The sequence below is a fragment of the Paroedura picta genome, chromosome 8 (genome assembly GCF_049243985.1).
Source record: "Paroedura picta isolate Pp20150507F chromosome 8, Ppicta_v3.0, whole genome shotgun sequence".
Classification (NCBI taxonomy): Eukaryota; Metazoa; Chordata; class Lepidosauria; order Squamata; family Gekkonidae; genus Paroedura; species Paroedura picta.
In genome coordinates this window covers 72117530-72228775 of record NC_135376.1, presented here as the reverse complement: position 1 = coordinate 72228775, position 111246 = coordinate 72117530, and the positions used below count along the sequence as shown (strand labels likewise).

Below are 111246 nucleotides of genomic sequence, written 5' to 3'. Positions count from 1 at the left end.
CCTGGTCCGGACAGGGCTACCTACATGGCCCTTTTAATTTTATTTAAGGGCCAATTAGGGCCTCTTGTGGCGCAGAGTGGTAAGGCAGCCGTCTGAAAGCTCTGCCCATGAGGCTGGGAGTTCAATCCCAGCAGCCGGCTCAAGGTTGACTCAGCCTTCCATCCTTCCGAGGTCGGTAAAATGAGTACCCAGCTTGCTGGGGGGTAAACGGTCATGACTGGGGAAGGCACTGGCAAACCACCCCGTATTGAGTCTGCCATGAAAACGCTAGAGGGCATCACCCCAAGGGTCAGACATGACTCGGTGCTTGCACAGGGGATACCTTTACCTTTACCTAAGGGCCAATGGTTAAGATACTTTCCCATAAGAAATGTCATTTCCTTTTTTTCGAAATTCCAGTCCATTTATTTGCTCTTTTTCTTCTCTCTCATATTTGATATGTTTTTCTAGGTATAATCAAGATATGACACAGCTGATATATAATTGACTTGATGTGTTCTTCTGGATAGAATCATGGTATATTTTGCCTTAGCTCCTGTAGTTACTGTGAAAGCTGCCAAAGCTCTATCAGCAATGTTTGTGTGACTTCCTGATGCAGTACTCAAGATATGTGAGTACTTTGACCTGAATATTTATTTATTCAGAAGGAACTACTAGAGCTAGCCTTGGATAACAGTGGACATCCTGATCCTATATGAACTTTCCTATCTGTTAGGCATGTTCTAGTTGGGTGCATTTGGGCAACTTCATTCTGCTTCCAAAGCTTTGTTTGACCTTGCCTGCATGTGAAATGTGCCAGTGGGAGCCAAGACTCTTGCCCTACCCTTAATATGCCACACAGACAGCAAAAAGGTGAGTTTGCTCTTCCCACTCCATCCAGACGTATGATGAATGATTTCTATCGTGCGGATAGGCCTTCATGTTAAGATGCATGAGGGTGCTCACCAATTTGCTCTATCTATAATGAAAAAACCCTCCCAAATTATGACTAGTTACGGTCTTACCAGTCCAAGGACCAGGCCTTTTTATACCACCTCCTGAGAACAACATGAAGGGAAAAAGAAAAAAATGGTCTCCTCAAAGATCCGCCATAAGGACCCTGAAATTCCTCCTTGATCCATGTTGCCTCCCAGAAGGGGGGCTGGGGAATCAGCAGCATGTAGCCAATGCCTCCATGGCAGAGGCAGAGAGCCCTTAGAACACTTCCAAACTGCCCTCTCCATTGACTGAGCAATCAGCAGCCCTACCAAAAGTACTCTTCCTCACTCAGTTTTGAAGAGCCTGGGGCAGCACTGTCCCTGGCTTTAATGGCTGTGAGTGTGCACCATTTATGCCAGCAAAAATGTGTATAGTTGGACTCTTTTATCCATTTACTAAGCAGGAGAATGCCTTATTTTATTTGTCAGTTTTAAGATCTGCCTTTTCCCAGTCAGGTTTAACTAAACCTCTTGGTTGAATTGGACATCCCATCAAATAAAATCCACAAACCATTAGATGTTAAATTTAGCCCCATTGACTCTAACAGGAATGGCATGGTTACTCCAGCCACTCTGGTTATTCCATCTCCACACTTCCCTGACCTCATAGAAATATGCCTGGCCTTGACCTGGGTCATGGCCTTTTTGGTCCTGGCTCTGACCTGGGCCTATTCTGCACACAATAGATAATTCACTTTCAATGCACTTTTGAAGTAGATTTTCCTGTTCTGCACAGGAAAATCCAGCTGACAAAGCACATTGAAAGTGCATTATCCTGTGTGTGCAGAATGGGCCCTGGAGGGTGCTGACAGAGCTGTCAGAGTTCCGCAGAACTTGTAAAACTGAGCTCTTCTGCCGGGTCTCTCTGGTTGAGGCCAGGACCAAAATCTAGCCCCCTCACCCCCCCCCCCGGCTTGCGACCTCCCTCAGGGATTGGCTGTGGATAGAGGGACAGTTTTTAGCCATCTTGTTGCTGGAGTTTTGTGTTTTATGGGGTAGGGGTTTTTACTGGGTTTTATGGCTGATGTAACCTGCCTCAAGTCATTCAAAAGAGACAGGCTAAAAAGCAAGCATGGACAGACAGATGGACTGCTGGTTTACACAGCACATTGACTACAGTTACCCTAATGGGTGAGCATGCCAATATAACACATATAATTAACTGTAAACAAGGGAATGGAAGGTATAAATGGTACTTGTGGCAGCAGTTATGAAGGAGTTGCTCAATTTAATTTGCAAACAGGGTCGCAAGTATACTCTAAACCTGCCTATCTCAACCTTTTGACCATGAAGGAACCCATGAATTCAATTTCCATTTTGATTTTGGGCAGTATATATTTTCCCTCTGCATGATTGATCTGGAGCAACCCTACCTTTCCCCCGTGATATCCAGGATATAAGCCTCGATATTTGAAAAAATTGCCATCAGTAAGTGTGTAGATTTCTGCTTTTTGTGAATTAACTGCCTTCTCCGTGCCTTGTAGCAAAGCAGTCTTCCGTGATTGGCCAGGGCGTCAGTTCAAAGACTTCCTGGTTCCTGGTTGGAAGGCTTCTCTCCCTGTATTAAAGTGACTGCGCTCCCGAAGCCCTAACTTCTCTCAGCAGAGATTTGCCTCTTGGATTTATTTCTCCCTCCTCTGCTGTCTCCAGTCCTTTCTCCCCCACCTCGTTCAAGAAAAGAAAGAAACTCCTACTGCGCTTGGCTCCCCTCCCCGCTTTGAGTTTCCCCAATCAAGTGCAGAACCCTTTTTTTCCCGATTGAGGGGTGGGGGAAGACCCGAGTTCAAATTGATCTGAACTCAGCAGAATCCACAATGGAAAAAACAAAGAGTGCAGAATCACCCTTACTAGGAATTATTCTTGTAGTCACATTCTGATGTGTTTTTTTCTATAAAAACTATAGCTAGTCCAGAATGCAGCAGCCAGGGTTCTCACGGGAACACCTTGGAGGGCCTGCATCCAGCCCATATTTCAACAGCTGCTATGGCCACCAGTTGAATACCAGTTCAAGCTTAAGGTCCTGGTAATCACCTTTAAGGCCATACATGGTTTGGGTCCAGTGTAAATGAGAGACCTCCTCTCTGCCTATGCCCCCCCAAAGAGCACTGTGCCCAGCTAACACCACCCCTGGCCCCAAAGAAGCACGCTTGGTTTCAACTAAAGCTGGATAGTTTTCTGTCCTGGTGGTCTACCTGGTGGAATGAGCTCCCAGAAGAAACCCAGGCCCTGTCAGAGTTACCACAGTTCTGCAGGGCCTGCAAAATGGAGCTTTTCTGCCAGGCATTTGGTTGAGGCCAATAACACATCTATTGGGCTGTCAACCCCCCCCCCCCCCAGCACCGCATCCAGATACACTCATTTTATGGGGCTGCAACTGTAATGTTGCTGTGATTAAATATTCTTTGAATAAACGTTACCTATGTTATATCATGTGTTGATAATACCGCATTAATAACACTGCTATCATACTATGGTGCATTGTATCACACAATTTATACTCTTTGTAAACCACTCTGAGTCACAAAGGAGGGCGGCATATAAATCTTCTAAATAAATAAATAAAATATCCCATTCAGCAACTAAATCATGGAACAGCTTCTACTTTTCTGAGTGTTCTGATTAGTGTGCACAGCTTATTTGTACAGAAGGAAGCACAAACTGGAGATGGGGTGGGCTCTGAACTCTTTGCCTCTTGAACTCTTCATTTCAAAGACTGGAAGCAAGGCTGAACTGAGTCAACATTTCCTGAGTATCTGGGGCAGAACTGAGCACTCCGAGTGGAACTTTGGTCATACTGTGACAGGACCTCTTGGTTTTGGTAACTACATGGACACTTGGTTTGGGTTTTAATAAACTGGGAAAATAGCTTTTGGGAGATTTGTAATTAATACAGTTGCCGCCTGCTTTTGGGAGGTGCTAATGAGTCTCATGTTTGTTGTTGCATTCTTTGACTAAGAGATTCAGGTTATCTCACAGAAATTATTGGTAAAGAGCTTTCCTACACTTGTATCATTGATAGATGAGAAATTATATGATGAGTGATACATCTTTGAAGTAAGCTTCTTATTGCGAGTTAATCCCTTTAATTTTTGTTCCTTCTTTTGGTTAATGATGAAAAGGCAAGATAATGCCATATGTCGCTTTAAAATGTAGAGTGTTTTTCATGGATTAGGAAAACATATTATGGGACAGCTTTTGGGTGATATCCCTCATGGAAGTATGTTGCTAGGTGTAGCCTTTGTACATTGGCCTCTTTTCTGTATGTGCCCCTTCATGTGAAAAAGGCAGCCCCTAAACACTGATTTGCGTAATAATATTATATGAATACCTTGTTCTAGGACAATTGAAGATGCTGCTGGTTTTATTTGCAATGTGCTGCCTGCATGCCACTATGGATGCTCAAGGATTTCATCAAGATGGAAAAAACATGTCGAAAATTCTTACTAGTACTGTAAGTAGCACAGAGAAGAATGAAAATGCTTCTGAAATGGAAGTCTGCTTGTGGAATTCTGTGAAAATGTGTGTTGGGAACCATTCAGCATTCTAGAACTTTGTCAGGTAACTGGGGGGGGGGGGGGGCTGACAGTGGTAGAGAAAGTTTTGGGTCATTTTGTTATTTTTCAGCTTTCTGAATTCTTTAATATTGGAATTAAAGTTTATTGATTGATGTTTCCGGGTGCAATTCTTTTTTTCTGTATTGGGATGAAATTCTCAGAATGCTGAGCCTTCCTCCTAAGTTTCTCTCAGGAGGAAAGATGTGTCCCCATGATATAGGCAGTTAAAATGACCCCATGATGGATTCGGAGAGGTATTAATCGGCTGCTGAATTTCAGGTCTTAGTACACTGCTGTGTGTTTCAAGCATAGTAGATACTGCCTTGTCGATTCCAAGAATTTTGGGAAAGCATTGGGGTCGTATAAAGACAAGGAGTTTGTCTACATTTTCCCAGTTACATTCGGAGTATTTTTTTTCTCTGCAGAAAGAACTGATCCTCTATCATGGATACCCCTGTGAGGAGCATGATGTTGTAACACAAGATGGCTATATTCTTAGTATTTTCAGAATTCCACATGGGAGAAAAGAGAATGCAAGCACAAGTATGACCTTGTATTATACAATAATTCACTCTGCCATATATGGGAAGGTTTTACCCCTACCACTGAATTTCTTGGCAAAATACACTGGATTTGATGTGAAGAATCTTTGTTGCACAACATAATCTCTCAATTTGCCTTTCAGGTTTGAAGCCTGCTGTCTTTCTGCAACATGGCATGCTTGGAGAAGCTTCTAATTGGATCGGCATTAGTCCTAAGGATAGCCTAGGCTTTGTCCTAGCAGATAATGGCTGTGATGTTTGGCTAGGAAACAGCAGGGGGACCCAGTGGGCTAAAAATCATGTGTCCCTTTCAACTGAAGATGAGAATTTCTGGGCATTCAGGTAGGTTGTTTTCTAAAGGGATTCTAGAAACATTATTTTTCAAACCCATGTGGAATAGTTAGCTATTTTAAAGAATGACCTGCTGAAGAAAAAGAAAAGGAAATTATTACTGGAAAAAGCAATAACCACAGGAGTTGTAATCTCAGAGTTGTATGCATACTGGGGTACGTGTTCCAGGATAGTTTTAGGGGGTACCTTTGGCTGTATTGGTAGTGAATTGAACTGGACACCTGAATTATGCATGTAGTTCCCTAAATCCATTTTATATAGAGAGTAAATAAAACACGGAGTATGGTACCTGAACATTATTTCTGGGTCCATACAATGGGCCCTGATTTCAATGTGAAATTGACAGGCAAGAAGGAATCCCCTATGAAGTGTGTCCAGTAAAGATTCAGCGTCCTCTTAGCCATTACACAAGCAGTCTTAGCGATGCCAACTCAGGCTGCATTGCCACTGCAAGTTGGAATCAGGTGTTGAAAACCTAGGATACTTACCTATTTGATGTCACATTGAAATCAGGCCTGACATAGCTAATAAAGAGAAATAGGGTTGTGAAGCAGAGTGGCTGGCTTCCAAAGCAGTGCAAGTGGCCAGAGAGAGTTACAGGACACTCATGCCACCCTTTTGTTGCTGCAGCTTCCTGTAACTTGCAGATTGCTGATCTCAAGTTGGTCTGAAAACTACCATGAATAGCACTGGGCAATATGTGGTGTCTGTGTATGTGTGTGTGTATGTGTGCGTCCACAGTGTTTGGAAGGAGAAATCAGCACAAAAAAGCTTTCCCTCCAGGGTTGTCAAGTAGACATTCCACACGTGTTAGGTAATGCACTTTCAATAAACTTTTGCAGCTGGAGAGTGCACTGAAAGTGCATTATCCAATGTGTGCAGAATGGGCCAAGCTCTTAATAGAAGCAAGGAATTCCCACCCCTCAACCCCCATCGACTGCTGCCGCTCCAAGTAGCAGCGGGAGAAACAGAAAATACCCTGTGTGCTGTGCTGCATTTTTTACTAGAGTAGCTCTAGGAACTGCTGGGAACTCTTTGGTTTTACCAGAGTTTCTAGTAATTTCTAGAGCGATGCATAGTAACTTCCTATTTTTGCTGGAAGTGCTGTTACTATGTCCAGGACAGCCCCTACTACCACCGCCACATTCCTGCCCTCAACCTTCTGATGGTTGCCAGGCTTGGCAACCCCACTCCCCAATGCTGATGGAAGCACTCTTTCACTGACGGAAAGCAAAGCTTGGATGCAGGGTGATATGTTTGATAAATAAATTAATTAATTTCTGAAGTCATATTCAAAATGTTATCTGTTGAAAACTCCGACTACCAAGACAGAGCCTAATAAAATATACATAGTTTCATTAATCCACAAATTCTAGGGGAAAAAAACCCAGTGGTCAATGAATTCTTCTGGTGGCCTTCTGTTTACCAAGTTGGTCAGTTTCACCATAACTGCAAGGTCTTTCATCCTCTCCAACCATGAGGCCGCTTCAGATATATGTTCTTGTTTCCATCTTGATGCAATAATCTTTGAAGGCTTTTATGTAATTTTTATGTAATTTCTATTCTAGCAAATGTTGTATAAGGAGGACAAAATTTAACCTCCACTATTTCTGGTCCCACCACCCCATCCATATGGAGCCTCCCCATAGCAGCTGTTTGCAGAATCACTGAATGGCTCATCTTATTTCATTTAATGAAATCGGGCTACAAATCTCAGTGTTCAAATAGATTTGGCACACACCCTGCCTAAACAAATGGTCTGTCTGTTCACAGCTTTGATCAGATGGCTCGATATGATCTTCCAGCAACTATAGATTTTATCCTGCAGAAAACTGAACAGCAGCAATTGTTTTATGTTGGCCATTCGCAAGGAAGCACTATAGGTAAGCTGGCGAGGCTGCAGTACCCGAACGAAACTGTTTTGAAAGTTAAATTGGATTATCATCTTTTATTCCGAGGGAATTACATGGAGGTGTGGACTACTTCTTACACTCAACTGGGGGCTACTGTCAAATGTGATATCCCAAAATGAGTTCCCTTCACTTCTGAGTAGAGCCCCAATAGGTACTTCATAGATATGGGTAGCTTTTATATCAGGTATAAGATGTTAATTGTATTGTATCAAGTTTCCTATCAAGGCTTTGCGGTTCCAATGCACTTCCTATGCCCCATTTTGAGGGGTAAAGGTAAAGGTATCCCCTGTGCAAGCACCGAGTCATGTCTGACCCTTGGGGTGACGCCCTCTAGCGTTTTCTTGGCAGACTCAATACGGGGTGGTTTGCCAGTGCCTTCCCCAGTCATTACCATTTACCCCCCAGCAATCTGGGTACTCATTTTACCGACCTCGGAAGGATGGAAGGCTGAGTCAACCTTGAGCCGGCTGCTAGGATTGAACTCCCAGCCTCATGGGCAAAGTTGTCAGATGGCTGCCTTACCACTCTGCGCCACAAGAGGCTTTTGAGGGGTATTTCTGCCCAAATGATTCTCATCAAATAAGAGATGTCTACCATCAGGCTTATGAAAACAAGAAAAGATTTGCAAGGGGTGGGGGCAAGAAGAGCGAAAGAGGATGGAGGGCATCATGACAAAGTCAGACCAAAAGAAGCATTTATATCCATTTGGGGACTGGACTGATCTTCACTTTGTTCGCCCTGGGACCAAACAGCGTCCTTTGCCTAGCATGAGTTACCCCAAAACACGTCAGACTGGAAAACCCTTTAATTTTTTTTTTTTTAGCTTCTGCAACAATAAGACAGTCACAGGGAACTCATGTCACGAAAACCTGTGCCAAGAACAGAGAGTTGCATAGAATTTTATACATCTGTTGGCTTAGAAACCTAGACCAATGCAATAATGCCACTCCTTCAGAGTCATCTCCAGGTCCACTTTGGTCTTCCCCCCAAAGTCTCCAGGCTAGTCCCGGAGCCCTGATCTCATACCTCTGAAATGGCAGGATCACCAGGTCAGCATTCATCCTTTACGCTAATACTAAACAGAGCATATTCCTGAACAACTTTCTACCTCTGGTGCCAGCCTGTACCAAACATCATTCCATCAAGAATGTAAAGTTAAAGCGACCCAGAATCTTAGTCTAAATATGCCAGGGCTATCTGCAGGCTGCTTTTCGCAATTTTTTTTAGCTTTCCTATATTCTAGCTGTTCTTTATTCTACTGTAGGTGAAAGGTCACATAGCAAGCAGCATTTCTTAATACAGGGAAGAAAGAGAGATCAGGTCTGCATCTCCAATATAGAACTGAAGCCAATTTCCCAGTAACTATATGATCATTTAGAGAAGATTGTAATAATATCGTTTATCACCAACTCATCACCTTATTAGTGCTCTTGTTAGGATATTGGTATTGCATCAACTGTGTGGGAAGAATTTTCTTCACTCCCATCTACAGTCTTCTGTATGAATTTAAAACCTTTGGGCTAGTTTCTAAAGTTGCTGGTTGTAAATTCTGTGTCTGGATAGGGAAAATGCAAGCTCGCCAAGGGGGTGGTGGGATCCACGGAGCTATCATGCATTTATTGTAAATTAAACTAATCTGTACACTAGAACAGAGTTTTGAGTCCAGTGGCACCTTTAAGACCAATGAAGTATACCTTGAATAAAACTTTGTTTGTCTTAAAGGTGCCATGGGTCACAAACTTTGTCCTGAGCTTCAGACCAACATGGCGGCACAGTTGTCTTCAATTCACTTTTGGAAGGATTCTGGTGGTATGCCATGAGACAGAAAGTTGGAGATGCCAATAGCGTGGAGAAGAAGAAATGTCCTTGAATAGATGCTTAATATCCATTTCAAGGCAAGCTTCAACGGCCCATTCCATACTTTAAACCTCAAATAAAGGTTCAGCACATCTTTTCCCTCCAGGTCGTTGGTGATCCTACAAGAAAGTGTCTAAGTATAGAGTGTTTGCATAAATTTATGCTGTACACCCTTTTGGTTTGCAAATGGTCTGATGATTGGTGACAAAGGACTCAGAGCACACAGTGAGGTACTTCTTAGTCACATTAATTTCAGTGGGAGAAATTTAATCATTATGTTAACTTTTCCATTGAATTCAAGCAGACCTAAACAATGCTGAATTTACCTGGGTCATGCCTACCCTTGGGACTCTGTCTTTGAACATTACCTTGAGTTTTGTATTGCAGTAATTGTAAGAAGGCACAAATTATTGTCACTTGAACTTAAAAGTCTGAAGTCACGTGTACATTTTAGAATTATTTTCAGCTATAACCTGTAAAAAATATTTCTCTGCCTTTTTGGTTCTCCCCTCAGGTTTTATAGCTTTTTCCACTATGCCTGATTTGGCTAGAAAGATCAAGATAAACTTTGCCTTAGCTCCTGTGGTTTCAGTAAAACATACCATATCTCCATTAAGAGAGCTTTTCACACTCCCTGAGTTCCTTTACAAGGTATGTACCTCCTTTGTCTTAGTGGCGTGGTGTAAAAATGAAACTGCATGCTAGTTCTGTGATCACTGGGAAGGATTTAGAACCATATCAAGCTGCCAGTCAGGTCACTGGTCCATGCTGTCTACCCTGAGTTGTCTTCTACATGGTAACAGGATTGTGTGGCTTCCCTGGAGCTGGTGTTGATGCTGATAAAGGGCAATGGCAAGGGGACTTCCATTGGTAGCTTTCCCAGCAGTTTCTCTGCCCCAGTCCTCCATTAGCAGCCACCCCCTATCCCCACCCCTTTTCCCTGATACAACATGAGGTGTCTCAGGTTCTGTGAATTATCAACTGAGAATTCGCAGAACCAGAGACACCTTTTGTTACAACAGTACATTGATATGATATTCTAGTGCCAATTTCCCCCGAGAAAAACAGAAAACTTCTCAGTGCTTGGAGGAGGGGAGGGAGAGATTGTTTTTGTGGTGACAGGGCTAGGGGAAATGGCTGCCATGTGAAAGGAAAACCCATATTTCATTTTTTTAAAATGAAATTCCCTTCTTCCCTTATTCCCTTCTCTTGTGGAAACATAAAAAGGCATATCTCTGCAAGAGAGAAGACAAAGACTTACTTAAGAATTAAAACGTGGAATTTAGAGAACCTGCTTACCCTATCATTACCAAGGTATATTGATATATTTATATGTTAATGACTTAAAAATGAAACTACTCATCTTTGGGGCAGTGGAAGGGGTGGACAAAACACAAAAGAGTCAAACATTATGCTCAAGGAAAAAAGTGACTCAGAACTGGACCACAGAAAAAAGTTGGGGCTAAAGTGGTCGCAAAAGAACCAGAAAAAAAAAAAAGAAAACTGAAGGGAAACCAAATGCATTAAAATGTGTGTGGGAATCATGGAAAAAATAGAAGCAGTCTGGGGACAGAACCTACAAAAAAAGTATGGAAAACCCATAAAAATGGGAATAATGTGCATGAGAAGAAAATTCATGGAACTTACAGGTATGGAAAAAATTGCTTTTAGCCTTGCATGGTACTATCCAGAATCATGCCAGTGACTTGATCCTGACCAACTGAAGTACATATCTATACTGGGAGGTAAAGTTGACCTGACTGAGTTGCAGAATTTCTTCTTTCCCTTTGAAGGGCCTGCAAAGCTTGTGCTGGTTTCTTCTGTCTTTATAGAGCCAAGATAGCTCCAACCACTATTATTTATGCATGTGTTGAAGTGGCATCAGCACAGACATACCAACATGCTAGAAGTGCCATTAGGGACTATGCAGTTCCTTCTTGCTGGTCCTTAGCGGTCCTTCTTGCTGGTACTTAGCGCCCGTGCCGGGGGGGGGGTTTCACTCAGGAGGAGCGTGGCAACGATGAAACGGCAGCTCAAACACCACCTGCTACCTAGATGGGTCTCTCCGTTGCAATGAATCAACGCAGATTCGTTGCAACGTGTGTGTGTGTGTTTAAAAAACTTCCTTAAAGGGAAAGGGGCTTTTTGGGATCATGATAACGGCCGCCCATTGGCTGCTTGATGGCCAGGGGCGGGACAAGCTCGGCAATATCGCTTCCTGGCTAGCGATTTTTGCAGAGACCGGAAACCTGTGGGAAACAATAGAAACGCAACTGGATTCCACTACAAAGCCAGGTATGCATAACGACGAATTCCACTATTTAAAATGGCGTTTTTTCGTCCCGCAACCAATTTGCCACATAGATCCTGGTGCGGAATGGCCCTGTTTCTAGGGTTGCAGATCATCAAATGATAAATAAATGGATGCCATTGAAGCATTGTAATGATTTAACTAGCATTGACTAAACAAAACATTTCATTTCATCTAAGAAATAGGCTAGGTGGCATAGAATTAAAATAATAATTGCTAATAAAAGTTCATGTCACTTTGTATTCAGCTGGTGCTAACATTCTTCTAAACAGCGTGGTGCAAGACATTCATGTGTTTGTGAATAATTAATGGTAGTAGATAGAGTACTAACTTTTGGGTTGTTGTACAGTGATAACAGCATGTGCCTTTCTGAATCTTATCTTATAGATCATGCTTGGCACTAAGGAAGTTAAGTTGCAAAGCAGGGTATCTCCTGTCAGGTCTGGATTTTGTAGTTTTTTCACACATTCAAGAATTTGCTATAATATCATGCACAACTTATTTGGATCAAAGCAAAAGACCCCTAATACGGTATGTAGAAATCTAAATGTTTATTCATAAAAAAGCAAACAGTAGCTTTTGGAACTGAAAGTATTCAAAAGAATCCTTTGTACCTTTCAGAATCAAGTAGATGAATATGAAGTTCAGTATTTAGCTTCCACATCAGTACGAAATCTGATGCACTGGTCACAGGTAAGTGATTTGGAATAAAATCAACTGATCTGCCATAAGAGAATTTGCAAAAATACCCCAAACCCTCACATCCTAGATATATATAGGTTAACTTGATTCTACTTGAATGAAGGTAGATAAATCTTCATACATATATCATCCCTTCAATCATTACAGCAAAGATTTAGGATTGAATCTGGAGCAATCTTCCTCAACTTTTTTACCATTGAGAAACCCCTGAAACATTCTTCAGGCCTTCAGAACCCCCAGAAGTGGCGGAGTTGGGAAGCACAGCTGTGGACATGCCCACTCAAGGCCTCTCCCCTTCCCACCCCCTCCAGGCCCATCACTGGCCATTTGGGGCAGGATGGGTGGAATACTTTTGCTTCAGGGACCTACCTGGCTTAGGTCAGCAGAATTCCACTTAGCGTGTGCATGGCTCCCTGAACCTAAGCTTAATACCAATTGTTAGAAAATAAAGGGTTACAACTTAATAAGACTCTTAAGAATTTGCAGTTAGAACTAGTCGATAATATCATATCACAGGTAAATAAGGATAGAACACAGAAGTTGCATTCCTCCAACATCTGCCATTCTCAGTCTGGATGATTTCACCCTAGACCCACCACATTCATACGTTCTACTCAGGCTCCTCCTAGCCAATTTTTTATGCCCAAGAGAAGGTTTCCTACGTTGACTTCCCTTAGACTTTAAGCTTAGGATCAGATTCCAGGGATATTATGATATTATGAAGCAACAGGATATCGACTAGTTTGAGCTGCTTGTTGCAAATTCTCAAGAGTCTTGCTAAAGTTGCAGCCATTTATTTTCTAACAACTACTATGAGCCTCTTCATTTAGAATCCGTATGGGAATTTAACTGTTAAAAATCTTGGAATCTTTCTAGGTGCTGAAGAGTGGCCAACTCCAAGCTTATGATTATGGAACACAGGGAAACTTAGAACGTTATAAAATGGTAAAGTATTTGAGGGGTGTGTGTTCTTTGGGTTTCCCTAAAAACAGCAAAGTGGCATCTTTCTTATGAAACAGCAGAAGAAGCCTTTGAAATCACATCACCAGTTTCTTGGTTTGCTGGACAGACAAGCAAAATTAGGCCCACCCCCTTTCCCCTTGATACGACTAAACTGGGGAGCAAAACCAGAAGAATTGCACTAAATTTGCTACACATCTAAGTACCACATAGGTTTTCATTCCACTCATCCTTCACACAGCTCAGGAGTTCTGCTCACTTTATCCTCACAACAGCTCTATGGAGTAGTTATGGCATGAAAGAGAATAATTTGCTCAAAGCTGTGCACTGGGCCTGAACTCTGAGTTAGACTTTGAATCCAGTGCTCCAAGGACCTAGTCCAGTGGTTCTCAACCTTCCTAATGCCACAGCCCTGACCGAGCAGTGATATCAGGGCTCTCTCAGCCTCACCCACCCCACACGGTGTCTGTTGTGGGGAGAGGAATGGGAAGGCAACTGTAAGCCGCTTTGAGCTTCCTTCGGGTCGGGAAAAGCGGCATATAAGAACCAACTCTTCTTCTTCTTCTTCTTATTCCTAGATGAAGCTCAAAACATAGGAAACACAAATACCACAGAAAACAAAAACAATGCTTAGAATATCAAGGGGGAACTTCCCACTCCCTTTAGCCCGGGAAGTGCTCTTGCCACGGCAACAGCGCTTCCTGGGCCAAAGGGAGCCTCCCGCAGCAGCACTGCCGCCGGGGGGAGGGTTTCCACTCCCTTTAGCCTGCTGTGTGGGCCAAAGGGAGCCGCCCTCCTGCCTGTCGCCCCTTTCAAAGCCCATTTTTAAAATGGGCTTTGATACTAGTCATGTATATAACCCAGGGGTAAGCTGCCAACCTGACCTAGATGTTCCCACTTCCTCAGAATGAGCAGGTTGGCAGCTATGAGATGCGGATCTGCAAATTTAGGCCCAGATCTCTTTTTTATGTGGCACCATTCACAAGCAAGGCAGGTTTTGGTCGGCATTATTCATACACTGAACACACCCATGTTAGATTGCTCCATATATTACATGGGGCTGCCTTGGAAGTTGGTCTGGAAACTTCACTGGATGCACAGTGTGGCTGTGACAATCATGGAGGTGCACAACTGGTCAATGCTTGAATAACTTAACTGGCTGCCTATGTGTTCCTGTGTCCAACTCAATTTTACCAGCTTTAAGTCAATGAACTTCTTGGGGCCAAGATATCCAAAGGACAGTGCCCTATCCCTTGAGATGAGGTCCCTCTTTTTTCCAAAGATAAAGCATGAGGAAACTAAAAGCAGGGGATTTTCAATTGTGCTCCCAAACCCTGGAGTCCCTCCCCTTGGATGCTTGCTTGCCACTGGATTTTGTGTCTTTCGGCCCCCTCCCCATTTTAGTGGTTTTGGGGTCACCAACCTCCAGGCGGGGCCTCTTGATATCCCAAAACTATGGAGATCAGTTCGCCTGGAGAAAAATGGCTGTGTTAGAGGATGGACCCTGTGGCTTTGTGCCCTGTTTATTTATTTTTATTTTTTCACATTTATATACCACCTTCCCCGAAGGCTCAGGGTGGTTGAGGTCCCTCCCTAAATGTCACGCGCCCTGGGCTTCACCCCCAAATCTCCAGGAATTTCCCAGCCCAGGGTTGGCAACAGTAAATGGAATCTTTGACATACAACGTGCTTGATTTTCATTATTATAACATGCTTTCTAAAATGGTTACAAGATAGATTTGCCAAGAGTGTGCAGTATACAAATTGAATTGATAAGTAAATGAGTTAATAGTCTATTTGTTTCTTTAATTTTTTCCCTTTTACTTTTTTGAAAAGACGCGCCCTCCTGAATACAATGTAACCGACATGAATGTAGCAACTGCAGTTTGGAGTGTCGGAATCGATGGATTTGCTGGCCCTGAGGATATTGCCCTTTTACTCCCTCAAATCAGAAACCTCATATATCACAAGTTTATTCCTGAATGGAATCATGATTCATTAATCTTTGATTTGAATACGTATGATCAACTGCATAGTGTGATAGTTAATATGATCAAGGGGTCTTCTTGAGGATAAGGTAAGCAATACAGAAGACACAGAGTGTATCATATACTGCAATCTTGAGCAAAGTCTAAACTCACCCCTTTCAATTCATGGAGACTGAAGAAACACTGCCACAGCTTGCATTGTAAACCTTAATGACTTTATCTGAATGTGTATGCTCACAACAAAGGGCTGTACATCTTGACTCTCTAAACCAGTGGTTCTCAACTGCCATAATGCTGCGACCCCTACGGCGGGGACAGCCCACGCCCGTGCATGCGTGGTCATGTGGGTGCGCACGCAGGCACACAGCAATCTGATGCCATGGCTCCAACTCCATCCGCCTGCCGCCGCAGGCCACCACCCGCAACTGCTGCTGGCTGCCACCGTCACAGCAGCCACCAACCTGGTGACCCCAAGGTTGAGAACCACTGCTCAAAACCTTACCCATCCCCAACTTGAACTATACCTAAACTAACCCTAAGCTTAATATACACGTGAATATGCATACCTAGAAATGAACTAGAACTTTTAAAACCTTCCTTGATACACAACCTTCCTTGAAATTCCCACACATTCACTCCCCCCTGCAGCTGAACAATGAGTAAAATCTGGCACTAAATTGAAGAGCTGAACTGAACACTGCAGAAGCAAGCAATGACAGACCAAGGTTGAATCTGCACTTACTTTGTTTATTCCGTTGTGGATCCTGCTGAATTCAGATCGATTTGAACTCAGATATTCCTCCCCCCCCCCCATTGAAACAGAAAAGTGTTCTGCACATGGTTAGGGGAGTTCAGAAGGGGAGGGGGGAGCCAAGCACAGTTGGCGCCTCTTTCTTTGTTTTCTTGAAGGGGGGGGGGGAGAGGATTGGAGACAGCAGAGGAGGGAGAAAAAACCCCAAGAGACAAATCTGTACCAACAGAAGTTAGGGCTTCTGGGAGCTTCTGCTGAAAGAAGTTAGGGGCTTTCCCATTAAGGCAAGCTTGTCAGCTGGGCAGCCTTCGCCAATCAGGGCTTTTCTACAACGGAGTTCAGCCCGTCTGATGGCATGTTTGCTCCATTGGTATAATCTTGTGTAAAATACAGATGAAGTTACCAATTGTATTCTATAGTGCTACTGAGCATGTCTAATTATTTCCACTGGAATGAATGTCTGTCTGGCTGAGAATTAAAACAACATTTCTAAGAGTTTTCTGGTGGACCAAATCAACATTAATCAGCTGGTATACAAGAAGGCTGGAGAAAAAAACCTCTGTTTTGGGGTGGGAGGGAAAAGCCTAAGCAGGCCTTTCTGGAAATAGGTCCCATTTTATCCAATGGGGTTACTCCCAGGTAAGTTTTCTTAGAACTGCATCCTTTGTTTGATCATCACAAGATGCCATGAAATCTAACCTAAATGATAAGAGTTGGCACTAAATTTTTTCACGAATATTCCACTAGTGGTAGCATGAGGGTATGCAGAGTAGACAAGTTTCTAGTTCAAATTGTTCCTTAGCCACTGGTTGGACCAATTCTGCATGGAGGTGTAAAGTGCATGCCGCGTCCTGCTTCCAAATCGTGTTTTTTGGCTCCCAATGAGGCACAAGGGAAAATAAAGCAAATTTCTCCCCCTGCTCCTCGCTTCTCCCCCCCACAATCTCCGCAAGCCGCCAATTCCAGCCCAGCACTTGTTTTGAGGACTCAAACTACCTTCCCCAGTGTCAGACTAGGAGACCAAGAAGTGAATCCCTATTCTGACATGGAAGCTTGTTGGATGACCTAGGGCCAGTCAGATACTCTCCATGAAACCTAGTGCACAAGATTGTTGTTTAGGATAAAAAGCTAGGTCCCATTTCAATAGGAGAGTGAAGTGTACCGATACACTGAAATCAATGAGACACAAAAGCAGTCAGCTTTGAGGAGTCATTTTGAATCAGGACTGCATAGGGCCCATTATGCACAGCCGCCGAAACGGCGATTTCGGGTCACATGGAAAATGCAGAGGGGGAAGACGCGAAGCACACCGGTTATGCATGGGATGGGGCGCGACGGCGGCAAAACCCAGAGTAACTGATTATGCACGCGGTGATCCCGGCACCGCTTCTGGTTGCGCCCCAGTCACCCGGAAGCTGTGCTTTCTTCTGCGTTTCCCTAACGCGGCTTTTTCGGCTGCATGCACCGAAGCTGTGGCCGGTTGCAGCCGGCACTGTGCATTATCGATGATTTTAGTCGCTGCCATTTCACCCCAAATGTGCGTTATTCCCCCCCCCCCCCCGTGCATAATGGGTATAGGATTGCGAACTCAATATTTGGAAGATCTTCATTTCAGGGTATAGTCTACGGAGGACTGGGGCTAGGGAGGGGAGAGACCTCAACTGCTACTATAGTAGCCATAGAGTCCTCTCAAAAGCAGCCATTTTCTCTACAGGAATAGATTTCTGTCATCAGAAGGTGAATTGAAATTCTGGGAGATCTCCAGATCCCACTTGGAGATTGGCAGTCTTATAACTGCAGCACTGTGAGGACAATTTGTTAACCCCTTCATAGTTTGCTTTTCCCCCCCAGTTTTATATACCCAGGACTGTTTCTAGACATCTAGTGTAGCTGTTATTTTCTAACAGTTACACTCATTCATTGATGTCATGAGCTTAAAAGGGTATAACTCTTTGTAGGATTGCCCTGTATTGTGATTCCTTCCTCCTGAATCCCCCTTATACCGATAGGGGTCAGACATATGAGAGGAATTGGAATGAGATGGAAGAGCACTGGTAGTAGAATGGACAGAACAAATTTAAATCTCAGATGACAAGCCTAGCTCTGGAAGTTCCTTTATACAACAAAGCCCCATGTAAACTGAAAAGCAAAACAGCAATTGGATGTGACTTACACTGAAAACGAATGCTACAAGGCCGAAATACGAAAAGGAACTTCCAAGACTTGTTATTCATGTATCATTTTTAGTATATCATTTGTAAAGCATACTTTAACAGCAAAACTGCACATCTGTGGAGAAATTGGCCTCTTTGTGCTCTGGGAAATTGCTGCCCTTGTTACATACTTGTTTTTTTTAAGGCACTGGAGTTGATCAAGTGTCATCCTCATCTTTCTAGAACAGCCTTTCTTAACCTTTTGACTATGAAGGCACACCTGAATTTTTTTCAGGCTTCAAGGCATCCCACGAGTGTTGTTGGCTGTCAAAAAAGGAAAAGTAAAGCCCTTTTTTTCCTGGTAGAGCTGCACATGTAGCTCTCTGGATTCTGGCCTTAATAATGAGCTTTTAAAACGGAGTATTCATGCATTGAACCTGCTTATCATCATTCTCTTGCCTGAAGAAACTTTGCCAGGTGTCTCTACTGTGTTTGAATCTTACTTACTTGTGAAAAGTGCTGCTTATTGCAACTTCTTTTTCTGTTCTGTCACACCCAGAAACTAATTGACTGTGTTTAATTTCCCAGTAAGCTGAAACATAGATGTTCTGGTACTTTGATTATGACTCAGGCTGTTGAGACTTGCAACCAGGTAGGGATGTACTGGATTTTTATCACTGTACGTGCTTTGGAGGGGTGAGGAATGAACATTTAGTTCTCTGATTTTGCTGTAGGGATGGAGCATTAGGTAGGAATTTGACATCTTATCAGAGCTTTGACATTTTGGAAAAGCTTTTGAGCTGCAGAAGCACGGATTCTATAGGTGCACAACGTTTAAACATTTCTGACTTATTCAGACCTCCAGAAGTTGGTAGTAATGATTTTAAAAAGGTTACGTTAAAATTACATGGTTCAGCATCTTCTTGGAAAAGAGTGACAAGTGGAGTACCCCAAGGATCTGTCCTGGGGCCTGTGTTGTTCAACATATTTATACATTATTTGGATGAGGTATTAGAGGGGATACTTATTAAATTTGCAGATCATACTAAACTGGGAGGGATAGCAAACACAACTGAAGACACCAACAGAATACAGGATGATCTTGATAGACTTGAGAAGTGGGCTAAACTGAATAAAATGAAGTTCAATAGGGACAAATGTAAAGTTCTGCATTTAGGTAGGAAAAAACATATACACCAATATAGGATGGGGGAGACTTGTCTTGGCAGTAGCATGTGCGAAAAGGATCTAGGAGACTTAGTAGACCATACATTGAACATGAGTCAGCAATGTGACTCAGTGGCTAAAAAGGCAAATGGGATTTTTGGCTGTATCAAATGGAGTATTGTGTCCAGATCATGGGAGGTGATGGTACTGCTTTACTCTGCTCTGGTTCGGCCTCACTTGGAGTACTGTGTTCAGTTTTGGGCACCCCAATTGAAGAGGGATGTTGACAAACTGGAGCGTGTCCAGAGGAGGACAACAAAGATGGTGAGGGGTTGGAGACCAAGACATATGAAGAAAGATTGGGGGAGCTTGGTCTGTTTAGCCTAGAGAGTAGATGAAGAAGAAGAAGAAGAAGAAGAGTTGGTTCTTATATGCTACTTTTCCCTACCTGAAGGAGGCTCAAAGCGGCTTACAGTCGCCTTCCCATGCCTCTCCCCACAACAGACACCCTGTGGGGTGGGTGAGGCTGAGAGAGCCCTGATATCACTGCTCGGTCAGAACAGTTTTATCAGTGCCGTGGCGAGCCCAAGGTCACCCAGCTGGCTGCATGTGGGGGAGCGCAGAATCGAACCTGGCATGCCAGATTAGAAGTCTGCACTCCTAACCACTACACCAAACTGGCTGAGAGGGGATCTGGTAACCATCTTCAAGTATTACAAGGGTGCCATATTAAGGATGGAGCAGAATTGTTCTCTCTTGTCCCAGAGGGACAGACCAGAACAAATGGGATGAAATTAATTCAAAAGAAATTCCATCTAAACATCCGGAAGAAGTTTCTGACAGTTAGAGCGGTTTCTCAGTGGAACAGGCTTCCTCAGGAGGTGGTGGGTTCTCTCTTTGGAAATTTTTAAACAGAGGCTAGATAGCCATCTGACGGAGAGGCTAATTCTGTGAAGGCTCAAGAGGGTGGCAGGTTACAGTAGATGAGCGATTGGGATGTGAGTGTTCTGCATAGTGCAGGGGGTTGGACTAGATGACCCATGAGGTCCCTTCCAACTCTATTATTCTATGATTCTATGATTCTATATGTTTGAATAAGAATTGTTTGTAATTATATTACAGTGTGCACTTAAAAAGTAAAAGGAAATGAACCAAACTGAGTATGTATGTGTAAAAAATGACAGCCCAGGGATTTTTCATAAATAAATTATCTCTGAAAATTTGCATAAAGACCTTTTGGAATTTTTGATATGCCAAAATGGGTTGGTTTGGAACTGTTTAACATGATGCAGCAATATTAACAAATCTAAACTTGATGGAGAATTAACAAACAAAACAAAAACTTGTTTCTTCTGTTGCACAGTTAATAATTAAACCTGTTGAAAAATGTGTGCATTATCAGGGAATCATTTCCTAACTGTTGTTGTTACAAAGGAATAGGCGAGAACCAAAAAGTGTACAGTTAAAATAAATTTTAGAAAAATATAAACAGTTTATCATAAGAGCTCAAATGTTTAAAAACCACAAAAGAATATCTGTTTGGAAGACATAAAACATCTAAGTATGTAAACCAATAATGTCAGAAAGTTTCAACCTTGACCTAACACGTTTTGATCTAACAGATCTTCATCAGAGGCACACAGATGTAACTAACAATTTTTGATGCGAAACATCATTTGTGGCACATGGACAGTTAAGCTCTTGTGTGTTCTGTCTCTCCTAGGTGGGGGGAGACTAATATGTGCTCTGGATCTCTTCTGGGGGGGGGGGACTCGCCTAGGGAAAGGGGCCTCTCCGCAGTCTCCCCCTCCTCCTGCAGCCCTGCAAGCTGCTCCCATCCACCAAAAACCTCACTGCATCAGACTTGGTGGGCCGCAGCAGCTCACAGGGTGCAGGAGGAGGTGGTGAATGAAGCAAGGTCTCTTTCCCTCAGCAGGGTGAGGCACAGCAAAGCTGCAGTTGGAGCAGGCAATTGAAGGCATCATCATGAAATGCACAGGCTGGCCCCTTTCACTCACCGGGGCAGAGCAAGGCTGCTTTTGGAGCAGGTGGGCATCAGCGGTGGAGGCATCAGTGGCTGACCTGATTGTGGCAGTGAAGAAAGCCGGAGCACGGCTGCTTGCGTGTATCCCTCCCATTTGTCCTTGGGAAGCATCGCGGAAGTGAGCTGGCCTTGGGGAATAAAAGGGAGGGTGGGTTGTGCTGGAACAAGAGGAAGTTGCCAGCCACCAGCCCCATCCATGAGCCAACCAGGAGACAAGGAGCACCTGTGCCAATGATGTCCAATTCTGATGGACAAGGGGCTGCTCTCGGTCCTCAGCCCGGCCTCCTAACATCAAAGCCCTTGCTTGTTCTGGTCCATCGCAGCTTTGGCATTCCCAACACTCAGGTTGGACCCCCAGCATTCAGACTGGCCATGGTTCTCAGCCAGAGGGCTGCTGCTCCCCCTCTCTCACTCTCACTCACACATGCAGAGTGAGTCCCCCCCCCACTTCCCTCTACCTCCCTATCTCCTCCCTCCGTCTCTCTTCCCCCCCCCAGCTTGGACAGAAGTTGATATTCCAGGGGATCCTCAGGTCCCACCTGGAGGCTGGCATCCCAACCTGGTGCACAGGTCCCCCATGGTCATCAGTAGGTGATTGGGGGGGGGGGGGTGGATTGCCAGAGCCAGGCTGGATAAACTAAGTAAATATCAACAACCTCTACAGAATAATTAAGACACCATCCAGTAAACTCATACAGCTGGAGGGTATGGAACATTTATGAAAGGAAACTTTCAAGTCTTCGTTGAAACTAGCATATCACTCTTTTCTGAAGACTTCTCAAAGTGTCTTCTAGTAATCAGTCTAAATTAAATTGTGTTGCCAGCAGTGAGAAGGAAATAAAGGAGTATTTAGGTGAGTTTTCACTATATGAATAAATATGCAATATAGATGGAAATAATTTCTTTAATGCCTCTTTTGAAATTTAGTACATTTCCCCTCCTCATTTTAACTCTTGGGGGCAGTAGTTCCCTTTCTATTTTCTTTTCTACTCTCTTGTTTTAAACTAAATGCTGAGAAATGTAGACATAAAGTTTATACTCAATGATATATTTTGATTCTATAATACTGCAATTTTGATGCTACAATTTGTAAAAGAAGACATAATTTCATACTATTCTTTCTTTGGTATGGAAATAATACAAAACTTATTTCCTATCATATAACGTCTCTTCAGAAAGTTCAGAATGCTTTGCAAGATAATAAACATTAAAATATGTTATTAAGAACAAAATCTTAAAAACTAAGATTTGAGGCTGAGTGGTGATCCAAGGTTATAAGATCGGGTCTGGGGGTGGGGGGGAGCTGGGTTCCTGAGCTAGATGTTAAATGATGTTAAACCCTGTCCAGAACCTCAGGGCAATCTACCTCCCCTAGGTTACATCATCAGGAATATTGATTCTGTACTGATGCCAGAACAATTGACACATTGGGGAGGAGCTATATGTTTTAACCACCAGTGCCCTTTGCTTTGTATTTTTGGAATGTTATGATGCTTTTAGATTGTATTTTATCATGTTTTATTGAATGTAAGCCACTACAAGCCAGCTATGCTGGGAGTGGCATTATAAAAAATGGAACCAACAAACAAATTAATAAATAACAGCAAATTGTAATAGTCTTGCTAAAGATTATTTGGAATAAAATTCCAAGTAATATTCTGAAGTTATAGATGGATACTTTTTTATCACAGTAAAAAGAACACCAAAGTTTCAGCCACAGGAGATACCGGTTCTTCTCAAGGTGACTTTTGTTTATCAACTTAATGTTTATTGTATAGTTCCTTGTTGGAAGGAAGGTACCTGATTCCTCTCACAAACCCACATTAAAAATTATTGATAAAAATATTTCCCTCTAGTCTTGGAAGTTGGAATCTGTACTAGGGGTGTGCAAAAAAAAAAAAAAAAAAAAAATCAGGCAATTTCAGATTCACCCAAATCACAGGTTTGGTGCTGCGATTTGGAGTTGGCTTGATTCCTGAATACTGAATTTTTCAGCTCTCTGAAGCTTTTAATGGGACTTAGCTGCCTCCCTAGCAGCCAAACAGCGAACCTTTCGAGAGGCACGGTTCAATAATACCAACTAATACCAAATAGGGCATTTATTTATTTTTTTGTTTTAGTTTGGCGAAATCAAATGCCCCTCCATGAATGAAACAATCAAGAAAACCCTGAAAATGTGTAATTGCTGCCTTGAAGCTAAGCACATTTTCTCTTTCAAATCTAACATATCATTTGTTTTGCAGGTGCTACAAGATGTGGCTACTGATCATTATGTTGGTTGTAGAAGGAACTGCGAATCTGGGAAAAGGCCAGACCAAAATGAATCCTGAACAATTCATGAATGTGGTATATTTTATGCTCAGTTAAAAATAATCACTGAAGTTCATGTAATTCCACCCCCCCCTCTTCCTTATACCATTCCTCAAGACACCAAACTTAACTCACAGGATGGTCATTTTCTCTTGTATTATTTGCTCTCAGTTTAATTTTTGCTGAACATTTTCTTTTTAAACCCACAGAGTGAGAAAATCCAGTACTGGGGATATCCTTCTGAAGAATATGAAGTACTCACACATGATGGGTACTATCTGAGTCTCAGCAGAATTCCAGGAGGTAGGGGGGAAATGGGAATGTACAGCACCATACTTTTATTTAGACAAAAGAATATGATGTGACGTTCTGCTTTTAGTGCTGCCTTCATAAGTAAGCATAAATACAGTGCTGCGTATATGTATTGTTTTTTTCGTCAGTGCAGAAATAGCACAAATATATAAACTCACAAAGAGGGAAGAAGGCTGACAAGAGTGAACGAGTTGTCAGAATTTGTTTATAAGCATTTCTAGCTGAACATAGATTTAAATCTTTCTACCTTATATCCATATCAACATTCTAACCATGTTATGGACATTTTGATTTTATCACAGAAGTTTTAACTTCATTATTCCCTTTATATGTTCAGGGTCCAAGGCAGCTATACTGCTGATGCATTGCCTGCATATGGAAGGCAGCGTCTGGGTAGCAAATCTGCCCAATAATAGCCTGGGCTTCATGCTGGCAGATGCTGGGTATGATGTGTGGATTGGAAATAGTAGAGGCAATTCCTGGTCTAGAAGACACCAATTCCTTACAATAGACCAACAGGAATTTTGGGATTTCAGGTAAGTCAATTTGGAGTGAACTGGCAGAAATGGGGCATTCAAAGAGCTGCCTAGCCGTCTTCGTACTGGAGCTTTTAGAAGTGGTCTAGTGTCAAAGTGGCTGAATTTTTTGTTATTTGGCTATCACTATCTCCATAAAGAAGCCCTGCAGGAAGGAATACCTTCAGGCCATCTCAGAATGTCTTGGGACTCACACATGAAACAAGGCATATATCTGATATGGCGTTCCGTTCTGACCTTGTTGGGATCAGAGTATTTGGAGGACTACTTATTGTCATACAATTCTCCCCGCTTGTCTCCCTTTTATTTTATTCCCTCCTCATTTCCCTTTTCTCTCTGGACATTTTATGGTGTCATTTTGATTTAAGCAACTTAAAAATCTTTACCAATGTTGATATTTTTTATGTTTTATGGTTAATGGAGAAATAGTTTATAACTATTAAATATGTTGTATTTACAAAATACAAAAGTTTCCAAAATTTATTTTGACATTTTCCATCGTGTAAATACACTGAATGATCCCAGAATACTATTTTTGCACAGGAATCTCATTATGCACAACCCTAGAATGACATAATTATTGCCTCCTCACATGTAGCCTCAACTTTTATTGTCTCAGAAAATCTTTGGTGTGAAAGTATAAACTGATACTTAATTCCTCTTTATATGCCTTATGACTGCAGTCCCTTGATCTGTTTTACTGTAGATTTTTAAAAAGTGGTTCCAATAAAGAGCTCTTCTCCTTTCTTGAGCAAATTTGTGCTATTTGAATATAGCTTCTCTTCTCCTTTTTGTTTGCTTAATATGCTTAATAGGGATACAGGGAGCTGTTCAATTTCAGTTATTTTATGATTCCTTTAATGTCCAGGGAGCCTTGCTTTATTCTTCCCAGAGTTCTTTTTCTAAAATTTGAAATCAGTTGATAATTTTATGATAAATGTAAAGGTAAAGGTATCCCCTGTGCAAGCACCGAGTCATGTCTGACCCTTGGGGTGATGCCCTCCAGCGTTTTCATGGCAGACTCAATATGGGGTGGTTTGCCAGTGCCTTCCCCAGTCATGACCGTTTACCCCCCAGCAAGCTGGGTACTCATTTTACCAACCTCGGAAGGATGGAAGGCTGAGTCAACCTTGAGCCGGCTGCTGGGATTGAACTCCCAGCCTCATGGGCAAAGCTTTCAGACTGCTGCCTTACCACTCTGCACCACAAGAGGCTCTTGCACCACAAGAGGCTCTTAATTTTTTTTATGGTAGTATGACAATTGTTTGTTTTTAAACCATGTGTTTTAAGATGATAATCTCCCCTTTGTAAATCAGTAGGGATTGAAATAATCATTTTTCTTCCCTGCTTTGAGATATTATTTCACGCAGCATGAATCTCCCCTCTCCACTTTGAAAGAATATGTATGTACCACTTTAAAAACTTTTTAAAAGAACTTAACCCACGTCTCTGAGGGAAGGCAACAAAACTGGCCATTACCAGAGGCGCAAAAATCCATAGGGGACTAGATGCCAGAACTCTAAACAGGATGGAAATGGACAAAATAAATGTATTTAAGAAACTAGTTAGTAATTACATATGAGTTAGTAGAATAAATAACCCATTTTTAAACATCATTACAAAGTTTTATGTTTGATAGTCAAAGATCATTCATATCACTTAAAAGAACACATTAGAAACAATATTGTTGGAATTGAACTGACATATTGGAAAATTTATTGTGCTTCCCTATTTCTTACTAGAAATAGACACAGTGCTGTACAAAGATTTATGAATGTAGCTAATATTAACCAATGCATGCTCTCTTTTTCAGTTTTCATGAAATGGGCATCTATGATCTTCCAGCCATGATAGACTTTGTTCTGCAAAAAAGTGGACAGGAAAAAATCTATTTTGCTGGTCATACTCAAGGAAGCTCCATAGGTATGTAAAGAATGAAGTTTATCATTCTCTGAGGCAGAAGAAATTAGATAGATTCATGGAGGATAAGTCTGTCAATGGCTACTAGCTATGGTGCCTGAGCAGGAGTTGACACAAGGTGAGAAAGCTTAACTGAGCCACAAGGGAGGGTGGTATATAAACATAGAGGAAAGGCTACAACTTGAGGCACTTTGAGTATTGGTTGGCTCAAGGTGAAGTGATGCACCACCTTATGGATGAGAAACAAGCTGCCTAATATTGGTTGGTATAAGAACTGGTCCATCCCACACTGGTGTCCCACTAAAGGAGGTGGTCATGAGGTTGAGTCAGAACTCCTCACCCTGATGGATGACCTCTGCTATCAGTTGGACCAAGGCAGGTCAGTGCTGCTAATACTACTCGACCGTTCAGCAGCGTTTGACAAAGTAGATCACAAGCTACTAGCTTGCAACCTCAACAATGCTGGGATACGAGGCACAGTTCTTCAATGGCTGATCTCCTTTCTCCAGAATCACGGACAGAGGGTAGCAATAGGAGAGAACCATTCACACTGCTGGCAACTCTTATGTGGAGTGCCATAAAGTGGAGTTCCCTCCCCAACCCTATTTAATACCTTTATGCACCCTTGTGCCCAGCTACTAGGGAGGTTTGGACTGGGATGTCACCATTATGCAGATGACACCCAGCTTTTCCTCATGATGGATGGCGACCCTGACTCACCCCCAGACTCTTTATAAGGTTACAGCAGCAAGACTGTTATATGCTCAAAGGTGAAAGAATTTGTTACTACCCACAATTGAAGAATGGTTGATGAAGATAGTAGAACTGGCTGAAATGCCAAACATACTACTTTTATTTTAAAAAGACATCTGCAGTATTTGTACCTAGCTGGAAACCTTTTATGGACTTTCTATGTGATACAAGCAAAAATGAAAATATGGAAAATTTATTTCTAGTACTTGTTTCTTTCTAGTACTTCTAGTTCTTGAGAAAGTATCTGTCATTGTCCCTATGACCGTTTACGCACTGGGAACTTCAGTGCCCCAGCTCCTGTGCAGGAGCACAAATTGGGGGCGGATGAGGTGCACCGGGCCAAATGCTCCCCCATGTGGGTACAGGAAAAGGTGGGGCAACCTGCCATGACTAAAACTCCAGCCTGCAGCCTGGCATGAAACCTCCAGTGCGTAAACGGTCTATGTGGGTACAGACTTATGGAAACCTGTCTAGGACTGATTACTGTGATGCTTTTAGACTTGCTCTCATGGTGTCTCCACCCCAACCTCCAATTCTTACCCAAGATACTTTCTAAATTTCATTTAGCACAAGAGCTGGTCTTATCAGTATTTTTCCCACACCACATGCTAGAGCAGAAAAGAGACTTCAAATATTGGATGTACAGCGAGCTTTATTTAGAACCAAGGTAATTAGGAAGTTAAATTCATTGTTTATTTGTTATTGTGAGCTGAAGAAAGGGATCTTGGCATCTTCTCAAACAATCTCAAGATGAGTGATGTCAGCCCTTTGTACAGTTGATATGACAGCTCAGGTTGGATATCCATTAAAGATTAGGGTCCATTCAGCTAGGGTCACCAGGAAGGATGCAGACTTTGGGAAAGCAGTGCTATATTCTAGGTTGGGCGCTTTGGTGCCCGAAGTGGCTGGTCTCTCCCGGAGCACTGACGCCTGTGCCTCCCCTCCCCCCCCGCAGCGTGTCGCTGGCTGCGCCGGGAGAGACCAGCCGCTTCGGGTGCCAAAGTGCCCAACCCTACTATTCTCTATTCAAGTGAGAACGTCACCTTTTCTCCAAGGTGAGCTCACTAGACTCCCAGTATGGGGCTGCACGACAAGACAGAAGATGAAAACAGAGTTGCACTTACCTATAACTGTTCTTTATCAATATCTTGTATGCAGACCCAGGTTCCCCCCCCCTCCTAACCTGCTGTGAGCTTTCAGGTCTTACTAAGGTTGGTTAACCTCAAGGTTTAACAGTTCACAGCAGCTGTATAGGAACTGTGGGAGGGAGGGTATCCCTCCCTTCAGCACGTGATGTGAAAAGCGAGAAATTCCATGCATGCATGTCTCTCTCAATGGGGTGGGGTGCCCTATAAGAGTTTTTAAGCTAGAAAAAGGTTCTCCATGGCTGGCCTATGTCTGCATAGTCCCAACATGTGTCTGCATACAAGACGTAGATGAACAAAAGTTACAGGTAAGTGCAACTCTGTTTTCCAGGGCCAAAGGTAAGGCAGAGGTAAGATCTCCTGATCTCCCATTGTGAAGTGCAAACTAAGGAGGGGAGGTTTTTCTTTTAATCTCTCATTCCTAATCTGCTGAAAATATCTTCGCTGAAATGGGAAGAATTCTCAGCTAAGCAGTAGACTGTTTCACTGTACGCCTGCCCTTTTCAAATTATCCATCTTCATTTTTAGACTTGCTTTGACAATCTACATTTCTGCTTCTGAGAGAAAGTTAATTGCTTTAAATTCTTGGAACACAGCCAAAGGCTAACTGGAACTCTGAACTATTCTTATGGAATACTGAATTGTTGAAACAAGGCTAAGTGAATTATGCCTATTTTCTAGCTTTACATCAATTGAAAGCCAATTGCATTACTTCAAACCAGGGGTAGTCAAACTGCGGCCCTCCAGATGCTGGCAGGGGCTCTTGGGAATTGTAGTCCAGGGACATCTGGAGGGCCACAGTTTGACTACCCCTGCTTCAAACCAAGTAAGTATGCAAAATGGAATTTCTCATTGTGACAGGTTTTGTGGCCTTTTCGGCGGTGCCTCACCTTGCTGAAAAGATTAAGATGTTTTTTGCCTTGGGACCTATATATACATTCAGATATGCCATAAGTCCACTTTTACAAGTGCTGCGGCTGCCATCAGCGTTCCTGAAGGTATGTGCAAAGCAATGAGTCTGACACGAGTCTGAGTTTTGTGTACCCAGGTTTTCCAGGCAAAAATGAGAGTGTGCCTTAGCAATGAGAAAACTTTCTTCTGTTGGGATCACTATTTTAGAGTATTTTGGAACCTTGTGCAGTCAAACCTTCTGCAGTCTGTTTTTTTCCCCTGTTTCCCATTAAGCAGTAAAGGGGAGAAGGGCTCTTGCAACCAACCTTATCCAATCACTAGACTGCCTATGGCCAATCAGGCAGGCTTCCTTAGCCCAGAGGAGGGGGCAGAGAGAAACACAGCTGAGTGCCAGAATGTTTGTACTGTGCTCTGTTGCCATTTGGCATGTGTATTTGGCTTCTTCTCATGTTTGCTATACGGCCTATTCGTTTTTTCCCTGCATTAACATTATTGGTCCAAAGCAAAATCCACAAACAAAACTACACAAAATAGCATACGTTTTTGAGTTCTCCAAAACTCTTAAATTGGATGTTAAAAATATATCTGCTTCAGGAAGCTGACTTTATTTCCCTATATTCCTGATCTTTTAAGTGGATAGCCATGCAGAACAAATTTAGTCCAGTGGCACCTTTAAGATATGGTATGAGCTTCCTCAGATACAATGCCATGGAATGAAAGTAATCAGTTCAAACTTATAGGTAGAACGTGAGAACAAATTGACATACAGCACAGTGTTAACCATTTTCATTGTGCTGTATATTAATTTGTTCTCACACTCTACCTATAAGTTTGAACATTACTTTCATTCCATGACATTGTATATGAGGAAGTGTGCATGCACATGAAAGCTCATTCCTTGAATAAAAAATTGTTGGTCTTAAATGTGCTACTGGACTCTAACTTTGTTCTCCTGATCTTTTATGAAAATGATCGTCCTACCCTTCCCAACATTATGATATGGAATTAAAATGATACTTTTCAAAGTGCAAACCAATAGTGATTGGGGAGCAACAAGACTTGGGAATCAGGCAAATAAAATGGGGGAAGGGTTGAATAGTTTCCATGCTGATTATTCTGAAATTGTATTCTTTATGCATTCTCACACTGTTGCTGGGTACCCATAGTTTGGTCCAATGGGTTCTGAACACATGTTCAGTATGATGACTTATCATCCATGATGTGGGTGCACAAACAGCACAGACTTGAAATGAGTTTCATTGAAAGATGGATGATGTGACCATAACAACACTGAAACATACATATTCCAGGCAACTGCACGTAAGGGAAGACAGACAGTTGTGATTCTGTGGTTCTCATGCACATACTGGAGTTCTTATAAATGTAAAACATAGAAACTGAAGCTAACTGAAGTTGTTATATGCAATTTGTATGCATGGGCAATTACTGCAACATTCAGACATGCTTGCATACATTTCTGCATGTATATGACTTCACTCCACTTTTATGGGGCGCTATAATCGCAGCCCTCCCTCCAATATTTTTATTTATAAACATGTGTGTGCATGCACACAGATATGCATTATGACCTTTATTATAGCATTAATGTATTTGAGGAATTCATGGAATGAAGATTCCACCCTTTTTTTACATAGATTATATTTGGCACGAAAGAACTGACCCTGTTGACTCCAAGACTCAAAGCGTGGGTGGCCCGACAATGCAGTCGCCAACTAGTAGATGTGCTTTGCAAGCAAGCTCTTCTTTTTGTCAGTGGATTTAATGAAAAAAACCTAAATCAGGTATTCCTGTGCATTTAATTTTAATTGTAGTGCTTTGCATTGAAGCAAAGACTGTCAGTGTCAGCTTCTGTGCATTTGAGGATTGGTTGACACAACTGTTGCTGAGACAACTGGGAAAACTTAACCTTTAAGCTCTTGTAGGTAGCAGGAAAGAATAACTTACTTGCCCCACTATTGCTATAAATAGGCTCACTTGACTGATTTGACTAATTTTCCTGTTGCCTCCACAATCATATACAAAAGTTAATTTTCCACTACTCAGGTCGAAAGAAATAATCTCTGCTCTGAGACTCTTCATGGGGGATACTGTGAAGTCTAAGAGAGACTGGTAAAGCCTTGGTGCAGTTGGGGAGGGCTAACAGAACTAGAATTTGGGAGAGGCAGAGTCTTTGTACAAGACATTCACAGTCCCTTATGCTTACATAGCATACAGTACCTTAAATTTTCTCATGCTTCCACTGGCTTTCTTGAATACTCCATAAATGAGCAATGCAGCAGTATTTATGAAGTTGACTAGTTTATGTTCTGGAGGCCCCAGAAAATGCCCTTCCTTGCCAATGTCTGGACTTATAATTTAGCTATTATAATAATGGGAGGGCTTTGAGATTTCTGGAGCTGTTGTTGCACCTCCTGATGACTGGATGGGCTATTGGTATGATCCAACATGGCTTTCTTATGTCCTTATTGTTGGCAGAGTAAATAAGTCATTGGAGTTGCACACGCTGATTTAAGAATAAGGAAAAAAAGGATTTATTAAAGAACTGCCATACTTGATAGTGCAGAAGAGAGATAGAGACAGACCTGACTCCATGACTAGCTGAGAGACAGACTGGAACTGTGGCTTCCGAGAAGAAGCAGGAAATTGCCCTTAAGACCGTTTATGCACTGGGAACTTCACTGCCCCAGCTCCTGTGCAGGAGCAAAAATCAGGGACGGATGACGTGCACCAGGCCAAATGCTCCCCTATGTGGGTACAGGAAGAAGTGGGGCAACCCGCCACAACTAAAACTCCAGCTTGCAGCCCAGCATGAAACCTCCAGTGCATAAACGGTCTAAGAGTAGCAATCTGGAGACAGGCAAAGAGTGACACTTAACAGGAGAGAAGGTCCTGACCTCACCTTCCTATCTAATAGTCTTCTTGCTGCCCCCTGCATGGTCTTCTTCTCTTCTTAGTACACCAGACATTATCTATTCCAACACTTATGACCTGCAAATCATTTCTTGCAGAGCCGATCCGATGTCTATGTATCCATATTTCCAGATTATACATCTGTGAAAACCGCTATCCACTGGGGTCAGGTATAGTTACTGTAAATGAATATTGTCTGTTTACAACACAATAATATCAGTTTTATTTAAGAAAATGCCTCCAGCTCTATTTCGCATCTATGATCACATTTAGTTGTGCAAATTCTAGACCCAATTTGTCAGTACCGATTTTCTAATCATAAATCAGCTACTTATTGAGAAGTATATAAAATTAGTGATAAATGAAAAGGCAGAAATGTTCCTGTGCCAATAGCAAACCTCCTATGTAATGAAAAAAGGTGAAGAAGAAGAGTTTCCCCCATGGAAATTAATGGCCAGGGGGGTTGTAGTAAGGAAAACTGTAACAATGAGTTCTCTTAAGATTCTCTGTGCATGGCAAACCTTGCAGCCAGCTCCTTTATCAAGATCTTAGGCAGATTGGGAGCGGTGGGGCAGGAAGGGATATGCCAGTGTTTGTCTCTTGTGGCCCTTCCTTGCATACTGACAGAATTGCTGGTCACCACTGTGGGATGGTAAGCTGGATTCTTGGAGTGGAGGAAATCAATTGGGCATGAAATTTGGGTCAATGTGGGCAGGCAGGTAGTTGTGAGTTCCTGCATTGTGCAGGCGATTGGACTAGATCAGTGGTCCACAACCTTTCTAAGGCTGCGGACCGGTGGGGGGGAGGGCGATCCGGTGGCCGCCCATGCCACGCATGCGTGTTAAGTCAGCGCATGCGCATTTGCACCATGCGTGGCTGCAAACTGCCGCATATGTATGGTTGCGGCCGCACATGGCGCAAACGTGCATGCGCGGACCTGCCACGCATGCACGTTTGTGCCGGCGGCCCTGCTTCCCTCTCCCCCCCTCCCGCAAAAAAAAGCTTGCCGGGCCGCAAGCTAATCGCCCGCTTTGGCGGCCGATTTGCTTGCGGCCTGGGAAGTTTCTTACTGCGGGGGGGGGGGGCGGAGAGAGGGAGCTGTGGCCCGGTGGTTCGGGACCACTGGACTAGATGACCCTGGAGATCCCTTCCAACTCTATGATTTTGTGAACAGTGTGGCAAGTACATTTTCTTTTGCAAACATCCTGATTGAGCAAGAGTTAAAATGAACTGACGTGTTTGCTGATATTGTGACATTTGACCATTCTGCTGAACTAGTGAAAGTTCTACACAATAGTTTCAATTTATTAATTGAATCCATTAACTTAATTAATTATATTACCTACAAAGTGGTTTCACTTGCTTAATTAGTTAAAGCGTTTATTAGCTGCCTTTTTACCTTATAGGAGCTCAAGGAGCCTTCCGTTGTGAATAATAGCAAAATGCAATAAAACCCATTAGTTAAGACCAACAATTTAAAAGTGCTGGTAGACAGAAGAACTAATCAACTAATCCTATGGCATCATTAACAAAAATGACTTCAGATCAAGTATGAGGGAGTTCTGTAGAAGCTAAGCACAGGTAGTATTCAGCTTCAAGGGTTGAATCTGAACGGAGATATAATGTTTCTTGCACTTTCTAAAGTACTATTATTAAAAAGACTTGATAACTGCCTTTATGCCTGTGTTCAATCTCTTTGAGATGATTAAAAATGATCATAATTAAATATTTGCAACAAGCATCCCAAACCCTTCATCTTGGCTTTCTTTAACATATTAATATACTCATTAAATCCTTGTGTTCCATTTCATTTTCTAGTCAGCAAAAACAGGAGAATTCAGATTATTTGACTATGGATCAAGAAATATAGAAAAATACAACCAGGTAGGAATGTACTGGATTTTTATGTTCTGTGTATTTTCTGTTAGCAGAGTAATTAAGGCAGTGAGTTTGCACCCCCTGAATGAAGAGTAGATAATGGTTTATTTAGGAATTGCCATACTTGATAGTGCAGAGGAGAGACAGAAATAGGAGCTAACTACATGCCTGAGAGAGAGAGACTAGAGAGAGGGATTTGTGGCTTCCAAGAAGAAGCAGGAAATGGTCCCTAAGAGTAGCAACCGAGAGATAGACAAGGAATGACAACAGGAGAGAAGGTCCTGACCTCACTATCCTCTCTAGGACCAATTATGCACATGGCTGAGTGCACCAGGCCACTGCCAATTCCTAGTAGCAGGGCAGCATGCCCTGCTGCTACATATGTATGTACAGGGGACGAAATCCCCTGGAGCACATGGTCCACCATGGAGTTGTGTGTGCATACACAATTCTGGGGTGGGAAGGGCTTGCTGCACCTTGCGGCAGCAGCAGTAACAGGAGGCATAGTGGTCCCACCACATGATATTGGGATAGTGGCATGCCACTACAAACACCCCATTTGGCTCTGCAGCACCATGAAACCGAACACGGCATTCAGTGTCCCTGCAGGGATGTCATAGGCCCTGCTCTTCCCTTGTGCACAGACCTGCTCTGGTCGGGCTTCTGTTGACCACGGCGGCAAAAAAGGCTGTGGGCCATTGGGCCCTAATACAGAGCAGGACCGGGAGGGGACCGGACTGTGGCAACATTATGTTTAAGCAGGGTTTAGTTCCATTGGCATGCAGTCGCCAGCCTGCCTTTCCCGGCCCATGCGTAATCAGCCTAACAGTCTTCTTGCTGCTCCCTGCAGGGTATTCTTCTCTTTGTACATGAGACAATACATATTCCAACATGGAAAGAAATAAACTAACACGTGATACCTATAAGTGATCATGTGAAATCATATGTCAGAGGGGAAATAGCTCACTTGTCTTCTAAAATAAATAGGTTTGCCATAATGTCAAAAATTGCCCTAGCTGGAATTTCTGTGGTGAATTAAATTCATTCTCTTTGATTTTTACCTTTTGCCAGACCACTCCTCCTCTGTACAGGATAGAAGAGGTCACAGTGCCGATAGCGATGTGGAGTGGAGGACATGATTGGGTTTCCCAGGCAGAGGAAACCATGGAATTATTGTCTCGAATCACTAATCTCATTCATTACAAACATTTTCATGACTGGAACCACTGGGACTTCATTTGGGGATTAGATGCTCCTCAGCGCATGTATGTGGAAATCCTTGGACTGATGCAGAAACACTTGTGAATACACTTGTACAGGGATTAAGGGTTTTAAAAATGGTTTTGTTTAAGATACAGCTGTTAGTTTCACAGTGCTTTTTTGTTTTTTCACTTTCTGTTCTTTTCAAAGTGCATGTTATTAGCTATGGATGAGTTTTAATTGGTTCCAACTGCATATCTCTCCAGAATCTAATAGCAAAATATTTTGTTGCATATATTAATTTGTTCTTATTATGCATACATGCTTTTAAAAATCATTTAAACAGTTCCTTATTTAAAAGTTTAAAACCAAGACTAACAACTGATTCATCTTAATTCAAATATCCAATATAGGTTTGTTTTGATAAATCTCAACAGAGAAGACTGGATTGTCTCACATATGAAGATTTTTTGAACCCAAGTGGAAAACTAAACTCTTTTGAGGACCTTGCGTGTATGGGTCTATGCATTCGTTGGTTGGAGTATTGATTATAACAAGACTCAAAGCTGAACTCCCAAGATATGTAGATATGGTACACACACTAACTGGGTTTGAAAATATTGTACTTCAAAACAAACAGTTTTAAGGCACTGTAACCTGCCACGAGCCGTAAGGGAGTGGTGGGAAATAAATTGAAAAAAATAATAGTAATAATAATAAACCTTATATACAGTCACTGTTAAGTTATGAAACTGAAGATGAACAAGTTAAGGGGCGTATGATTAAATGGATGCAGAACTTTTGATGTATGGGAACAGTTATGGTCTAAAACTCTAAAACTTACAAAATCACAGATGTTGAAGAAAAATTGGTATAAAATATTTTACAGATGGTTTATTACACCTAATCAGTAAAATATCTAATGAATATGATCCTAAGTGCTGGAGGCATAAAGAAAGTACTGGATCTTTAAATCATTTGTGGTGGAATTGTCAAAAGGTAAGGAAATTTTGTATTAAGATTCATACGATATTAGAAACAATGCTTGATATAAAAATTCACAATGTATCCTGACTGTATGTTGTTAAGTGTGATGCCAGAAAATATCCCACTGCAAGCTTGACTCTTTTTTCATGCCAAAGCTGTGGCCAGGATTGCCATAGCAAAGGTATGGAAAACACAGAGATTCCGACAGTAACAGAGTGTTTGGTTAAACTAGCAGAACTTTCTAAGATGTTAATGGAAAATCTTCAGAAGAATTTCAAGAACATTGGCATTATTATACAGACTGTATGCAAAAGGAGCAAATATGATTTCAAAGGTATACTGAAGTCATTCTTTTTATGACGGTTCTATGTTTCTTATATTTGTTGTTTAATATTTTTCTTGCTTCTATCTGATATAATAAAAATTCTTTTAAAAAATTAAAACCTTGTAGCATGTTCACTTTACATAGTATCAGTTTGTTTGATTTAGTTTATTTTGTGTGGCCACTCCACTATTTCCAAAACTAAGGAATTTATGCTCTTTAACTCCTTCCTATCCAGGACACTTAGAGATGTCAGATATATTGAGATCAGTGACACCTTTAAGACCAAGTTTTATTTTAGTATAAGCTTTTGTACAGTATTTGAAGAGTTGTAAAAAGGTAAAGGTAAAGGTATCCCCTGTGCAAGCACCGGGTCATGTCTGACCCTTGGGATGATGCCCTCTAGCGTTTTCATGGCAGACTCAATACGGGGTGGTTTGCCAGTGCCTTCCCCAGTCATTACTGTTTACCCCCCAGCAAGCTGGGTACTCATTTTACTGACCTTGGAAGGATGGAAGGCTGAGTCAACCTTGAGCCGGCTGCTGGGATTGAACTCCCAGCCTCATGGGCAGAGCTTTCAGACTGCGTGTGTGCTGTCTTACCACTCTGCGCCACAAGAGGCTCTTTTGAAGAGGTGTACAGGTGCACAAATGCTTTTACTAGGAGTAAAACTTTGTTAGTCTAAAAGGTGCCACTGTACTCAAACTTAATTTTGCTGCTTCAGACCAACATGGCTATGCACCTGAATCAATTTCTTCTCTTCCTTAAACTCTATTCTCAAAATGCATTGTGTCTTGAAACCATATGGGTAGAGACTGTTTAAAAGTGCCTGGCCCAAAATTCCCTTGGAATATTATCCGTAAACTTATTATATTTTTGTTTTATTTTTCTGTCGAGGAGATGCAGCTAAGCAGCAAGACAGATTTTAAAATTTTGCATTTTTCATCAAGAAAAAAGTTACTCAGTTATATAGGAAATGTTAACTTCATAGGACATTGCCCTTTGTTTTTCAGTGCTGTTTCAGTGCTGACTATCTTTGGATAGAAAGCCAGTTGCAAAATAGTCTAAATAAAAAGTTATGCCTAAGACTGCCAAAGACTGACAGAAGAAAATAAGAGGGAGGTGCAAGGTCTGTTCTATCACAGCTTCAGCATTTTTGACGATAGGGGTTGAAATCCCCTATGTTGAAATCTCCCCCAGGGAACCTGCAGGAAGCAAATATCACTGCAGCTGTTATATTAACACACAAGTGAACCATGGATTCAGCTATCTAAACCCAAAATTAAATGTTCTTTGCTATGAAAATTACATCTTTCAGTGCAACAGACAATCTTCACAGATTTTTCTTGTGTTTTTTTCTTCCTTGCTGCAGCCTTCCTTTGAGTTATGCCTGAAACCAATAGGTGACACTGAAAGTCTATAGAAACCCTGCATACTACTAAAATAAGTTTCTGTTTTAATTCTCATTCTTCACAGGCAAAGATTGATGTTTAAAATACATGCTATGAAACTAGTGCTTTCATTGTCTGCAAAGACTTTAAACAGAGGGTGCGAACAAAAATCTTTTTCTCTTTTGCACGAACATTTCCTGTAATGTTTCAAACTGTTTGAGAAAATTGATGTCCTCTGTGTTGAATATTGCAGATACATTCCAGTGCAAGTTTCTTGTTATGTTCACCATAGAGATTGTTGATAATATGTATTAATCATAATGCTGAGAGTCATGGGACCTGCATGTACATAACCTTTGGAGGAAAACTGGGAGAGACAACGTGAAAAGGATAACTGGATATTTCAAAAAGTATAAACTACTGAAGACGTTTGCTGGGATAACATAATTTTTTCTAATAAATAAATAAAGTGTTTTTTTTAAACAAATGGTATCCTCAGAAGCCTGAAAGATGAACTATTTCCATATCTCCCTATTAAAGGTTCATACTAAGATGGTGCAGTATAATATGAAAATGCCAGGTATGTTAAGGAAGGAAGGAAGGAAGGAAGGAAGGAAGGAAGGAAGGAAGGAAGGAAGGAAGGAAGGAAGGAAGGAAGGAAGGAAGGGTGTGATTTATGTGATTTTACTTTGATTTTATATTTTATTGTGAACCGCCGTGAGACCTTTTGGTGAACGGCGGTATATAAATCCAATTATAAATAAATAAATAAATAAATAAATAAATAAATAAATGAAGGAAGGAAGGAAGGAAGGAAGGAAGGAAGGAAGGAAGGAAGGAAGGAAGGAAGGAATCATCTTTGCAGATTCCACAAATGAAGTCCAGATATGGCTGTTCGGTTCAACATGGGGGAGGAGAAAAGAATCACTCATAATGCAGTGCACCTCAGATCTAGTGGCTTTCATGGGAGAGTGCATACTAAGCTCTGTAGAAAGTAGCTCTTTAGAAAGTAGCTGTCCCTTTCATGTGAATGTTTAATGTAATGCCATAAAAGCTATACAAGTGCACATAAAAGTCCCTGTCCAGCAATAAATCCAGCTTGCTATTTGCATGTGCTCTGGAGTTCCAAAGGTCAAGCCAACAAAATCCATACTGATTTATCAAAAAATCATTTTTGGCAGCAAAGGGATAACATCTCCAAAGGTGTGTTCTTTTTGTATCTCTGATAATTGCTAGCTGTCTCGATGCTTCAGGATGACAGGAAAATTATAGTTTGGTGAGAGTCAGAGTACCTGTGAAATTTTTGTCCTGTTTTTTAATGAAGCCACTCCACTCCAATACTTGTGTCTTCAGTTTAATTTCTTAGTAAGTTACCTGCAACCAGGTAGGGATGCACTGGATTTTTATCACTGTGTGTGTGTGTGTGTGTGTTTTGGGGGGAATAGTGAATATTTGGCCCTCTGATTTTGTCAAAGTGATGCAGTATTAGGTAAGATGACATTTAATCATCAGAATTTTGACATGTTGTAAAAGATTTTGAAATTCAGAAGCACGGGTTCTATAAGTTCACATTGCAGTAAACTTCAAGCAACATTTAAACATTTCTGACTTACTCTGACCTACAGAAGTTGGTAGTATTGATTTTTAAAAAGCTTATGTGAAAATTACGTTTTGAATAATTATTGCTTGTAATTTATTGCATACAAACTGATTATGTGCATGTAAAAAAGGACAGCCCAGGGAATATTCATAAATGAATTCCCTAGGAAGGTTTGTACGCTAAAGGCCTTTTGGAATTTGTGATATACCAAAGTGAGTTGGTTTGGGACTGTTTAACATAATGCTACAAATCCAAACTTGATGCAGTATTAACAAACAGAACAAAAACTTGAAAAAGAAATTCTTTGTACATGCCTAGATGCCTTTCCCATCCTTGTTATATTTTTATCTGTAATTTTCAGCATGTTGATTGCAATATCTGCTTATAGAAATTATTTCTCCTCTTGCACAGTTAATAATTAAATCTGTTTTAAAACGTGTCACCAGGGAATCGTTTCTTAACTAAATTGCTGAAACAAAGGAATAGCCTGCAAAGAACATTTTTGATCATGTCCCCCTAAATGGGCATTAAATAGATATTTGCTGACTCTTCAAAAAATTCTAAAAGGAAAGTGAGACCAAAATTCTCTTTATCAATGAAAAGTGTTTGTTTGTTTATTTATTTATTTAATTTTGAGATTTCTAAACTGCCCCTTTCCCAATTTGTCCCCAGGACAGGTTACACCAGTAAAATACGAAGTACAACTGAATAAAACCTTAAATAAAACCTACAGAACTCACTTTATATACCCTACTTCTTGCAGAATAGAATAGATCTGAATCAAACCAGGGAATTATGGCTTAGTTTTAAAATACCAAATAAAATCCAATATGGCATTTATTTGTTGTAGTTGTTTTGGCTTGGCTAAACCAAATGCACAATCAGAAAACCCTACAAAACCCTGAAGATGTGTAATTGCTCTCTTGAAGCTAAACACATTTTAAAAACTAAATATCTTTTTCAAATCTAAAATATCATTTGTTTTGCAGATGCTGCAGGATGTGGCTACTGACCATTATGTTGGTTCTACAAGGAACTGTGTATCTGGGAAAAGGCCAAACCAAAATGAATCCTGAACAATTTATGAACGTGGTATATTTTATGCTTAGATTTAAAAAATCATTGTAGTTGATGTGATTCCAATCCCCCTTCCTTTCCTCATACCATTCCTCAAGACACTAAACGTAACTCACAGGATAGTCATTTTCTCTTGTATTATTTCCTTTCAGAGGCAATCTTTCAGCTTCTACCAAAACTTTAATTTTTGCTGAACATTTTCTTTTTGAACCCACAGAGTGAGAAAATCAAGTACTGGGGATATCCTTCTGAAGAATATGAAGTACTCACACACGATGGGTACTATCTGAGCCTTAACAGAATTCCAGGAGGTAATGGGGAAAAATGAGAATGTATGGTGCCATACTGTTATTTAGTCAAATAATATAATGCAAAGTTCTGCTTTGAACACTGCCTTTGCAAAAAAGACAGTGCCGTGTATATTTGTGTGATTTTCATACGGCAAAAATAGCACACATGTATAAACTTTGTTTTTCAGGGGAGGAGCCTTACCCGGTGCTACAACCATACTTTAGTAGGCATTGTCACACAGAGTTCAAAAGATGCTCACATGTGTGACTTTGCTGGATAAAATCTACCAGGGCAATGATTTGCCACAAAACGTTGCAGGTTTGGAGAGGTCTAGCACACCATTTCCATGACACGTTGTAATTCTATGCTGCCTTACAAGAAACATTTTGTTTTGGGCAATGGCTTCTCTGTGCTACTCTAATAAGGCCCTTCAGAAGACAGCTAAATTAATCCATATAGCATCCTATGAAAGATTTGGGGCAGTAAAAACAATGATGTATTCTAACCTTGTCTTAAATGTATCTGCAGCAGATAGTAAATTGATAATACTTAAACCTGGTCTTAATTCTGTAGCTGAGAGTGGTAAAGGGGAGTTAAGCAGAGGAGAAAGATCTGGAAGGATGCTGAGTTAAGGAACTGGGTCAAGTGGCCGTTTCAAGAAAGAAATAGCTCCTAGTAAAGGGTGTGCATGATCCCTGTCAAATCTAAAACATATAGTTTCTAGTAAAGAGGGGTGACCTCTAGCAAGTCTCAGGGAAATAGCTCATAGCAAAGGGTGTGTGTGATCTCTATCAAGTGGTTAAGGAGGGATATTGGAATTTATGTGAATGTTGTTTCCTTCACCAAGTTAAGCATCTCTGAGACAAAGAAGCCTATGCTTGCGTGTGTAAACAGAGACTGCCAAGAAAACTCTCTCCTTAGTTTTAAGGACCTGTCTAAATAACTAAATAGCTTCTTGTTTGTGACAAACTATTGTTCATGTTTATACCGTTACTTCATTCCTGTTGCTCCTGCACCTTCTAAGCACTATACATGACACCTACCATTTACCCTCAAAAATAAAATAAAGCAGTTTGTTAGTTTTGAATTACTATTGGCCTCTCACGTGCCATTATTAAACAAAGAGAAAAGGATTTCAGTCAGTTCCTCAATACCGTAGGATGGGTCAGGGCCTTTTCGCACGGGGATCTTTGTTGCAAATTGTTTGCGGAAGGAAAAATCGCCATTTAAAATAGTGGAATTCGTCGTTTTGCACACCTGGCTTTGTAGTGGAATCAGTTGCGTTTTTTAGCGTTTCCCACAGGCTTCCGGTCTCGGCAGAAATCGCTAGAAAGGAAGCGCTATTGCCAAGCTCGTCCCGCCCCTGGCCGTCAAGCAGCCAATGGGCAGCCGTTAGCATGCTCCCAAACAGCCCCTTTCCCTTTAAGAAAGGTTTTTAAAAAAAAAAAACAGACCCATAGCAACGAATCTGTGTAGATTCTTTGCTATGGAGAGACCCATCCAGCTGCCTAATGTGAGCTGTCGTTTGATTGTATGATCGTTTGCACGCTGGCTCGAGTGATAAAAAAAAATTCCCCCCCCCCTTCTCACGGGCTCGATTTTCGGCTGAATTTATGTGTAAAAAATAAAGGGACTTTATTCCAGCAAACGGGCTTTTAAGTGGTTTGTGCTTAGTGACTAAAGGTGAAGGAATGAAGCCAGGGAAGCCTCTAAACAGAAAGAGGCTCGCCGGTGCGTTTATCCCCGCTCGCTCCGAGAAAAAAAAATGGCGATCGCTTCGCCGGAAGTTTGGAGAAGAGAGCCAGGGGGAGGGGCTTTGAAGAACCAGCAACAATGGTAACGCACAGGTCTTTAGCGCTAGTGTTGCAGATTGGTTGCAGGAGTGTATCGCTATCCGGAGGGTGAATCCACTTTTCTGGATTTCCCTGAAAGCGCTAAAACGAAGCGCTTATTGCTGATCGGTTTCAGGAGTGTTGCAGATTGTCTACGACGTCGTGGGTAATGCCAAATTAGTAGCGTTTTCAATTAGCAACCATTGTGCTATTTTTAAGCCGTGGGAAATGGCCCTCAGTATATGCATGGGACAGACAGAAAAACAAAGAAGGAAAAAAGGGGCTGATTCAAAGAAGAAGATAAAAGGCCAGAGTATGGAACTGAGACTTGCGTTTCTCATCCAAAAACTTTATGTGTCCACCTCCTGTCAAGTCCGGTATTCTTCAAAGGGAGACTTAACCTCTAAGATCTCAATGACCATTGGAGTTAAGCAAGGCTGTATTCTGGCCCCCTTGTTGTTTAATTTATTCATTAATAATTTAGCGCAAAAACTGGAACCTATTAATGGTCATCCCCCAAAACTTGGTTCCCAGCATATTCCTTTGTTGTTGTATGCCGATGATACTACAATACTCTCATATACAAGGGTTGGCTTACAACGATACTTATCCACCTTTTACCAATATTGCCAAGATAATAAGTTAGTAATTAACTATGGTAAAACAAAAGTTTTGGTTTTCTCTAAGAGCTGGCATGCAATGACTTGGTCTATTGGAGGCACTTCAATAGAACAAGTCAAAACGTTTAAGTATCTAGGTGTTACCTTCCAATATAACCAGAACTGGCGCTCCCACTGCCAACGAGCTATCAATCTGGCCAAATCCTCATCTTCCTTGATAAAACAGTTCTTTTTCTCTGCGAAAGGTAACCAATTTATTCCTGCAGCAATTAAAGTTTTTAATGCCAAAGTAATGTCCCAGCTCCTGTTTGGATGCCCCTTATGGGTTCCTGCCTTTAATAAATCTATTGAGGGTGTTCAATCTGCTTTCTATAGGCAAATTGCAGGGGTTCCCAATTGTGTCTCCTACCATGCCATTTGCGCAGAATTTGGCCAAATTAGGGTAGAGACAAGGGCCTGGATAGCTACTTTTAAATTTTGGGTCAGACTATTTTTTAGAATAGAAACTGGCAGCCTTTTAACTTGTCTGAAAAGTGACCCTCTTAAATTTCGATGGTTCCAGGCTATTGAACAAAAATTAGTCTCCATTGGCATCGATCTGAACTCCCTATCACCTCTGGAAGAAAAATGTATCTTCCGGATTATTAAACAGAGAATATTAGACCATGAGCAGCAGGAACTCATACCTACCCAGCCTCGAGTCTGCTCACCAGCATTCTTTGGCATCACTATGCAGAGAAATATTATGTCTACATATTTGCATCTTCTTGATTTCCAAGCCCTGAGAAGAGCTTTTCTCCTGGCATGAATGAATGTTTTCCCTTCAAAAGTCTTAGAGGGAAGATTCCACTGTATCCCATATCAGACTCAGTCCGTGTGGTTCTGGCTGCCCTGACTCTGTCTCACACATTTGGTTAGATTGCAATTTCTGCTCTCTGACAAAGACCCAGAGGTAACAATTTTAGTTGCCAGAGTTTAACTAAGATGCTTTTATAATATGCTGCCTACCTTGTATTTTATCTTTTATAGTTTATTTAATCATTTTAAGATCTGTTTGGTTATGTAACCCCATGGCCTATTTTATTATTTTGTTGAAATTTTAAACCCTATTTTTATATGTCTTATACATATTTTATGCCAATAAAAGGTTACTGACTGACTGACTGACTAAAAGGCACTAAAGGAGGAATCATTATAGCACCAGAGTCTGTCCCAATTTTGTCCATGACAGACACATGGACAAAATTGGGACTTCCACTATATATCTGTTATGTGGCTAGAAGGTTAATACTAAATATAGAAGGAAAGATGGAGTATGAACTCTTTTTGTACCTGTGCATGTCCACTTCAAGCCATTTTTAGTCTTTCCTGGCCCTAGCCTGGAAATGAACTTCTGAATATTTTTGAAAGTAAAAAATTTGTTGGAGTTGTGTAGAGCTACTTCCATATGTATTGCATTTTAAAGTCAATCAGCAGGCCTATGGATGCTATTTTATGCCTTTGAAAGTATTGGTCAAAGCTCTTGGCTGCAGTTGTTTTACATTTAATAGAATAAAGGCTTACCAGAAACCCTGTGTATGGGGATTAGTGGCAGGGATGTTTTGAAGTATCGACTATTTAGAGTAAGCACACATATACAAACATGCTACTTCTCAGTTCCAAATGTCCCATGTTCTAGAAGATTAATTTAAATTAGTAAAAAAAGAGTGATCAGATTTTGTTTATAAGCACTGGTGTATAATTGTAGCCCCCCCACCCTTGAGTTTTCTAGCTGAACCTTTCTGTCTTATATCCATATCCAACATTCTAACCATGTTATAGATATTTTGATTTTGTGCCATATCACAGAAGTTTTAGCTTCATTAGTCCTTTATATTTCCAGGGTCCAAGGCAGCTATACTGCTAATGCATGGCCTGACATTGGAGGGCAGCGTCTGGGTAGCAAATCTGCCCAATAATAGCCTGGGCTTCATGCTGGCAGATGCTGGGTATGATGTGTGGATTGGAAATAGTAGAGGCAATTCCTGGTCTAGAAGACACCAATTCCTTACAATTGACCAACAGGAATTCTGGGATTTCAGGTAAATCAGTTTGGTATGAAATGACAGATACGTAGCATTCAAAGAGCTGCCCAATCATCTTCCTACTGGAGCTTTAAGAAGTGGTCTCAGATCGTGTTTCACAGTTAGACATGAGTGAGTAGAATAAATATAAGCCATTTATAAACATCATTAAAAAGTTGCATGATTGATAGTTAAAGATCAGTCATGTTGCTTAAAAGAACCCATTGGAAACAATAGTGTCAGAATCAACCAATACAATGGAAAATGTATTGTACATCCTTACTTCTTAATAGAAATAGACACAGTGCTGAACAAAGTTTTCTGAATGTAGCTAATAACCAATGCATGTTCTCATTTTCAGTTTTCATGAAATGGGCATTTATGACCTTTCAGCCATGACAGACTTTATTCTGCTAAAAACTGGAGAGGAAAAAATCTATTATGCTGGTCATGCCCAAGGAAGCTCCATAGGTATGTAAAGAATTAAGTTTATCATTCTAGACAGAAGAAATTAGATTCATGGAGGATAAGTCTATCAATGGCTACTAGCCATGGTGACTGGGGGAACCTCCATTAAGCCTCTGAGTCCCAAAGTCAAAAGGCAACATCAGGGGAAGGCCTCTTGTTCAGAGGAACAGGATACTAAATTAGATGGACCATTGGTCTGGTCCAGCAAGGCTCTTCTGTTCTTATATGCTTGCATTCTGTTATGTAGCACTATGGTATTTAAAACAGAGAAGGGTTCTGAGGATAATTTTAGTCCAAATTTTGGGCATGGTCTGGATTGGATTACTCTAAAGCCAGTAGAAAAGTTAATATATACTATATAAGAATAGAAGGGGGAGAACCTGAAAGGAAGGGAGGGTGAATTTCATAATATTATGCATAGCCTCAACCATAGGCCTGATGGAAGAAGTCCTGCAGGTTTTACAGGTCCTGCAAATTGTGATAGCTCCATCAGGGCCCTGATCAAAGCTGACAATTCATTCTACAAGACTAGAGCTAGGGCTGAAAAATTAGGCCCCCCGATTGGGCCCTCTGCTTGTCAGTCCAGCCCCAAACTGCGCGCGGCTGCTGATTGGCTGTTTGGCCTGGCAAGCACCAATTGGGAGGCGCAAAGCGCCTCCCAACCCGCCCCACCCACCACGAGGGCAAACCTTCGCTCCATGATGGCCATTCTTCTGCTGGCCACCGAGAGGGAAGGTAGGCCCCCACCCCCCCTCGCCCGGCCTGCCCATGGGGGGGGGGAGAGGAAAAACCCTTCTGAGCCCCCGATCACTGTCCCCGATCACTGTCCCCAGAAGGCTTTTCCCATGGGGGGAAAAGTTTTCTGTGGGGGGGGGACCCTCCGAAGGCTTCCCCGGGGAGGGAGGCTAGTGCCCATTTTATTGCAGAATAAAATGGGCTTTTAATCTAGTTAATTATAAATCTGGAATATTTCCTTGCCATCTCTTCTGGGTCCTGCTTTTATATTTAGGCAATTTCTCTTATCTTTGCATACTACATTTTTTAACAACCATCTGTCTGAGAATAATGCATTACTTCAAACCAAGTATGTATGCAAAATGGAATTTCTCATCGTGACAGGTTTTGTGGCATTTTCTGTGGTGCCTCAACTTGCTGAAAAGGTTAAGATGCTTTTTGCCTTGGGACCTGTATATACATTCATGTACACAAAATGTCCAGTTTTACAATTACTGAGGTTGCCAGCAGGATTTCTGAAGGTATGTGCATAATGATGAGTCTGACATATTTCTGAGTTTTATGTATCCAATTTTCCCAAGCAAAAATGAGACTGTGCATTAGCAATGAGAAAACTTCCTTCTGTTTGGATTACTATTAGAGAATAATCAAAGTGTGTATTTTTTAATGAATGTTTGAACTTGGTCTAAATTCTGTTGTGTATGTATTGTGATGAACATTTTGCTTTATGTTCCAATGGCTATCCCTCTACTTCATCCAGTAAACTCAACTGATTTCACAGTAATATTAACTCTTTCTTTGGCTGTTTGAAGCACGTCACAATGATAGTCAGGAGTGTGCAATCAGGTAGTCCGCAGGGCCTGCAAGACGGAGCTCTTCCACCTGGCATTAGGTTGAAGCCAGAAGGGGACGTCCGAAGTTTCAATCTCGGGATCCCACCCTATATGAGCATCTGAGTGCTAGAATTAAATCAAGACATGGGGTTGGCTAGAATTGACAAAGTTGGACTGAGGAGTCTCGCATGGTATGGGATACGGTGGAATCTTCCCTCTAAGACCTTTGAGGGGAAAGCATTCATTCGTGCCAGGAGAAAAGCTCTTCTCAGGGGTGGGACATCAAGAAGATGCAAATATGTAGACATAATATTTCTCTGCATAGTGATGCCAAAGAATGCTGGTGAGCAGACTCGAGGCTGGGTAGGTATGAGGGTCACTTTTCAGACAAGTTAAAAGGCTGCCAGTTTCTATTCTAAAAAATAGTCTGACCCAAAATTTAAAAGTAGCTATCCAGGCCCTTGTCTCTATCCTAATTTGGCCAAATTCTGCGCAAATGGCATGGTAGGAGATACAATTGGGAACCCCTGCAATTTGCCTATAGAAAGCAGATTTATTAAAGGCAGGAACCCATAAGGGGCATCCAAACAGGAGCTGGGACATTACTTTGGCATTAAAAACTTTAATTGCTGCAGGAATAAATTGGTTACCTTTTGCAGAGAAAAAGAACTGTTTTATCAAGGAAGATGAGGATTTGGCCAGATTGATAGCTCATTGGCAGTGGGAGCGCCAGTTCTGGTTATATTGGAAGGTAACACCTAGATACTTAAATGTTTTGACTTGTTCTATTGAGGTGCCTCCAATAGACCAAGTCATTGCATGCCAGCTCTTAGAGAAAACCAAAACTTTTGTTTTACCATAGTTTATTACTAACTTATTATCTTGGCAATATTGGTAAAAGGTGGATGGGTATCATTGTAAGCCAACGATAGATAGATACCAATGACCTATTATTTTATTTTATTTCCAGGACTGGATAAACAATATCTTTTACTTCAAAAGGCACTAGTGATAGTTCCCAATTTTGATATTTTCACTTCTGCAATACGAGAAATACAAATCTGTTATACAGTCTGTTGTCCCCCCCCCCCCCCCCGCAGTTCCCTGGGAGGCCACAAAAAATGCCCTGCCTTGCCAATGCCTGGAGGAATCCCAATGTTATTACATTGTTTGAGAAAGTGTGTGAGCACACAAAAGCTCATGCCTTTAATAAATCTTTCTTGGTCTTAAAGTTGCCATTGGACTCAAATTTTGTTGATATATTTCTGTGTAAGTTTTCCTTGATCTTCTTGTAGCTAGAGAGAGTCTATTTCATATTCTCCACTTCTTAGTAGCACTCTTCTAGGACTTCTTGAAACAGTTTGAAGTTCACAACACTTGGGTTTGCATCTGGCAGTCCATGCAATTCCTTCTCAAGAGGATCTTTGTTTTGACATTGTTGAGTAGCAATCAGTCTTTGTGAGTCAGATTTTGATATCTGTGATTGGCTGGTAGGAGGCCAGATTGGCAGAAGGAAGACCCGACTACATGAGCTTTTGGCTTAAATTTGGCCACAGCTTTTATTGTATAACAAGCACCTCCCACCAGAGGGTTGGCGCAGCATGGGAAGGTCCGAACCTGAGCAGCCCGCTGGCTGCCCCTCAACCCACCAAGTGAAGGAGCACGTAAAGAACCCCGCTGGGAATACATGGTCCTCAGCTTGGGTTGCTAAGATGGGGAGACAACCACAGAAATAGTCCAAGGGCGCAAATCTCCTTGGCTTCAATCTTTCAGTTGTCTGGTCATTGACGAGCAGCACTGCCCACCCCGCTAGGTGTTGAACTGCTCGCAACCACCCCTTTAAGGGGGTCCCACGGTTGTGGGGAGTCCGATCGCACACTGGCTCCCCATGCAATTGGCTCCTTTCCATGTGAATACCCTGCTGTGACAAAGAAACAAACACAATTAATTAAACAACAAATAGGGAACAGGAGGGTGGGAGACTTGCTGGGCGGCCCAGCAAAGAGGTAGGAACGCCCCAGGCAGCATCTCAAGCAGACGTTCCTGGCCCCGCCCCCGAGCATGCCTAGCGTGCTACCGCTGACAGCGTGCCCGACCGCTTCAGGAGCCAGCCACGCCGCCGTGTCTTCCCTGCCCGCACTCCGCCAGCCAAACAGCGGCTCGGGTGAATCCTTGCCACAAATTTTGTCATTTTGAGCATGAATTTTGTCATTTTCTTATTTGCAGTATTAAAACTTTGAATTGTGTAGAAATAGCTTCCAATAGTCTAAGTTAACGAGTCTCTTTTGGAAGGATTCATTTTAAAAGTATTAGTTATGAACACTAGGAGGCATCCTTTCCCATTGAATGAAATTTTGTGAGAGAAGTTGAAGATAAAAGTTTGTAAGTCTGTTAGAAGAAGATGAAACATCTGACAGTTTCATCTGTGGCATCTTGTATATTGAAGGTATTATTTCAAAGACATTCAAAATATTAGTTAAAAAACCAGTTGGTTTTTAATTCTTATAAGGCTTAAAAAGCTTGGAAATATGTACTGTTCACTCCGTCTTTAGTATTCATTTAGTCCAATGTCACAACAGTGGAGCTCAAGAATCCAATTTATATCTGGCTAAGTTCCAAGAGACAGGTTTTTCAGTAGATGCTTTAAAATACATACAGTTCACTCACACATTTCAGCAGTTCATTCGTCACAGCATTCTGAGTTCAAAGTACTTCACTAGATTCCAAAAATGTAAGATAATTAATTTTCTAAAAAAAAAAAGCTTCCAAAAAAGTAGGTAAGTGAAGCAAGTTTTTTTTTAAGCAAAAAGTTAATAAATAAGAAAAAGAAATAGGGCAGGCAGACAGTTTAGTTATGTTTCAGACTCTTCCCCCCCACACACACACACAAAGGAGTGTTTAGGCCAGCAAACCTCATCTGCCCCAAATTTGAGCCTCTGCATGAAGCAGTCAGGGCGGTGAGGTCCTGCCTTGTGGATGGGTGGCAGAGATCATTGTTTTGTTTAGTAACACAGTAACAATACCATGTTCCTAAACAAACAAACAAACAAACAAAAAGCCCAAGTGGCTTCTCGGTACTGCACAGTGCTGCGGAGCCATCTGGCCATTATTTGTCCCTTACAGCAGTGGTCCCCAACCTTTTTATCACCGGGGACCACTCAACGCCTTTTACTGAGGCCCGATGGGGGGGGTAGTTTACTCCTCTACTCTCAACTACTGCCCTAGCGCTCTCTGATCGCTATGGTATTCTTTAAACATCCCTTCAAAATAAGATACAGACATGCCACAACAATGAAGTGTGTTGTAAAGGGCTGGAGGGGATGAAGTAAAGGGCTGGGGGGGGGGGAGAAGGCGTCCTTCGGGGCCCACCTCCAATTAGTCGAAGGACCACATGTGGTCCACGGCCCACAGGTTGGGTATCGCTACCTTACAGGATGCCGTACGTCAGGGGAGGAGCTGGGCGTGGATGGCCTAACTCTTCCCTGCCAGATGGGCCTGGCCTGACATAGGTTCTGATGGGGACTGTGGGTAGGAAAGGAATGTGGAAGAATCTGCATTTCCTTGCCACAGGGCAACCAAGGGCCTGAGTCGGGCCAGCTCCAGCCTGACCCCGGCAGACGCTGATGTCATCTGGAAGTGGGCATTAGCCACAGCTAGACAAGTGCTGGCCTGGGCTGTAGTCATTGCGTGGAAAATGTCCCTGTGCATCTTTCCTTATTAGAAAGTTAAGAATAAGAATCTCTTTACTCGTTATGACTTTTATTATAGTATTAATGTATTTGAGGAATTCATGGAATCAAGATCCTACCTCTTTTTACATAGATTATATTTGGGACGAAACAACTGACCCTGTTGAATCCAAGACTCAAAGCGTGGGTGGCCCGACAATGCAGTTGCAAACCAGTGGATGTGCTTTGCAAGCAAGCTCTTTTTCTTCTTAGTGGATTTAATGAAAAAAACCTAAATCAGGTATTCCTGTGCATTTAATTTTTATTTTAGTCCTTTGCACTAAGATTTGAAGACTGTCAGTGTCAGCTTCTGTGCATTTGAGGATTGGTTGATCCAAATGTACATGGGAGCAAGATGGAGGGTGGTTGTACAATCAGCAACAGCAGATTCCTTTGTTACTCAAACAACTGGAGGCCGCCTCATAATTTGCTTCCTCACCTAACAGTCAATGTCCTTCCTCTTAAAATTCTCTTCCCAGCCTTGCCATTCTCTGCTAGCTATCAAGCAAATCTCTTGAAGTTTCTACAGTGATCCCTTAGCTAGGATTGCTAGACTTTCCCCTAGCATAGTAATTTCACTTGACAACCAGCAACATATGATGCTATTTTTTAAAAAAGAAGATAACCTTTGCTCTGAGACTCTTCATGGAGAGACTGGAAAAGTCAATGCAGTTGGAGAGGGCAAATAAATCTCGAATTTGGGAAGGGCGGAGTCTTTGTACAGGACATCAACAGTCCCTCATAGTTTAAATTAGAACAGATACAACAAGCACAACCTAAATTTTTCTCATGCTTCCACTGGCCTTGGATACTCTATAACACCGTTTATGCACTGGAGGTTTCATGCAGGGTTACAGGCTGGAGTTTTAGTCGTGGCAGGTTGCCCCACCTGTTCCTGCACTCACTCGGAGGATCATTTGACCTGGTGCACCTTATTCGCCCCCGATTTGTGCTTCTGCACAGGAGCTGGGGCAGTGAAGTTCCCAGTGCATAAGCGTTCTAAATGAGCAAAGCAGCAGTATTTGTGAAGTTGACTTGTTTGTACTCTGGAGGCTCCAGAAAATGCTCTTCCTTGCCAATGTCTGGAGGTGCTCCTGACAAATAATTTAGCTATTATAATACATCTACACCTAAAAATCTATTTGAGAGAATGGATCCAATAGAAAATATGCATATGTATGGGGCAGTCCTGCTTTGTATTCTTGGTGCAAGGGGGACAAAACTGGGAAGGCTTCTGGAATTTTGGGCCCACCAGTAGAACTCCTGATGGCACCTGAATTTTGAGCGCCCTCTGATGAAGAGTGTTGGACCAAGATGGCTTTCTTATGTTCTCACAACCTGCAAATAATTTCTTACAGAGCCGGACTGATGTGTATGTATCCATATTCCCAGATTATACATCTGTGAAAACTGCTATCCACTGGGGTCAGGTATAGTTATTATAATTGAATGTTGTCTGTTCATAATGCTATAATAGCTTTATTTAAGAAAATGCCCTCCAGCTCTATTTCACAGGCAAAATAGTTGCATTTAGTAGTGAGAATTCTAGAGCCAATTGGTCAGTACTGATTTTATAATCATAAACCTATTCAGAAGTATAGTAAATGTGTACTTCTGTATGTGTATTCCTGGACCAACAGCCAACTTCTCCTATGTAATGAAAACACTAAACAAAAAAAAAGACAAGAGAGAAAACCAGTCAGTGAAAGAAATCTGAACAGCTATGTACTGAATCAATTACTTAACTTTCTCTCACGAGTCTAAAGAACGAGTGATTTTGTAGTAAGGAAAACTGTAACAATGAGCTTACTTAAGACTCTCTGTGCATGGCAAACTTGCAGCCAGCTCCATTATCATGAACAGAGTTACAACTACATTTTTAAAAAACTAACACCCTCATGCAGCCAGAGTTAAATGAACTGACTGACATGTTTGCTGACATTTGCCCATTCTGATGAACTAGTAAAATTCCTATACAGTAGTTTCAATTTAGTAATTGAATTAATTAAAGTAACTACAGAATGGTTTCATAGAAACATAGAATCATGGAATCCTAGATCATAGAGTTGGAAGGGACCTCCTGGGTCATCTAGTCTAACCCCCTGCACTATGCAGGACACTCACAAACCTATTGCTCATCCACGCTAACCTGCCACCCCCTTGAACCTTCACAGAATCAGCCTTCCCGTCTGTTTAGCCTCTGTTAAAAAATTTCCAAAGATGGAGAACCCACCACCTCCTGGGGAAGCTTGTTCCACTGAGAAACCGCTCTTAACTATCAGGATCTTCTTCCTGATGTTTAGATGGAATTTCTTTTGAATTAATTTCATCACATTGGTTCTGGTGTGTTCCTCCAGGTTTCACTTTCATTGTTAATTTAAAACATTTATTAGCTGCCTTTCTACCTTGCTTTGCAGGAGGACATATTCACACCCTAGAAGGACACAAGGAACCATAATCTTTTGGTGTAAACTTGGCCACAGTTTATTTGCAAACAGAGTGTGGCACAGCATGGGGAAAGGATCCTGCCCTCTTGCAGTCAGCCAACCGCAAGGCAGCCCAATGTATCAGCAGGTCACTGCCCTAGGGTGCTCTGGTGACCTTGCCTGGACCCTGGAACCCCCATAGCATGCTGAATCCACAGGAGGTGGCAGATGGTAGGGACTAGGGTTGTGCGATTCAGCTGCCGAAGCGGCCGTTCCCTCCGGGCGCAGCCAGCACTGCGCCGCGCGGGGGGGGGGAGGGCGGTGCCAGCAGAATCACGCAGAATCCACGCCTGCATGGTTGCACCCGCTGTCATGCTGCTGCCGGCACTGCCCCCCCCCCGCGGTGCGACGCTGGCTGCGCCCGGAGGGAACGGCCGCTTCAGCGTCCGAATCATACAACCCTAGTAGAGACCTGTTGGGCGTTCACCTCTGCTGGGTTCCCCTGCCACCCGGAAATGTGGGTCAGCCATGGAAGGGGGGAGAAGCCCCCCAGCTTCGCATACACCCAGACTTCTATGGAGGCCCCCTCCAATGGGGAGGTCAGTGTGCAGGCTCAGTATCCCTCAAAAGATCTACCCCATACTGCAAACCCACAAACTGTGAAAATAGTTTGAAATAAATGCATGAAGTGATACAAGGACATATGTATTGAACATCAATACCAACAAGGAAGGGTAGAGTGGACGCTTCACCAGCGAGGAGGGGGAAAGAGGCCACACACTCATTTAAAGGGGAGAGGGTGCTGGCTCAGCCTTCCCTTCTTGCTGTCCCTCCACCACGTTCCTGTGCTTCCCACTGCCATGGGAAATGCAGGGACTTATAGTCCATAGCCTCCATTCCCATGCCTGGTGCTTCTAGCTGTGAGTCCCTCGTGGCAGCAATGGCATCCTCAGGTGAGTCCTGGTCACCCTTATAGGAACTGAAAGAGGCTTATAGTGTAAATAATAATAAAATACAATAAAACCCACTAGTTAGGATCAACAACTTAAGCCTGCTGGTAGACAGAGGAACCAATCAACTAATCCAATCCCATCATTAACAAAGTCTTCAGCTGCTAGCTAAACATTGAGCATGTGGGTGTTCTGGAGGAGCTAAGCAAAGATAGTATTCAGCTGTACGGGTTGCATTTGCATGGAGGTATAATGTTCCTTGCACTGGCTACGGTACCATTATTTAAAAGACTTAACAAGTGTCCTCTTCCAAACACTTCATCTTGGCTTTGTGCGACATACTAATATACTCATTCAACCCTTGTGTTCCATTTCATTTCCTAGTCAGCTAAAACGGGAGAATTGAGATTCTTTGACTATGGATCAAGAAATATCGAAAAATACAACCAGGTAGGAATACGCTGGATTTTTATTTGCTATGCATTTGGAAAAGAATAAACAAATATTGAAAGCCCTATAAATAATTGTGCAAATTTATTCTTTTTTGGGGGGGAAGGGGGCTGATTTAGATTCTTAATTTATTAGATTTACCACAATTTCAAATATTGCTCTAGCTGGAATTTCTATGGTGAATTAATTTCATTTTGTTGTTGTTGTTTTTTTGCCTTCTGCCAGACCACTCCTCCTCTATACAGGATAGAAGAGGTCACGGTGCCGATAGCAATGTGGAGTGGAGGACAGGATTGGGTTTCCCAGCCAGAGGAAATCATGGAATTATTGCCTCGAATCACTAATCTCATTCATCACAAATATTTGCCTGACTGGAACCACTGGGACTTCATTTGGGGATTAGATGCTGCTCAGCGCATGTATGTGGAAATCCTTGGACTGATGGAGAAACACTTGTGAATACACTTGTACTGGGATTAAGAGTTTTTAAAAGGGTCTTGTTTAGGGGACAGCTGTTGGTTTCACAGTACATGTTATTAGCTATGGATGAGCATTAATTGGTTCCAACTTCATCTCTCTCCAGTATCTATTATAAGTGGCAAGGCTGATTTTAAAATTTTGCATTTTTCATCAGGAAAAAAAAAGATACTCATCTATGTAGGGAATGATAGATACTTTCAGTGTTATATCAGTCCAGATTCTGCGTGATTATGTTCCCAGTGCTAGAAAATTCCTTGTTTAAGGTTATCACTAAATTAAAGAAATCTTAGATGATTATTTATAAGTGTGATTGATCATATGGTTTACCAGTTAAATGTACAAACATTTATATACAAACTAAACAGCAGTTTTCAAGAAATAAGCTAATAGTTATGATTGGGGAAGGGTGGCACAAGAGATTGTGATTGCTCAAAACTTTTATTTGATCAAAATTCTCAGTTAAATGAATTGATTAACTAAACATTGCAGCCGTATTTGATTGCATAAGTCAGACATTTACAAAGATGATTGGGATCGTTCAAGTGAAGATGACAAAAGGCAGTTGAAAACTGCGGAAATGTTGGTTGTTCTATCCATTGTTCTGTCCATCCAGTGTCACTCTCCATTATTTTTTTGTAACAATGTATCTATACATAGAAAAAGGAAAAATAACTACCTAAACAAAATAAAACTTCAACATAGATAAAGTATACTAAGTATACAGGCAACTTAATCTTTTATACAGTAACTTTGTGTCACACATTTTAATGGTTAATGGAGGGAGTACACTCACCAGCCACCTGCCAGCTCTGTCAGCAGTCTGAGGCAAAGCGAGGGAAGTTGTTGGACGTGACAGTTAGGGCAGCCTTGGGTCAAAAAGGGTTGGCGTGGCCTGTCCAAGCCTCCATTCTCACCCCCCTCAGCAGTCCTACCGATGTTCTCTCCCTGCAGTGTTCAGGGGCAGTTGGGCAGCGGTGTTACCAGATTGCCCCTGGCCGGGCTGGGAGGGTGGGCTGTGTTGCCTCCCTATTGGTCCCAAGTCCAGTCTTTGGACTAATTGAAAGGCACTTCATGCCTTCTGATTGGTCCAAAGATCAGACTAGCCCCACCCACTCTCCACGCATCTAGGCAAAGCTGTTCCCGATGTTCTACCTTATAATCAAATCTGCAATAAGAAACAGTAATGGAGAAAAGAGTAAGCCAGGCAAATGGTGTATATATTGTCCCTCTTAAGTCACAAACTTCTCTCTTTTGGTGATATGAGACATGTGTAAACAAAATGTTTGTATGTATTAAGTGAAATGTGCAATTGTTTTCCATCACAGTTATATTTGGTAATCTGTCAGTTTTGAAGGCTTACTCTTCAAATAGATCTTATTTCAAAGGTCAATGGGTTTCTGGTGACTGTAGGAACTTTTGATCTTGGTTAGACAATGTTGACTCTTTTGGATGCATGTTGTTGGCAAGGGGGAACTATAGAAGAGGTGGAGTTACAGCTCTCTTATTGAGGAGGGCAGTAGCTTCCAGTTCAACCTCCCTCTCAATGATTCTCTGAACATTGACACTTTCAATCCCACCAGTTTCATCTGTTTTGCTTTCATTGCCAATCCTCTGTGTTTTGAAATCCTAAAATTAAATGGAAAGCCTCCCCAGACTAGAGATACTCAAGGTTTTCCTGCTGCTTAAGGGTTTCTCCTCCAGACTCCAAGATACAGTTTGTGAATAGGCTTATTTCTGGTTCTCCTACAATGCTTTTAAAATGCACTTGCCAAACTAAAGGCCTGGATTCAGCATATCTTTCCTTCTCTGGTAGCCAGCCCCAGGCATGCCCAATCACTGCTTTTAAATCCTTGTGCAATAACTCTCATGCCTACTCTCCCCAAAACCCAGTTGAATTGTACATGCCCAGGGGCAATTCTTTCTCAGTTAAAGTGGCTAATGCCAAGGTCTAACCTCATCCAATTGAATGGATGTCAAGACACACCTGCCCTACAGGCCAAATATGGCTTGTCTAGTATTAACTTATCTAGAAAATGTACTGGCTACGAAAATGAAGGTGAAGACTCTGAGGATGAACAGTTTTGATATTTGCCTATAGTCAGGTGCTACTCACACCATAGTGCTTTCTTAGTTTCCTCACAGGATATGAAAACATATAGGTCAGGGAGTAAAGTGGTTTCCCCATCTTAACTATCTCTACCAACCATGCTTCTTCTACATAAATGTCAGCCCTTCCGAAGTTTCTTATAGTTTTTATCCATGACAAAATTAATATGAGTATATTTGGCCAGTTAGTTGTGAACTCACAGGGGATCCATTGTCCTCTGGAATGATTGTCCACTCATTTTGTAAAATAGGGGGGAAAAAAACACTGCCAGGGCGTCCACCCACCAGAGCAGCTCCTTGCCAGGCCTTGGTAGAGGACTGCCCCCCAGGTAGAGGACTGCTCCCCCCCCCACCCCAAAAGATCTGCAGAGGCCTGTGGGACAAAAATTTCATTATCTCTTGTGTTCATTTGAAATGTTCAGTTGTTTTGCAGGTGATTGACAATATGGCTAATACTTTTTATTGAAATGCTTGGACAAGGAATGGTGAGGGCAGAAGAAATAAAGAATGGAAGAAAAGGAAACCCTGAACAGTTTATGAACATTGTAAGTGAAACTCCCAGACAAACAAGCACTGCCAGAGCACTGATGATCTAGCAATATTTTAAATATTCCATTGGGAGGCAGGGGAGGGGCTGCTGCTGAAGTGGAATAAAGGTTGCTCCCTTCAGCCTTGAGGTTAGCATTCAAAGCAAACTGGATTTTCCACTTGATTTCCACTTTTTGTGCAGTGGGGTGTGTGTGTGTGTGTGGAGGTAGCTTCATGTGGATAGCCATGCTAGCCTGTAGTGGTAGAACAAAATTCAATAGCATATTAAAGACCAATACAATTTTGCAGGCTCGCTTTGTCAGAAACAAAAGATACTCCTTGTGCTCTTGGTATCTGACAAAGTCATCTTTGATTCACAAACCGTTGTTGGTCATGGTATAGTTCTGCAGATATAGATGTTGTTTCTCTAAAGTTGAAAGTTTATAAAATATCTGTGGTCACAAATAGCTTGAGTTATTTTCCTGTTTCACCTCCCTATGTTTTTAGGGGTATCACATATTTTAAGGGAATGGAAATATTCAAAAAGGTATTCCCATATAATGCTCCCCATCCACTTTTTTCCTTCAGAGTCAAGATTTCCTCTCCCTTTTTCTTTCCCTTTACTGACTGAACCACCCTAGTAATATCTTTTCTTCATTACTGAAGAACTCTGGTTGTCCCACCCTTGAGTTTTTAATTGACTCTCAAGGTTTCTACAGGCAGTTTCTAACCACACCAGACCACTCTTTGGAGCTCTCCCTGTTTGAATGGGTAGAAATGCTCCTCTGTGTAAAAGATCTATCCCCTTTCTCTGGCCTGAATGGGAGTGTTTATCTTTCCAGACTTCCTTGTCTACTTTTATCCAGTTCACCAGTCAGACTGCCTCCGCCTGTGCTCTGCTAGACTGAATACATTTTGAATGATGGTAGTAGGTCCCACATGAGTTGTTCCTGCCTTTGAACATTCAAGAATGGGGGTGGGTGGGAAGGGAAGGGAGAAGATAGGAGTTGTTTCTCTGCCTGTCCATCTTTTTCTATCCCAGTCATGATAGTGTTCATTAAAATAATGTTGTGATGTTTTCTGCAATATGATTATGAACACAACCAGAAGGCTGCAATCTAGTCAGTTGCTTTAGGCATGGTGGTATTGCTTATTCTTCTGTGAACTGCATGCCACTTAACTTGTTGTACACTGTTCCTGGTAATGCTAAGTGGCTTTTGATCCAAGGTGAACTCTTGGCTATTAAAACAGAGTTCAAAGCACATTTGTAGGGAGAAAAAAAATAGTTACATGATTCTTTAGAGCCACCTAAGCTCTAGCATTTGATAACAGCAGGGCAATAAAACAACTTTCCAAAGATAGCATCTGTTGTCAAAGATTAGTTTAAAGGTATCTCTGATTCTTCTTTCTCTTCCGTACTCAGGTGCTTCTGCGGCTTGTGAATTGGAAGAGAGTTCATTGTCCTGTGCGACTCTGGCAGAAATCTCCACTATAAGATAAACCTCTCTCAATACTGGAGATATTTTGGAGATATTCCAAGATGTGGCTGCTGCTCCTCATGATGGCTATGCAAGGAACTGTGAGTCCAGAAAAAGCCAGTAGTGGAAGAGGAAGGAATCCTGAACAGTTTATGAATATTGTAAGTATGGCAGTGCTTAAACAAAGAAGGACAATTGTGGTACTGAATACTTAGCCTTGGTTCATACACTCAAACAGAGTGGTGCTGTGATAACTATTATGGAAGAACAGCTTGAACCTAGAGATGTGAAGGCCTGGGTGGGAACAGGGGAAAAGCAGAGCTGATCTCCATTTGTTGAGGACTTTGCCTGATGTGAAAATTTGGAAGAACACTGAAAGAATTCCTCTGATTGTTCTTCCTTTTAGAAATGAGTAGAATGTCTTTCAGCATTTCAGGGAAATTTGTGGAACTGATTTTAAAAAATCATGATTATTTTCCCTTTTGAAATGAGCTGAATGTGATAAGGCAGCTTAAGCACATTGATTTGCACGTCACTCTTAACTTAGCATGGTCCAGGTATCCCTGTTGTTCCTTCCGAATCCCTGTTGTTCGGAAGCAATAGAATAAAGTGTGATGAAGTGTGATTTGATGAATTGTACCTGCACCCTAAAGCTTATACCCAGAATTAAACTTTGTTGGTCCTAGAGGTGCCTTTACCTTAGCATGGGATGTGTTTGCTGTTTGGTTTGTAGGCAAAGGCACCGTATTTAAACTCTGTTCCATAAAGGTACCCATTAATACAATTTGATATGCTAACTTTATATTAAATGATGATTTTATTTAAAGCAGCAAAATAGGTCTATGTTTCATAGGAGATAATCCTTAACAACGAAAAATGCTGTCCCTTGTTGGTGGAATGAAAAAGCTGCGATATACTCAAGGACGTATTTTATTTTCTTAGGACGATTATTATTTGTAAGAGTATTTCAAAGTTCATTTTTAGCTGACTTGCATGATTCTCATTCAACATAATTTAACAAACCCTGGATTGTGGTTTTGCTCCCCTTCCAGTGCCTTAATAAATAATATCAATCAATCCCTTAATGGTATATTAAGTTTATAAATCAATATGTATGTAAAACTGAAACAAGATCACAATAGTAAGCAGAATATTAAGACAAAAACACATGTAAACAGTCTCAACAAAAAAGTTTGGAATTGACCTTAATAATTGTCTCTAGAAATTGGTCAACTACATTTGTAGTATCAAGATCATGGTCCTTAAGGAGTTGCTGGCATATATCACCTTCTTTGCATTAATCCTGTTATGCAGGATGGTTGACATAAATTTCTGGTGAGGTACCTTGTGAATAGGGCATTCTAATATGTGTGATATTGTATCATGCAAACCCATACCACAAGGACAAAGCCTGCATTGCAGAAGGACATGATGCACATATTTATTTATTTATTTATTATAAGACTTATATACCACACCTCCTGGACAGTTGCTTTTTGTACCAGCTGCTACTTCTGGGTCAAGTATAAGGGCTGTCGAATGTAGAGCGAGTTATAGAAGTCTTGTCACAAGGTCACAGTGGCTAGGTGTTCTGAGGTCAGGTAGGGTGCTAGTAGCCTCACTTGGTGTAGGTGGGAAAATGTGAGCTTGGCTACCTTCATAACCTGAGCATGGAAAGGGAGGTATCAAAAGTTACCCCTAAAATCCTGATCTGAGCCCTCCTCCCCAGCCACAGGACCTCTGTCTTGGAAGGGTTGAGTTTCAGGTGACTCTGCTTGACCCAGACCATCATTGCTTCCAAACAGCTGGCAAATGAATCCAGGGGAGAGTCAGGCTGGACATCCATTAGGAGACAGAGCTGGGTATCATCGGCATATTGATGGCAACCCAGCCCATAGCTCTGGACCAGCTGGGCCAGAGTGTGCAAATAGATGTTGAATAACATGGTAGGGAGGATCACCCTTTGTGGGACTCCACATCAGTTGGTAACTGTGCAATTGCTCCTCTCCCATGGCAACCCTGTGTGTTCATTTCCAGAGAAAGGAGATCAGCCATTGCAAGGCTGTGTCCTGTATTCTGGCCCCATCAATGCAGTGGGCTAACCCGCCTCTATCCAGCTGGCACTGGAGTGTCCATGAGAGTGTCCAGGACTCTCTCCACTCTGTGGCCAGGTGGGAAGCTAGACTGGAATGGATTAAGCACTGAAGTTTCCTCCAGGAATGCCAGGAGCTGGTCCAGAGTGTTCCTCTCATCCACTCTCCCCAGAAACACAAAATGTGAGTTCGGGTGGTAGATTATCGGGTCCTATGGTTTCTTCAATAGGGGGTAGACCACTGCCTCCTTCAGCCCCTCTTGAAACCCTCCCTATGACAGGAGGAGGTTGACAATATCCACAAGGGAGCCTACTATCCTCTGTTCACCTCCCTCTTCATCTCTTAGAGCTTCATGGTATACCATGGAGCCTGCTTGAAGTGAGGGCAGAGGCCATCGGGGAGCGATCTTGTCAATGAGAGCCAATAGGTGAGAATGCCAATTCCTTACCAAGGCTGCCAGTGAGTCACTGGGAAACATCGGGTCCTGCAGATCATTCAGGAAAGTACAGGATCCATAAGTCTCTGTGGGCAGACTAAAATACACTTGTCACCCAAACAAGGAGGGGGTGGCAGCCGGAGATGTGCCTTCAGAGCGTAGTGGTCTGACCATAGGATGGGATTAACCACCATCAGATCCACTTCTGCCCATGCACTGAAGAGCAAATCAAGGGTGTGGCTGGCTGATGGGTGGGTCCAGCAACAAACAGTGATAACCCTAGTGCCACCATGGCTGACACCAGATCTGAGCCATGATCCTGGGACGGTGTGTCCACATGAATGTTGAAGTCTCCCAGGATAAGAAGCCTAGGGAACTGTGATGACAAGGCAGCCACCAACTCCAGCAAATTCAACAGGGTAGCTGAGGTCATTCTGGAGGTCAATATCTTGCACAGTATCCCTGGCCTTCATAGTTAAGCCATGCATCCATCCTGCACAGTGGTAAAGTTGTCCATGGTGGATTTGTCCATGGTGCTTTTAATGGAAATACTTTCTGACTAAACAATACTGATTCCTTGGACCCCCTTCTGACTTTGAATTCACTTTAGGGTTTCTTCCACCTCAGCCATGTCTAGAATAATAGATGGAAAGGTATTATTATGTGCTATCATAAAGACCCTACACTGGGAGGGAACGTCTAGGGTGCAAAAATATTGTAATATCACTAACTCAATGAATTCTAATTAATTAAAAGCTTTCTTCCAAGATACGTTATGAGTTTCTATTCTACATTTTTAAAACTCTTCTTGAAGAAATTTTAAAGCTCATGTGAAGTAATATAACATTGGAGATCATCCAACAGACACTGTTGAAGTATGCCTTCTAAAAGAACACGCAATACTTTTGAGTATCATTACTCTTCCTTGAGAGCAAATCCTCATCATATATCGTTTGTGTGTGCCTACTTCCTCAAGTTGCCAGACAAAGTGATATTTGCATTACTTTCAATATGGCTCGAGCAACAGTGATATCAAGAAGGGTATATATTTCTGGCCCAGGTATTCTCCAGCTTGTGAATGGATGGATCTATAGAGATACTGCATCGTTTCTAGTCCAGATGTTGCCTCCTTTTGCTAGTCAGTCTTGATTCAAGGTCCCCAGAAATCTAAATGGAAATTCTTTCTTTATTTTTATTTATAATGAGGTATCTATACCTCCCCCTTGTGATTGCCACCTTGTGAACAGAATGTTTGGAGGAGCTTCTCAAATTCAAACGTCTTTAAACTGTTGATCTACTATTTGTCTTGGTATCTTTACAGAGTGAGATAATTCAGTACTCGGGATACCCCTCTGAAGAATATGAAGTACTAACATATGATGGGTATTACCTGAGCCTAAACAGAATCCCAGGAGGTAAAGGGGATAAAATGGGAATATATGGTAGAATTGTTATTTACAAAAATATTAAATGATGCTGTGTTTTATCTGAACAGTGATTCTTTAGGCATGCAAAACCAGAAAAAGAAAAGGAAAAACACTGAAGCAAGACCTACTGTAGTTATGCCTGAAGATCTGGGAATACTCAGAACTATCTTTCAACCATAGATCCATAAGATGAATGCTTATTGCAAGTCTCTGTTTCAAAGTCAACTCTTCGAGCAATTGCTTTTTGAAAATCAAAACCTGACATTTTCGTTAGATCTATGTCAAACCCCTTTATCCAAGATTTTGCCCTGTTTTTGTCTGCCTTCCATTTTGTGTAATTAACTGATTTAGGTGTGAATGTACCTGGTTTAGGGCAATGTATTTTGCAACAAGGATTCTGGTTATAAATCTGTTTGATGCATGGGAATGTAAGGTTATCTCTCCTCAGCCTTGTGGGATAGCATATGGAGTGTTTCATGCCTAAATGGGTGTGGGGGGGAGGGAGCAGGGTGATGGAAAAGGACAACAGTTCTTGGGTGCTTAAGTCTTCACAAATGTATATCTTCAATAAAGAGATTTTCTTCAACAAATAACAACAACAATAGCAGCTTGATTTTTGTAGCTCATCCTTTCCGGTAGACTAAGAATGAGTAACAACAGGCCAGTACATGTAAGTCTGCTTATTAGGAGCAATTAACTGTACTCTCACAGTTTAGCAACTTAGCTGTGTAGTTCTTTGTCTCTTGGGAAGTGTATGGTCCTTGGCACAGAAGCTTACCTTTTCAGGTGTTTTTTTTTTTAACTAGTTCTTACCCACGATCAAGCTGGCTGAAAATACATATTGAAAAATGTGTTGGCAGTATCATCTGAAATCTCATTGTGACTGCATAACATTTCTAGTTTTTCAGGACTTTGTTTCAAAGGAATCTGGGAGTTCATTGGAGCTAGTAGACCATGACAATAGAACGTGATATTTTTGTTGGTGCATTCAGGGACAGTCTTTCTGACTCTGAACTTCTGAGCATATGTCCCAGATGAGGCTTTGGAATCATGGGGCCTACCTGCCTTAGCAGTTTATAATATATCTTGCCTTGAAATTCCTCACATCAAAACCCCACATTCTAACCATTCTGCCAAGATCCACAGTGGAGCATTTTGTATTTTATATGGCACATTGCAGAGATATTTATTTTATTTTTCAGGATCAAAGGGTGCTGTGTTGATGATACATGGGCTTGTTGAAGAGGGTAGTACCTGGGTAGATAACCTGCCTCATAATAGCCTGGGCTTCATCTTAGCTGATGCAGGGTATGATGTATGGATTGGCAACCATAGAGGGACTTCATGGTCTAGAAGACACAAATACCTTTCTATTGACCAACAAGAATTTTGGGATTTTAGGTATGTTTATTTGGTAAAAAATTATTAAGTTGTAGACTTCAAGGCAGCTACTGTGTAGTTTAATGTTATTTATGTGAGATTACTTTGGGGTCATTAAACGAGGGGGATGGGCAGGCCTTCCCTGCGGCCCACCAAGCCCACATGCTGACCGGCGGGTGGGTGGGGGGTGGGGACAGGCAGGCCTTCCCTGCGGCTCTCCGAGCACACGTGATGCCTTGCAGAGGAGGGGCCCGGCAAGGTGCTTCGCCTCCCCCCTATTCTCCCCCTACATCACAGCCCCCGCTAGTGCCCATTGCATATATGTTTTTGGAGCATGCATGGATTTCACTATCATTTGTAGCATAATATTTTATAGTCCAGAGTAAGTTTTACATCTTGGCTGTGCTATGTGTTAAATCCATGAGTTTGAAGAAAGGCAGGGCACTAGGAGTTCAATCAGCAATTTATTCTGATCTCTGCTTGATGATATGAGGCAAAAATCAATCAATATTTTCTGCATTATGGAGACCAAAGAAAGTTCAGGATTGTACTTCTTACTCACTGGTGTGTATGTGTATCTTGTTTTCTGTTTTTAGTTTTCATGAACTGGGCATCTATGACCTTTCAGCCTTCACAGATTTTATTCTGCAGAAAAGTGGACAGGAACAAATCTATTGTGTGGCCTATACTGAGGGAAGCACCATGGGTATGCGAAGAACATACTACCATGTGGAAAAGGAATGCTTTTTAGTCTCTGTTAGCGTAGACCAAAGGCCGTAGAAACAGAGAGGAAACATTGTGAGGTTTACTGTTCTCCAAAGATGGGCATAGAATATCACGATTCTTAAGCAGCTTCCGGGGGGTGGCAAAACACAGATTTTGACACATCAGAGTAGTCAGTTGGTGATGCATTAGCGTGAAAATATGAACGCAATGCAGATTTGTGTTTTATATTCATGAACAAAGATTTTTTTGCATTGAATATCAAAATTCTTAGCTTTAGTTTTAAAGCGAGCATCTTTTCTCCTCATTTATTATAAAAGCATGCCAAATTAAGTGTTTGTTCTTTTCCAGCATTCTTTGCTTTTTCTGTACTGCCCGAACTTGCTTCAAAAGTTAAGATGTTTTTTGCCTTGGGACCTCCATATACACTTCACTATAGTATATCTCCTCTTGTACAGCTTCTACGTCCCCCGGATATGTTTCTGAAGGTTTGTGTGCAAACATATTTTTCTGTGTTCTGATTAGATCACTGATGTGTTTCAGTGTTGTGAGCCAAACAAGCATCTAGTAAATAAAGAAAATCATCTCATCTAAACACTTTCCTGAAGTTTTATTACAGTATAAATAGACCATAGGAAAGTATATGGAAGTATATATGAAAGTATATGGACCTGTTTGTACTGTTGCACTGTTGCATTGTTCATACTATTATATTGTTATATTGTTATACTATTACAGCCATTAGTTTTTAATCATATTGTATGGTTATTAATATGTTATAGATTGTTTCATGTATTGTTCATACGTTCTATGTAAACCGCCCTGAGCCTCCGGGGAAAGCAGTTTATAAATGAATGAATGAATGAATGAATAAATAAATAAATAATATTGAGGACACCACTTAGCAAAACCCACATTCAGAATCATAAGATACTTTTGCTTAAGATCAACCAAAATGAAAAAGACATTGTGAAAACTTTGGACATCTCCTGCCCCATCTTCAGGGCTTCTGGGAGCTCTGCTGTCAGTGCAGTGTCTCCTGATGCATCCACTTGTGGTTCCTCACAACCAAGTTAAAAAAAAAGGGGGGAGGGAGGAAAAACCCAACTTAAAATGGTGTTGAGAACCTTAGAAGGTTGAGAAAACTGCTACTTTGTATAATAAAAACGTATTACATTTGAATTTTATTTATGGAGCTCAAATATATAAAAGTATAAAAAACAATAAAAACAGCAGAGAGTGATACAAGTCACACACATATAAGTTAGTTCTGTCCTAATGTCCAAGGTGTTTCTACCTAAACAGGTCTTCTTCAGTGGTCAATATTAAATAAACACAACTGTTTTAGAAAAACACACAGATATACATAAAATACGTTTTTATACCATTTTGCAATCACCAAGGTGGTAAACCAACTTCCATATTCAAGTGGAGGTTCCTTGCATATCCACTGGATGTCAGATGTTCTTATGCAGATAAGGGTATTCCAAGGGGCTGTCTTCAATAACCAACCTGGTTTTGAACAACACCTGCTGTGTGTCCTTGTGTGCCTATCAAAAAGAAGACAATGTATCCTTTGTAAGAGGAGGCTTATCAATGCAGAAGTGCAGAGACAAGATGAAATACAAGTGATTTTATGCACACTTAACTAGCAGTAAGCACCAGTGATGATTGTTGGATGTTATGCTGAGTAGGAATCCATACTTAGAGTGAAATAATCTACTTTTTTTGTCTTTGCAGTTTATATTTGGTACAAAAGAATTATGTTTGCTGAGTCCAAGAATTAGAGCATTTGTAGCCCAAGCATGCAGCTACAAACCGATAGATATATTCTGCAAGCAAGTTCTTCTTTTTTTTGGTGGATACAATCCAAAAAATCTAAATACGGTATTTATGTCCATTCTTAAAAAAAATTTTTTTTAGCACTGTGTATAAGTCAGTGGCATCTAGAAGGCTACAATACATATGGGTTCATTTGTTTCAAGCACCTGTTCACTGTTCTCAGTTGGGCTCATCACAAGCAGCTCTGTCAGTGGCCTGGAGCAAAGTGAGGGAAATTGTTGGATGTGACAGTTAGGACAGTCCTGGGATGAAAAGGGCTGGCGCGGCCTATCCGAGGATCCATTCTTACCCCCCTCAGCCACCCTACCAGCCTCCTCTCCCTGCGGTAGTCAGGGGCTGACTGGCAGCGATGTTTCCAGATTGCTCCTGGCCAGGCTGGGGGGGGGGGCAGGCTGTGCCACCTCCCTATTGGTCCAAAGCAGCTATTTTTTTTTCCTGGGGAGCTGATCTTTATAATTTGGGGATGAGCAGCAATTCCAGGAGATCTCCAGGTCCCACCTGGAGGTTGGCTGTCCCTGATTTGAGCATATTCCTTGAAGTCTGAAAGTGGGGCCTCAAAAGTGTATAATGCCCCCGAAGCCACCTAGCACCCCCTGATCTATTTCAGGTCAAGAAAACATTGCAGAGAGGAGTTAATGTTGCCAGATTGATGTAGGTTCATGTTCTGGAATTCCATGCTACCTAGGTGTGCAGAAACCTGACTAAGGTCAAGACCGCTGTACACAGAGTACCTCCTCTTAGGGTTTTCATCTTCCAAGTGAGGCACCCTGTTCCACCTCCCTTATGGGGTGTCTGCTATGGGGAGAGGAAAGGAAGATGACTGGAAAATGCTTTGAGACACCTGAGGCCTGCTGGATGAATGTGGGAAATTTCCAGTTCTCTCACAGCCCCACATCCCTCACAGGTTGTCTGTTGTGGTGAGATGAAGGGAAAAGGTGTTTGTAAACCTCTTTGAGACTCCTGTGGGTAGTAAACAGCGAGGTATAACAATCCAGAACTTCTTCTAAGGAGCAACCATGAAAGAAGCATGTGGGCACATAACATTTTATCAACAGTAAGAGACAAAAGGAGCAGGGCAGACACCTGTGTACTATGACTACCCCATATGTATTAAGGCAGGGGGACATTTCAGTGTCTGAGACATAATTCACACAAGAAGGGAAATGATACAGAACTGAGAGAAATGGGTTGCTATGTAATCTCCCCCTAAGAAGAGTCTCCAGTCTGATTTTCCCTTCACATATCTGAAGACATGGCTCTGGAAAGCTCATCTGTAACCACTATGCCACAATTCCCAAAAGTCAATCCTCTCCCACACTCAGTGAACATTCCAAACCACAGGTTCTTTGACACCCATCTCTCCACATCCATGTCCTCATTTGTCACCATGCCACCACAACCTCCCACACAACACACACATTCAACCCCATGCCCTTACAGACTGGACAACTCCTCCCCTTCCTCTTCCCACTGCCAAGCTCTAGTGCCTGTTGTATTCTTGGATACAATGGGCTTTTCCTCTAGTATAATAAGGACACAGACTATATCTGAGACAGATTCATGTTTATTTGAAATGCCGTTTTGATTGGTCAGTTTCTTCTTTTTTGTGAACAATTCTCAGAAGAGCTAGGTAACTTCAATTACTTCACACTCGTAATCCGCAATAAATGAATGTATCCCTGTATAGTTTCTTCCTCAGTGATGATATTCCAGTTGATAGGGATTCCCTAAGCAGTTACTTTTTTTGCTTAAATTTAGCAGCTAATACCTGGTTGCTGCTTATTGCTTATTAGAACTCACTGACTGACTTCTCTCAGAAAACCATGCTATAGACCAAAAGAAATGCATGAGAAATGGACATGGAACCTCAAACTACTCTTGGGATAAACATGTCATGTGACATGAAATTCTTTCTAAATACTGTTTTCTTCATAGAGTCGGGTTGATGTGTATATGTCGCGATTTCCAGATTATACTTCTGTGAAGCATATAATCCACTGGGGCCAGGTACAGTTTTTGAATGCAAATGTATCTCTTGAACAAATCTGAATATCTGACCATCTATAAAATGCATTAATTTATTAGATTTTTTTTATCCCTTTTTGCATCCAAGGAACTCAGGGCCTTTGCCTCATTTTATAGTCAAAATAATAGATGGCTGTGGTTGAAATTTCCCTCCTTTCCACAAAAGATTGCTTGACTGGTCAAGGCAATTTGCCTGATTAGTCACAGGACCAGGATTGGCTAGAAGAAGTGGTCAATCATGTGGTAAATGTCTGTTATATATTGTGAGGGACCGGTACATGTACTTAACAGTTGGATTTTTAATTTTATTTTCTAGTTGGTTAAAACTGGAGAAGCCAGGTACTTTGACTACGGCTCAGAGAACATAAAGATATACAACCAGGTATGGATGTATTCTAGGATTCCTAAAAGAATCTTGTGTTTTAAAATAAGAGCGCATTGGCAATTCATTTGGCAATTCATTTGTGTTCACTGGCAATTCATTTGTGTTCATGGAACCCTGCCAGATCTCTAACTTGCTTCCCTCCAACAACCACATTTGTCTGCTCTGCTGAGATTTAAATGGCTGTTTTACACATCTTTCATTCATAATATCTGCATCTCAAGTGATAGCTTTAAGCTGAGCTCTCCAACTATTTGAGCTTTTGGGCCTCTTTGGAATTCTGACACAGCAGGTTGGGTAGAGATACCACATGGCTTCCACAGATGATGGAGCCAGTCATGAAATGATTGCCACAGCATAACTTCAGTCACGCAAGATCCTTGTACGGTGGTGGCAGCTGTTGCCAAAGCAAAATTTTAAAAGATTGGCACAGTCAAGCAAGTCTCCAAAAGCCAATCAGAAGCCTTGTAGGCAAAAGCTACACCAGGTCCTGTCCACTTCCCCAAAATATTTGTCAGGTGCCAGGAAAAGGTGTCAGCAGGAGCCCATGAACACTACACTGGGAAACCCTGATTAAGGGCTGTCCCACACAGGAGGACAAATTATCCTTCTTTAAAGAAGAAGCTTCTTGCACACACAAATGTGGATACAGGCCAAAACCATATCATTTTTGTGAGAAAGCATATCCAAATGTTTCCCTTTAATGTTCTCAGATGTTCCATTTCCAATATACTTTGAATGTAACTTTTGGATGTATCAACACAGTATTTTCACACACAAACACACACACACAATTACGTGCAACTTTCCTGAGATGTTTTGCTAATCTTATTATACCTCCTTTGGCTTCTACATAAGTATCTCAAGACTGGGCGGGGACAGGGCTGATGGCGATGTCATATGTCAGTGGGAATCTGCCCCACTGCTGTGCGAGTACTGGCTCAGCTTATCCCTCCCATGCATGATGGGACTGTCTTCAGATGTTTCATTTCCAGTTTACTTTAAATTTAACTTTATGATGCATCAACGTAGTTGGTTCACACACACATACATTTCAAACTTTCCTTGGCTTCTCCTTAAACATTTCAGATGATTCACCTTATGTAGTAATGAATAAATTATGTTCTTATATAATTTACCTTTTTTTTCCAGACCATTCCTCCCTTGTACAGAATAGAAAACATCACTGTCCCAATTGCGATATGGAGTGGAGGTCGGGACTTGGTTTCCCGACCAAAGGATGTGGCACAGTTAAGATCTCGACTGAAAAATGTCATTCATTACAAGTTTTTGCCTGACTGGATTCATTGGGATTTCATTTGGGGCCTCGATGCTCGTCAGAGAGTATACCGCGAAATTCTGGGATTGATGAACAGCAGCTGAAATGGAATACTCAGTTTTGATAATGTGTCCCCTGTTGGCTTCAAAATGATTGTCTTGTGATTTATATCAATTTTATTTTAAATGTAAGTTAGCTGGTGGATAGGTTTCTTTGCTAGAACCTGAATTTCTTTTCTTTCAAAGCTCTATGAACAAGAAAAAGAAAAAAAAAGCTTTGGGAATCTCGGGGCTGAACCTTTACCATGCTGTGGAAGCCTGCTGGGTAATCTTGTGGTATTCTCCGCTCTCCATACTCTCATCTTAACTTACATAAATTGGAGGAAGGAGGTATAAAATCCATGAATAAGATAAATAAATAAATGGAGGAGCCCCATGTAAGTTGCCTTGGATGTTAATGAAGTAAATAATAATAATATACAATATGTAGTCTGTCAGTTCATCTTTATAGCATTCAAGAGGTACACCATAAAACCTCAATAACCCTCCAAAATATTTTAACATAACTAATTAAAACCAAATTTAAAATACCAGAATTAACACAGCACAAAATTAAAAATTAACTGTAACCAATATAGTTTTCCCCAACATTTTTGCAACCTCAGCAGTAATTCCAGGATTACAGTTGTTCAATAAGTACTGACACATCTTCTCTTTGTCCACCTACGCTTTTAAAAACTGATAGAACCTCTGCAAAAAAATGGATAGAACATCTGATCTGGACCTCCCTTCACTCTTCCTGCCCTCTCCCTTGCCCCCTATGGGGCTAGCAGTTTTATGTAGTTATTTTTAATTATTTGCATAATTTTTAAAAGTTTTCATAAGTGATGATAAGTGATATATCTTGGGTTTTATATGAATTGTCATCAAGTCTCCTGTTGTAATCTGCTCCAAGGTGGCTAGTTATGGGGTAGTGAACAGGTTTGATATTAGAAATATCTGGGAGTACTATTCCAATCAAATGGCTGTAGGAACTCCCATAAATCATATATATCCTTGAATGCCCTGAGAAGTTCAGGTGCCATTCAGAAATTCTTTGGCACAAAGGTGGGTGTACCGTTCCAGCAGCCCTTAAGATGTTTAAGGCAAAACCTATAGCATAGATGATGTATGGGGCTTCATTGTGTATAAACGCCAATATTTTCAGTCTAGAAAAGATACAGACTAAATTTTTTAGATCCCTACTCCTGGTACCATCCAGCATTTCCACACTGCAACCTGGGTGGAAACAGGAATGCATACTGTCCAGACCAGAATATGGATATGTTCGTCCATGTACTGGTTAAAATTGTTTTTTTCCACAAAGAGTTTACCTCATAAAATGATGTCTGATTTATTGGTTGTACTGTGAATATCCACTCTTGAGAAAAATCTTTGCTCATATGGTTTATCGAAACACTTAATACTATCCCTTGGTTTCAACCAAGCAAAGGCAATTATAAAGCAAAGCATCTTGGATATCCACCACTAACAAGACTTCAATAAAGTAAAAATACACTTTCCCCAATGTCTCCACTTAATAATTTGAGATCATTACCTTATTTTCTAATCTAATTGTCCCAGATCATAGGAAATCATTTATGCTTATATGACACAATATACTTCCATCCGCTTTAAGGGAAGGCTTATTAAAACAAATAACCAACTATAATTCATTGAATCATAGAATCAGAGTTGGAAGGGATCTTCTGGGTCATCTAGTCCAATCCCCTGCACTATGCAGAACACTCACAACCCTGTCACTCATCCACACTAACCTGCCATCCCCTTGAACCTTCACAGAATCAGCTTCTCTGTCAGATTGCTATCCAGCCTCTGTTTTAAAAAGGTGGAGAACCCACCACATCCCGAGGAAGCCTGTTCTGCTGAGACACCGCTCTAACTGTTAGGAACTTCTTCCAGATATTTAGATGGAATTACTTTTGAATTAATTTCATTCCATTGGTTCTGGTCCATCACCCCTGGGCAAGAGAGAACAACTCTGCTCCATCCTCTATAGGGCAGCCTTTTAAATACTTGAAGATGGCTATCAAATCCCCTCTCAGTCGTATCCACTCCAGACTAAACAGACCAAGCTCCCCCAACCTTTTCTATAGGTCTTGGTCTCCAAACCCCTCACCATCTTTGTTGCCCTCCTCTGTACACACTCCAGATTGTCCATATCCCTCTTTGACAGCGGTGCCCAAAACTGAACACAGTATTCCAAGTGAGGCCAAACCGGAGCAGAGTAAAGCAGAACCATCACCTCCCGTGATCTGGACACGATGCTCTGTTTAATAGAGCCCAAGATCTCATTTGCCTTTTTAGCCACCGAGTCACACTGCTGACTCATGTTCAATGTATGGTCTACTAAGACTCCTAGATCCTTTTTGCACATACTACTGCCAAGACAAGTCTCCCACATCCTATATTGTTGTTGATGGTTTTTCCTACCTAAATGTAGAACTTTACATTTGTCCCTATTGAGTTTAGTTATTGAGTTGAGTTATTCAGTTTAGGCTAGTTCTTGAGCCTATCAAGATCATCCTGTGTTCTGATTCTGTCTTCTGTTGTGTTTGCTACTCCTCCCAGTTTAGTATTATCTGTAAATTTAATAAGTATCCCCTCTAATCCCTCATCCAAATCATTTATCAATTTGTTGAACAGCACAGGCCCCAGGAGAGATCCCTGGGGCTCTCTATTTGTTACTCTTCTCCAAGAGGATACTGAACAAATTACAAGAATCTTTTGGGTACTATGAATTAACCAGTTACCAATCCACCTGAAAGAATTAGGATCCATATCACATTTTACCAGCTTGTCAATAAGAATATCATGTGGAACCTTATCAAAAGCTTTATTGAAATCCAGATAAACTATGTCTACAGCATTCCCCGGATCCAGCAAGGTAGTTACTTTAGTTTACTCAAAAAGAGAAGGTTGGTCTGACATGATTGGTTCTTGCGAAACCCATGCTGAGTCTTAGAAATCACAGCTCTCTGTTCCAGCTGCTCAAGGTGTTTGATGATTTGTTCCAAAATTTTGCCAGCTACAGATATCAAGCTGACAGGCCTATAGTTACCCAGATCTTCCTTTTTCCCTTTCTTGAAGATGGGGACAACATTTACCCGCCTCTAATCATCTGGCACCTCACCTGTTCTACAAGAAGTGTAAGAAGTGCCTTATGGGAGTGGCGGGTTAGAATTCTAATAATAATAATAATGATAACAACAACAACAACAACAATAAAAAGAATGGACAGAGGTTCAGAGATTACATCTGCAAGTTCTGCAATTCATTTGCAATTCATCGGGCCCAGAAGACTTTGTTTCATTTAAAGAAACTAGGTGTTTACGGTCTGCCCCAACAGTGATCCTAGGCCACTATTCCCATCCCTCCTATTTTGTTATGTTTTTGCCACATTGAGCACTATTTCCCTCACAAGAGAAGACTGAGGAGAAATAGGAGTTAAGCAGTTCAGCCCTCTCTTCATCATCTGTTATACTTTTACTTTTTTATCCTCGCAGTCGTCCTACGGTGTCTCTATTCTTTTTCTTAATTGAAATATAACTAAAGAACCATTTTTTTTGCTATGTTTAGCAATTTAGGCTTAAATTGAAGAAAGTAGGGAAAAGCACTAGGCCACTCAGGTATGAACTAAATCATATCCCTAACGGATATACAGTAGAGGTGACAAATAGATTTAAAGAATTAGATCTGATAGAGTGCCTGAAGAACTATGGACGGAAGTTCGCAACATTGTACAAGAGGTAGCAATTAAAACCATCCCAAAGAAAAAGAATTGCAAGAAATCAAAATGGCTGTCTGAGGAAACTTTACAAATAGCTAAGGAGAGAAGGGAAGTGAAAGGCAAGGGAGAAAGAGAAAGATACACCCAACTGAACGCTGAATTCCAGAGAATAGCTAGAAGAGATAAGAATGCCTTCTTAAATGAACAGTGCAAACAAATAGAAGAAAACAATAGCATAGGGAGGACCAGATATCTTTTCAAGAAAATTGGAGATATGAAGAAAACATTTCATGCAAAGATGGGTATGATAAAGGACCAAAATGGTAGGGACCTCACAGAAGCAAAAGAGATTTAAAAAAGGTGGCAAAATTATATAGAGGAGCTGTACAAGATCTGGAGGGGGAAAGAATCACTGTATGGGAGGATTCAGAAAATGTGGGGTACGGGGGTATGAAATTTGGGGCAACTTTTTGCAATGTTTGATACTTTAGGAACACAAAAATAACTGAGATTTTAAGGAATAAGCATGTGCTGTCAGGCTCTCATGGCATCTGTAGTCCATGAACATCTGCAGAATCATAATTGGATCACCCCTGCTCTATGATGATCACTGAATATGAAGATTTTCTCACTACCATTTTAAACCTTTTTCATTGTTGGACCAATTTGGAGTAAAGCAATAAAGGGACATGGGATTCATACATCAAGTTTTCTTCTGGAAATGAGCCCTATCTGAAAGGCTATTATAATTTCGAACAGTGTCACTTTTCCTCTTGCCCCTTTTCACCGCATAATCTTCCTTGGAAGTTTTATTTAAAGCTCTATTTTGAGTGCTGTAGTGCTAAACCGATATAGCACATTAGTACTATAGTGGCAACACTGAGATCTCCCTGAGTCAATGTAGTCAAGGCATGTTAATGGTGAAATAAAGGGGATGAAATGGGAATATAGGGTAGAATTGTTATTTACAAAACAATAATATGATGCTGTGTTTTACATGAGCAATGATTCTTCAGTCAGGCAAATCTGGAAAAAGTAAAGGGAAAACATGGAAGCAAGACCTTATTTAGTCATTCCCAGAGCCTGAGGATCTGGGAATGCTCAGAACAATCTTTCAACCATAGATCCATAAAATGAATGCCTTTTGCAAGTCCCTGCAGTTTCAAAGGGAACTCTTCAAGCAGTTGCTTTTTGAAAATCATAACCTGAAATATTCCTTAGGCCTATGACAAAACCCTGTATTCAAGTTTTTGCCCTAGATCTTTATCTACCTTTCCTTCTGTGTAATTGACTGTTTTAGGTGTGAATGCAGATGGCTTAGTGCAACGTAGTTCGCACCAGGGATTCTGTAAAGTTGTTTGATGTGTGGGAATGTGTGATTATCTCTCCTCACCTTTGGGGGATGGCATCTAGAGTGTTTCACACCCAAACGGATATGCAGGAGGAGCTGGAGGACTGAGAAAGACTATGGTCCCTGGGTGCTTTAGTCCTAGCAAAGATTTTCTTCAACATATAACAATAACATCAGCAGCAACAACAACAACTTTATTTTTCTAGCCCACCCTTCCCTGTAGGCTCGGAGTGATTAACAACAGTGATTAACAACATGTAGGTCTGCTGGCTGAAAATTCATCAAGGGGGTAGGGCATTTGCACAAGGTAACTGCAGACCCAGTCAGCTGCCACCCATCTGCCCTGGCCCTGGATGGAGTATGTGTGTGTGGGTATGTACAGGGTATGTGTGTGAGGCAGCTAAGACAGACAGTTGCTGCCTGCTTACCCATGTTCCATGGGTGGGTGGGGGGGGGGAGGCACGGACAGTACCTGGTCCTTTCTTTCCTCTCTGTCAGGGAGAGGGAAGGTCAGGAGTGAATGGGGCCTGCTCATCTGGGGACTCACGATAGCTACACTGGATGCTGCTTGGCTAAGGCCAGTCCTGGTACTGATGGACAGTGGATTAACAGAAAATGACATTGTGTGGATGTTCCAAAAACCCTGTGCCTGGTTGGATGTCAACCCAAACCAAAGATCTCCGCTCAAAAGAAAAGTTAATATTGTATATTTCTGTTGTCTCGCTGCTGCAAGTCCAGATGCTGAGCTGGACGTTCTACGTTTACAAATGTGAATTTATATTTATCTGAGCAAAACTGATTTTCTCAACTGTTTCTGGATTTCCTTTTTCTTGTTACCAGAGTCACATTTTCTGTTCAATGTGATTCAGTCCCTTTCATTCTCTTCACTCTGTCTTCTGTTTCTCAAACCTGCTGGACTATAACAGGCTTCACTGACCTGATTCCAGTAAAGCTCCATTTCCCTCTTTTCCTCCCACTGCTTCTTTTATCCCACTATTAAAATAATTTCTGTAGGCAGTGAGCAGGTGGGAGAATCTATGGCACGGTAGAACAATAACATATATATGCAAATTGCTTCCTGTTCCAGATTATGCTCTTCAACTGGTTTGCCTGAAGGTAAAATAAGAGGTGTTGGGCTTCCATTTGCCATATCTTTTTTTTTGGTTCAGTGGGTTAATGTGTCCTTTGCCTTGAGCTTTCTGACATCCAAACACCACCTTCTAACCATTCTGTCATGGTCTGTAGTGCAGAATTTTGTATTTTATGTGCCATTTTGCAGATATATTGATTTTATTTTTCAGGATTGGTGGGTGCTGTGTTGATGATACATGGAACTGTTAAAGAGGGTAGATAACCTGCCCCATAATAGCCTGGGCTTCTTCTTAGCTGATGCAGGATATGATGTGTGGATTGGCAAACATAGAGGGACTTCGTGGTCTAGTATAGCAGTCCCCAACCCCCGGTCCGGAGACTGGGACCAGTCCGTAGATCATTCTGTTGACTAGAAGCTCTGTCACTTTACAAATTGAATGGGAATATTCAGTGATCCTCTCATATATCTTTTGCCTCCCTCTCAGTCCTCAGTTAGTGCTAAATTAACTGTTCTTCAACTGTCAGTTCCCAACTTTCATTCTTTAACTGATGCTCTTCACAGAAATCTGTTTAAACTGACTGTCACTCACAGGTCTTCAAAGGTTTATCACATGTGGTGGGCTTATAAAGAAGTAAAAGTTTTTTTGGAAGGAAATACATAGAGAAATGCAAAATCTACTAAAATTTCCCATGAATGCCAAGAATATGTTATTAGGAATACCACCTAAAAAGTGGCCCTGCTGCTTTCCCTGGGCATAGCGGCGTGGGGTGACCCTCCTCCCCGGCGGCCATCCCTGTCCCTGTCTGAAGTCTGTCGGTGCGTGGCAGGAAAAGAGCAGAGCTGGCGTGTCTTCGACATGGCGTCCCTGCACTTTTCCCAGCGGACTCACCATTCGGAGGCTGCAGTGGCGAGGATGGCTGCTTGGGAGGACTGATGAGTCAGTGGCGCACTGTTCCAAAGACGGGCCAAGTAGCCAATAGGGAGGCGCACTTCGCGTGCATCCCAATTGGCCACTTGGCCCTGGAGTGCCACAGGGAGGAGCGGCTCCTGATTCGCTCCTCCGAGTTTTTATCACGGACAGCGCCTGCCCACTCTCCTCTCACTTAGCCCTAGACTTTTATTTATACCGCTCCGCTGGAGCGGTGTAAAGATAGTAGTACAGTATACACCTATCCCTAATGAGGTGCACCTGTCCTTAACCAGTGCCAGGACCCTGGTCCTGGCTTGGTGGAATGAGCTCCAGAGTGTGATCATGGTTCTGCCTCAACTTCAGTAGTTCTTCAGGACCTGTAAAATGGAACTCTTCCACCAAGCCTTTGATTGAGACCTGTGCATATCTACTGCTGGTAGCAGTTATTATTGGGCCTTCCAATATGTACATACATACATGTTTATGCCTACATACCGGATTGGGAATTCACTACCTTATTCACCTCACTACATCAAGAGGGGGGAGCTTGGTGTAGTGGTGAGGAGTGCAAACTTCTAATCTGGTGAGCCGAGTTTTATTCCACGTTCCCCCACATGCAGCCAGCTGGGTGATCTTGGGCTAGCCATAGCACTGATAAAGCTGTTCTGACTGAACAGTAATATCAGGGCTCTCTCAGCCTCACCTCCCTTACAGGCACCACATGCTACCACCTCACCTTTCTTTGCACTCCGCAGCCGAACTGCTTCCCTCCCTCCTACCCATGTTTTGGGGCCTTGTTTTGGGTTTGAGTTGTTCCAGTGTATTCATTGCAGTCACTCCCTGGGTGTTGGGGGTCTCCTTAATGTAACCAGCAGACATATCAATGTGGCCAACCCAGCTAGGAGGCCAGGGGCTCATGGCTAAGCAACCTATGGGGCACCAAAGTGAGGTGGACGCCTGATGTGCCCTGATGGGGCTGCTCCCTGTGAGGGATTCTGGACTCAGAGGACCTGCTCTCCTGGCTGGGATAGAATGGTTCCCAAGGCTTCCAAAGACCCTTGGGTTAAGTAGCTGGATGGCTGAGGGATCAGGCCATGCAGGGCCAACCCTTCAGTGGAGGGTGGCAAAATAATAAACAGCTGTGGCCATAATTATGCCAAAGAACGAATTGAGTCTTCATTGGCAAAACTACCACACTGCTAACCCATATGGCTTTTAAATCATGCAATCTACAGATCTTGCAATCTGTTGCTGCCCAAATAAACCCAAAATCTAAGACTCAGACCAAAGCCTGAAGTAAGGCAACACTTCCTCCATTTCTTGCAGAATATTGCACTGAAAACTGTCATCTCTGCTAAATCATCTTGCTCCTTGCTCTGGTTTTCTGGTTTTGATGGGTACTGCCAGGTCCCTGGGTAGTTTAGTGTTACAGGTGAGCCCTGTAGCTCTCTGTTGAATGAGAGACTCTCTATTTGTCTTTAGTAGGCAAAACTTTTCCAAAGGCACTCCAAAACTGGCTTGTTGTCTGTCATTATTATTCACCCTTCTTGAAATGAGACAGATGGAAGGAACTAAAGGATTCTTTGGGTGAGTTCTGTCTTTTGTTGTGTGAATCCAGGTGTTATGCTGATGTATGATTTCTGGAATTATTTTTTGAAATTCAGTGTTCTTGTTGCCTTGTTTTAAAACGTTTAGATTTTAACTCTCGGAGGCATTTCCTTCTCCACTATCTCCTGCTTCTTCCATTTAAAATTTGGCTTCTCATTTTCATCCAAACAAGATTACTCTGGCCTGTAACTTCAGGGGTGCACGTGAGAGGTGATACCTACTCAACAACACACCAGGGCACCTCTCTGAATCCCCACCTTTCATTTTTGTTTAATAAAGACTCAAGCCTTTTTTCCCATGTGAAGACATAAGTGAAAGTGTGTTAGCAATTTTTTTTACACAATTCTCTCTGGAGTAGTGAGGGGGAATTGGAAATATGGCAATGGAGCTCTTGTTCAAACTCAACAAACCCTGTACTCACTAAGTTTATGTTAATCACATCTGTCCCTATTCCTTTCTTGCATTTGCTCTTCTTTATTAAGTGACAAGTGAGAGCAGTGGGAAAGAAAAATGCTTGAGATTATATTTATTTTTGGATCATCTCTACTGTTTTCTGTGGGGAATTGACGAGGTCACAGGTAGCTTGGGGAGGAGGGGAAATCTGAATGCAGAACACATCTGTACATGTGTACAATATTGTGGTACAGTTTTGGGGATAAAAAGTTTTCCCCTGGATTGTATTCTTTTCAGTTACAGTGGTAAAGATGTATGTTTCTACCACAGAGAAAGAAACAAGAATTAGTGTGTATCAGTCGAAGCTGGGCAGGATATATATAATGTTTTGACCTATATATGCAATAGTGGATTGTTTTAAGACTTGTTGTTACCTGCCCTCGACTGCATAGAGGAGGGTAGGTTACAAGATTATTATTATTATTATTATTATTATTATTATTATTATTATTATTATTAGTGAATTATGTAATGCCTCCATGGTTACAAAATAATGTTAAGTAGGTCATACATATACGTATTTGATTTGTACAACTGTATCACCCTCAAAATAAAAGGAGAAATTTGCACATATCTGTGCCAGACTCAGCCACATTATGAGATCTCTCTGTAAATCTTTGCTAAAAGGAGAGTGGAATGGGACTACCTTGCTGCCCTCCCCCTACTCTGCAACCAAAAATATTTCTCTTAAATAGTGTCCTGGGACAGTACAGTCCCAGGAACAACATGAAGAGTGACATGGGGGTCGGAAACAGAGGGGCAGGAATACGTGAAAGCAGCCCCCCACCCCCATTATTTTATTTATTTATTTGGATTTTTATACCACCCATTCTTTATGGCTCTGGGTAGTTTATGTTGGTCAAATTTACAATATTAGAATCCTATCTGTTAAGTAGTACATATGATGGAAGCATACAATCCTTTGCGATTCCACTCAATCATTAGACAAGTACAAGGCCATATCTCCCTTGGATAAATGAAAGTAGTTGCATGGTTGTGTTGATTCCACATCTCCTCTGCAGGAAATACTTGACTAGAAAGCATGAATGCAAGTTTAATTTAATTTCTCTTCAGAGTGATAGTTGATGGCTAACTGATCCTTCTCTTTCTTGGTTTCTGTGTGGTACTTTGATTTTCTGCAAATATCTCCACATTTGAAAAGTCATTTATCCATCAAAAATGTTTAAAATATTCATTTTTTTGGTAGGTTGTCTAGCATGTGGCTATTGCTGAACATGATCTTGGTTCTCGGGCATGTGAGTCCAGATAAGGTCAAAGACAAGACAGAACTGAATCCTGAACAATCTATGAATATTGTGAGTTGGGTTGTCAGATAAAATGAGCAATGTGGTAGCTATACAAAGTGATTCTGTGCCATGTGTGCACCATGGTGGCCAAATGCTGCATATTTATTGTGTTGCTAGTCCATTCCTTATGGGCGTAAGTTATGCAGCGGCCAGCAGTTAATGGCTATTAAAACCTAATGAGAACTTTTCTTCAGAACCTGTTGCAACAATTTTATTTTTAAAAATCAACAGGAGCTCCCAAAACTCCATGCAACAACTGCCCCTGAAAACAAAACACAGAAAGATCTTCACAACAGGACAGTAAACCCAGAATCAGAAGAATACAAAAATATATACTTTTTAAAGCAGTAACAACTTGGACCCCCCCCCCCACCAAACGAGTTTAAAATTAACAACCTTTTAGACAAGGATAAAACCTGGTCTTGGTTTTGTGTTTGCTGCTTGCATAGCATGTGGGGAGGGGAAGATGCGGAAGGGGGGCTTTACGTGGAGGGGATTTAGAGCATGATTCACTGTCATGCTATTGCAGGCGGGAGGCATCTCGCCATTTTGGCCACTGTGTGGAAATGCTCCGAGAATAGAAGGAAAACAGGACTGGGAACCTTAAATTACTAGGCCTGAATATTCCGGAGTATTTCTGGACTGTTTCAGAACTTGAACAGCAATATTTAGGGACACGGCAATATTGTTCAAGAGACCTGAATATGTCCCAAATTCCAATACAGAATCTTTCATATATTTGGACCAGAAATATCCATGTACACATCCCTAGTTTGGTGTAGAATAAATTCTAAGTAATCACTCCAAACTCCATTATTGTATTAAAAAGAATGGAACTTTTAGGTCCCAAAAGGAAAGGAAATTCCAGTTTCCCCTCTCCAAGCCATCCAGGAGGAGTTGGAAAGGGAGTGGGGAGCTCTGAATCCACTGGCTGTATAATTTTTCCACACCATCTCTGGCTGACCTTTGGCAGATGATTGGTGAAAATTGTCTCCAAATTAGTTCTTTCAAAATAAAAATTTCCTGCACATTTCTGAGTTTGCAGAACTCTGAACTGTAGCCATGGTTGATTCTGTTTCAGAGATTTGCAAGTCTAGCTCTTGGCTATTAGGTATTTTTTAATTCATGTGCTTAGCAGCAGACATAGGGTTTCCACTCCCAAGTGAAGTGAAACTTTGGAGAACATCAAAAAGGTACAAGTAAAAATGTTATTACGGGGAAGCAGCTGCATGCAAAGATGTAAAGTTTCATTGTAATTACCCTTTCCTTGGGGCCAGTCTTGTACTATATCCTGACATACCTGCCTTTGTAGCCTCAGTTTCCTCCAAGGACAGTTGCATAATCTGCTTCATAAATTGTCTGCATGGGTTCATAATGAGCATTTGGCCTGAAGAGTAAAAGATATGGGCCTCCTAAATATATACATCGTCATGTGAAACAAGGAAGATGAAAACCTATATTTGGAACAGGAATACTCCAACATGTGAGATGATGGATCCTCAGAGGAACCGGATCTTAGAAATCTTATTTCAAAATCACTCAGATCTCCTTCCATATTCCCTTTTGCCTTTTTTGGTACTGATCACTTTTAAATATAAAATGGTTGTGAGAACTGGATTAAAATGCCATAGTTTTTGAATTCTTGTTTTTATTTATTTTATTTATTTATTATTGTACTTCTATACCGCCGTTCCCAGAAATTGGCTCGCAGCAGTTTACAACAGTATCAATAAAATCACCCGAAAAACAGTAAAATGATATAAAATACAAATACAAAACATGTACAAGATAGTGGCATTTTAAAAATTGCTACACACAAACACAGATAGCGGCTTGGAGCTGAAAACAGGCCCCTGGCACAATCCACCACCACAGAAGGAGCCAGGAGCCAAGGGGGGGGGGACCAAATCAGGGTTCCTACCCAGCCTCAACCAAACACCTGGCAGAAGAGCTCTGTTTCGCAGGCCCTGTGTTTTAAATTTTTTCAATTTTTTAATGTCAAATTATTTTCATGTGAAATTGAAGATCTCAACAAGATGAAACTGTTGGTTTTTAAAGTTTTGAAATCATCAGAAAAATAATGGCAGTTTCACAACATAATGCTGAGTGTTACACTTGCTACCTGCGGCCGTACTACATGCAGAATGGGTCACAAGTGAAGTGCATACCTTGTGCCTAGCCTCCTGGAAGTTTAGTGTCCCCATATCCTTTAAATTTTGCCAGTTGATAATTACTTCCATGATGGATTTCTGTTACATTTTTCGTTGCAAATCTTAAAGATTTTCCATATGGCTGCCATCAAAAAGCCAGTTCATAGTCCATGACTGTAAACAGATGCAAATATAAATATTGCTTTTCATCTGCAGAATTACAGTAAATCAATTAATCAGTCAAGATTGTGTTGTGTATTAGTTGGACTGAGTTCAGATTTGAATCCCTGTTTAGTCACGGGAGCTCAATGGGTGACCTTTGGCCAGTCACCACCCCAGCCTAACCTTCTTTCCAGAGTTGCTATGAGGATTAAATGGAAGAGAAGAAAACAATTTAAGCTGCTTTTGGTTCCTGTAGGAGGGAAAAGGAGTTATAAATGAATAAATAAATCTTACCTTATCTGGTCAGGAACTCTCCTGCATCACTGCCCTCCCAAAAACCAAGCAACTTCTAGCCAGCTGTTTTAAATGTGTGCTTAAAACGAACTAATTTTTTGGTTTTGTTATTCTTACAGAGTGAGAGAATTCAATACTGGGGATATCCTTCAGAAGAATATGATGTCCTTACGCATGACGGGTACTATCTGAGCCTGAACAGAATTCCAGGAGGTAAAAGAAAATTTAGGAACAATGAAGCCCATTATTCCTGGGGTGTGTGTGTGGGGTGTGTGTGTGTGTGAAGTTTTACTTTCAATCTTATTCTCATAATGAAATACACAACCAGATTTGGGTGTCTGCTATAATGTGAATGCAGGCCAAAGACCTACTTGAGTAGGATTTCCAACCTCCAAATGTGGCCTGGATTTTTCCGAGTATTACTGTTCATTTCTACTTGATAGAAGTCCATCCCCCTGGATGGTGGACACTTTGGAATTGTACCCAGTTGAGGACCTTTCTCTCCCTAAAGCCCACCTTCCCCAGGCTCCACCCCTACTCCCAAGTCTAGGTATTTCCCAATCCAGACATAGCAGCCCTATAATGTAAGCCATGACTATGGTCCCGGGGACATATTTTTAATTTTTCTTTTTTAAAAAAACTTATTTATTAGACATTTAGATAAGAAGAGATAGAGAAATACAGAATTACAAAAGACAATATCAATATGGTTCCCTTTTTCATTGTTTCACTAATACAGATTGTAAGGCTACTTTTCCACTTAATCCATGTAGAAGTGCCAGTGATCTTGAAATCTTCAGAAGGTCTTCTATTTAGTAAACTCAATAACTTTAACAAAGAAATCAGCCTGTATAATTGTGGTGCAAGCAGGTCTGTCTTCATCTGACAAATAGTCTTGAAGTATATCTATGATAGAATGCTATGTTGGTCTTAAAGGGTTTGTTATTAGAAAGTGATGCAATGAATTTGTTAATGACCATAAGCAACCAATAGATGATGTAAGGGATTTGGAGGGAACCACATTCCATACAAATTACCACTTTATCTCAACAGCAAGTGAGATTTGTGCAACCTTGGTTGAATGTGATTCCCATGCATTGAGTTTCTTTCTGGAAAGGAGGGCTATTGGTTATGGTTCAGCCTTCTGTGGCAACAGAAAATGACTGTTTCATCCTCTGTCTGACAGCTCTTTAAATACTTGAAGATGGCTATGATATTACCCCTTAATTAGCTCCTCCCTAGACTACAAATACCCAGCTCCTTCAATCTGGCCCCTAGGACTTCCTGGCAGTATGCCCAATCCCAGCATTCTAACCACTGAATCATGCTGAATAAGTTTTTGTGTGCTTTATTATTGACTTTTAAATTTTAGAACTCTTTATATTTTTAGGCTCAAAATCTGCTGTGCTGCTGACCCATTGTTTGGATATGGAGGGCAGCGTATGGGTATCAAACCTGCCCCACAATAGCCTGGGCTTCATTCTAGCAGACGCTGGATATGATGTGTGGATTGTGAATAATAGAGGCAACTCCTGGTCCAGAAGACACAAATTCTTTACAATTGATCAAAACGAATTCTGGGATTTCAGGTAAATTCATTTGAAGTGCAATATTTAAAACTATGAGATTCAAGGAGCCATTTACTTTTCAGTTACACTTAGCTTATACTTCAGTTAAGTGTATGGCATACTCCTAGGTTTTCAGTGTCTTGGAATTTAAAGAATGTTCTAGAGTTATCAAGTTACTTTGGTAGCTGAAACCTAGGAGTATGCCATACACTTAACTGAAGTATAAGCTAAGTGTAACTGAAGTATGGGTTTATGCCCCATGTCATCAAGTTTAATCATTTAAATGGTTCTCTGCAGTCAAATGGGTTGACTGCAGACTAAATTTTCCAGTAACAGACAAGAATTTCCCCTCCCAATGTACATCACTTATCTCGATAAAATTATGCTTCTGAGAGAGAGTGTACACTAAGAAACGACATGAAGGGGTTCTGTAATAGGAAAGAGGAACTGGCGGGAATTGCTAGCTGAGTTTGGATCTGATCTGTAAAATAATGTGTGTCAAATGGTTCTGTATTTTTCTATTTATCTATATAAATATACAGATCTATTGTGTATATGTAAAATCTTTACCTCGAATCATCATCAAAGCATTGCAAAGTACATTCAAATTAGACCAAGCAAAGAAAACTTAACCAATTCTCAACATTGTGATTCAGTTTAAGAGCTGAATGGATATATAGGGTTTTTTTATGGCAGTGTAGCAGGGCATAGTCTAAAATTATGTGTTGCTTCAGCCTCCATGAAACTAATTCAACTTGCAGGTGGTCAATGCTTTGACAAAAGAAAGCCCAAGAATCCTTTAAATAAACTTAATCAATAATCAATAATCATACATTTATTGGCATTACAGAAATAAACCTCATCAAGGAGCATTCTTAATTGTAATGAAAGATTAGTTCTCATGAAATTTGAGTTAAAATAATCATAAATACTACAAGAGGCAGAATTCAGCCCAATAGTAAACACTCTATTCAGCTGAATTTATTCTATAAAGCATCAGCATGAGGACAACTTTCAAGCCATGTCTATAGGCTGGATGACTTCCTCTCTGTCACCCATGTACATGAGATGGATTCCTAAATGACTTATTTTCTACTAGTGAAAAAGAGCAGATACAGTTTGTGGTCTTAAGGACAAGGGCAGAAGCTAGGGCAAAGGGGTGAATAATATAGCAGACATATCAACTGTAGAGAAGAAACAGGCTACAGCTTTTATTGAACACAATCATGGGAACATTGGGGCAGCATAAGACATGAATCCAGCATTGGGTGACCTGCCTGTGAGCCAGTGGCACCAACCTTCCCCCAGCCTGCCTGGATGGGATAGGATAGTACCATAGGATGGGTAAGTCCTAGGATCCCACATGAGCAAGTTATTTCATGGTTCCCTCCCATCTGAAGGTGAGAACCAAGTGACTGAAGCCCAATCCAGGCATATTGCTGAATGGCGTCCCAAGACCTTATGAAAATCCATAGACTGAGGAAGGCAGATGTTCAGGCTCAACCCTTCCCTAAAATGGACTCCAGCCCAATGTTCAAACTGCCATTAGAGATGGGTGACTTCCTAGCTGCAGCCAAAGCTTCTATGATCATATCCAAGAAAGCAGGCCATCATAGATGCTTTAAAGCCATATGTCCTGACCTCACTGAGAGGTGCATATTGTCTGCCTGAAAAAGAGCTGCTTGTCTGAAGGAAATGTTCAGATTCTGTATGATGGACCCACTAACCACCTCCACTAACTGCTTAGCTGCACTACTCACCTCCTGCCTTGCAACATTGACATTGTTCTTGGGATTGGCCCCAATTGTGCCACTCCAGCAACTCTAGCTAGAAGAGACATATGTCTGGGAGGCAAGAGACTAAGAACAGCAAATCCACATCGTGGATAAGTGATACACCCCTTTCCTGCTAATGAGGTCATTTCTGCCTAACTGGATGACCAAGACATCTAGAGAATGATGACAGGTGATGTCATACATACAGTTGATACCAAGACTTCCTAGCATATTCCTCTGCACCTGATCCATTAGATCAGGGGTAGTCAAACTCTGGCCCTCCAGATGTCCATGGACTGCAATTGTCCAAGGACTGGAATTGCAGTCCATGGACATCTGGAGGGCTGCAGTTTGACTACCCCTGCATTAGATAGTGAGCCAGTTATCCAGCCTGAGGGCCACTCCCCCTCCAGATGAAATTGCATAGATCCTGACCCTATGAATGACACTGGGGCCACAATCCAAAACAACCTGTTTTCTCCAGGGGAACTGATCTCTTTAGTCTGGAGATGACCTAAATCACAATCTGAATTTTATTACGGTCATAGACTAGAAAATAGGATAAAATCATTTAAAATCTGGAATTCTGGGGGATTCCCATGTCCCATCTGGGGATGGGCATCCCTAGTTGAGCACTATAAACTTTGACAAATAAATCACAAAGTGGCTCATATGCCTTGCCTATGGGTTGGAAAGATATCCATAAGATACTTTCCAGTGACATTCATCTAGGCATGGTCATCATACAAGCAGAAAGGGAGGTCAAGCAAATGATATCCAAGTTAAAGTGTTCCTTTTTATGAAGCCTTGATCTGCTTGGGTTTAGACAGAAACCAGGCTGCCTACCTTACTGTAAATTTTAAAGACTGTCAATAATGTTTGTGAATGCTTTCTAGTTTCAGATCCAGTGCAAAGCTTATGTATACATTTTAAACCAGTCATTGTGTTTCTTCTTTTCAGTTTTCATGAAATGGGCATCTTTGACCTTTCTGCCATCATAGACTTTGTTCTGCAGAAAACTGGACAACAGCAAATCTATTATATTGGCCATTCTCAGGGAAGCAGTATAGGTATAGTATTAAGGCCTTATAGTTAAAGATAAGTGTTGTATTAAGGCGGGTATTCAGTTGTTAGATAAAGAGAGGTTTTTATTGGCTTTTGAGGGGTCTTTGCTGTCATAGCCCAGTTACATTAAAAAACAGAAGTTTGGGGCAGTGTGTTGTGCTCCCAATATCCAGATCATTGGGGAATGGAATAACAATGTGGGATGCATGTCCCAGCTCAGTAATTATATATAATTTTTTAATTATATCTGAAGAATTGTAATTATAAAAGTTTGAACTTTTGAGCTTACCAATGTGATTTTTACACTTTTTTAGCCTATAAATATTGCATTAAAATATAATTAAGTGACACTAAATGGAATTTTATCCCCCCCCCCCCAGGTTTTGTGGCATTTTCTGAACTGCCACAATTGGCTGAAAAAATTAAGATTTTTTTTGCCTTGGCACCATCATACAATTTGAAAGGGAATTTAAGTCCTATAATGCAGCTGCTACATTTGCCGGACATACTGCTAAAGGTATGTGTGCGATGTGTTTTTAGTCAAAGTTTTATAAATTTCCACTTTTTTCTTGCCAAAACAGCTAGGAAAAGAAGAGTTGGTTCTTATATGCAACTTTTCTCAACCCAAAGGAGTCTCTAAGCGGCTTACATTTGCCTTCCCTTTCCTCTCCCTACAAACAGACACTGTGTCAAGTAGGTGAAGCTGAGAGAGCCCTGATATCATTGCTCAGTCAGAACAGTTTTATTAGTGCTGTGGCGAGCCCAAGGTCACCCAGCTGGTTGCATGTAGGGGAGTGCAGAATCAAACCCAGCTTGCCAGATTAGAAGTCCGCACTCCTAACCATACACAAAACTGGCTCTCAGTGGAAGGCAAAAGGAAAAAGCTACAGGAAAATGGGAAATGGAAAGGGCACTTAGTCACTTGATGTTTTGAAATGAGCAGTCCAAATACACACAGTTATATAACCTTTTTTTCTCTTCTTCTTATGAGCATATAGAGCTCTGAAGAAATAAACTTCTCCTCTTTGGGCTAGTGTTGGCAAGCTTGATGTGAGTAATGTAACGGAATGCTCTGACATTACCTTATTCTCAGCACTGAGAAGTATTGAGAACGTCTTCTGTTTGCAATAAGCCATGTTTTCTCATTTGAGCATTCAAATGTATTGGTTTGTGGCAAAAAAAGGGTAATACTCTGTTGAACAAGGAGTCAGAATATGGGCTCTTTTGCATGGGGGGGGGGTTACACTCCTTGTGTTATTGGAGTGTAAGTTGGAATTCCATGTGTTTTAATGGTAAATCAGCTTAAGCAACTTTAAAGATGTGCTACACACAATTTTTGAAGAAATAAACCACTTATGTACATAAATTCATTTGGATATAAATGAGCAACAATAAATGTGGCTGAGACCTTACCTCTGGCTGCCCATTGATGCAGTGGAGGAGCCGGGCAGAGAAGAAGGACAAGTTGGGTGGACAAGCCCAGTAGCACATGCAGGAGGAGTTGCATCATTGCATCACTCTGGAGCAGGGCGGGGAGGCGTGGGTAAAGGCACCACACGTGAGTAGCCGAGCCTCGTTTGCCAGAGCTGCCGCTGGGTCAGCTTCCCTCCCACTCACCCTGTTATGTTGGCTAATACTGTTTAAGGTTTTGAATGGGCCACTGTCATATATATTCAATTTGCATTTTGTCATAGCTTGCAGTTTGGCATGGGATAGAGCCTGTTTGTGGGGAGTTTGGTCTGCGCATTGGACTCCCCAGGTTAGGGGCCTCCCTACAAGGCGGCAGGTTTGCAAGTGGAGCCAACCCCACAGGGGAGGCATGGGGCTCGCAGTGCCAGGTAGCCTGGGGTGGGACCAAGGGAGGTGGGCAGCTCACATTAGCATCCCAGGGTTTACAGTGCCAGGTGGCCTTGGGTGGAACCAAGGGAAGTGTGCACTTCCATTTGGTACCGCATGTGGGATACTTCCCTACAGGGAATCCAGTAGCAAGGGGACTTACATTCCCAGCAGGGGAATTGGATGGTCCCCAGGGTACCACTGGGGTCTGGGTTCTTGTGATCGGCTGAATCAGAATCAGAATACCTTTATCGGCATAAAATTGCAAAGCGTAAAACAAAAATTTCAAATAGTTCCAGATGTAGATTCCATCGTAAAAAGATTTTCATTTAAAATTGCCAGCAAAAGCTTAGCTACTTTTACAATAATTGCTGAGTCCCTCACATTTAGTATCATTTTAATCCAATGTTTCTTATCAACACAGCTGAATTTCAATTTCTTCAGATAGTTAGCTAAACTATATACATCAAACCTAGGATACACCAAAAGTATATGGTGCAATGTGTTGGGGATAATACACCCATGCAAACAATATCTCTCCTGAGGAAAAATCTTCAAAAATCTACCTCGGGTGAAATTTGAAGGAAAGACATTAAAGCGAGCTACTAGAAATGCTCTTCTTAACGGGGTGTGTCTCCAAAATTTGGATATACATGGGCATGGATTTGTATGTTGAAGGAATATCCCAGAAACTGGAAGAACATATGCTGTTATTAGAGGAGCCTAAAACCTAAGTATCCCGATCTTCTAGTCTCTGTGATATTGATTTTAGTATGACCCTTTCTTCTTGCATTCTTGAGATGTCCAGACCCATAGTTTGAAGTTTCTTTGACATTTTACTTAACCAGTTGAGAGAATAAGGGTCACTCAAAAAGTTAATTAACAAACTACCTGGTTGAGCATGAAAACTGATTTTTAACCAGCATTTAAAGAACTGAAACCAAGCCCTGGCTTCTAGGTGATCGGCTGACTGCAAGTCAGGCTGCCTCTCCCATGCTGTGCCAGCACTCCTGTGGAGTTAACAATAAAGCTCTGGCCTTGATTAAGCCAATGAAAATGTTTGTGTGCCTTTCTTAAGCCCAGGCTACCTTCCTGCAAGTCAATGTATAAATACATTAATCTTACAGTTCATGCTTGGTACGAAAGAATTCTGCGTACTGAATGAGAAACAGAGAGCTTTCGTTGCCTGGCAGTGCGGCTATCAACCAATGGACTATTTCTGCAAACAAGCTTTGATGCTATTTGCTGGATTCAATGAGAAGAATCTAAATCAGGTATTTACATATTTATTTATTTATTTGGATTTTTATACCGCCCATTCTTTACAGCTCTGGGCGGTTTACATGGAACATTATAATAATCTATAACGTACAAGTTTCAATACAACATCACAACAACCAAGTAACAATTTATAAGACAACATAAATAAGAACAACACTGGAGAGATCAAATTTTTTTCAGCCAAGGAAGGGCATCTGACAGGGGGGGGGGACAAGAAGATGCTCTCAGTCGGTCGACCTCAAGCGAACGGCTGGTGGAGGAGCTCCCTTTTGCAGGCCCTGCAGAACTGTGGAGGTTCGGGCAGGGCACTGATCTCTTCAGGGAGCTCATTCCACCAGGCGGGGGCCAGGACTGAAAAAGCTCTGGCCCTTGCTGAGGTCAGCCGTGCTTCTTTGGGGCCAGGGATCCGCAGCCGGTTGGAGGTGGCGAAGTGCACGGCTCTTTTGGGGGTATAGGCAGGGAGGTGGTCTCTCAAGTACACCAGGCCCAAACGCCTTAAAGGTGGTTACCAAAACCTTAAACTTAATCTGGAATTCAACTGGAAGCCAGCTGAGTTGTTGGAGTATCGGCCGGATGTGGGATCTCCATGATGTCTTGGTGAGGATCCTGGCTGTAGCATTTTGCACCAGTTGTAGTTTCCAAATCAAGGATAAGGGTAGGCTTGCATAGAGCGAGTTGCAGGTCTACTCTAGAGGTGACCATTGCATGGATCACTGTGGCTAGGCGCTCTGGGTCCAGGTAGGGCGCTAGTAGCTTGAAAATGCCAGCTGCACTACCTTTGTGATCTGGGCTTCCATTGTAAGAGGATCATCCAGGATCACGCCCAGGTTCCTGGCGGAGTGTGTTGCTGAGAGCTGCACACCGTCCAGGGTGAGCAGATGTGCTTCCTCCCATGGTCCCTTCCTACCCAACCACAGGACCTCTGTCTTTGCAGGGTTGAGCTTCAGACAACTCTGCTTGATCCATTTTCACTGCTTCCAGATATCTGGCTAAGGGTTCTGGGGGAGAGTCAGGGCGGTCATCCATCAGGAGGAAGAGCTGCGTGTCATCCGCATATTTTAAAAGTTACATACCTTGGCTTGATGGGCTTGTCATTTGTTGGATAGTGGCTATGTTCTGGCACCACAAACAGAGCTTTTGGGTGGGTTTCTACTACCTGTTTTTGTAGAGTGTGACTGAAGGCTTCTTTGTTTGGGGAGCTTTGAGCCAGGCTCCGTTGCTGCAACATCTGCATATAGGCATTGTTTGTTTCCTTAACTCTAAACTGGGGCTGAATCTGCACTCACTTTGTTTATTCCGTTGTGGATCCTGCTGATTCCAGACCGATTTGAACTCGGGTCTTCCTCTATCCCCTCCTTCAGATGGCTATCCAGCCTCTGTTTAAAAATTTCCAAAAATTTCCAGGGAAGACTGTTTCAGTGAAAAACCACTCTAAATGTCAGGAACTTCTTCCTGATGTTTAGACGAAATTTCTTTTGAATTAATTTCACCCCATTGGTTCTGATCCGTCCCTCCGGGGCAAAAGAGAACAACTCTGCTCCATCCTCCATATGGCAGCCTTTTAAATACTTGAAGATGGCTATCAGATCCCCTCTTTGCTGTCTCCTCTCCAGGCTAAACAGACCAAGCTCCCCCAACCTTTCCTCATACGTCTTAATCTCCAAAACCCTCACCATCCTTGTTGTCCTCCTCTGGACACGCTCCAGCTTGTCTACATCCCTCTTCAATTGGGGTGCCCAAAACTGAACACAGTACTCCAAGTGAGGCCGAACTAGAACAGAGTAAAGCGGTAGCATCACCTCCCGTGATATGGACATGATACTCCATTTGATACAACCCAAAATCCATTTGCCTTTTTAGCCACCGAGTCACACTGCTGACTCATGTTCAATATGTGGTCTACTAAGACTCCTAGATCCTTTTCGCACATACTACTGCCAACACAAGTCTCCGCCATCCTATATTGGTGTATATTGTTTTTTCCTACCTAAATACAGAACTTTACATTTGTCCCTCTTGGATTTCATTTTATTCTGTTTAGACCAGTTCTCGAGCCTATCAAGATCATCCTGTCTTCTGATTTTGTCTTCTGTTGTGTTTGCTACCCCTCCCAGTTTAGCATCAACTGCAAATTTAATAAGTACCCCTTCTAATTCCTCATCCAAATCATTTCTAAATATGTTGAACAACACAGGCCCCAGGACAAATCCCTGGGGAACTCCACTTGTCACTCTTCTCCAAGAGGATGCTGAGCCATTTACAAGTACCTTTTGAGTATGCTCTGTTAACCAGTTACCGATCCACCTGACAGAATTAGGATCTATACTGCATTTTATGAGCTTGTCAATGAGAATATAATGTGGAACCTTATCAAAAGCCTTACTGAAATCCAGATATACTATGTCCACAGCATTGCTCTGATCCAGCAAGGTAGTTAATTTCTCAAAAAAGGAGAGATAAAGTTGGTCTGACATGACTTGTTCTTGCGAAACTTGTGCTGAGTCTTAGAAATCACAGCTATCTGTTCCAGCTGCTCAAGGACCAAGTGTTTGATTATTTGTTCTAAAATTTTGCCAGCTACAGATGTCAAGCTGACGGGTCGATACTTATCCAGATCCTCCTTTTTCCCTTTCTTGAAAATGGGGACAACATTTGCCTGCCTCCAATCATCTGGCACCTCACCTGTTCTCCAAGAAGTGTCAAAAAGAATGGACAGAGGTTTGGAGATTACATCTGCATGTTCTTTTAGTACCCTTGGATCTGGCCCAGAAGACTTTTTTTCATTTAAAGAAATAGGTGTTTATGTCTTTGGCCACCATTTCCATCCCCCCTGTTTTTTACGTTTTTGCCACACTGAGCACAATTTCACTCACAAGAGAAGTCTGAGGAGAAATAGGAGTTAAGTAGTTCAGCCCTCTTCATCGTCTGTTATAATTTCACTTTCTTGTCATTACAGTGGTCCTACAGTGTCCCTATTCTTTTTCTTACTTTAAATATAACTAAAGAAGCCTTTTTTGCTATGTTTAGCATTTCTTGCTAACCTCAGCTCATATTGAGCTTTAGCTTTTCTAACATGTCCCTACAATTATTGGTTATTTGTTTATACTCATCCTTGGGAATAAGTCCTTCCTTCTATTTCCTATATAACTCTTTTTATTCCTCAAATCATTTGTCAACTGCTTATGGAGCCACATTTGCTTCCTTAGGCTCCTTCCATCTTTCCTTCTCAAGGGAATTATTTGTGATTGAACCTTCAGTATTTCACTTTTAAGAAACTCCCAGCCCTCTTGCACTCCTATCTCTTTAAGTCTTTCTGACCACGGGACTCTACCAAACATGTCTCTTAAAATTAATTAACTCCCACCCATTCAGGAAACTCTTCCATGACCATCAAGAAGCCCCAGGGTTTCATGAAACCCTTGTTGAGAATGCCTGCTCTAGTGTATCCATGCTAAGTGTGCATGGCAACACTCCATGTGCGATAGACCATTATCTACTCTCGGGATTCAAATGAATTAATTACTTCACATTGGTTGGTGATGACCCTGACTAAGCACTGTGAGCATCTGAATCATTGAAAACTTGAGATGGTGGAATAACTATCGTAAAATATTTACCCTTTATTGATGATGTACCAGATGTTAGAGTTTTTATGCCAGTGTGTCTTATTGATTTCACACTTCAACAATTATATTTGCATATGCAGTTCACTACTCCCCACACAACTCTATTCATAAACTGCATAAGAGACTGAAATGATGATGATGATGATTTATTACGGTCATTGACCAGCATCAAAGTATCTACTGACCACATACATTGTTACAGCGTTTTAACAGTCAGGACACTCGGCATCAGGGAGTAAACAAAAGCACGAAACATTATTACAGCATTTTGACAGTCAGGTCACTCAGCATCAACAGTAACCAAAGATTTCCACACTCTGCTGGCAGTGTAGCAAAACTTCACCACCATGTAAGAGACAGAATTATCTTTACCTGCAAGAAAGATGTTAATTAGATGATCATCTGTAAGTCCAGGGAACCTAGATAGCAAGGGCAAGATTAAACAGCTTCTGGCAACCTTATAAAAGTCACAGTATAATATAATGTGGGCAATCGATTCAATTGCACCTGAATTGCAAGGGCACAGTCGGTCCTCCATAGCAGTTGGTCCTGCAGGTACACACTGCAGTCTTCCACTTAGTAGTGCTGATGGAAATGCATTGAACCAAGCCCTCAAAAAAGCCCATCAAAATTTAGAAACGGTGATATGTGTTAGATATGGTACAGTAGAAAATCCCTCCCAGGACTTTAGTAACCCATATGGGCTTGGGAGTAGGCCATCTCATTTTGCAGCTCAATATCCATAAGTCGTTGATAGACCAGATGTTTTGCTTTCCTGTGCCCCATTTCTAATAGATGATCAGGAGCTAAACCAATTTTAAGAAGTTTCTTAATTATTTCTGTACACCAGGTGGGTTGTGGGTTAACTGACAAGAAAGAAGGAATAAGGCCTACAGGTTGAAGATGAATTTTTAGCCAATAGTTAATTATTGTTATCCATGCCCTGGTCTCTACTTTTATCAACCCTGCCTCCTGCCAGAGAACTACATTAGCTGTACACCTTGGAACATTAAAGAGGGCTCTTAGAAAACCTGCTTGAATTTTCTCTAAGGGAACAAAATTGGAGTAAGGGCCTAATTGGGCACCATATGTAAGTTAAGCCAGTGATTTGGCTGAAAACAGTTTGATTGCAGCAGGAATGAAGCCACCACCCTTAGTTCGATACAATCTTAAGATACTGGAAGATCACACCAAGATATTTGAAGCATTTGACTTGTTCAATACGATGTTGGTCAATATGCCAAGTAAAAAATTTTGCCCTGTTGTTAAAGCACATAATTTTTGTTTTGGTATAATTGATAACTAGGTGTTCCTCCTGACTTCCAAAGCCCTTTTCAGGCCTATTCTGGTCTGTGAGAGAATTACTGCAAGTTTAGGGGCATGAATGTCTTCATCTTTAAACGTTTGATTAATGCATCAATATAGATATTAAATAAAAAAGGAGCCAGAATACAGCCCCGTCTTACACCTTTCTATGTAGGGATCGAAATGGTTAATTGACCCTCTGGGCTGAATCTGACACGAAGACTTGTATTTTTGTGAAGTTTATAAAGTAATAGCAAAAGCCGTTTATCAATTGTTGAGTTGGATAATTTTGACCATAGAAGATCTCTAGATATTGAATCTAATTCAGATTTAAAGTCAACAAAGGCCACAAAAAGTGATCTCTTATCAGAATGCACATACTTGTCAATTAAATGCTGTAGAACTAAACAATGATTCATAACTGATCTGCCATGTCTAAAGCAGGCCTGTTGTTCTTCTAAGTAACCTTCTTGGTCAAGCCAATCACATAGTCTAAGTTATTTAGAGCAGCGGTCCACAACCTTTCTGAGGTCAGGGACCACCTCTGGGGGTCAGGGGAGAGCCAACGGCCCAGGCGCCGCGCACATGTGGCAGCTGCGCACAAACGCGCATGCGCAGTTGCCTTGCATGTGCGTTTTTGCCACCAGGGGGCGCTAACACACATGCGCACAGTTGCAGCGTGTGTGCGTTTTCGCCACCGGGGCGCAAACATGCATGTGCGGCAACTGCGCCTGCGCATTTGCGTCGCCGGCATGCCGGCGGCCATGCCTGCCTCTCCCTCTCCCCACTTCTCCCCACAGATTCCACTTCTCTGCACAGAGATTTGGTCTGTGCCTGTAAATGCTGGGGAGCTAAATACAAGTTAATGCAGAGTAACTGGAACTTATTAAAATGCAGCAGTGTTGCCACTACCCAATTAGCATAAAATGGTAACTTGAGGACTTGCACTTTCAGTCTGATGGAGATAAAGATTCCTAAGTCTTCCGCCCTTAAGACTTGGAGTGGCTGCTGTCAAAACTGAATGATAATTAGAAATATCAAAATCATCTATCATCCAGGTTTCCTGCAAAAATATAACATCAAACTGTGATATATATTTTATAAAGGCCCCATCTAAGTGTTTTGAGTGCCGCCCAGCTACATTCCAGCAAACCAAGGCTAGCTGTCAGGTGTTCATTGGGAGTCATTCATGACTGATATTATCATTTTGTACATTAGTTCCATTAATTCCATTGCCAGAGCGAGGCATAGTGAAAGGGAAGTTCTGGGCAGGGACTGAAATGATTTCTTTTAACTAGAATGAAACAATTGTTTAATTTGTCTTCTAAATGCAAATTTGCCTTGCAGAGTCGGACAGACATCTACATATCACATGCGCCAGATTTCACCTCTGTAAAAAATATTCTTCATTGGGGCCAGGTAGAGTAACTGAAAACAAGTGTCACTCTTGAATATGGTCTGTATACATCACTCTTTTGTAACAGCATTTATTTAACTACAGTAAAGATGACCCAGCAGTTTTATTTATTTATTTATTTAGATTTATATACCGCCCTCCCCGAAGGCTCAGGGCGGTTTACATTAAAACTAGTCAACGATACATGAAACAGTCTTCGTTAAAACATACAGTAATTAATAACAGTGGTTGTAACCATATAACAGAATAATGTAACAGTATAACAATATAATAAAATAATATAACGATGGAACAGTGCAATACCACAACAGGTCCAGAGCACTCTTTTGGAGTTCTGGGAGGAAGGGGGGAGAGGGGGGGAGCGGGGGGGGCATGGGGGCCCTTCATTCGCTGTTGGTTGTGCCTGGTCTCAACCAAATGCCTGGCGGAGGAGCTCCTTTTTGCAGACCCTGTGGAACTGTTTAAGCTCCGTCAGGGCCTTGATCTCCTCCGGGAGCTCGTTCCACCAGGTGGAGACCAGGACAGAGAATGCTCTGGCCCTGGTCGAGACCAGGCGGACTTCTTTAGGGCCAGGGACCATTAGCCGGTTGGTGGCGGTGGAGCAACCACTGCAGTTGGTGGAGATGTGGGACGGGATGTGGGACCTCCACGGTGTTGCTGTGAGGATCCTGGCCGCTGCATTTTGGACCAGCTGTAGTTTCCGTGTCAAGGCTAAGGGCAGGCCTGCGTAGAGCGAGTTACAGAAGTCCAGTCTAGAGGTGACTGTCGCATGGATCACTGTGGCTAGGTGTTCCGGGGCCAGGTAGGGCGCTAGTATTTTGGCTTGGCGGAGATAGTAAAATGCCAGCCGCGCTACCTTTGTGATCTGGGCTTCCATTGTAAGGGAAGTATCCAGAATCACGCCTAGGTTCCTGGCGGAGTCAGCCGTAGAGAGCTGTACTCCATCCAGGGCAGGCAGGCGCGCTTCCATGCATGGGCCCTTCCTACCCAGCCACAGGACCTCCATCTTTGAAAGATTGAGCTTCAAACGACTCTGCTTCAGCCATCTCGTCACTGCTTCCAGGCAGCTGGCTAATGCTTCTGGGGGGGGGGGGGAGTCAGGGCGGCCATCCATCAGGAGGAAGAGCTGGGTGTCATCGGTGTATTGATGACAACCCAGCCCAAACCTCTGTACCAGTTGTGCGAGAGGGCGCATAAAGATATTGAATAGGATAGGAGAGAGGACCGCTCCTTGTGGGACTCCACAAGTAACTTGACGACGGTCTGATGTTTTGTCTCCAATTGCAACCCTCTGTCCACAATCCCGCAGGAAGGAGATCAGCCATTGGAGGGCTGTCTCTCGTATTCCGGCATCGGTGAGGCGGCGAGCTAGAAGCTCATGATCGACTGTGTCGAACGCTGCTGAGAGGTCTAGTAATATCAGCAGTGCCGACCCGCCTCGGTCCAATTGGCGACGGAGGTCGTCCGTCAGGGCGACTAGCGCTGTCTCTACCCCATGGCCAGGCCGGAAGCCTGACTGGGATGGGTCTAGGACTGAAGCTTCTTCCAGGTACTCTGTTAGTTGGTTTGCGACAGCCCTTTCAATCATCTTCCCCAGAAATGCTAAATGCGAGACGGGTCGATAGTTGTTGGGCTCTCGCGGGTCTAAGGATGTTTTTTTCAGCAGTGGGCGTACCACAGCCTCTTTCAGTCCCTCCGGGAATTCTCCCGTTGTGAGAGAATTTAGACTCTAAATGATACAGTTCAGTCAAGAGAAACCTCATGAGGAGGAAGGACTCCCTGGAGAAGAGCCTAATGCTGGGAGCGATTGAGGGCAAAAGAAGAAGGGGATGACAGAGAATGAGGTGGCTGGATGGAGTCACTGAAGCAGTCACTGCAAACTTAAATGGACTCCGGGGAATGGTAGAGGACAGGAAGGCCTGGAGGATCATTGTCCATGGGGTGGCGATGGGTAGGACATGACTTCGCACCTAACAACAACAACTAGGGGTGGAATGTTAGAAGGAAGCATTTTGTAAAAGGGAGGGTTCTCCATGTGGTATAATTCAATTGAACGCCAATAAAATGCTAGAGGGCGTCACCCCAAGGGTCAGACATGGCCCAGTGCTTGCACAGGGGATACCTTTACCTTTACCTTTTATGATGATTATCTATCTGTTTATCTGTCTGTGTCTGTCTAATTATATATCACCATTCCCATACAATGGCTCGTGGTGGGTCACAAAGTCCTCATTAAAAAACCCATTGAAACTCCCTATTAAAAGGACACACCAATACAATACAGAAAAACCACAACAAAAGGTGATAAATAACTCTATTCCTGAGGCCAAAACTATCGGGGTGGGAGCTGGCAACAATTTTAATTGTTTTAATTTTAATAGGTGCTAACAACAGTCCTGGTGTTGCTTTCTTTTGCCAGATATTATAGTCATCATAAAACATGCCTAACAATTGTCTTTCCCCATGCTTTCTTTAGGCTTTGTTGTGAGAGCCACAATACTCACTCACTTCTTGTGTTTCATCCATTTTTCTAGGTAGCTAAATCAGGTGAATTCAGAAATTATGACTATGGCTCAGGGCTGGTAGATAAATACAACAAGGTACGATTTGCTGGACTTGTATGTTTGTTTTTGTTTGACAAAAGATGTCTGAGTCTCCATCCTTTCTGTGTGCAAAAGATATGCAAGAAATTTGATCTTTCCCCCATGCTCGTGTTGTTATTTAACATTTTATTAATTATTATAATAATTTTACAGTGGTTGTTATTCATTTTTCTAGTCTTTGTTTTCATTATAAGCATTTATAGCTGTAACGTTTCATCAATCATGCAAATTGGGATGAAATTCTTTGGGTTTTTATACCATGCCGTCCTTCCTGCCACATTCCCGGCAAAAAGGAGAAAGTGTCAATATTTAAGCAATTAAAATTCCCACTTGTACTGTGGACACTGGAAGGCATGAATTGACATGTGAGATAATTTCCCTTGAATTCTAAAGCCTGGCATGTGCTGAGTGTGCAGATGTTGAGGGTGTGTAACAAAAACAGACAACACAGGCAGGGGAAGCTAAGGGTGCTATTAAATATAATTCAAGATGTCAAGTGAGGTCAAATCCTTAAGCAGTACTTCACTTTTACATTGCAAAACCAGTTCTTTCCCCATTACTCATTTCTTGCATTCCATCTGGGCTGTCAACACATGTGTGTATGTGTGTACATGTGTATGTTTGTGTGTGTGTGTACTGCTTCATTGTCTGTTCATTTATCTTTTCCCCAGTTTGAGAAGCAGGTGAGTTACATACCCCAGAGGGTCCTAAGCCTAAGCCTCCGCCTTGGTAAAATTGCCTATTAAAATGCTTGCAAAACAGTCTATTGAGAAATAACTAAAATAGTTCTCATGGGGACAAACTTCATCATTAACTTCAGATCGAAACTGTAGATCCTGCAAGTATGATCCATAAGAATTCCACAAGAGATTTCGCTAACTCTCTTTTGATTTCCCTCAAAATTCCTCAGATGTTTCACCTTTGGTGGAACTTCACACCTTGTTATAGGTAATATTTCTGTAGTACTGCTAGTCATTTCTGTAATTCTGTTACTCCTCCCCCCCCCCCAAAAAAACTTGTTTTTCCATTTGTTTTTCCCTCCAGACTTCTCCTCCCTTGTACAAGATAGAAGAGATCACTGTGCCAATAGCGATATGGCATGGCGCACAGGACTGGGTTTGCCAGCCTGCAGAAATAGAAGCTTTGTTACCACGCATCACTAATCTCATCCATCATGAATGTTTTCCTGATTGGAACCATTTTGACTTCATTTGGGGCCTTGATGCTCCTCAGCGTTTGTACAAAGAAATCCTTTACCTGATGGAGAAGCACTTAGAATCACAGAATCATAGAATCATAGAATTATAGAGTTTGAAGGGACCTCTTGGGTCATCCAGTCCAACCCCCTGCACTATGCAGGACACTCACATCCCAATCGCTCATCTACTGTAACCTGCCACCCCTTTAGCTTCACAGAATCAGCCTCTCCATCAGATGGCTATCTAGCCTCTGTTTAAACATTTCCAAAGATGGAGAACCCACCTCCTGAGGAAGCCTGTTCCACTGAGAAACCGCTCTAACTGTCAGGAACTTCTTCTGGATGTTTAGATGGAATTTATTTTGAATTAATTTCATCCCAGGCATTCTGGTCTGTCCCTCTGGGGCAAGGGAGAACAATTCTGCTCCATCCTCCATATGGCACCCTTTTAAATACTTGAAGATTTGTGAGACTCTTAAGATAAGGGCAATCAGTTTACACTAGCTCCTTTCACTTGCATAAAATTGGATTAGACCCATGAAGATCGTGTGAAATAATTTTTTTGACCTTTGCTAAGCCATCAGCCATATGTACTGCTTATTCACCCCAGAGAAGAGACTAGTTTCATGGCAAACAAATGTTATATTTCCAGATAATGTATTTAACTCTTTTCTGTCAAGGCCCTTTTGATAACCTATGAAGCATTTGGTTTAATGTTAGTTTTCATCCTTTATTATAAGCATGCTAAATAAAATTCCTCCACATGTCTTATGTAGAATGAGTGAACCTGACTCTTCCATTGTAGGAGGCAAAAAAGATGAAATTTTTCAAAGAGAAAACCCACTTTGGGCCTTGTACAGCTCAGCCAATGGGAAGAGGTATTGTAGACTTCAGGGTCCTGGTTGTCATCAGCAGGACCCTGTAGCAATTAAAGATATACCTTACTATGGAGACCTCCCATATTCATATCTGTGTCTGTTTCCTGCTTTGGGCACTTCTGAGATTTGTGGCATGACATGGGGTAGATTCAGAAGGGGTTTTTTTAAGTAAAATTCCATCCATCCTGAAGCCTGAATAGGGCTACTGGAAAGTGATAAAATCAGTCACTTCCCCTCTTAAGGTTTAGGAAACGCCTGACAGAAATAGGCATGAACCAGCTCATGAGCTAAAGTTAGTGATAAATTTGGGGCAGGTCAACCAGCACAAACTTTCCATTAAACTTACAAAAACTTCGGCGGGAGTTCATGTGGTTGATGAATGGATGTATTTCTAGACAGACAATCTCCGCTAAATAAAAATGTCTATCCAATTTCTTTTCAGTTTCAAGAGTTTTTTTTCTCCCCCCCCCCCAGAACTTCTTAGTTTTCATTCCCCATTTCCTAGCACAGAGCTTGGATTTTTATTTCCCATTTTCTAGCACAGACCCCTCCTTGCTTGGATTTTTGACTATGTTTTGAGATCATTCCTTTTAAACTTGCAAAGTCAGTGGCAATAGGTTCTGATGGGCACTCGTACATTGCATTTGTTTTTCTGGGCTTCCAAGCCTCTACTCTCATCAATTTGGAGGTCAGAAAGAAGAAAGTCAGCTGGGAATCCCCTGCAAGTCTCTAGCACACCAGGGGGCATTCTACTGCAATAGAAACATAAACTGAACCCATTTGTTTTGGGGCTAAAAACTCATGATGTTTAATGGCTGGAAACATCACAGCCCGTGAACTGAACAACATTTTTCTGGCTCATGCCCATCCCAGTAATAATAACGTACCCTTAGTGCATGATGGTATATAGTTGGCAATCAACCTAATCTAAAGCTTATTTTGGCCCCAGGGTACAATCACCAGCACATTCTGAGTCATTTGTCCACCCTCCAGATCAGCAGACAGTCAATTCCAATCACTTAACTTTTCCATAATTTTTCCTGCCTAACCGTTAAGTCCAAATTAACCAACTGAACTCAGATTTTTTTGGCTGCAACCCAATCCTGGCTTTGGACCACACTGATTGTTCTGTTTCTGTTATTAAAGGGGGCAATTTGTAAAACATTGCATCTGAAGATATTGGTTCTCTGGACATTGTAAGTTTCTTTGATATGGGGGCATCCCCCCCATTCAAAATACCTTATCATACTGCTCGAATAGAGCATCACTTTAGCCCAGAAAAATTGGAATTTTATGTATATTTGAATACCAAATAAGGAAAGCTAAACCAAAGTCTACATAGGAATGCATATTAAGAACATGCCAGAAACCAGCCAGTCTCCATTGGATGATTATATCTCCATGGATCCTGAATACTGAACTGATGTAGTAGTATATGAAGATGAATGTTTAGGCTTGCTGATGAAAGCTTATTAGTTTTATCTGCTCCAGTTCCCCATAGAAGAAGCTTTCCTTTCAGATTTATATTTTGCTGGAAGGGAATGTGCATCAAAGCACCTTGATTAAAGTTTGGAGTGTATTGTTAAGATGATTTATTTTCCTGTCATTAATGAAAAGGCATGTGCTTTGGGGGATCCTATAACTCCAGCAAGTACTTTCTGGAATGAAGAACTGCCTGCTAGTTGGTAGTTGATGAACCTGCTGCCTCAGTATTGCTTGGTGCATCTCTACCCTGTTAGAACTGGAAGGATTGCATTTTTGTTTTGATCAAGGAGAAATGTTAAAATAGGAGGGACAGAATGGGAGGCTTTGCAGTATTTCAGGGTTTTATTCTGTAGACACTCAGGAGCCAGGCTAAGTCTTCCCAAACCTTCTTATTGTCCTGTTAGAGCTCCACCTTGTGTAGCATCAGCAAAGGCTGATGTTACAAGACGGCAGTGACCTCAATAAGCCTAATGGATGTGCTGGTCTTGTGTGAATGTGAAGGTCTATCAGCAGAGTCCTCTTCTGTTGCAAGAAGTCTAGCCTGGTGACTGGGAAAACAGTCATATCTATTTTGTATCTCTGGACTCTCTCTCTCCTCCCTGAATGTCACTTGAACTCATTAAAACAAGCTGTCTGGTACCAGGAACACAATTGGCCCTTTATAATATTTGACTCTAAATCAGACAGAAACTGTCTGAGCCAAATACACTGTATGCAATTTTATGCTGGCAGTGCAAAATTTAGCTGTGCAAAGAGCCATTTACCTGTTTTCATCTTGAAGCAGCATCTTGATTTTGTCCTTTGGGTAAGTTCTTGAGTAGATGTTCAAGTTGCATCTGACGGCATCATTAATGGGGCAGAACAAAAGCACATGTTCATTTGTCTCTATTAGGGTTGGGTGCTTCAGCGCCCGAAGCAGCCGTTTGTCCCGACGCAGCCAGCACTGGGCCACGGGGGGGGGGGGGGGAGGAGGGGAGGTGAAGGCATTGGAGTGCTCCGCGCCTGCATGTGTGCCCCCACCAGTGCGCTGATGCCCGTGCCTCGCCTTCTTCCCCCTTTTCCCCTTCCTCCCTGTGGTGCATCACTGGCTGGATCGGGAGCGAACGGCCGCTTTGGGCACCAAAGCGCCCAACCCTTGTCTCTATCAATCTGCTGGCACAAGGACAATATCTCTGAGCAAAGGTTGTTTTCTTGTAATGCCCCTCCAACACAGCTGTGGGTAGAGCTGAACATCTCATTTGGGCAAAGGCCCTTCTATGGGTGTTAAGTTCTAGGTTTGACAGATAAGGGGCTGGAGCAAACGTATATCTGGTCTTATCTGGACACAGAAACTCTGGTGTATTGGCTAGATCCTTTGCCGACCAATGTCCTTGGCCCTCTGATTATGGACTTAGCTTGGTTAGCCGTTGTTCCATAAAGCCAAGCTGTGATAGTTTATGCTTTATAGTAGCGATCCCCAATCTGTGGGCCGCGGACCACATGTGGTCTGTCGACTAATTGGAGGTGGGCCGTGAAGGACGCCTTCTCCCCCTCCCCGGCCCTTTACTTCATCCCCCCCGGCCCTTTACAACAGTGGTCCCCAACTCGCGGGCCGCGGCCCAGTGCCGGGCCGTGAAGGCCTTGGCGCCAGACCCCGGCTCCTTCTTCCCTCCCACCCCGAAGCGAGAAGCTCACCAGGCCGTGAGGAAATTGGCCGCCAAAGCGGCCGATTAGCTCGCGGCCCGGCAAGCTTCTTGTTTCGGGAGGGGGGGGGAAGAGAGTCATATCTATTTTGTAAATCGGCTTTGGCGGCCGATTTGCTGGCGACCCGGAGGGGCCGGGAGGGGGAGCCGCGACTGCTGGCATGGTGGCAGCGCAAACGCACATGCACGGACTGCCGCGCACGCGCGTAGCAGTCCGCGCGTGCGTGTTTGCGCTGGGGCTGCCGCGCGTGCGCGGGCCCCCAGGCCACCCTCTCCCCCCACTCCGGAGCAGCGGTCTGCGGCAGCCAAAAGGTTGCGGACCGCTGCTTTACAACACATTTCAGGTGTCATTATCTCCCATCACTCCCAGATGGGACTATATCGTTGCAGAGAAACAAGCTCAGGGTTCCCATTGATTTGTCATTGTCATGAGTTAAAATTTCCATGAAAATAAAATGTTCCTTATGTTCATTGTTGTGGCGTGTCTGTATCTTATTTTGAAGGGATGTTTAAACATTACCATAGCGATCAGAGAGCGTTAGGGCAGCGGTTGAGAGTAGAGGAGTAAACTACCCCCCCCACCAGGCCTCAGTAAAATTGTCAAGCGTTGAGTGGTCTCTGGTGATAAAAAGGTTGGGGACCACTGCTTTACAGCTTTTAATCAAACTGTCTGAAAGTTGTCTCTTAAGACTAAATCAGACAAGCACTTTGGGTAGTAGGTTAGCTTCAGCCAATAGAGGATCGATAACATGTAGATCTTATCCTCCACACTTTGCATACCTGTTTCTAATCTTGCTCTAGCATTTGAAACACACTTGGGGAGCTGGTGGATCGTCTTTAAAAATTTTGACTGAACCCTTTCCTGTAACATAATACTTTTCAGTAACACTATAATGTTTTCTGTTAGGGCCTGGGATGGAAATGCATCCCCCATTTTTTAACCTGAGTTGAAACAGCACAACGTCTATCCCAGGGGTAGTCAAACTGCGGCCCTCCAGATGTCCATGGACTACAATTCCCAGGAGCCCCTGCCAGCATTCGCTGGCAGGGGCTCCTGGGAATTGTAGTCCATGGACATCTGGAGGGCCGCAGTTTGACTACCCCTGGTCTATCCCAACATGCATCTATAGTTAGAATACAATACACCAGCAGTGTACCCTGTTTTGCCCTGTTGGCAGTTTTTTACCCTGTTTCGCTATTGGCAGGTTTTCAGTATGTACAGGAAATTCTAGCCTATCAGTTGATCTAATGTTTGCATAGCTTTGTTTTGACTTGCAAGAGGGCACATTGGACTCAAGGAAGACACGTACACATTTCTGTTTTATTATTAACTCTGCAAGAGTGTTGGTGCACTATGGGAGAGGGAGCCTGCCTTGCAGTCAGCTGACCAGTTCCTGCTGGGAACTTGGGTCCCCTTGCCACTAGGACCTGCTGGAACATCAACAGGTGGAGCCAAACCTTTACAGAAAAATCTAAATCTGAAAGTGAATTATAGAGAAAGTTTGCTGGAGTTTTAGTGTATCAGGCAACCCGTTAACACTTTTTCAAATGGAAGAGGAGGGGATAAACTTCAGGTGCAAAAGAGACTGTAATGTATGGAGAACTGAACTAGCCAAAATTAATTATGAATGTTAGTTCAAGAGTCGGTTGGTGTCCATCCCTAGCTACAATATTATTTACCAAGCTATCAAGGTAAAAGCCACCAAAAGTAAACTATATCATAAAGGAAAAATGGTGTTGGTGGCAAAGTCTTGGGGTCGATAAAACTGACCTTCCTTGAATACACATACAAAATTTCATTTGCCACAGTGTTTGGAAACTGTGTTGATTGTGAGGGCGGTGAACCTTTCATGACCACCTGAACAATAAATGGTTTTCATTTGGTATTTATTTGAAAGGAATGTTAAGTTTACTTTTTTTTTAAATAGCTGCATGTCCCACATTATTTTTATTTTTTTTAAATTAAAGATACAAAATTGAATTCTGCATGCTTTCCAGCTTTTGTAGTATTTTCTGAACTGCCACAATTGGCTTAAAAATAAGACTTTTTTCTTCTTGACTTCTTCATCCATAATATGGCAAAAAGGATGCACTTCAAGTAATAAATTTGGTAGAGGTATATGTGCATTTCTGTTTTCTCATGGCATTTCTATCAGTATCATGCAGTGTTCCTCGAAACCTCTTTGGAGCCTTCATGCAAGCACAGCTGGAACTATGTCTGCACGTCCAAGTCCTGGGTCTACAAAGGGGGCCATTACCTCATGGGCCTTATAGACCATGGGGAAGACCAGACCCAAACTCGCCACATCAGAAGAGACTGTTTCCATGAAGGTCTTGTAGGGCCCAAGAACCTCCATAGTCTGGGCAAGGATCTCCCATTCTCGGTTAGTGAGCCATGCTAAAAAATCCCAGTCTCTTGTACCAGGGAATTGAAGGCTCTCCTCTGCTCCACCAAGCACACAAACATGGCACTAGTGGAGTTCCAGCGCGTGCTGAAGTCTCCGATGAAAAGAAAGGGCTAAATGTTGAGTGATGTCTCAATAATATAATTCCAAGTTTCTTAAAATTAATGTCACTTTGAAAAATGTAAGTAATCAAGAATGGGGTCCCAGGTATTCAATAAACCCATTTTTCTGAATCTTCTTTAGTGAGTGCTTGCTATTCTCAGGGCCATTCCGCACGAGTTCAAAGTAGCAGGAGTGTGGCAAATTGTAATCGCTACTAATTTGCAGTTATGCATGACGTCGCACACAATCAGCTAAAGTGCTTCGTTGTAGTGCTTAAAGGGAAATCCCCAAAAGTGGATTCACCCTCTGAAAAGCGCTACACTCTTGCAACCAACACTAGCGAAAAAGTTCTGTATGTTACCATTGTTGCGGTTTCAGCAAAGTCCCTCCCCCTGGCTCTCTCCTCTGATCTTCTGGTGAAGCGATCACCATTTTTTTTTCTCGGAGCGAGCGGAGAGCAACGAACCGGCGAGCCTTCATTCACCCAGCGAGGCTTCTCTGGCTGCAGTCCCAACACAGAGCTGCTTTAAAGCTCATCTCAAGTCACCAAGCACAACACAGCCCCGTTTGCTAGTTCCCTTTAATTTTGGCCGAAAATCGTGCCCATGCACGGGGGGGGGGATTTTTTTTCACTCGGGGGAGCGTGGCAACGATTAATCGCCAGCTCAGACACCACCTGCCAGCTAGATGGGTCTCTCCGTTGCAATAAATCAACACAGATTCGTTGCAACGTGTTTTTTTTTAAACCTGCCTTAAAGGGAAAGGGTTTTTTTTCAGAGCATGGTAACAACCGCCCATTGGCTGCTTGTTTGATTGACGGTCAGGGGCAGGACAAAGCTTGGCAAATATAACTTCCTGGATAGCGATTTTTGCCAAGACCGGAAACCTGTGGGAAACAATTGAAACGCAACGGGATTCCACTACAAAGGCAGGTATGCAATATGACAAATTCCACTATTTAAAATAGCGTTTTTTCTTTCAGTAATCAATTTGCTACATTGATCCTGGTGCAGAATGGGCCTCAATATGGAGATTCTTTTTAACAGCAATAGTTATCACCTTGGCAATTGCTCCTGAATGATGGGGTTGGAGGAGCCAGGGCAAATGGCGGGAAAGGCAGAACAAGAAAGAATGCCACGTTAAGGCTGTGTTTCCCTCCTTGTCTGCCTTTCCCTTTAAAATTTAAATTGCTGCAAGCTGAAGCATGCTCTCCACTGGAGCTGCCTGTTGACTAATTGCTATACTTGTAGCTGTAACACTTAATTCTGAGCATCGGGATTAGTTGGTAACTGTCATCTCCCTCCACCATACTGGTGTGTTGGGTGTTGCTTCAAGCTATTCTGCTTTAGGCAGGTGCTGGCTTATACAGAATAACTCAGGTAGATAATGGAGCTGGTTATCAGAGTCAGGATGCCAGCATTTTAATTAACAGAGTCCACAGATCATATCAGAATTGTCATTAAAAATTCAAGGACAGTTTCCCAAAAGCAACTCAATAAAGAAACGTATTAAAGCCTTATCAAAGGGCTCTGCCCTTTTACTTTTGTCTGCATTCAGCCCTAAGTCATGTCAACAGCAGCTGCTTCAAATATCCTTTGCTGCTGACTCCTGGTGCCATGTCCTAAGGCATTTTGACTGCAACATGACTGCAAATCTCCCCAAAGCCCATGCCAACTTTGCTTTTGTGGACCTTGGAGGGAATAGGGCAGCTGGATGACCCTGAACTGTTAGCTCTGGCTGTGGAGGATGAAACACACACTTCAGAATCTCTTAACTGATTTTCCTTGTCTGATTGATGCAACTGGTTGCTGGCTGCTAGACATTGAATCCAGCTGTTCTTCCTCAAATGAGCCAGAGCTAGGGATGTTCACAAAAAAAAATCAGTACTTTTCAGATTCATCCTGAATTGATTGGGGTATATCTGAATCACTTGAATCACTGGTTCAGTATAAGAATTTGTTCAGGTGATTTGGATTTGGCCAAATCAATTTGGCTCCATTATCACCTACGGGACGATTAAAAGCAACAAGAAATTTTAGCTTTTTTTCTATTCAGTGGTTGGGGGGGGGGAATAAAGAGGTGGTGCCAGATTTGCAGCATAGCCTATGGAAACTCTCTCCAAAGAATTTTCAAGTTTCAAAAAGATTGTACAAAGGAGCCCAATTCTATGGGCATCCAAAGACAGTGCCCACATCTGACCTCTACTATTTCCAATGGCGGGAAAAAAAGGATAAGACCTGAGAATCAAAATAGAGGTTGGATGGGGCACTGTCTCTGGGTGCCCATAGAATTGTCCTCCAGTCCAATCTTTTTGAAAATTGGAAGTTCCTTTGAAGAGAGGGTCCAGCAGCTATGCCACAAATTTGGTGCCTCTACCTCAACCCCCACCTCCCCAGACCACAAAGAACAGCCAGCTCAACATAGGACTGTGGCACAGATTTTGGTGGGGCTGGGGATTTTGTTTTGCAAAACTAATACAAATGGTTAATGGCGCTACACAGCCAGCTTTAGACCGATATCAGAGTCTCCCTTCAAAGGATATAGTTAGGAAACTTCTTATTGACAAAAACCGTCAAATAGTTTTACACTTTGCAAAATTTTGTGCAGTTTGTGAATGGAACAGCACTACAGCATCATCTGCATATAAAAGCAGCGGGATATGAAAGGAACCAAGTTTTGGATTATGGACAGATTTGGGGGATAGGGTCAGGGCAAGGTCATTCATAAAAGGTTAAATCAGAAGGGAGCAAATATGCACACTTGTTTTACCCCTCTATTTATTGG

At 42.0% G+C, this 111246-nt stretch overlaps 5 protein-coding genes and 1 long non-coding RNA gene across 8 annotated transcripts in view; all 6 read left to right on the top strand.

Annotated features, from left to right (window-relative positions):
• LOC143842666 (uncharacterized) overlaps positions 1–574 on the top strand; it is a 4702-nt gene extending 4128 nt beyond the window's left edge. For both annotated transcript variants that reach the window (XR_013233265.1, XR_013233264.1), the window contains exon 3: positions 451–574. This is a non-coding gene — a long non-coding RNA (uncharacterized LOC143842666). The remainder of the gene's footprint in view (positions 1–450) is intronic.
• Positions 575–3668: 3094 nt separating this feature from the next.
• LOC143842665 (lipase member M-like) lies at positions 3669–16266 on the top strand. The gene is made up of 10 exons (XM_077347872.1): positions 3669–3795; positions 4316–4428; positions 4957–5074; positions 5217–5415; positions 7198–7307; positions 9709–9845; positions 11893–12036; positions 12127–12198; positions 13084–13152; positions 15004–16266. The coding sequence occupies exons 2-10, from the start codon at positions 4327–4329 to the stop codon at positions 15235–15237; spliced, it is 1185 nt and encodes a 394-aa protein (XP_077203987.1). The 5' UTR covers positions 3669–3795; positions 4316–4326; the 3' UTR covers positions 15238–16266.
• Positions 16267–23523: 7257 nt separating this feature from the next.
• LOC143842664 (lipase member M-like) lies at positions 23524–35448 on the top strand. Its single transcript, XM_077347871.1, has 9 exons — positions 23524–23616; positions 23790–23883; positions 24230–24428; positions 26242–26351; positions 29108–29244; positions 30814–30960; positions 32188–32259; positions 33908–33973; positions 35039–35448. Exons 1-9 carry the CDS (start codon positions 23524–23526, stop codon positions 35270–35272), a joined length of 1152 nt encoding a protein of 383 aa, XP_077203986.1. The 3' UTR covers positions 35273–35448.
• Positions 35449–39114: 3666 nt separating this feature from the next.
• On the top strand, positions 39115–56640 carry LOC143843775 (lipase member M-like). The gene is made up of 10 exons (XM_077350369.1): positions 39115–39251; positions 40457–40559; positions 40762–40855; positions 45170–45368; positions 45712–45821; positions 46938–47074; positions 51209–51355; positions 52473–52544; positions 54875–54940; positions 55166–56640. Exons 2-10 carry the CDS (start codon positions 40467–40469, stop codon positions 55397–55399), a joined length of 1152 nt encoding a protein of 383 aa, XP_077206484.1. The 5' UTR covers positions 39115–39251; positions 40457–40466; the 3' UTR covers positions 55400–56640.
• A 242-nt stretch (positions 56641–56882) lies between these two features.
• On the top strand, positions 56883–72387 carry LOC143843772 (lipase member M-like). 2 transcript variants are annotated; one of them, XM_077350367.1, is made up of 10 exons: positions 56883–58071; positions 59478–59693; positions 63383–63476; positions 64691–64889; positions 65465–65574; positions 65943–66079; positions 67332–67478; positions 69369–69440; positions 69775–69840; positions 70993–72387. In XM_077350367.1, the coding sequence occupies exons 2-10, from the start codon at positions 59595–59597 to the stop codon at positions 71221–71223; spliced, it is 1155 nt and encodes a 384-aa protein (XP_077206482.1). In that variant the 5' UTR covers positions 56883–58071; positions 59478–59594; the 3' UTR covers positions 71224–72387. The 2 variants fall into 2 exon arrangements, with proteins under 2 accessions (XP_077206482.1, XP_077206483.1); XM_077350368.1 differs by lacking the exon at positions 56883–58071 and having other exon boundaries at positions 59649–59693; positions 63557–64889.
• Positions 72388–81540: 9153 nt separating this feature from the next.
• Positions 81541–102020, top strand: LOC143844020 (lipase member M-like). The gene is made up of 9 exons (XM_077350954.1): positions 81541–81639; positions 84356–84449; positions 85627–85825; positions 88540–88649; positions 89025–89161; positions 91608–91754; positions 98040–98111; positions 100644–100709; positions 101757–102020. Exons 1-9 carry the CDS (start codon positions 81541–81543, stop codon positions 102018–102020), a joined length of 1188 nt encoding a protein of 395 aa, XP_077207069.1.
• Positions 102021–111246: the final 9226 nt, after the last annotated feature.

Excerpts from the sequence above, each read along its gene's own strand:
- LOC143842665 (XM_077347872.1), top strand. The coding sequence starts at position 4,327 with ATGCTGCTGGTTTTATTTGCAATGTGCTGCCTGCATGCCACTATGGAT. Across the intron at positions 4,429-4,956 it reads CGAAAATTCTTACTAGTACT|AAAGAACTGATCCTCTATCA; the intron begins GTAAGTAGCACA and ends TTTTCTCTGCAG. Across the intron at positions 7,308-9,708 it reads TTCGCAAGGAAGCACTATAG|GTTTTATAGCTTTTTCCACT; the intron begins GTAAGCTGGCGA and ends TTCTCCCCTCAG.
- LOC143842664 (XM_077347871.1), top strand. The coding sequence starts at position 23,524 with ATGTGGCTACTGATCATTATGTTGGTTGTAGAAGGAACTGCGAATCTG. Across the intron at positions 26,352-29,107 it reads TACTCAAGGAAGCTCCATAG|GTTTTGTGGCCTTTTCGGCG; the intron begins GTATGTAAAGAA and ends TCATTGTGACAG. Across the intron at positions 33,974-35,038 it reads ATATAGAAAAATACAACCAG|ACCACTCCTCCTCTGTACAG; the intron begins GTAGGAATGTAC and ends ACCTTTTGCCAG.
- LOC143843775 (XM_077350369.1), top strand. The coding sequence starts at position 40,467 with ATGTGGCTACTGACCATTATGTTGGTTCTACAAGGAACTGTGTATCTG. Across the intron at positions 51,356-52,472 it reads ATGAAAAAAACCTAAATCAG|AGCCGGACTGATGTGTATGT; the intron begins GTATTCCTGTGC and ends AATTTCTTACAG. Across the intron at positions 54,941-55,165 it reads ATATCGAAAAATACAACCAG|ACCACTCCTCCTCTATACAG; the intron begins GTAGGAATACGC and ends GCCTTCTGCCAG.
- LOC143843772 (XM_077350367.1), top strand. The coding sequence starts at position 59,595 with ATGTGGCTGCTGCTCCTCATGATGGCTATGCAAGGAACTGTGAGTCCA. Across the intron at positions 59,694-63,382 it reads CTGAACAGTTTATGAATATT|AGTGAGATAATTCAGTACTC; the intron begins GTAAGTATGGCA and ends GTATCTTTACAG. Across the intron at positions 69,841-70,992 it reads ACATAAAGATATACAACCAG|ACCATTCCTCCCTTGTACAG; the intron begins GTATGGATGTAT and ends TTTTTTTTCCAG.
- LOC143844020 (XM_077350954.1), top strand. The coding sequence starts at position 81,541 with ATGTGGCTATTGCTGAACATGATCTTGGTTCTCGGGCATGTGAGTCCA. Across the intron at positions 89,162-91,607 it reads TGCCGGACATACTGCTAAAG|TTCATGCTTGGTACGAAAGA; the intron begins GTATGTGTGCGA and ends TTAATCTTACAG. Across the intron at positions 100,710-101,756 it reads TGGTAGATAAATACAACAAG|ACTTCTCCTCCCTTGTACAA; the intron begins GTACGATTTGCT and ends TTTTCCCTCCAG.